Source organism: Pristis pectinata, chromosome 9 (assembly GCF_009764475.1).
Source record: "Pristis pectinata isolate sPriPec2 chromosome 9, sPriPec2.1.pri, whole genome shotgun sequence".
Taxonomy (NCBI): Eukaryota; Metazoa; Chordata; class Chondrichthyes; order Rhinopristiformes; family Pristidae; genus Pristis; species Pristis pectinata.
In genome coordinates this window covers 74277170-74421348 of record NC_067413.1, presented here as the reverse complement: position 1 = coordinate 74421348, position 144179 = coordinate 74277170, and the positions used below count along the sequence as shown (strand labels likewise).

Here is a 144179-nt window from a genome sequence, read left to right as displayed (position 1 = left end):
TGTCTTGCATACCGATCATACAGGTCAATTCATTACACAGTGCAGTTACAGAGAGTTAGTACAGAGTGCATTGATGTAGTACAGGTAAAAACAATAACAGGACAGAGTAAAGTGTCACTGCTACAGAGAAAGTGCAATGCAATAAGGTGCAAGGTCACAACAAGGTAGATCGTGAGGGACACATTTCACATGAATAATTAAAGGTTTAATTACCCCATCTGAACAAAACGTCACTTATTAAACTAGTATCTCAGTTCTCTCCAGAAAATATTTTGCTGATAGTTCTTGCATCTACCTGGATTTTTCAAGCTTTTGAGACTCTCACACTGACAACATCCAGCTGAATGTGCTGAATGTGTTTGACAGAACAGAAGAAGAGGATAACAATCATATCCCATGATAATGATAGTCTGCTGTCATGGCATCAGAACCTGAAGGAACTACACAGGAGGCTGGTGCAAAGGAGGCAGTTACATGGGATGAAAATACACAGGAGGGAGCTACGTAGGAGGAAGTTGCGGAGGAGGGAGCCACATGGGAGTAAGGTGCAAAGGAGGGAGATGCAAAAGAGAAAGGTGCAGAGGTGGTAACTATATAAGAGGGAGGTGCAGAGGAGAGAGCTGCAAAGGAGAAAGATGCAGAGGAGGGAGCCACACAGGAGTAAGGTGAAAAGAAGGGAGCTGTGAAGGAGTAAGATGCAGAGAAGGGAACTGCAAAGGAGGAAAGCGCAAAGGAGGGATCCACTAGACAGTGAGCAGGAGAGACGTTTGCAGGAGGGAAGTTCACTGGAGAGGGGGGTACACCAGGAGATATTTTCACAGAGCAGGGTGCAATAGAAGGAGGAACATGGAGAGAGAAGCTCTAGAAATGGGCTGATGTTGCAGGAAGGAATACCATCGTCATGGGAATTACAGACGGTTTCCTTGACCTCTTGGCAGAGCATTGCTTCTGTAGCCTGAGGTTCCTTTGTTGAGTAGTGGATGATAACTGCATCCACCTAGAAAATGGTCCATTTTTTGTCCACTGAAACTGTTGAACAAACATTACCAATTCCTAGAAGGTCACTATCATCTTCAAGTCATTTTGCCTGAGTATTAGCAGAGACATCTCAAGGATCTTGCAGTCTGCTGGACACCAATCCACAAGGTAGACATTGTCCAGTTTGCTCTTGGGATTGGAGTCTATGTAAACTCCCTTGGGATGATATTATTCTAACTGGGAGGAATGGATTTGCCTGCCATGCTTGATTCCCACAGATTCAGTGTGTCATCCGTTGTATGCATAAGGCAACAGAGCACTATCCCAATGGCAGGAAGTTCTTAAGGCAGGAAGAATTTACAATGTACAACTAGAGCACAATTATAAGAAGAGATTTATACAAGTCTGCACTGATCTCCCTGGGTGTTCATAAACTACATGTACTTCAGGTGTGCAGGTGGGTCTGGATGTACCCTCTATATTCATCAGGGAGTCCAGGACACTGTGGTGGGGCTGTGTCCTGCCACAACAAAGGTTTACAAATGGAAGCGGATTATCACTCATCATTAGATGAGTAGAGCATAGAGATAGAAGAAGTGGCAGAGGAGCAAAGGAAAAGGATGTAAATGGATGCCCAATACCAGACCATTATTGCCAAAGGACACCCCATTATCATGAAGATTCACCTTGTGAAAAAGATTAATGAAACTCAACAATTCATTTCCATCATCCTCCTTCTCAAAGACTCTGCATCTCATTCTCCCACCATCACCCCGCCCATTACCACCACTTCCCTGATCCCCTTCCTTTTCCATTTACCTCCTCCCCTTCATTTCAACCTTTTCCTCTTGTCAAAACCATCTGAAAATGAACACATCAAACCAAATTTAAGAAATACAACAAACTACATTCCATACATAAAGTCAAATACTAATCCTTGTATTATCCGTTAGTGGAACACTTCTCTGCAAGATACTGCCATAGGCCCTGGGAAATGGCAGACAGCAGGGGGAAGTCATCAGCTGCAGCTTCCACAGTGCTCCTTCCAGGCAACAAGCACAGGGTTTAAGGGTAAATTATCATCAATAGTCACATCTTCTAAGAATTCTGACGGTTCTAGGGATTCTTGTCCCCATTTTCATGGTCTCTTTTGTTTATGTGGGAAAGTTGGTGAACTATATCAATGTCACATGGAACAGACAACTTTCCTTTCAGGTACGAGAAGTCCTGTGGAATGCAGGACTGTTGACAACTCTAGGGTCACCTTTGATTGTCTCACTGTAAATGTTAGCCTCCAGGATATTTTTTTTACAAGGAACCATAAAACCAGGTTTTAACGTTTACAAAACTGTCAAGGAAAGTGATAATAGATAAAATGCTTTTGTTACATCCCTGCAAATAAGACAACTAAAATTGTTAAATCCCTGATAAATACATTTCTGGCATATTGATTAGTTTTATTATTATATTTTGGTACAGTTACACTGGATCAGGATATTTTTCTTGGATTTATTCTTTTAGAAAAATACTTAGAATTTCAACCAATTCAGATTGGAGGAAGATATAAGGGGGATGTCAGGGGTAAGTTTTTAACACAGAGAGTGGCGGGTGCGTGGAACGCACTGCCTGCGGAGGTTGTGGGGGCAAATACATTAGGGACATCCAAGAGACTCTTAGACAGACACACAAATGATAGAGAAATGGGGGGGCGATGTGGGATGGAAGGGTTAGATAGACCTTAGAGCAGGATAAAATGTTGGCACAACATTGTGGGCCGAAGGGCCTGTACTGTGCTGTAATGTTCTATGTTCACATGAGCCTTTAATTTAAAAATGACATTCTGTGGCAAGTTATATTAATAATATATTCCCTTGCTATGCATCATGGTATAACATGAGCAGCCATTGTGCGTGACATATTTTAAAACATTGAAACCTTAAAACATTAAGTGGCATTTTTGGAGCATATTATGCCATGTTTCCTAAAATCAAGTAAGCTGTAATAGAGATTATTGTAATCAAAGAGATCTGTTCTAATGGGCTTCAAGATGAATTAGTTCAAGAGGTCAGATCGTACTGAACCCTGTGCCTTGTATTTGCCCATCACACAGGAGATACAAAGCATTTAAGATCTGCTTCAATGTATTCCTACTGAATGGAAGCCCTCAAAACTCTTCTAATTCATCCCATGATTTTGTTGTTAACGAGGACTGTGTCAGGCACAATATTCATTCCCCAATATTCCTCTAAAGCCACAAAAACACAGCCTGACAGCTAAACAGCATGATTTTTCAGGGTTTGATTTTCACAAAAAGGTGATAGATCGTGACTGCCTTCCAAATGAAGATTCATTAGTTTGGTCAGTACACAATTAGTAAAATATTCCCAGTATATTTATCACACAGCTTTATAAAGTAACACAACACACAGAAGTTAGCAGAGAACAATTATGTTCCAGAAAGATTTAAGTGTTCAGCATTTTGCCAACATCTTAGGGATAAGTGATGGGAATATAAACAATTTACATATCAACCAGGTGCTCAGGTTATAATAACATTTTCATATTTCTCTCTGCTCCAGGAACTGACTTTTTCTTTGGTTTTAGGCAAATCATTTAAGAACAGATTCCATAAGTATATAATTAAAACTTTACTTCAAAAATTAAAGGAGTGGAATTCCCACCAGTGCACTCAAGGTCATGTGTCTTAATGTTTAAACCATTTCTCAAGGGCTCCCACAGATCTCCTACCAATGTTATGACAGATGATTGGAATACTCCTTTGGAAATTCAATCGTGCATCCTAGAATGCAGGATCTGATATTTAAGATCTCCTTCAGTAATTTTAATTGTTTGGTTTAAATTTCTACCAATGTTGCCAGGGTGTTTATCTTACAATCGGATACAACTTGACGAAATAAATTGAAACCAAAACACAAAATTATCAGTGGGTCAGGAAGTATTGTGGAGATCATCATCTATAACGAAGGATCCTTTTCTTGGATAAAAAGATCTATTGCATTGTGGTGGATTTCTGTTTTGTACATTGGACACCAATTGATTATTCAGTGCAGTTTTCTTCCTAACATTGCACAATATTCCTTCCAAATAGGTTGCCCAGTTGGAACAGAATGTTAACCTCTGGTGTTCACCGGGTGGTTTGTTCTTTGATGGAGCAAGGGAATGTTAAATCAATGAGCATGAAGTAAATCTGCCATGGGGAATTCACTATTCATAAGTTTTGGAAACAATATGCTGCTTTAGGATTTAAAGTCCCACAATGCCAAGGCAAAGTGAGTGCCAGTAACTCCCATTCACTGAATAGCAAGTACAGGAAAAGGATAATGCAGAAGCTTATGTTCCATGACTCCCAGGTGCTTTTTGTTGAAGTGATCTACCTCAAATGCAGCAGTAGAAGATGATCAGAGGTGAACAGCAAAGTAAAAACAGAAGAATGTTGGGAATACTCATAGAACATAGAATATTACAGTACAGTACAGGCCCTTCGGCCCACAATGTTGTGCCGACATTTTATCCTGCTCTAAGATCTATCTAACCCTTCCCTCCCACATAGCCTCCTATTTTTCCATCATTCATGTGTCATCACATAGAAAAAGAGGAGAGAGTTGGGGGGGTGGGGAGGGAGGGGGAAGAGAGAGAGAGTATTAAGTCAAAGTCAAAGGGGACTTTATTGTCATATGTACAAGTGCATGCACAGGTGCAATGAAAAACTTACTTGTGGCAGCATCACAGGCATATAGCATCAGATAAACAGCGTTCATAAGAAAACATAAATTACACACAATTCTTACGAGAAAGGACACAATGAGAACAAAAGAAAACTAAGTCCATTTCAGTGCAAAGTGATCAAAGTGGTCATAGTGTTGCTAAACTGTGGTGATTAGGGTTTTGCCAATTGGTTCAAGAACTGAATGGTTGAAGGGAAGTAACTGTTCTTGAACCTGGTGGTGTGGGACTTCAGGCTTCTGTACCTCCTGCTCAATGGTAGCTGTGAGAACTGGCATGGCCTGGATGGTGGGGATCTTTGATGATGGATGTTGCCTTCTTGTGGCAGTGCCTCCTGCAGATACTACCGATGGTGGGGAGGGATGTGCCCATGATGTATTGGGCAGAGTCCACTACCCTCTACAGCTTCTGATGTTCCTGTGCATTCAAACTGCCACACCAGACCTTGATGCAACCAGTCAGGATACTTTCAACAGTACATCCATAGAAGTTTGTTAGCGTGTTCAGTGACAAGCCAAACCTCCTTAACCTCCTAAGAAAGTAAATGTTTTAGATTGTTTGTTGTTTTATCAGAGTTCAGAGCAAAAGTCGTGAAGGAATTGTTAACAACTGAGGAAGGATTCACAGATTTCATTAAGTCAGTCAATGTGTGACTACTCATCAGTGGGGAGTTAACTGTCTATGGTACGCATGGCACAAAACACCAATTCAATCTGAACCCAAGTGACCCAATCTGATTGCCCTCTCAGACTCTACAAGGTCAGATCATAATAAGCTCCTTGCCTGGTTATAGTGTGCACAGGCACTAATGAGTCAGGGGATGGACGAGGGAGAGTTTTGTAGCTTCACACCAGATGACACCATATATTTGAGACAGCAAATAATGTTCAGTCTGTGAATAATATGTCACTGTGGGACACATCATCATCTTGACCTTGAATATATTGCACAATCAATCGATCCAAAACATTTCATTTTGTAAAGTGATTTTCAATAGCAAGAAGCTGGCAAGGGAGGAGTAAGAAACAAATATGTTACACACCTTTTGAGAAGTGCTAAGGTGGAAGCTTCTGCTAACTTCATCTGTGTAGTGCTGATGACTGAAAGCTATCATGATATGCTTGTGATTACTTCATGGATGCATACAACAGAGCTAAGAGTGGCAGGGCTCTTAATTGTAGAAATTCAGGTTAGTGGACCAAACTGCTGGCATAGATGTCTTGCTTGTGAGGATTCTACCAATCAAATCAGTATCTCCAGTGGATATGATGATACAGTAACCAAATAAAAGATGCTTTATGTCTACTTTATTTTATGCTAAGTGAAAAAGAGCCTTAGATCTCTGTGGGCAATTGACAGATGATTGATCTTGAACATCAGAGCTTTCAAAAGATAGCAAACGACTTCTAATGTGAAGGAGGAATATCATCCTATTAACTCTTTATGGTGTTGAGGTAAATCAATACAGAGATATTGGATGAAACAGCATGTTGAAAAGAAAATAAAAAGACTCATTCCTGTGGCATCTTTCACAGCCAGCAAAGTCCCTTTTTGAAAAGAGTCCCTTTGTAATATAAGAACTATGGCAGACAACTTCCATACAGCTCCCACAAAAAAAATGATTATTACCAGCGAACCTATTTTTAGTGATGTTGAATGAGGGATAGGTTTTGGCATGAGTCCCATAATCTCTTCAAAATATCTCCATGTTATCTTCTATGTTCACCTGACAAAGCACATGGAGCTTCATTTTTAACTTTTCATTCAAAAGAAGGTAAATGTTATAGGCTCAGCCAGCTCCATCACGGACACAAGCCTCCCCACCATCGAGGACATCTTCAAGAGGCGTTGCCTCAAGAAAGTGACATCTATCATTGAGGACCATCATCATCTGGGACATGCCCTCTTCCTGTTACTACCATCAGGAGGAGGTATAGGAGGCTGAAGACACAAAATCAGTGATTCAGGAACAGCTTCTTCCCATCCGCCATCAGATTTCTGAACGATCCATGAATCCATGAACACTACCTCATTATTCCTTCTTTTAAGCACTTTTTTTTATTGATGTAATTTATAAATTTTTATGTCTTTGCACTGTACTGCTGCCACAAAACAACAAATTTCATGTCATATGTCAGTGATAATAAATCTGATTCTGAAAGCCGTCCCAAATAGGAAGAGCACGACAAACCACTGGCAGTCATTATCTTTCCAATTTCAGCAGAAATATCAATGCATAGAAACTTTCAGAAAACTATTACAGAAATTAATTATAACTAAATGGTTTCTACTGATGGTTGCCTTTGATGGTTGATACAGTTTGAATTCCATCAAAGAGACTGGTGAATAAAACTAATAATGAATACAACTTCCATAGAACTCCAGGGATTAGTCAAAGTGCATCAACTATCCAGATCAAACTACCTGGCAAAGGATTCAGGTTATTGATAGAAACCCACTTGAAATGAGCCAAATTTACCTGTGCAGAATAATTCTTGCAGATACCCCTATTAATGCAGATCATGAACTAAAAGCTGAATTATTCTTCTGTTGCTACTGATTCTGCAGAATTTTAACTTTTGCAAGATTTAATATTTCACATTTTAGTATCAGTTCAATAAAGTAAATACAGTAAGTTTGTAAAAGCAAATAATTTTTTAAAACTTTTAATAAAATCAATCCAATTTTGAAAAATTATTTTGTTTCTTTTTATTATTTGCTTTACTTATTTTCATTATTCAACTTGTACATAGTTCATTATGAAGTAAAAACCTCACACTTTTTTGTGTTTTGCCTAGGCATGGCACTCTGACCTGACAGGTTGGTGGTGAAGTTTGCAGAGTGCATTCAATCAAGTCCTTGAATACAGAACCAAAGCTTCTGGATGCAGTTGAGTAGCTGCATGTACCCTCTTTTAAGTAGAATTTACTTCAACACTTTCAATGGGAGGCATAAGTTTATAGAATCAACAGAACATATCCTTTCATGAACCAATCATCAGTGTAAAATAATCAGCGTGTAAAACATCCCCATGTTCAAGGTTAAATTTGTTTATAATAGCAATTAATTTTTACTTCAGTCAGGCACTTTTCTCCTTTTGACACATCTTGCAATGACCATTAATTCAGATGTAAATGTAACTGTTGCTTTTCAATGAATGAAAAATGTCAACAACTAATGAAGAGAAGAAATTCTGAGATGAGAGGTTTTCAACCAAAATCAGTCTCCTGCAATGCCATTCTAAGTGCCATTCAGGAAGAACTCAGAGCCAAGTTCAGTAAAATGAAAGGACCCTGGCTGGAGAACAGTGTAAACAATCAGAATGTTTATCAGAACTTGGTTCACTCATATCAAGATTTATTGAACACTCAGAACACAGTGAATTATGAACAAGAGGAAAATTCAGATATGCTTTATTGTATTTATCTTAAGTGCCAAATTAAACTGAAAATAAGCATTGTTTATTTGGTTTCCATTGGGAAGGACTTGAATTCTTCATGTTCATAGTAATTGGAAAATACTTTTTGCTTCCAGCTGTAATTTCGTCTTTCAAGAACCCACTACTCGTTTCCTGTAATAAGTGTGTGTGAGCTAATAAAACAAAAATAAGGAAGTCAACATGTATTAACTTATGAGGATTCTTGGTGGAATTTGCCATGTCACCACTGAAACTCTGAATCAAATAGCAACGTTATATTTCATTCAGTGCAAAATTACTGAAAACACTCAACATCTCGGCAGCACCTGTTGAAAAAAAGAGTTAATATTTCGGGATGCCTTTAGCTTAATAATTCTTTGCCTGGGTATAAGTCTTGACACAATATGCATTAAATGTGCTTGTGCCTCCTTTAAATACTGCAAGGAAATAAAGAACAGCTAATACTTTTGTTCTGTGTATTTGTTATACTAAGACAATGCTACCAATGCATTTGTGTTCATAAATCAGAGAGGCGGGTTAATAGATACAAGTAGCCACATGCATGTTTTGCTTGTGAAGAATCATATTTTCTCACACGGGCTAAGGATAGTATTTTAAAAGATAACACTACACTTTGTTTTCCTTTACATCTGCAATGTCACATTTCCCCAAAAACAGCTTCATTTTTTTATTCACAGACAATCTGCTGGAGGAACTCAGTGGGTCAAGCAGTATCTGTGGGAGGAAAAGAATTGTTGACATTTCAGGTTGAAACCCTGATGCAGGGTTTCGACCTGAAACATTGATAATTCCTTTCCTCCCACAGATGTTGCTTGACCCATTGAGTTCCTCCAGCAGATTGTTTGTTGCTCCATATTTGAGCATCTGCAGTCTCTTGTGTCTTCATTTTTTAAAATTATTTGCAATACATCAGAATTCACTCAATTTATTCATGGGATGAAAAGATTGTTTTACTAGGAAAGGTTTACTGGATTGAACGTATACTCTCTGGACTTTGGAAGAATGAGACATTATCTCACTGAAATATATAAGATTCTGAGGTAGCCCAGCAGGGTATTTCCCCTTGTGAGAGAATATTTCCCCTTGTGGATGAATCTTGATCTCAGGATGAGCAGACATCTATTTAAGATTGAAAGAAGGAGGAATTTCTTCTTTCAAAAAGTTGTGAAACTTTGCAGTTCTCTACCCAAATAGCAGTGGATGCTGAGCCATTAAGTACGTATATTCAAGGTTGAAATAGATTTTGGACTGCAGAGAAATGAAAGGTTTTGGGAATCAGAGAGGAAAGTGGAGAGGCCAACAATCAGATTACCATGATCTTATTGAATGGTGAAGCAGATTTGAGAGGTGAATTGCCTGTTCATGCTCCCATTTCTTATCTTCTTATGTTAAATAGAGTTATACAAATTGCATGCTTGGCAGATCTACAACCAGCTGCTGCTCCCCTTCCCTGTGAACAATAACATGACACAAAGTCCACATAACAGCTTCAAAATCAGTGACCATTTTAGTTAACCAAAAAAGGAGGAATTTATAAAAATGGTGGGAAAATATTTAGTTTTAGAAAGGAATCAGCAGGCATATGGATTACTGTAACGCATTTCAAAATTCCAACAGAAGACTACCGCCTAATTAGGACTAGCTGGAGATTAGCCATGTTACACAAATCTGTTGACAGAAAAAATAGTGGATTCCAAATATTGTGCACTCCAACAAATAGCCTTGTGTCTTGTCTGCACAAAGTTCAGAACAACTGAACTTGCAAGTTTAACTTGCTGCAGGACTAAACTAGCAAACCACTATCCATCAAGTTCATAGTGCCAATCTTAATCTGCCAACTGAACAGGCAGGGACCTTAAATGTTCAAAACAAATTAGGTGTATCAACCTCACTGCCTTCCTGTCAGTAGCAGGTGAGAAAGATACAAACCCAAAGACAGTGTGATCTTCTTATAAGTATGTAGAATAGGTCCAAGGATGCCAGGATTTGCTGGCAACCACCCACTCACCCTTGTAATTTATTTTAAATTTTCCCTACTGACTAATATCTGTGATTCTGACCGTGAGACATTTTAATCCAGCAGTTTGAGTGTTCTCATGCTGAGCTAGAACTACCTGTCACCAGAATCACATTTCTGCTTCTCAGTGATTTGTGGGAGTTACTAGAGTTCTGCAATTAGCCTCAGCTTTACAAGACTGGATAAAGGAAAAAACTAGCCGATCTCCTACCTTCTGATTCTGTTCACTATCCTGTGGCCTAAACCAGAACTTGAGAATGCATAACGAGTTCACTGGGAAGATGGATCCTATGTGGAAAAAGAATGGAGACAGGATTTCATCTGGTTGTTAAATGTAATGCATTGTAAATGTATTCATGCATTTCAAGAGAAATTGAAATTATTTATGATTTTGAAAACACAGCGACATATTACTGGATTAGAATCTGAAGTCCTGGAATATCTTTCCCACCACAGCAAGTCTGGTTTTCTCTGGATCCCCAATTTTAATCCCCCTCATTGGTGGTGGTAACTTCTAAACTTTGAGTTTTTCATTTTAACCTTTTAAGATGCTCCTTCAAATTCTCTCTTCAACAAATTTTTGTTCTTCACTTATAATGTCCACATTCGTGGCTCAGAATCAAATTTTCTTGTGAAGTCCATTGGGATGTTTTACTATGTTAAAGGTGCTATACAAATGTAAGTAATAGTTGCTGTGTTGGTTGCCATCCAGTCAGATTTTAGTTTGTACATGAAAGGAACACAAGAAGGTGTGGCCAGAGCAATATCAGTGAAATGCAAACAATTTTGAAGTTTCTCAATTCCTCTGTGGACATGTAAAGCTCCTTAACTGGCTGTGCGTCTCACCAGCTCATTATCTGTTAAAAATAAACAGGACGATTTGGACTTTTAAACAACCAACTGACATAATGCATTAAAAAGTTGCATGCTGGCACTCAAAGTAAAGAAGCAGCTTTGAGACCTTGACTTCGTTTTCACTGAGTTGACTGACAGCAATCCCACCAGGCGGACATTCCAATGCATTTCACCATTAATGTGCCATCAACATATTTGAGATGGATCAGATTTCTGGAGGTTTATAACAGCCCATATTTTTAAGGATGCAGAAGAGAACTCTTGCTTCTCTTAACACAACAAAAATAATTCCAAATTTACCTTTGCTTAATTTTTTTGGCCCTTGGAATAGAGTGAATGTTGCCCCATGCATGCTTTGGCTGGGTCCAATGTAAGGCGGCAATAGGTCTTAATTTCATCAGGGAACTCCTATCTGCAAATGAATGTATCTTAACATTTATGGTGCATAATTGTCCACATTCTCCAGACCAATACCGTTTACACCAATAATCTGTATTAAAATTGTGGAAAATGTATTGTGAGACAAATAATACCAGATAATTTATCTTTCCTTGCTGGTAACTGTTTCCTGTGCATCTACCACGAGCGTTATTGAATCTTGAACTGTGTTACCGGAGATACTTCTCCCAAAAATGCTTGTTAAAAACAGCTAGTACTTAGTTAAAGGCAAATTTAAATGGAATATTTTAGAATCAAGACTACGAAGAAAATTTAACTATATGCTTAGACTGGTGTTAATCAGAACAATGACCAACCATCAAAGTCTCAACTGACTAAAAATCTGGATCTGAGGGGATGTATTCAGTCATCCAATTCCCATTGCTGGGCCACACTTGACCCAGCTCTCACTGGTTCATCTCAGACTCAAATGAATAGAACTCATTCTTAACCTATCAATTAGTATTGAGATGGAGAAGGCTACAAAAAATTAAGAATTGGAATCAAGTTGATAGTTTTATAGGAATAGAATTTATAAGAAGAAAGGAATTTATTTAATGTTCATCCTTAATCACCCTTGAGAAGTTATTGATAAACCGCCTTCTTGTCCTTATGGAAAACTAACAATGAAGGAACTAATATATTTCTGTATCAGCATGTTTTGTAACTTGAAGATGAACTTGTAAATGGTGGTGTTTCCTTGCACCAGCTGCCCATGTTTCTTCTATGCACAAAGGCAAACTAATGTGCCTGATTCAGTATGTCGATGTTTGTCATTTACACCCCTGTGAAATGCCTTGGAATGTTTCACCCTATTAAAGTCATTATCTTTAGTATATGGTCTCACCAACCTAGAGAGACTATGGAGGGTCCTTCTCAAATGTACCTGTCCCCCATAATTCATGATCATCCTCAGTCCACTCCATGAGGACATGCAAGACATGATCTTCATCAATGGATCTATCAGAGACCCAGTCCTAGTGCAGACTGGGATCAAGCAAGGCTGTGCAAATATAGCCACTTATTTCTTATTTTTCTTCACTGAAATGCTTATGATCACTTCTGAAAAGCACCCCACCAGCAGAACAAGTAGGAAGTTGTCCAAACTTCATTACTTTCTCTCCAGAACAAAGATCACACAAATTTTAGCCATCGACTTACAGGATACAGATGACACTTGAGTATGTGCACATTTACAAACCATTGTTGAATCCTTCCCTGGAGTGAACAAGAGGATGGGCCTTACACTAAACATATAGAAGACAAAGGTCCTTCACCAATCTGGCCCCACCACACAACATCACTCATGAAGATCTACCTTGCAACCCTGATCAATGTGGATCATTTCCATATCTCAAGAGCCACCTCTCGGTGAGGACAAGTGTTGATGGTGAAATTTACCACTGCCTCCAAGATCTCAATCCTGGCACTAAACTCGTGGTCTACTGAGTAATAATGCTCTCCACTCTCCTGTACACATCAATGATCTTTACAACTTACATTAAGAACCTCAAAGCACTGGAGAAGTGCCATCAGTGCCATCTCCATAAAATCTTCCACATCCACTGTAGGCAAACTAATGTCACTGTATGTACAAGATCAACATCCCCTACATCAAGGCTCTTGAGCAGGTTTGTCTATCTTCAATGTGTGGGCCACATCATTCGCATACCTGAAACCAAGCATTCTACTCTGAGTTCTGTCTTGCCAAGTGATTTCCAGGAAGCCAGAGAAATGCTTGAAGGAGATCCACATAATCTGTTTGAAAAAAAAAGTAACATCTTTACTGGTCCATGGAGTCCCTGGCTAACAATTGCACAGGCTGGTGGAAAACCATCCAACAAAGCCATGAGCACATTGAGTCTCTCCAAGAGAAGAACATGGAGAGCCAAGTACAAACAGCAGAAGGAGCATGCATTAATCAAATCAACCCAGCTACTTACACTGTCATGCTCCATCTGTCCCATCTGTGATGAACTCTGTGGTTTCTGCACAGGACTCGTTAGTCTCCTTAGAACCCACAGAACTGTAGTCAAAGGAAGTCATTCTGGACCGTAAGGAACAGTTTAAGAAGAAGGATAATTCAATGTTCTTTTTGTTGTCATTCTTTCTGTTGTTGAAAGTCTGTGCTATTTATTCATGGGATATAGAAATGGAATCTTTCAAGTCCAAACAAAGTTCCAAAGAAACTTCACATCTCCAAATTGGGATGAGGCAGTGTCAAACATTAACACTTAACAACCATAAGAACCCCTTGACTGGCACACATCATAAGTATAAGTGTGTCCTCAAATAGATTACTCACCTCCCTTAAACTTTCTGGGACTTTGAAACATTCTTCCCTTTAAGCCACAGAGACAAAAATACACAGCTCTCACTGCCACTGCCTCAGGTGGATTTCAAATGAACAGTACCCAAAAACTGAATCCTTCTACAACACTGTCAAAAACCTAAATGTACATATACTAATAGATTACCATAGAGCAGAATCATCCCTGCTCTTCTTCATATTCGACCAGTCATTAAAATACCAAAATACAAAAATGATAATAATTAAGAACTTGTAAGAATCTTAAAAATAGTAAATTCACCCTTCCCTTAAATGCATTTTTTGCAAAAGAATGGATAAGAGAAGAATTGAAAGTGAGATCCAGGCTCCAGAGGCTAGGTTAATATTTATCAATGGTTTGAATTTCATTTTTGACCTTTTATGATGTAACCTCAGTGCTCTGATTGTGCTGCCAATCTCGAACTTTTCTGCCTATCATTCCGAGGTTAGAACCAATGGAAAAATGGGGCTAAGTGTTCTCTCCCATCACAAGTGATAAATTGGCTAAGCTTCAAGCAGATAGTAGTACTTGTTTCAACACGCCAGAAATGTTGGAGGGTACAGAATTCCTTCTCATTTGGTAAAACAAAACCTAAATAATGGACTTTCCTCCTCAGTTGCCACCCTCTTTGTAAGCGTTGTTTGCATTCAAAAATGGAACTACAGAACTAACTCAACTTTCCACATAACCAATATACAGCCTTTTTGTCCCTATTGATAGTCTTACTTTACAATGCAGCTGCAATTTCTTTATTTTGCTAGTGAAAGATTCTGTTGAAACCTAGCCGGTAAATCTGACTGAGCGGGGCTAACAGCAGGAATTGACTGCTGTCCAGACCTAGAGGGGTTAACAAAAGGGGTGGAGAAAATGATATTAACCTTTTAGATTGGATCTTTTCACTGAATTTTCTAGGAATTTGATGCATCCCCACTAATAAGAGCCTTGCGCACAACACGAATACATAGAGAAATATAAGCTGTTTGGCTGATTATAATGAAATGGTTGAAAAGCATCAAAACGGCTGAGGAAATACTCCCGACCAGTGTCGTTCCCAAAGGGACGCTTAATTCGCCTGTGTCGGACCTTTCCGTCTTTTCGCCGCTCTCGCTTGGAGAAAAAGGGGCTGAGGATCTACTGGACCGCTGACTGGTCTAAGCACATTCATTGCCAATAACCAATACGAAGGCGATGGAAAGTTAAGGGACAAAATGCCAGCCATTTCTACAAAGGGTGACTGACCCTGATTATAGAGAGCAGGAATGCATTGCTTCCTTATGTTTTCACCACAAGGTATAGAAGTGCCTCTGGGGCTATAGTGGTGTGAAGCACATTAACCCATTTGCCAAATATATGTATGTTCTTAATATTTATGTTACCACACACACAGTTCTAGTGCCAGGCTAGCTCGGTGACAAAATGGCTTGGCTTCCTCTGAAGTTCAACAACAAAATGCAGTATCTGAATAAAATAAAATCCTGCTGAGAACTTAAGCACTCTATCAGACATGATAAAGAAGAACTCCTGAACCACCCTGACTGCCTCCATAAACACCAGGTTGTGTCACCTAAGCTTTTGCCAGGCTCGATTCTATTCGGCCTTCTTGTCCACAATTGTCGTTTGTTACCAGCGCACGGCAGCAAGTAAGCACTGCTTGAGATGCAGTTAAAATTACCGGGGAAGGCATATTGTATTTTATGGGGCTTGGGAATGGGCTTTTGCTTCAGGAATTACCAATTGGAAAACATAAATGTCTCGAAATAAATAGGATGGGATTAGTTTGATCTGGAATGCGTCCTTTTGTTGTTTGTAATTCTACAATCTGTTGGCTGGATGGTTGTCATATCGGAAATAGAATGCTGCCCACATCTGCTTTGAGGCTTGTGGCATTACGAGACGTGACATTACACTCAACAGCAAAATAGTTTAATTGTTTTGGCATTTACTTTTAACCTGTCTTTTGCTATCTTCTAAATGTGGCGGAAGAATTCACGATCCATCCCGGTAGCGTCTAGTTCTGACGTTAATTTACCGCAATTGCTAACCCCACTGAAACGTTTTGAGGGATTACGTGTTGGTTGTGGGCAGTGATGTGCGAGTTTTGTATTGGAATGTGAATGTTTTCTACAGTCTTGTCCTATAGAACCTTTAAAAAGAAAGGGACTAAGGCATTGATCGTCCTTCATTTACAAACACACTTTTTGTCGCCAATTAGATCCTGAAGTGCTTTGGCCCGTGGGCGGCAATCTGTCACACGCCGCAGAAGAATAAAGTCTGTGCATTCTGCATCATGGGACCTCCAGGCAACTATTTTCTTCTTGTGATCGTTACACTGAGTCGCTTTCATTTCAGGAGCTGTAAATATTAACAGCCTGACAGCTTGGGTAGGGATTGACAGTTGCCCACTGTGACCCGCCCTTACTTAAAGACGCGGGACGAGACAGTTAAGAAATCAGTAGACAGGCAAACTGCCTACTATAACTACAGGTCATTTGTCTGTTTTCCAGGTTATTTCCGGAGATCGGCGCATTCCTCTATAAATACCAGGCAAAGTCGGCAAGAGCTAGAAACCTACATCCAGCATCAGAAGAGTTTCGTTTTGAGGAAGCCTGCGACAGAGGTAGGTACAAAATACCTTTATGGACACAGCGCGCTACTTATCTGAATGGTCCTTAGTGAAGAGGAACATTAAGTAAAACTTTCTGAATTCACCGAAACTGCAATTCTCAGCAATTATGTCAAGCGAGTTGTTTTTGTTTAAACATCATCAAGGTAAGTCTACGCATGCTTTCGCTCTTTCGCATGGTCAATGTAACGATGCCCGGAGTTACAGTGAGTTTACATATAAGCTCACCTTCCACATTGAGGTGATACTTCCATCCTTTACTGATCTCTCTAGTGCACGGTGGTTATACTTGCTGCAGTCGAAACGCCGTCTGGTTCCTTGTTCCATTAAAAGTAGCTGTAGCCATTTCTTGAGAGAGCTGATCTGCCCGATAATCTGAAGTAGAAATATACCGTGTTTGGATGCCTAGGACAATAAACATGAACTTGAACCTTCCTCAAAATGTTTTCTTAATGATTTTGCTTCTATGAAATAACTATGATATGTAAACAAACATTTAAACCACCGAAGAATGATCCAAAGCTGATGAATTCTGCGATTACTTTTATTAGTTCATATAGTGAAGAATGAGTTGAAGGTGCTTAAATCTAGTTAACCGATGCGGGGAAGAAAAAGGTTTAAATGAGAAAACGCTCATCCAGCCGTGTGCTAGTTCTGCTTTGTGTGTTCCTTGTTCTATTTCAGCTGATGGCGTTACTGTGGAAGTGTCATTGCCTGGTGGCGGTGTTGTGTGCCTCCTTCGTGGGGGTCGGGGCAGACTGTGACCAAGAGTGCGCTTACTGTGCCTACCATCTGGCCGGCCATTCCACGGAGTTCAACTCGCTGGTGAGTTTAAACGCCCTCGCACACGTTAACATAAACATTGATCGTACACACATACAGGTTTGACAAAAGCGTGTAATGCCCGAATGTCAATGTGAAGTTTACGCCAGTTGCGGGATGTCATTTGCATTTTGAGTCGGGTCGCTGACCAAACAGTCCGCGCTGCGAGTGTCTGATTGATTTCCATTGGGATAGAGCCAAGCCCGTGGAAACGCCAGGTTTCTAGCATGCTTGGGGGTTCTTAGGAAGGTAAATATTTTATCACCTATTCTAATTATTGGTCTGCATCATTTGTCTTGCAGTCTAGTAGACGGTGCGCGCGTAAAGCGAACGCAAAAAGATACCCCGTTAGATAGGACGATACATCTCAGAGTGAGAAGGGGGAGGGGGAGCGAAATGACAGCGAGGAAAGATGTGTGGGAGAGAGATGCAGCATTGTACGGTTTTAAAGCCACGGGATTGATTCGGGTTGGTGAGCATTGCCCCTCTGCAACACCAAGGTTTACCCATTAGACAACAGCTGCCAGTCCTTTATTCCAAACACAGGAAAAATAAGTCGGAAACAACAAAGCGGGTCGTTCCTCAAATGCCATGAGCGCCAACTATCGCGGATTGTGACCTGCTGCACCGAGCGACCCGCGCAGGGCAGCTTCGGATAAAAGCTATTCACCTCTGCCCTGGACTCCCCCCGACGAAATAATACAAAGAACTCACAAGTTAGAATTACTTAAATAGCTAAGAGTGGTTGGTGACCGCGGTAAAACCAGCTCAGGACAACCCGCTCAGATCTTTGTATTCCCGAACTTAGATGGAGATCAGGAAATAGCATCAGGTACAACCAATGGTCAACAAATCATCCTTAGCTCACTCCCACTCTCTTGTTAATTCCGAATTCAAATATTCATTTCCAAGATTTTAGTGTTAGTTCAATTTTACTTCCAATGGGACGCGACTCTATTTTACTATGTCACAAAATATGAGGTAACGCATTTTGATAGAATCCTAGGCAGTACTGAGGAACAGAGGGACGCTGGTGTACATATCCAAGGATCTCGAAAGGCAGCAGCACGGGGTGGGTAAGGTTTCGAAGGCGAATGGGCTGCTCATTAGCCGGGACACAGAATAATAGAGCGGCGAGGTTACGGTACAATGATAAAATGATTGGCCGCAGCTGGATTAACGTGTGCAATTCTTGGTGTCAAACAATGGGAGGGATGTGATTGGACTGTAGGGGCAGCAGAGGAGATTCAAGGGACATTGCCAGAGATGGAATGTTTCACATGTAAGGAGACACTGGATGGGGAGGATTAGTTTCCTTTGGAGAGGAGAAAGCTGGAAATTGACGTGGTTATGAGCAGCATGGTTAGATAAGATGGTTAGGAACTTTCCCCCTTAGCAAAGCTGTCTGTAATCAGATGGTGCGGATTTAAAACAAGGGCTGGGAGATGTGGAGAGGAGCCCGAGGGTGGCTGGAAACTGGAACGCCCCGCCTGAGGGGTGTTGGAGACAGATGCTCCCACAAGGTTTGCAAAGTATTTCGATGGACACCTGAAAGGTCATGGCATCAAACGCTGCAGACCTGCTGGAAAACGGGATTGGTACAGATAGGTACCCAATGGCCAGCAGCGATACGGTAGGTAGACGGGCCAGTCTTCTCATTGTAGGATTCTATGACTATAAACTCTGTGTTGAACAACTTCAGGTTCAGCTTGAAAAGAATCACTAGAATGTATTTAAAGTACTATCTGGAATTTAATGGGCAAATTTAATTGGACGACGAACCAGTGTCCAACTGTTGTAGCAGAAAAAAAAGATTAAAATACAGATGCTGGAAATCTGAAATATAAACGGAAAATGCTGGGGAAACTCAGCAGGTCGGCAGCATCCACGGTGAGAGAAACAGCAAAAAATTGCAGGTCCATGACCTTTAACGATAATAGTTTAAATTCTGAGGAGCCACCATGAAAATGATTAACAGTAGGACTTTAAAAAGAATCCTGCCGGTTTGCTTCACCGCCTTCTACCCTCCCCACCGCGCCCAACACATAAACTACACCTGGTGTGGAATTCAACCTGTGATACGCTATGCATTGGATGTAGTTCATTCCAAGGGTTTATATTTGGCCAAGAGCTCGGTACTGCGTGGTCTGATTGGAATGTCCAATGCAACCTAGGCAGGAGAATTAATCTGCACTTTTACTGTGCTCCCAGAAATCCCCAACGAATGTGGGGCCTATAGATGACTTGAACTAGGAGAAGACTAAATTAACGTGTGTTTACCATGTTCAGAATGCAGGTTCAATTTGAGAAGGCCAGGTCCCTCCATTACGGAGAAATGCTGCTGGAATCAAGAATTAATGTTATGAGTAGGTGTAAATTACAAACAAACGTGTTTATCATTAGTGAGAAATGCGCACGCAATAAATTCAAAACAGGTCGGATTACAGATGTTGCTAATAATTTCAGGATGTAAGTGACCCACTGGTTTAAAGGAGCATGGAATGGCCATAGTGTGAATGATCTTTTAAAGGAATGGACTTTGCTAGCCCCGGCCTTGAAACAACCGGGAAGTCAATAACCGGCCCCAAATAGCCCACATGATATTAACCAGAGAATGTTACTGCGTATATTGGCGTCCCTTTGCCTCCCAGCAATATAAATACTTTTTTCCCCATTTCTGAAGTGTACACACAAGCAATTTGTTTACAACAATGTTTTTATTTTATCACTTTATCTACATTTATTTTAATAGTTTAGATGAAAATATCAAAATAATTATTTGTTAGAACAAATTAATGAAGTAAATAAAAGATAGCAGAGATACTAGATTCTTCATCTGTATGGCATGGTCTATTTTCTGCAGTAACCTCCAGCAGACCACAACTTTGTTTCTGAATAAATTTAAATGTGAATAAGTCAAATGATAGAGCATTGCAGTAATTTTCACTAACTGTGTCTATTGGAAAGATAGCATTCTTCAAGAAATGGTTTTGGAAGGGTTGCTGGCAGCATAACTAACACACAAGTTATTATTTCATGGGGCATTGACTCAACTAAATAATAACCAGAGGATGTTGGGGCTGAAGGTTTCTCTAGTGAGTTTACAAGCAGCCAGTTGAATGATGTTGCACTTTTCAGAGCTGTGAACACAACACAAGCTGGGATAACCCTCAAATACACTGGGAGGCATCTTCAGTAGAAATCAAATCACATAAAGCCGTTATGTCACATAAATCAGTGTTAATACATAAGGCCTTTCATAGCCCCAGGATACCTCAAAGCAGTTAACAGCCAATTCATTCCTTTTTGAGGCAGAGCCAGGTTGGTAATATAGAAAAGGGAGCGACAATTTGCACATCTGAAAGTCCCACAAACAGCATTAATTCCCTTGTGATCAAAGTCCACCTGGTACCCTTGGGCTATTCTTCAAAATGTACCAGGGAATCTTGTATAGCATCAAACAGGGGGCAAATTTGAAAGTGTAGCACTTCCTCAGTACTGAGTAGAAATGTCAGCCTCGATTTTAGTGCTTAGGTCTCTGGAGTGGGGAACTGAATTTAACATTATTCTGACACAGATACAACAGTGCTACCATTTCAGCAGTGACGATATCATGAAATATTGTTAGCATGTGACTAATTATTTGTGGAAATGCTAACTTCCCTACATCTGAATTGTATTATTTCATTTTAAAGCTTTCAAGTTTCTTGCATGTACATTGATGTAATTTGTATTATAACGGCCCACCTTGGAGCATTGAACAATAAGTTGGGATATCTTAGCCAGCAATGTCTCTATACCAAGAATGATTAATTTTTAAATGTGATTCTGTGGAGATGTGCCAGAAAGGGGTGGGGGGGGAGGTCTATGTCTCTTCCCCAAAAGAATAGTAATATTCTTGGAAAATAAAAACCTCCTGGTTCAATACACAAAGTGCTGGAGGAACTCAGCAGGTCAGGCAGATCCATGGAAGGAAATAAACAGTTGATGTTTCAGGCCAAGACCCTTCATCAGGACTGGAAAGGAAGAGACCAGAAGCCAGAAGGGTCTCGGCCTGAAACGTCAACTGCTTATTTCCCTTCATGGATGCTGCCTGACCTGTTGAGTTCCTCCAGCACTTTTTGTGTATTGCTCCAGATTCCAGCATCTGCAGAATTTCTTGTACCTCCTGGTTGCTGCACTGGGTATTTGGACTTCATATGGATTGTATGAATACACAAATATATGAATCAGGAGGAGGAGTAGGCTACTTGGCTCCTTGATCAATGGTTGATCTGATTGTAACCTCAATTTTGCATTCCAGTCTATTCCTGGTAAAGTCTCACCCCCTTGCTTATCAAGAATCCATGTACTCTGCTTTTACCACCCTTTGAGAAAGAGTTAGGATCCTCTGGCAGAAATAATCTCACCTCATCTCTGTATTAAATGGGCAACCCTTATTTTTAAATAGTGCCCCCAGTTTTAGATTCTCCAACAAGATGAATCATCCTCTTCGCATCCATCCTTTAAATACTCCTCAGAATCGTAACTACAAATCGTCTGGTTGGCTTTCAGTTAGTTTCTGGTTGAGAACTGGAGATCAGGAATTAAAGTTTGGAAAGGGGACTGAAGATGAAGGATTTAGTGTCACCATTTAAGTAACATTCCAACATTCTTTACTCCAAAATGTTTGAACTCAACTTATCTACACTGAACCCTAACTGCCACAGCTCTGCCTGCTAACTCAATCTAAATGTTTATTCATTCATGGGCAAGGTCAGGATTTAATTCCCATCCCCAGTGCCCATCCCTAATTGCCTGGAGGAGGTGGTAGTGATCCACTATCTTGAACTGCCGCAGTCCTTCCATTGATGATACTCCCACAACGTTGATGGGGAAGGAGTTTCAGGAGTTAGAGCGGATGACAAAGGATATACTTCCTGGTTAGAGTAATACGTGACTTGAGGAGAAACCTGCAGGCAATGTTCCCACCTGACTACTATAAATGTTCTTGTCCCCATTTCTTTCTATGCTGCCAATATTTTTTTGTTCAACTTAGAATTTACTTCCCAATTGCGTCATCAAATTCATCAATAAATATGCTAAACATTGAGAACCAGCACAGATCTTTTCAAAGTGAGCACTATTTGTTGTTGGTAGGGAAGTATGATTAGAGAAACAAAAGACTGCAGATGCTGGAATCCAGATGAAAAACACGATGATGCTGGAGGAACTCAGCAGGCCAGGCAGCATTCATGGAGAACATGCAGTCACTTCAACTCCCCCTCCCACACTATCACAGATATGTCAGTCCTCGGCCTCCTCCACTGCCCAGGAGAATTCCAAGTGCAAACTGGAGGAACAGCGCCTCATTTTCGGTCTTGGAACCTTGCAGCCTAATGGAAAGAACATTGAATTCTCTCACTTTAAGTAATCCCCACCCCCTTTCTCACCCACCCCCCCCACCATGCTTCTTCTCTTCCCTTTCCTAGCCTATCTCTTTTTTCTACCCCCTTTTTTCCCCTTTCTCTCCTGACCTTTGGCCCATCCCCCAGTGGATCTTATCTCCCCTCCTTCCCCACACCTGCCTATCACTATCTCTTACCTGCATCTACCTATCACCACCTTGTGCCCACCCCGCCTCCCCTCTTTTGTCCACCTATCACTGCTCTGCTTTTCTCTCCTATATATTGGACTTCCCCTTTTCCTATCTTCAGTCCTGAAGAAGGGTCCTGACCCAAAACGTTGACCACCTGCTTTTCTCCACAGATGCTGCCTGGCCTGCTGAGTTCCTCCAGCATCATCGTGTTTTTCATCAGGGAAGTATGGTTCTTTGATAGTGATTTTTACTGATTAGAGTGCAGGTTTTAAGTTCAAATCTTGGATGATACCTGGGAAATTGTTTTTAATTGATATGTGAAGAAATCAAGGGATATGGGAACAGGCCAGGAACATAAGCTAGTGTTCAGCCTTGACTTAATGGCAAAGCAGTCCTAAGAGAAGCACTTACCACTGCTGCTTCTATTTGGTTAACATTCTTGTGCTCTAATACCATTCACCCCTCATTTTCGTCTTCTACTGCCTCACACATCTCACAGGCAGGCTAAAACAAAAGCTTGTGATTAGTTTTGGCTATACACAGACAATAAAATATATGGAAAACATAATGATGCTGGAGGAACTCAGCAGGCCAGGCAGCATCTGTGGAGAAAAGCAGGCAGTCAACATTTTGGGCCAGGACCCTTCTTCAGGACTCCTCCAGCATCATCGTATTTTTCATCTAGATTCCAGCATCTGTAGTCTTTTATTCTTCTAATAAAATATCTTGGTTATATTCTATGAGTAAAGCAATTTAGCATAAACTGTTATGCAATATCCTGTAAAGCAAAATACTCCGAATGCTGGAAATGCAAACAGAAAGTGCTTGAACACTCAGTGAATGTGGAAAATCTTATGAAGTGAACAGGTTTTAAGATGCAAATGAAGTCGGTAAGGGTGAAAAGGCTTGGAAAAGGATGGAAAGATGGTGAGATTAAATGACATAATGGATGATAAAATCAGGGGGAAAGCATGGTAATAAAAGGTGTGTGTAGAGGAGGTGTAAGTGACAATCGTGTCATGAACCCCGAGCTCCCTATGACTGTGGGACATCTTAGAAGCTGCTCCTCCCACTCTGCCCCAGTTGTGTTGCTTCAAGCACTGATGCGGTGCAAGGCTAGTTGTGTTACTTAAAGCAAAATGATCTGGTGGTGACCGGTTTCTCTCCAGCTGTGGACAGACACGGCTCACACCCACCCTTCGATACAGCTTTTTATTGGTTTTGCTGGGTGTCCACATACCTTTATTGTGATATGGGAGTGTTGGTTTAACTGCAGTAAATGGGTTTGCTTTGTACCAGGTAGTGGAGCATAGGACACCTGGCCTGACAGGAAAATGAGAACAATAGAATCATTATTTGAAATTGTTGAATTCAGTGTTGAATCTAGAAAGCTGTAAACTGCCTGGTTGAAATAGGAGATGCAGTTCCTCAAACTTAATGTTGTGCCTCATTACAATGGTGCGAATGGAACAGGCAAATAGAAGCTCAGGGTCTTGACTGTAGGTGCTCAACAGTCATTAACCAATCGGTGTTTGTCACCCCAGTGTAGAGATCACATCGCAAGCAGTAAAAACGTTATACTCTGCACAGTTGTAGTTGGCTCATGCATGAGTCTGGAGTTTGCTCACTGATGCAATGCCGAAATATTTCAGACCAAAAATGAGCTTACTTCATGTTCATATGTTAATGTAGATAACATGGTGAAGACTATCAAGCTTCAACAGCTTTGCAGAGATTGTTTCTGTTAATCGGCTTAAACGATAGAGGGAAAATGACAGTGAATAAATGGTTGAAACACTTGCAAGTTGTTTAAACTCTAATGATAAACCAACTTCTAAGACTGCGTAGGTGCAATTTCAATAGCAAATTCTGTATTTTTTCCCTATATTGAATTTAAGTTCATGCTGTGCAGATGGAAAACCGTATTGAGAGCTAGATTGCTGACTTATGACCCTTGCTGAAGAAAAGCTGATAGCCATTCTCTTTAACAGTGCATGGATTGTACATATGAATTTTGCAATTTTTGTTTTGTTATTAAGAGTCTGGCCTAATGATTCTTTATTTGGGCATGAATACCTTTCAACAAAGGTTAGCTGTAGCCATTAGATAAATGTAATTCCCATGGGTGAACTGTCAGAAATACCATACAATTTTGAAACTATACACTGCTTTAACTGAAGGATATTTGCATAATTTTAAAGAAAAATATGGATATTTATGTGTAATTGACAGCACTATTATGGATAAATATATGCTAACTAAAAGCCTTGATTTCCTGCCCTACCATACTCGTTGCTATAGCTGAACAGCTATATGCCTCTGCACAGTGAGATTCCAGAACAGAATTGTACCGACCTTTCACCATTTCAAGTATAAAATTTGTTCAGCTTGTATACTGACTTTGTTGGATGTTGAGTACCATGTTGAATCTTGATCATACACAGTGGAAAATAGTGTTGAAGTTGTTACTAAGGGAGTAATTACCTTTACTTCACCTTTGGAATTCTGTACTACATAATATGCTACAAGATTTCTGGGAAATAAATTTAGAATAAATCATTAAAGAAAACAAATGAAAAACATGATGATGCTGGAACTCAGCAGGCCAGGTAGCATCCGTGGAGAAAAGCAGGTGGTCAACATTTCAGGTCAGGACCCTTCAGAAGGGTCCTGACCCGAAACGTTGACTGCCTGCTTTTCCCCATTTTGTCTCTCTCATAAAGAAAACAAATCTGGTTGGGTTATATAATCAGAAGATTCTGGCTGTGGCCAGTACAGCCTATTTTTTCAGGTTTAGCTTGTAATTACTGTTCTGTTGTATAATTTTCTACATGTGAATATAAAAGGGAAATAATCAGAGTATTCAACCACTATCACAGATTGTGCGCTATCCAAGGATCCTCCAGTGAAATTCTAACAGGATGCTTTTATTATCCATCCCTCCTTGCCCTGATTGTTGGTGGTGGGCTTTCTCTATGAATCATTGCAGATGATGGGGCTTCCAATAGAATAGTGCTCTTGGAGCCCATGAAATTCCAGAAAAAATAATTTATTAAATTGACTATCTGCTGTCATATGAGCCAAACTGAATAATAAAGTAAAATTTATTTGCAAGATTATGTAAAAATTTTGCTAACATATCCATTACATGCAACTGAAGTCTAACTCCCTTCACTGCACCACACATTATAAAGGAGCAAAATGGATTTTAAAACCCTAAGATAAAAGAACCAGCCTCTGTGGTTTATTTGACTACCATGCTGCCTTTTGGTATGAGTTATGCTTTCTTTGATACATAAATATTATTTTATTCCAGAGTTGCACATTAGAGTGTGAAGGTAAGATGCCATCAGGAAAGGCATGGGGGATGTGCAAGGAGCTGGAGGAAGTTAATAAACCCCATGAGGACAGTCAAAGTGCTCCTGAAAACGGCAAGGAAAAGGAAGAGCAACGCCAGCTTCTGAGCAAGAGATATGGTGGCTTCATGAAGCGCTACGGGGGTTTCATGAAAAAAGGAGACACTAGTAACACATACATTTCCGAAGCTGATGATGAAAATAAGGGGAGGGAGATACTGAATAAAAGATATGGAGGCTTCATGAAGAAGGATGTTGAGAGTGCTTCTTCAGTAGATTCTGCTGACGTTCTCAGAGAGTTACTGAACTTAAGCGAGCTCGATGATCTGAAGCATTACTTGGACCAGAGCGACTCTGATAGCCGTGGTGAGATCATGAAGCGGTATGGGGGATTCATGAATGGATTCAAACGAAACCAAGAACTAGAAGATTTGCCAGAATTGCAAAAGAGATATGGAGGCTTCATGAGAAGATTTGGGAAACCAGATTACCAGAAAAGGTATGGTGGATTTATGAAACGTTGGAATGATGCTCTCGTTCCTTCCGATGAAGATGGCGAAATATATTCCAAAGAAGTCCCTGAACTTGAAAAGAGATATGGAGGATTTATGAGAAATTAGAAGCTCAATCAGAAAGACTGTCCCTGTTCTCAGATTTAAGTGTACTGTGTTGCTTAGAATGTACAGGTGTTTTTTTTTACTTAGTTTACCAAAAACAGGAGACCTGCAACTTACATGTTATGTGCAGATCTGTGTTGCCTTTGGTCAAGATGAGGTTGTCAAATATAATTGTATGCCTTCTTTGTGCACTTTCTTCTCTAACTGTAATTTGTTAAATGTTGTCTAATTTTCATTAAATGCAAAACAAAGAAAAATCTCAACTGCGTAGTTGTATATATTGAAATAAATCAAACTGCAAAATATTTAAATTCATTGTGCATTTTTTATATTTGTTCTTTAACTCAAACTAGAAAATATATTTTAAATTTTACTGTCATTTCTATTTTTCAAATTCTCATTTTTTTCTGCATTTGGGCTTTGAACATCTGACAGATCTACACAATAATTACAGCACAGAGACCATTCAACTCATTGTCTATATCAGTTCCTGGTAGAGCAATCCCATCAGTACCACTGTCCTCCAGATTATACTGTCCTAAGCACCAATTCAACTCCCTTTTGAAAGCTCTCGTTGATTCTGTCTCCACCACCCCTAATGAGATTGGATTTCAGATCATGACTACTCTATGTATTGGTATTGGTTTATTATTGTCACTTGTACCGAGGTACAGTGAAAAACTTGTCTTGCATACCAATCGTACAGGTCAGTTCATTACACAGTGCAGTTACATTGAGTTAGTACAGAGTGAATTGATGTAGTACAGGTAAAAACAGTAACAGTACAGAGTAAAGTGTCACAGCTACTGAGGAAGTGCAGTGCAATAAGGTGCAAGGCCACAGCAAGGTAGGTCGTGAAGTCATAGTCCACCTCATTGTATAAGGGAACCGTTCAATAGTCTTATCACAGTGGGGTAAAAGTTGGTGAGAGTCAAAGGGGACAATCTAAATTTCTTTAGCCTCCTGAGGAAGTAGAGGCGCCGGTGAGCTTTCTTGGCCGTGGCATCTACGTGATTTGACCAGAAACCAAAAAAGATTTTCCTCACAATCCACTTGTATATTTTTCCCCAAATGAAACTGTGTCTTCTGGTCTTAGAGGCATTCACTGACTGAATGGCTCACCTCTATTCACTTAAACCAGTCATGATCTTGTACACCTCTCCATCTTCTTTGCTCCATGGAGAACAATATCAGCTTCTCCAATAATGGCTAAAATCCCTTATCCAGGAAACCATTGTAGAAAATCTTTTCTGTGCCCAGTTTGGGACCTCCACATCCTTCCTAAAGCTAAGTAGCTAGAAATGGATGCAGTACTCCTGTAATGGCCTGAACAGTGTTTTATACAGTCCTTCAGAGGTAACCAGCCTTGGTTCAACATTACAAACAACTGCTTCACACTAGCCAGATGCCTCCAGGGAATGGAGAATGATCACTTCAAAATCTTTCACCCTCCATCTCAAATAATCTCAAACAGGGCCCTTTCACACATACTTACACTTACTGGACACATGAATCTACATTTATTAACAGGGAAGTTAATTTCAGCCCAACTTCTGATTCTGCATGTTTCTGGCAGTTTTTGAGAAAGTGATTCCAAAATTATGTTTTTTCATGTAATTGCTCCCATGATAAATTTTCTTCAAAAATTGCACAAATTTTAATTTAATGAACACCCTCAGAACTAGATTGGCTAAACTTTTTTCAGCTGTTTTGAACTTTTGAATTTTATTGCTGCTGTTTTTCTGGGGGGGATAAAAACATTTCTGCAGTGCACATCTGCAAATTCATGACTCCCCTACTGCCCTATACATCTGCAAATGCTGTGCTGGTCTCTTTATTTAAACAGGGAAGCAATTCACTTCTGAAAAGATTTACCAGACAAATATCTGGAATGCGTGAGTTCTGTCATAAGGAAGGGTTGAACAAGCTAAGCTTTTATCTACTGGAGTTTAGGACAGTGAGATGGAACTTAGTTGAAACACAGGGTGGATGTGGGGCAGATGTTTCCTCTTCTTGAAGAATCTGGAAGTACAGGTTAATTTTCTGAAATCAAGGGGTCCCCCATTTAAGATAGGGATGAGGGGATTTTTGTTTTCTCTGAAGACTGATTCTTTGCTTTGAGGAAGAGAGTTCCAGAGTCATTGAATATTCTTAAGTTTGAGTTAGATAAATTCATAATAAGCAAGAGAGTGAAAGCTTTACAGGGATAGGCGGGAATGTGAGGTTGAGGTTACAATTAGATCTTATTCTCAGGGTAGGTTTAACAGACTGACTGATCTATTCCTGCTCCTAACTCTTATGTCTGCATGTTATCTTGAGCGGGTTATGCAGTAGACCAGCAGCTGACAACGTTCAACAGTTATAGTCCTTCCTAGTGCAGTCACATGCATAGAGCATTGACTTGCTTTGTCACAAATTCACTTCAAGCCACCACTGCTGAAATTTGCCACGTAGATCATAGAACATTATAGCACAGTACAGGCCCTTCGGCCCACAATGTTGTGCCAACATTTTATCCTGCTCTAAGATCTATATAAACCTTCCCTCCCACATAGCCACCCCATTTCTCCATCATTCATGTGTCTATCTAAGAGTCTCTTAAATGTCCTTAATGTATCTAACCCAACAACCTCTGCAGGCAGTGCATTCCACGCACCCACCACTCTCTGTGTAAAGAACTTACCCCTGACGTCCCCCTTATACCTTTCTCTAATCACCCTATAATTATGTCCCCTTGTGTTAGCCATTGCCACACTGGGAAAAAGTCTCTGACTGTCCACTCAATATATGCCTCTTATCATCTTGTACACCTCTATCAAATCACCTCTCATCTTCCTTCTCTCCAAAGAGAAAAGCCCTAGCTCACTTAACCTATCCTCATAAGTCATGCTCTCCAATTCAGGCAGCATCCTGGTAAATCTCCTCTGCAACCTCTCTAAAGCTTCCACATCCTTCCTATAATGAGGCGACCAGAACTGAACACAATACTCCGAGTGTGGTCTAACCAGAGTTCTATAGAGCTGCGACATCACCTTCTGGCTCTTGAACTCAATACCCTCATGAAGGCCAACACAACATACGCCTTCTTAACAACCCTATCGACCTGCGCAGCAACCTTGAGGGATCTATGGACGTGGACCCCAAGATCCCTCTGTTCCTCCACACCGCTAAGAGTCCTGCCATTACCCTTGTATTCTGTCTTCAAATTCGATCTCCCGAAGTGCATCACTTCACACTTATCCGTGTTGAATTCCATCTGCCACTTCTCAGCCCATTCTATGAATATCCTGTTGTAATCTACAGCAACCTTCTACACTATCCACAATCATCAGCAAACTTACTAACCTACCCTTCCACATCGTCATCCAAGTCATTTATAAAAATGACTTCAGACGTAGTTCAGACATCTGTACACAAATACAGCAGTCACGCTCATCAGGGACAATACATGTCTTAGGTTGTCTTTGGAAAGGAAGCAGCAGCTTGAGGGAGCTTTGTACTTTGGTCATGAGACTTGATTCCCAAAAATCAGGGTCTCAGTGATAGAACCCTATAATAATAGGGGTGGGGCTTACAAACATTAACTTCATGGTACATATGAATAGAATTTGATAGTATTCCTCTGCCATCAGACCACTGTAACAAGGTAATTGCTTTGGAGTACAGTGGCAGAGCGGTTAAGTTACTGGACCAGTACACAGAACCCTGAACAGTGTTCTGTTGTCATAAATGTGAATTATCATAAAATGCTATCTGACCCATTAATTTCCTTCTGGGACTAAAATCTACCAACTTAGCCTTGTCCACTCAATATGTGATGCCAGATCAAAGGCCATGTGATTTACTTTCAAATGCTATCTGAACTAGCCTAGCAAGCAATCAGTTCAGAGACCATTAAGATTGGCAAAAAATGCTAACGTGCACACATTCTATGAATGAATATTTCTTTAAAAAATGCAGCATGTCTGCCAGATTTTCTCATATCAATAGATGTGATGTCATGTGATGTCAGCCAAGGTTTCCTGAGACAGGACCTACCAGGATTTTGAACCAAATAGATAGGGCCACATAGCGGCCTAGTCTCACTCAGGATAAAGGAGATTTGTCTCCATCATTACCTTTTCCTTATTCTGCACTGAACAAAAAAAGTACGTAAAAGACTGTTAAGAATGATTGAACTACTAAAACATCCATCATTTTCGATCAATGCAATACTGTAAAATAAATATTAGCCCCCAAATTACACTTAATGTGACATCTAATCTGGGTTTGAATGGGAGAATTTAGCAAGAAGGTCAGCAAGCTGAACAACTGCTAATCCCGAGTTCCCATCTGTTAATATTAAAGACTATAACACCAAGAGCACATTTAAAATTGGTACATTGCCTCCTGCACCAGATTTTCTGATCTTAACTTTCAGTAAGCCTGCTTCTATTTCAAGGGAAACTTCTGTGAATTTTAATAATAAGATGAATTACAATGTTATGAATGTCTATTGGGAATGGTAGTGAGAAAGGTGGGTGGGTGGGTGAGTAGGGGAAACCATCCTCTGAATTGTAAGCCATCTAAGAGATTATCCTCAGGCTCACCAGCTGCAAAAGCTGTTATAGTGTCATAGAGTCATACAGAATGGAAACAGGCCCTTCATTCGATGGGTCCATGCCGACCAAGATGCCCCATCCAAGCAGGTCCCATTTGCCAGCGTTTGGCCCATAACCTTCTAAACCTGTCCAATCCATGTACCTGTCCAACTGTCTTTTTAAAGTTGTTACTGTACCTACATCAACTACTTCCCCGGCAGCTGATTCCACATTGATACTACCCTTTGGGTAAAAAAGGTTAGCCCTCAATTTCCTATTAAATATTTCCCCTCTCACCTTAAACCCATGCCCTCTAGTTCTTGATTCCCCAACCCTGGGAAAAAGACTGCGTGCATTCACCCTATCTATGCCCCTCATGATTTTATGTACCTCTATTAGATCACCTCTCAGTCTCCTATGCTCTAAGGAATAAAGTCCTGGCCTGTCCAACCTCTCCCTATAACTCAGTCCCTCAAGTCCTGACAGTATCCTTGTAAATCTTTTCTGCACTCTTTCCAGTTTAGTAATATCTTTCCCTATATGTATTAAGCTATATGACAAAGCAACGTATGAACACAGAGAGATGTTTAGGACAAGAGAAGAGCATTCTGATCCATAGCCAAATCCCAAGCTACTTCAAGCTACCTTACTGATAAAGGGTAAAGTATCTTGACTACTGGAGTTAGTGTAAATGATATTGCTGTTCTAAAATGCCTTCCAATTACTGGTTATGATAATGTCTTTGAAATTCTCACCTCAATTTGTTTTTGTTCATATGGACTTGAAATTTTGTAATGTAGCATTTTTTAAGCCAATTAACTTGTAATTTTACTCGCAAATCAGAAGATCATTTGCTGGTCTTTATAAATCACAAGATTTACACTGACCAGCAACTTGGGTCCCATGGCTGCATTGTGCATAGAAGACAGAAATATAAGAAAGAGGCATTTGTTTCCATCAGTCTTCATGCATTGCTGGTTTCAAATCATCCCTGCTAAATTGGGTTGTGTCGGTGCAGCTGACAATGTTAATCATGAATGAAAGGCTTGGTTTTATCAGAGGAAGAACCCCACCACCTAGGGATTTTCTTGCTTTCTCTTTAGGTTGATGGGAGCAAGCAATATTGGTACATGGCTCTGCAGATTATAGAACTGATTGAGTGCACGCATGTGTCATTAGGGTCTGCACACCAGAACCTTCAGAAATATTAGAAATACAAGTGTATTCACTTTATTAAAAGTATTGTGAGAACACAGAATCCAGATAGTTAGTGGCAACTATCCAGCCAATCACAGGTTTACTTCATTCATGGGATATTTGGGCATGACATATTCATATTCCCATGCCAAACCAATGGCTAACTTATGCAGGGACAAGGCTGCAGCAGTAAAATGAAATTGTCTCACAGTGAGAGCTATGCAGCCAGTCATAACATACTGGACACCACCACTGAGTCTTGAAGTGGAGATTTTTATGTCTGGCCCAATCTCCAATGCATTCCACACAATGTCTCTTGCTTTGACCTCCTTTATAACATCCTCCAGAATCTTCCCATTTTGCAGATGAAGCACCTGCCTGCAGCTGCATAGTATCAGAAGATGGAGGAATGAGGTAGGGAATTGCTTGGAGCAGTGGGAAATATACAAGTTGAGGTGAATTAATGAATGTTGGGTATCGATCTTGTTTGTTATTGGGAGGCAAGCAATCTAAGTGTTGCATTAGCAGTTTGAGTGCATGCCTGTGTATTGAGTAGGATTCAATATTTGAAGATGCACTCACCCAGGAGTGTGTAAAGCAATTATTTTATTTCATTTCATTGGTAATGCATCAAAGTGCTTGGGAGCTTCCAAATAAGAGTAGGCAATGCTGGAAATACTTGTCATGTAGTAACTATGGAGTGAGAAACAGAATTAATATTTCAGATTAATAACCTTCCAGTCCTTGGGGAACTTTGACAGTCAAAGCAGTTTGACATAAGAGACTGCAGATGCTGGAATCTGGAGCCACACACAAAAAGCTGGAGGAACTCAGCAGGTCAAGCAGCATCTATGGAGGGAAATAGACAATCAATGTTTTCAGGTCAAGACCCTTCATCTGGATTGGGAAAGAGGAAGGTGTTATACTGGTCATTAAAAGCTCTCCACAGGAGTTGAGGGCTTTTTCTGACTCAGTACATTATTCAATCATGTAGGTCAGGGCCCCATTGATGCTCAACTTCAGGACAAACCAGGCCTGCAAGATCAGTTGTCCCATAAGAAATGTAAGAGTAGGCCAAGCATCCTCTCGTGCCTACTGTGCTGTTCATGGCTGATCTTTCAGAATAGCACTGCTGTCCTGCATTAACACTTTACCCCTTAATATCTATTATTCTCAGACTTGGATGTACCCAGCAACAGGACCTTAGTCTCCTATGGTACAAATTTCAGATTTAAAACCCTCCAGATGAAGACATTGCTTCTCATCTCTATTCTGAATGGCTGACCCCATATTTTCGGATTATGGCTACTGGCTTCTAAACATCTGCACCATGACAAACATCAGCTGTGCATCTACCACGTGAAGCTGTGCAAGCATTTTGTACTTTTAAGGAGATCACCTCATTCTTCTAAACTGCAGAATATAGGTGCAGTCTGCTTAATCTCTCCTTGTACAACAGCCCTGCCTTCCCAGGAATAAATTAATTTGTTTTCACAGCATTCCCTTTTTTGCAAGTAAATCCTTCCTTGGATAGTAAGACCAGATCCATTCACAATACTCCAAATTCTGTCTCACCAAAGCCCCATCTCGATGAAGCAAAACATCGCTACTCTTGGATTCAATTCTCTTGCAATATAGGTCAAACTATTTGCTTTCCCAGATACTTGCTGCAGATAAAAGGAAAAGGAAAAGGCAAGTAATTTATAAAATGGTCAATCCAATGAAGTTGGTGCTGTTAGGGTGGACTGGGCAGAAGGAATTGTCTAAAAAGGGCACAACAGGACCATTTGAGTAAGGCCAGAGATAAGGGTCACATCTACATTAGCGTATCAAAAGTATGTTGGTTGGGGTACCCATTTGTAATTGGTTCATTAATGGGATGAAGTAATTAGTATAGAGATTAACAGGGAGCATTTGTTAACTCCTTCAGATAGGCTTTTTAAATTAGCAAAGGATAAACAATAGGCAGCCAACTAAGTACTCCGAGGTCGACCTTGTGTAAACCCTGGTATAATATCTTGATTAGTTTAAAAAAAAGACCTTGGTTTTCCATGGCTAATGTCGACACATCTCACCATATACACTTTGACTGACCAATCAACTGAAATCATGTTTTGAGTTGTATGCTTTGTCTCATTATGATAATCACAGTAATTTATTTCTTGATCCTTGGGGTAATCCTGTGCTCTTTGAATAATCCACTTTAATGTTCAGATTTTGAGAGCTTCTAGAGCTATGCAAAAGGAAAAGACTAGCAAGGAAAAAGGTGAATCATTTCTTACAGACAGATAAGAGAATTTATAATGGGAAATAAGGAAGGGATAGAGAAATTCAAGACATATGTGCCTGTTGTTATGGAAGACAAAAAACAAACCTGTCATAAGGTCTATCAAGAATGAGGAACTGACAGAAATTAGTATTAGAAAAAATACTAGGAAAGTTGGCGAATGAAAGCTGATAAATCCCAAAGGGCCCAATGATCTACAGCTCAGAGCTTTGAAAGATGTTTAGGGAGTTAGTAGATGCATTGGTTATCATCTTTCAAATTTCTGTTGACACTGGCATAGTTCTCGCAGATTGGAGTGTAGCAAATCTATTAAAGTGGGGGAAAGAGAAAACAGGCAACTAATGTCACAAGTAGGAAAATGCTGGAAATAAGATGAAGGATGCAATAACCAGACTTCTAGAAAAGAATAGTGGGATTGAGCATAGTTAACATGGATTTATACAAGGGAAATAGTGATTGGTTAACCAATTAGGAGTGCTTTGAGGACGTGACTACTAGAATAGAACAGGAATGTTGAGAAGCAAAAGAATCTTTCACACAAGTCCATTCCCAAGTCAAACAGAAGCATATTTATTCCATCCATCTTTCAACTGTTGTGGGGTGGTAATGCTGTCCATCAGATTCTAGCAAAGACAATCACTCTCATTTGGACAAAGAGCAGGGGTGTGTGTGTGCTTGTGCAAGTGTATGCGTCTGTGTGTGTGTGGGGAGGGGGCAGGTCAGGGTTGCTATTAGGCAAGGATGGGGAGTGAGGGAGATCTGAGTAGGTAGATTAGTTAGGGAGAACCTACCCTTGGTAATTGCCATCTCCAGACTCCACAGGGTGGATCCTGCTCAGTCAGGTCCACATTAAGTCATTTTGAGGCAGACCTCACAAGCATTGAAGGGCTGCTTCTGCCCAAATGGTCCTCATCATCTGCAGACCACTCACATGCATCACAGGCCACTGGTCATCATTCTACACATCCAAACTATTGTGCATCAGTATACCAGATGCACAAAAAAAAATTGCAGACTTCAACTCAAAAGTTTATTTTCTTTTACATTTTTCTCTCATTGAATCCAAATTTCACAGCACAAGAAGTCCCCGGCTTCTAGGCAGCAATGTTACTAGAGCCCCCAATGTCTCTTGTCGACAAAAACCCAAGTATACATCAGATTGGTCTGCAAGAATAAAGCAGTCCTATATATCTGTTGCATAATGCTGGTTTAATACAATATGGTTCCAGTCAATATTCAAGAAAATCATTTTATTATACAACTAGTAACAAGAACAAAGAATTCACACCAGCCAACTAAACAGATTTTACAGCCTTTCTGGCATTATTGGCAACAGCAATGTAAGAGTCACCAATAGCCCTTTGACACCGCTCAGCCACAACTACAATTTGAAGGCAAAGTCTGCCCAATCAATCCAGGAAACTGCTCTCAAAGGAAAACAAAACAACGCTCTCACATTCTTTCTGCTGTTTTAAAGCTCTGGGAACAGCAAATGTAGGTGTATCTTCTCTGGTTTTATAGTCCTTAGCACCACTTCCAATTCCAACCCAAAGAAGTTCTCTCCATTAAGGTAAAATCTTTTATACATATGATTAAACAACTTCCTGTCACAAGCCGTTTACCACATTAACCATTAGCACACTAGTTTTTTTTAACAATATCAGCTACACATGCCACAAAATTTTGATAAATTAAGTAGAATGTATAATATCATTATTCTAAACTGATTAGGAAGATCTTTCAGCTACACGTCACAAAATTTTGATAAACTATGTATAATATCACTATCCTAAACAGATTATATCTTTCTGTCTTCTGCATCATACTGCAACACCATATACACTACTGTTGTTTTGTAGAGGGTGATGAAAATGTCTAAAAGCATTTATCCAGTTTTCTTTTCAGAAATAATAATGTGTTTCAAAAAATTCTTTTGACATAAACAGTTCTCATTTTTATTAACTTCTATTTAAAGATCATTCAGTTCTGACAGCTATTACCCATTTAACTGGGCAGAAGCTCAGGACTCCTTACGGCTAAGTGCTGATCTTGGAACACCTGTATTGAACTGAGATAAGGCAAAGATCCTCAGACTTTCCTACAGTTAAGCTGGAAAAACGTGCCTGCTGAACCTGTACCAGGTTAAACCTGACATAAGTCCTATGGGCCTATTGAAATCAAAGTGATAGAACAGCTGCAGAGTCAATGGTAAATAAAGGTTGGTTTTCTTTTTATTTGGTTTAATTCAAATAATTTAAATGTATTTCATTGTTTTTAAGCATGTATGGATGTTTTAGTGTTCTAATGTCAAAACAAACTTCTAAATAACTTCAATTTTTCCCGTTCCCAAGTGTTTTTGAACATGAGAGCCAAAGACATTCCTTACTCGCCTCATTCCCATATTTAGAAAAGTTTCATTTAGCATCAAAACTGTAAGTATACATATAATTGATTGACAATTTTCACAGTTGTTGTGCTGTTGTACCCAGAAGATGAATCTTGCTCAATACTTGTGTACTATGCCCAGTACTCAAACTGATGACTTGTACCAAAGAATTGTGTTATAAATTCATTGTGGATAATCCGCATAATTGCAATCCATTCTGGAACAAAAAGTGTAATAACATTGGTGACTGATTTTATGCCTGTGTCCTGGCACATACTCGGCTTGGGTCACTCATGCTTAACTCAGTAACAAATCTGCAGCTTTCAGGCCTTTTTTTTTACTAGTTCCAATTGCAACTCAATTAAGTAATGAACATCATTGAAAACTGTGTATACGCATTATTTCCACACATTTTGATAGCTTCCTTGTGTGTTATTTCATAGTGTCATTGGCAACTGGATCATACACATTTTACAAACATAAATGTAGCCACACTTTCAGCTTTTAAACTGTCGCACCTCTACAGAGACAAAGTGAGCACCTAGATACAGAACAGGAAGACCAGATGTGAAGATATCTATCCAGAAAAAACATTACAGAAGTAATTTCTATATTTTCTCCAACCTTCAATAAGATTCCATTACCAGTCACATCTTCCCCTCCCCTTTCAGAATCCTGAAGGAATTGTTTACTTCACAACTCCCTCATTCACACTTCATTCCACCAACCATGCCCTTTCTCAAAACACTTTCCCATGCAACCACAGCAGAAGCAACTCCTGCCATTTTACCTCTTCCTTTCTCACTATGTAGGGACTCAAAAAGTCCATCCAGGTGAAACAGAAATTCACTTGCGCTCTTCCTATTTAAGTGTATTACAGTTGGTTCTCATGATGTGGTCTCATCTGCACTGGAGAAACCAAATGCAGATTTGGGCGACTACTTTGTAGAACACTTCTGTTCTGCCAACAAGGGTGATCCTGAGTTTACAATTGCCTGTCACTTTAATTCTCCATCCCACACTCACCCTAACCAGTAAGGACTCCTAGATTGTTTACCAATGAGCTCTAATGTAAACTCGAGGCACAGTGTCTCATCTTCCTATGACTCAGTATTGGATTCAACAAGAGAAACAGCCTTTCCACTTTGTTTCAGAACCAGCCGGTTCTGATGCAAGGTCATTCAATAGATGTTACTTGATCTGAGGAGTATTTACAGCACTCACTTTTATTTCAAATTTCCAGCAATTACAGTGCTCTGCCTCTCAAAGTTCCAGCATGTTTTTTTTCCTCGATTCACCTCATTCATCTTCCTCCGTTTACACTCCTCCAAACTGATCAGCTGTGATTAACAAGCATTCATCACAGTTTTAGACAGTTCTGAAAGCAATTGTATCACCTGGACATCCATGATCTCCACCTTTACATGGACATTCCCTTTGTTATGGGGTCATGGAGTTATAAAGCATGGAAACAGGCCATTTGGCCCACCATGTCCATGCCTACCAATGACCACCTATCCATATTAATCCCATCTTCCAGCACTTTGTCCATAGCATTCTCTACCTAGCTGATTTAGTTGTTTGTCTAGACACTTCTTAAATGCTGTCAGCAACTCTGTTTCCACCATTTTCTCAGGCAGTACATTCCAGGTATCACTCTCTTGGTGAAGAAGGTCCCCTTGAAATCCCCTCCAAATCTCTTACTTGTTACCCTAAATCTATGTCCTCTGATTTTATCTACCTCTGATATGGGGATAGGTTTCCTGCAGTCTACCCTCATAATGTTATATACCTCAATCATGTCCCTTCTTAACCTCCTCCACTCCAGGGAAAACAGACCTATCCTCTCCAGTCTCTCCTCAAAACTGAAACACTACATTCCAGGCTACATCCTGGCAAATCTCCTCTGCACCTTCTCCAGCGCTACCACCTCTTTTCTATAGTGTGGTGAACAGAACTACCTGCAGTAATCCAGTTCAGGTCTGACCAGTGTTTTGTGAAGTTGGAGCACAACTTTCCTGCTCCCATATTCAATGTTCCAATTAATGAAGGCCACTATCCCATATACCTTCTTAACCACATTATCTACCTGTACTGCCACATTCATGGATCTTTGGACTTATTCTCTCCAGCCTCCCCTTCTCTGCATTTTTAAACACGCTTACTTTCTCACTTTTCCAGCTCTGATGAGAGATCATTCACCTAAAAAGTTATCTCTTTTTATCCACAGATGCTGCCCTGCCTTGAGTAATCCCAACAATTTCTGTTTGAGTTCAGATTTCCAGCATCTGCAGATTTTTGCTCTTCAAGCAGAATCACGATATTTCTCATATTTTCTTACAACTTAGGAGGTCATTCAGCCCATCAAGGCCATGATGGCTCTCAGTGCAATTCCTCCACTTATTTCTCTGTAACCTTTTCTTATAGAGGTTGTATGCCCATTGATTCCCTGCTGATTGCCTGCCACCCTCCTACATCAGGGACAATTTACAGTCATCAAATAACCTACTAGCATGTCTTTGGGACACAGGAGGAAATGGGAGCACCCAGGGGAAACCCATTCTGTCACAGTGAGAACCTACAAGCTCAATACAGACAGGATCCAAGCTCAGGATTGAGTCAAGCTATGAGGCAGCAGCACAACCAGCTGCACCACTGTTCTACCCCAACTAAATTACCAAAGGAGTGTAACTATGGAAATTTGAAAATCTGAAATAAAAATAGAAAATGGTGGCACAAGAGATTCTGCAGATGCTGGAATCTGGAGCAACACACACAAAATGCTGGAGAAACTCAGCAGGTCAGGCAGCATCTACAGAGGGAAATAAACAGTCATGGTGGCAATCTTGTTTATTTAGGTTTGTTGAATTTAGCATTGAATACTGGAGACCTAAATGTCTCATTTGGAAGAAGTGCTTCTTAAACTTTGAATTTTGCTAGAATATATGATTATACAACATCTTTTTATAAGAGGTAACTAAAGTTATAATGCAACAGTTGTAGTGGATGTCTTGAGATAATGAGATATTGAAGATCCACCAGGATTGCTCCATATAATTAAACCTGTTCAACTGTCAAGGCTTAGTGGGACTTTTGATATGTGTACCAGAAAATACTGGGAGCACTCAACAGATCAGGCAGCATGTTATATTTTCACCACGTTTTCAGCGGCCATTGAATTCTACCCTGATGTTTTCCAGTTCATGCCGACGAGCAGGCATTTAGATCTGTGTCCATGTAAAAAAAAACTTGGCAACATGTCACTTTATCGCCTATAAATGAAAGGAAAATTCATGCAACTAGGTCCACAAATGCATTTTTGAAAGGCAACACGAGTTCTCTTTTCACCACAGCAGCACGAAGCAGCTAAATGTGTCTCCAAACCTGCAGATGGCATTATTTGATCACTGAAAGCAAAAGTACAAGCAGGGACAGGAATTGAAAGCCCGAGAAACAGGAATTGAAAGCCCGAGGAACAGAAACGCAACAAGGGAGGAGGTGACTTGCAAAACCAGGAATGCCCTTCTGTTGCGTTCGAGGGGCGTATAATTAACGACCGCTGACGCGTTTCGAGCAAAGGTCGCTCGTTTTCCTCACAGGCTCGGCCCGTGTGGTGCGGAGAAAGATTCAACTAGTTGCGTGTTTACGAATAAGCGGGATGAACTTCTTCCTGGAGACGCTCTGTACGCTGCTGCTATGGCTGTACTTCAGCCTGGAAGCCCTGGTGCTGCTGGTGTTGCCGGCGCGGAGGAAAAATGTGAAGGGGGAGATCGTGCTGGTGACGGGCGCCGGCAGCGGCATCGGGCGCCTTGTGGCTCTGGAATTTGCCCGGCTGCAGACCGTGCTCGTCCTCTGGGACATCGATGCGGAAGGCAACCAGGAGACGGCGCGGCTGGCCCGGGAGCAAGGAGCCGCCAGGGTCCACACTTACCACTGTGACTGCAGCAAGAGGACATCCGTGTACGAAGCAGCTGACAAGGTAAGGAAAATGCATTCCCTCTGAGGACCAAGAGTGAAGGTTTAGTCTTTTTTCCCCGGAAGGAATGGGGTGTGTTGCATTTCATACGTTGGCAGAGGGAGTAAAAATAAATAAGGTCTTCCATACAGAGGAAAATAGGCACTGGGTGGGGTAGTAATGCGAATAAACAGGTTTACTACGTATGAAAAAAATGCACGTGTTAGATATCTGAAATAAAAACAGAGAATGCTGGAAATACTCAGCAGGTCGGGTAGTGTCTGTGGTGAGGGAAGTAGTGTTAATGTTCCGGCTCTAAATGAAAATCCGAAATTCTGACTGGATGGTCCTGGGCCTAGAATATTAATTGCTTCTCATTCAACAGATGCTGCCTGACCTACTGAATATTTTGAGCACTTTCTGCTTTGATTACCTAACGTTTCAGCGCAATGACGTTAACTTGATATACTAAAGGATTTATTTTGGATGTTAAGAGCCATTGTATCATTATGGGGCTGTTTCTGTTGGAAGAAGATGGGAGTTGGAAGCAATAGTAGGATTGCTAACAGTATTTATTATATTAAAAAATTATTTCAGTGAGAAAGTAGTTCATCAAGAAGGGATGGCCTTTTTTCTATTGTGAACTTGAAGCCAAAGCCTTTTGTTTAAAAAAAAGCCATGCACAAAAAAAAGACAAAAAATTCTGCAGATGCTGGAATCTGGAGTACACAAAAAGTGCTGGAAGAACTCAGCAGCTCAGGCAGAAAAAGGTTTCAAAAGGAAGGAAGTTATGTTAAACTTGTATTGGACCTTTGCTAGGCCTGTATTTTGTTCCAGTTGTGGAGGGAGGATAGAGAATACAAGGAATGAACATAGAACATTACAGCACAGTACAGGCCTTTTGGCCCACAACGTTGTGCTGTCATTTTATCCTGCTCTAAGATCTAGCTAACCCTTCCCTCCCACATAGCCCTCCATTTCTGTATCATTCACGTGACCACCTAAGAGTGTCTTAAATGTCCCTAATGTATCTGCCCCCACAACCTCTGCCAGCAGTGCATTCCACGCACCCACCACTCTCTGTGTTTAAAAAAAACTTACCTCTGACATCCTCCTTATACCTTCCTCCAATCACCTTAAAATTATGCCCTCTCGTGTTAGCCATTTTCGCCCTGGGATAAAGTCTTTGACTGTCCACTCGATCTATGCCTCATTATCATCTTGTATACATCTGTCAAGTCACCTCTCATCCTCCTCTCCAAAGAGAAATGCCCTAGCTCACTCAACTTATTGTCATAAGACGTGCTCTCCAATCCAGGCAGCCTCCTGGCAAATCTCCTCTGCACCCTCTCTAAAGCTCCCACATCCTTCCTATAATGAGGCGACCAGAACTGAACACAATACTCCAAGTGTGGTCTAACCAGAGTTCTACAGAGCTGCAACATCATCTCATGGCTCTTGAACTCAATACCCTGAATAATGAAGGCCAACACTCCATATGCCTTCTTAACAACCCTATCGACCTGCGCAGCAACCTTGAGGGATCTATGGACATGGACTCCAAGATCCCTCTGTGCCTCCACACTGCTAAGAGTCCTGCCATTAACCTTGTATTCTGTCTTCAAATTTGATCTCCCGAAGTGTATCACTTCGTACTTTTGGATGTTATAAGTACAAAATTGGATAAATTGATGAAATAAATACAAAATGCTGGAACTACTCAACAGGTCAGGCAATCTATCCTTGTGGAAAGAGAAATAGTTAATGTTTCAGGTCCAACACCCTTTACCAGAATTGGAAATGTGAGAAAACCAGATGGGTTGGGGGAGGGACAAATAGAACTAAGGGACCTTCTGTGATAGGGTGAAGCCAGGATTGCCATAGTGATATTGTTGATATGCTATATACAAAGCTGACTGATTAAAGAAAGGAGTTCATGGGAGAGGAAACATACAAAAAGAGAGATGCTAATTTAGTGAAATGTAAGATTTTCCCTTTACCACTGAAAGGAGAGGTTGAGGGAGGTGATTGAAGATAGGATTTCAAAATTTTGAAAGTTTCAAAATACAAGTCACTTGTGAATGTGGGCAGCTCACCACTGAATGCAAATTTAGAGCAATGTTTTCACCTGTCAGAACCATTCTTAAATTGTCAGGCTTTCAGCTCCATTTAGTTCAATATTTTAGGTCTTTTTTTTCCCCTGGTTTTCTAGATTCTAGGTTGCTCTACATGATGGATATTCATTTCCAGAATAATTCTGCATTAGAGTCACAGAGTTGTTCAGCACAGAAATAAGCCTTCAGCCCACAACATCGTGCTGACCCTTTTGCCTGTCTACACTAATCCCATTTGCCCACTAGGACCATATCCTTTCACACAGTGCCTATTTTAAGTGCCTGTCTAAATGTCTTTTAAACATACTGATTGTATCAACCTCCACCTCTGGCAGTGAGTTCTAGATTGCAATCACTCTCCATGTAAAAACAGAAAAAAACTTTTCCCTAAAATCCCCTTTAAAACTCATTCCTCTCATCATTTGTTTTTGATACAGTGACCATGGTAAAAGGATTCTATCTGCCCTATCTGTGCTCCTTATAACATTATATGTCTCTGTCAAGTTCCCCCCCTCAGCCTCCTTCACTCCAAATAAACCCAGTCCATCTCCCCACAACTAAAGTCCTCCAATCCAGGCAACATCCTGGTAAATCTCTGCAATCTCTCCAGTTCAACACAACACTTTCTTCCCATAGTGTGGTGAGACAATACTTTGATTGCAGTCCAACCAGTGTTGTAAAATTGCAACATCTCATACTGATTTTTATGTTCAATGCCCTGCCTTATGAAGACAAGCATGCCATGTGCCTTTTTCACCACCCTATCTACTTGCGTTGCATTTGGACTCTGATCATTAACATTCCTTTGTGCCCAATCATTTATTGTATATGTTCTACCCCTACAGTCCATTCCTGAGTAATGAACAGGTTCCATTTTTTACAGGTGTCCAAAAATTGATTTTGTCCGTAAGCTGGAAAATACACAAAAATCACCATATCTCCACGGTATTGTAATGAATGGCATCAAAAGCACATAAGACTGATTTTAAAAAAAAGAACAATTACTAAAAGTGGAGAAAGAGCGGAAAATAGTTCTGCCATTGATAGGGATGAATGTATGTACCTATGTCGGACCTTTGAATTTAATAATATAATTCGTATGTAGGGGTGTCCATAAGTCGTGCGTTCATAACCAGGGGACGGCCTATATTTGACTTTCCATTGCTAAGCAATCAGCAAAGAAAAACCTCAATATCTCAAATATCTATGGTAATACAACATCAATGTTTTGACTTCTTAACAAGTTTCCAGCTGAATTATTACTTTTGCTCAAGTGGTTTTTGTGGCAGAAACTGGTGCTCCATTGGCAGTGTTTTAGCAGCTCTGTGCTAAGACTGTTTACTCCAGTTCAAATTCCTGCCCTTTTTACAAGGTATGTACTCATGTTGCAGAAGGACAATAAACAGTTGGGATCCTGGAGTCTGTGACAAGATTAAGGAAAACCCCAAAGCATTTTGTATGTAAATTAGGAGCATGGGGGACAACTGAAGAAAGAGCAATCTGTGTGTAGAGCCAGAGGATGTAGGTGAGGTTTTAAATAAGTACTTCTCATCTCTATTCACTACGAAGAAAGATATTGCAAATGGAGAATTTGGGGAGGGGGATGTTGAAATTCTAAAACAAATTACCAGTTAAAGGAAGGAAGTAATAGATGCCTTGGTGGCTTTAAGGTATGGATAAATCCCCAGGGATATGTGAGAAGCCTACATTGCTATGGAAAGCAAGTGAGGAGATTGCTGGGACTCTGACAGAGATTTTTAAATCTTCGTAGGCTAAAGAAGAGCTGCCAGTCGACTAGAGGAAAGAAAATGCATCTTTATTCAAGAAGGGCGGCAGGGACATGCTATGTAATTACAAGCCTATGAGTGTAATGGCAGTGGTGAAGAAGTTATTAGAAAGAGTTCTGAGAGAGAGTGGAAGAAAGGTAGGGATTAATCAAAGATGTTCAGCATGGCTTTGTAAGAAGGAGATCCTGTCTGATATTAGTAAATTCACAGATACCACGTACCATACATTTGGTACTGTTTATGGTATCAAGGGTAGTCTTGGGCTACAGGATAATATTAATGAGTTGGTAAGATGGGCAAAGCAATGGCAAATGGAATTTAATCCTGATAAGTGCAAAGTGATGCACCACAGGAGGACTAATGGGGTAGGACATATGTAATGAATGATGGGGCCATAGGGAGTATTGAGGAACAGAGGGACCTTGATGTACAAGTCCAAGGATCCTTGAAGGTAGCAGTACTAGTAGATAAATTGGTGAAGAAGGCACGAATAATGCAATCACGAAGAAGGCACACCAGTGGCTCTACTTTGTTAGAAGTTTGAGGAGACTTGGTATGTCACCAAAGGCTCTTGCAAATTTCTGTAGATGTACAGTGAAGAATACTCTGGTTGCATCACACTCTGGTATGGAGGCTCCAATATACAGGATCACAAGAGGCTGCAGAGGATTGTAGACTCAGCCAGCTCCATTGTGGGCACAATCCTCCTCACCATCGAGGACATCTTCAAGAAGTGGTGCCTCAAGAAGGCGACATCCATTACTAAGGACCCTCACCATCTGGGACATGCCCTCTTCTCGTTACTACCATCAAGGAGGAGGTACAGAAGCCTGAAGACCCATATTCAACAATTTGGGAATGGCTTCTTTCCCTCCGCCATCAGATTTCTGAATGGTCCGTGAACACTACTTCATTATTCCTTTTTTGTTGCACTATTTATTTATTTTGTAATTTATAGTAATTTTATGTGTTTGCACTGTACTGCTGCTGCAAAACAATAAATTTCATGACACATGAGTCAGTGATAATAAACCTGATTCTGATGATTCAATGACTCGATTGGAAAATATTATAGAAATCGGTTGAATTTTGAAAAATCTGGTTGATACACAATTAGTGTTTGGGAACTAGGGAGTTGTAAAGCAGTAATTATGGATTAGTGCACCATTGAAAACTCATCTTGTGACAAAGGCTTTTCAGGGCTTTTTTTAAACAGTGAGAATGGTGAATGGCTGCCTTAACTTCTTGGCAGAGTGCTGATTTCTGAAGATTACACCAGGGTAGGTTGCAAAACACTACTTCTCTTGGAGGAACAGGGGTCTTTGACAACAACTTTTGGGTTTCCATATTTAACTGTGTGTATTCCAGAAGTTGCAGCTAGATTTTCAACATAATATTAGTGAAAAATGACAGTTTAACTACAAGAGCAAAATCTGGGCCGGAGTAATTATGTTTGATAGTTAGATAAATCCTTGATCGTGAATAGTGGAACTTCTGACGTGTTGTTCAAATGATCTTCTGTTTAGTTTCAAATTTTATCTGCTGTTTGGAAGTTATCTTGATATACAGTATGTTTTTCTGACCTCATCCTCATTATTCTTGGCAGTTGCATTCAATCAGAGAATATTGTTTTTCCAAAGTTCACTCTAGATAATCGGATTTGCACAATTAATGTAAATTTTAAATGTTGTGACCTCTTGGCTCCTGCTTTCTTCTCTCCTTGTCATTTTAAATCAGCAGGGACCTGAAGCCGCCATACTTAAGCAATGAAATATTTCATTTTTACATATTTCAAATGTATAACGTATTGCTATCTGTAATGATTGGTTTAATGTCTTGGATACAACATGATGATCTGAAGAAAAAGATTAGTTTGATTTGGTTTTCATATTTTAGCTTTCTGATTCCAAATGAAATAGATAATGATCAGTTGAAGATACAATTAATCTACTAACCACTTCAGAAATCAAAAACGAGCTAAACTGAACAATTTTTTTTCAAAGCAACATAGGAATGACTTGCACTTTTGTGTAAACATTCAAATCTTTAAACCCTCAAGTTAGTATTTTACCAGTATTTATTTCTTTTCACAGGTAAAGCGGGAAGTTGGAGATGTTAGTATTCTGATAAACAATGCAGGTGTTGTTACCGGAAGGAAATTCATTGATTCACCAGATGAGTTGTTAGAAAAAACCATGGCAGTGAATGTGCTTGCACATTTTTGGGTAAGCAATCATTAATACTAGTGATTTATTAGATGAAGATACAAAAACAGGCTTAATTTTCATTTTAACTTTTTGGCTAGCTCATAATTGTTGGGTAATTTTTATTTATCTAATATTATTGAGGAAGGATATGACCTCCACATTTCATTATGGGTAACCCAAATGACCTTCTTACATAAAACCTTTTCATGGGTGTGGACTCAAAGGGGGAATCCCTGCATTTTCGACATTCCTTATTGATCTCTGTACCTGGTTAACTAAGGCTCCAATTGCACTGTATAAGCATTCTGAGTTATATTGCTAGGCTTGTGCATGCGAATCACATTGCCATCAACATCAAACTATCTTTTAAAGTCTGAGTTGGTATCATGCTGAAACACTAGTATCTAAACCAACATCAATCTTTCTGAAGACCACTTTGTAGATTCCAAAGCCTCCTCTTTACATTTTCAAAATGTTCAGGCTTCTAATTTCCCTTAAATCTTCTGAATTTAGATGAGCAACCTCTTGCATTAAACATCATATACTATTCAAAAATTCCATTTCATGCAATCATATTAATAGATTTAACAATGCTGATCAATTTCAGATGTAATTTAAACAAATATATCTTAGAAATTAAAATGGGTCTAATGATTTTACCTCAAATGTGCCACATTAAATTATAAAACTGTTAATCAAAAACTGTAGATTTCCTCACACGCATCCAAGAATAATTTGCCTGGAGTGGTTGCTTGAAAATAATTGTCCTGAATGACAAGGCATATTATGCTGATTTGTTAAAACTAGTTGAAATGATTATTAAGCTTTCAAAATTGTCAAGGGCTGGTATTGAAATTAAATAGTGGTTTCATCCATGTAATTGTGTACTATAACTTATCTACATGTTACTTCTCTCTTTGTTATTTGGGAATACTGAAGAGCCTAGGTTTGTTTTTTATTTTAAAGATATTCTCATGGTGACTTAGTTATTTTTGTTGAGGAAGATGTACAAAGGGAAGAAAGATTGACATGGTAATGAAATAAATGAAAGGCTGAGGATTTTCTTTCCACCAAATTTATCAATATTAACATCCTTAACAATTTGAAGAGGCTTTCAGTTATGTTGCCTGTCCTATTTATTCCCAGTAGCCATGAATTTATTTGTCAACGTACCTTCATGAAACTTATTCTTCCATCATTTATGCCAATAATTTTTTCCATGTCCTTAAATTCTATGCACAGCAGAAAAGCACACTTGGATCCAATTAGAACAAATATTTTAGAATTTTATGAGGTATAAATTAATAGCTGTTAAATTCTGAAATTATCACACTAACTTCCTTTTGGAAAATGTTTTGGGTATAAATTAATCATATAAGTTAACATAACACATGCACCCACATACTAAATGAGTCTCTCATTTTTAGCTTATTAGCTCCTGCAGTGTGTATGAGTCTTTCATGTTTCCAACAAAAGGCTACTGGCTTCTTTGAATTAGCCGTTAGAGGTTTCCTAAGATGTAACATACATGGTTAAGTAGCCTCTTTGAATACCTGAGTCTTACTCCTTCCCTGCCCCGCCCCCCCACTACCCTCCTCCCACCCATAATGATACTGATGCTAATGTGGAGAGTGCCAGGTAGTTGGGGTTTGGAGGGTTTTATAGTTGTAGGGGATATTGGCTGCCCTGTGCCTCACTGAAGTCAGACACTGGTGGCTTTTATTTTTAAGGTTTCTTTCAAATTGTTTTCTCAATTTCTAATGAACAAAAAATTTTGCAGCATAAATCTTTCCGTACTTCTGAATAACTTTACTAATATTTTTCCCGAAAGCGTCAGCCTCTCTTGATTCTGGAACTGTTGACGGTTTCCAGCCAGAGTTTTCACTACTGGCTTGAAGTACGATCTGAGCAGATATGCCGTTTGACATGCTGATGCTTAATTAGTATTCTATTAATACAGATAGAAAGTTTACTAACAACTAAATCAATTTAGCTGGTCAGCACTCTTGTTCAGAAGTATTAATCTTCTATGGATTTTTCAAATTAGGCCTTAAGAGCAATGTCCAGACACAAAAGATGTTCTGAAGATGGTTCAATGTAGGCCTGCACAGAAAATACTCAATCTGAAGCATTGTGGTTGTCTTTCTCATGGTTTGATCCATGAAAACAATAGAATTAGGATCAGCTCTGGCAATCCCTTGTGTCTGTTCCATCATTCATAAGATCTTCTCTTTTAACTCCATTTGTCCTCCATATAGCTCTGTGCACAAAGATCTACAGAATTGCACTGAATGAATGAAGAAGTATGTCCTCTTCTCAGTCCCAAATGCATAACCCACTATCCTTAAGGCAATGATCCCAGGCTCTAGACCCTGATGTTGCAGATTATTGAAGTGAACTTGGAGTTACACAACTGCCTTCACATCACTGTGCCCCCTAAACTGCTTTGTATCATCTGAAAAACATCATTTAAAAAAAAACTGGCCCAGGAATTATTTTCGATTTGTTGCCTGTTTTACCTGCAGTGAATCCTTGGATAAATATTATTTGTTAAAATCTCAGACTATATTAAAAAGAGTAACAAATGATAAAGAATCAAGTCTGAAGAATCAGATGATTAATCTGTTCAACTTGTGTGTATATCAAATGCAAATATTGTGGATTTGTATCTCCCAGCAAATGTCCCTTGGTCTGTGTGTTTTAGTTACTGGATTTCTGTAATGCACTAACCCACTCTGTACTTGGCAGTTTACTGTTAATTTCCTTCATTTAATAATAATGTCAATTATTCACATAAAGGTGATTTTCCATGCAATTTTCAAGTATGTGCTAATCTTTTCATTTTCCTCTTAATAATATTCATAACTTTCACTGTCATTTATAGTTCACTTTGTAATTCTATGGTTATATATTTTTAGACCTACAAAGCATTTCTGCCTGCAATGATTGCCAGTAACCATGGCCATCTGGTTAGCATTGCCAGTGTAGCAGGCTTCTTTCCAGTAAATGGACTGGCAGGTAAGAATCACTTCTGTGGTAACTGATGATTTTCTTTGTTCATTGTATTTAGAGTGAATGTGTGAATCCTGAGACAGAATATGTGTAGCTTTGCTTTGCTGTTGTTTTCTGTGTTGTGGTTTGTGCATATATTTCCCATTGTGAAATTCATGTTGCTCTTTCTAAACAGAAGTGCAGATGCTACACTTTTTTATAATTATGGGACTATTATTCAGTGTAATCAACAGGCTTGTATTTTGCTCTCACGAAAAAAGTAACAGTGCTTGCCGTGCATCTCACTAACAGATGGCCATGAATTAATAGCAACTTTATCCTGTAATCTCGTATCCATCAGCTGTGACAAGAAACCAATCAGAAGAAATCTTACAGAGATGCAGAGTCCAGACCAGGAAGTTTAGTCTTAAATCGAAAATTAAATTTAAAAGTATCTTGTGGGTGGGGCCATTGAGAGTTGAAAAATAAAAGGAAAGTTGGAAAATGCAGACTCAAGATTTAGGAAGATAGATTAAAAGATGCAGAAAAGGGAAGATAAATGCATGTATTTTTCTGTGTAATAGTCAATGCTAGCTTTCCTAGTGAATGAAACGGCACACTTGTAAAATTAGGTCTTCTGCCCAGGGAGGTTAGTTAGCTGTACTTATCATTTACCACATTTTTAAAAACTCTCACTTTATTGCAGCAACTCCAGTCTGGTTTATTGCATAACCAGTTGGCAAGTACAGCAAGGTCACACCAAAGAATTTATATTAATACTTTGTCTATTAATGGATACTGCAATAGGACAGCCTGTGTAGCAGCAGGTTTTCTCCAATACAAACTTATAAACTTCCATATTTAGCTACACCCTCATACTGCAGAAATTGCTGTCAGATTTGCATTATTAAAATCATGAGCACTGACAGCAACACCATTAATCGATATAAATTTTTGACTTTGGCATGTTGTTCTGTTACAAAGATGGAAATGAATGGAGCAGGGTAATCAATTTAAACCTGTTTAATTGCCATCTCAAGAATATTCCAGAGCAAACAATGTGAAATTGCAAACTCCTTGAGTACTTGTGATATTTAAGGTATGATTGAAACTCATTTTGTTTCAATGGTGAGGAATCCACTCAGAGTTCAAAAATAGCACAGCTGCAAGTATTATAATCTTCACTATACTTTCCTCAAATAATGTATGTTAAGGTGGACCTACAAAGAGTTCTTCTAACTGCACTTACGTAAGTACAACTTTGAGTGAGAGTGGCTTCAGGTGCCAAGATGTGGCTTTTGTTTTGTACTGTGTTTGCTGACTACAGGAAGTGGGTTGAAATGATTTGCATTCTTTGTTCTAAACAATTGCAGCCTGAGACAAAGGGAATTTCATCTTTGTTTCTAGACTGGCAAGTTGCCAACCAATCTACATAAATAATTAATTTATAACTATTGTATCTGGATGCTTTTTCTCAGTTCTAAAACCAAAGAAGTAGGAGTGGGATTAATTTCTAGTAGCTAGAATTGTACCTAGCACCAAAGGAAATGATTGGGTTCATTGAAAGCCAATGAACTCAACTCAAGATAGCACAACAGTAATTTCTCAGCACAGCATCCTGTATTTGGTGTGCTTCCTGCTGCTTTGAGCTTCATTTCCATGTACAGTTCCTCAGGAAATAAAGCAGTTTACACCTGCATGTAGAAAAATACTGGTATTGATTTATAATTGTCACTTGTACTGAGGTACAGTGAAAAACTTGTCTTGCATACTGATCGTACATGTCAATTCATTACACAGTGCAGTTACATTGAGTCAGTACAGAGTGCATTGAGGTAGTACAGGTAAAACCAATAACAGTACAGAGTAAAGTGTCACAGCTACAGAGAAAGTACAGTGCAATAAGGTGCAAGGTCACAACAAGGTAGATCTTGGGGTCATAGTCCATCTCATTGTATAAGGGAACCGTTCAATAATCTTATCACAGTGGCTTAGAAGCTGTCCTTAAGTCTGGTGGTATGTGCCCTCAGGCTCCTGTATCTTCTACCCGATAGAAGAAAAGAGAAAATGTCCTGGATGGGTGGGGTCTTTGATTATGCTGGCTGCTTCACCAAGACAACAAGAGGTAAAGACAGAGTCCAAGGAGGAGAGGCTGATGTCCGTGATGCGCTGGGCTGTGTCCACAACTCTCTGCAGTTTCTTGCAGTCCTGGGCAGAGCAGTTGCCGTACCAAGCCATGATACATCCAGATAGGATGCTTTCTATGGTGCATCGATAAAAGTTGGTTAGAGTAAAGGGGGCAAACCAAATTTCTTTAGCCTCCTGAGGAAGTAGAGGTGCTGGTGAGCTTTCTTGGCCATGGCATCTACGTGATTCGACCAGGACAGGCTGTTGGTGATGTTCACTCCCAGGAACTTGAAGCTGTCAACCCTCTCGACCTCAGCACCATTGATGTAGACAGGTGCATGTACATTCAGGTTTGGGCTAGAAACAACTTGTTCACCAACTTTTGAGTGGCGCAAATCTCCAATAGAAGAGAGTCTAACTATATGCAATGCTATTACCATTGTCAAATCCCCTACCATGTCATCTTTTACCAGAAACTCAATTGGTCTTGTTACCTAAATGTACATAGCAGTAGACATCCCGTTCACTGGTTTAAACACCCAATCCCTTAGTTTCCAGTGGACTGTTAGTGCAGTCTGAATTATCTATGGAATCCACTGCAGCAACACGCCAGGACTTCAGCACCACATCCCAAATTTGTGACGAATCCACCAGGAAGCAGAAGTGGGAGGTGCATGAAAGCAGCATCAGAATCAGGTTTGTTATCACCGACGTATGTCGTGAAATATATTGTTTTGTGGCAGCAGTACAGTGCAAGACATAAAAAAATTACTGTAAGTTACAAAAATAAATGAATAGTACAAAAGAGGAATTTGTTTTGTGGCAGCAGTACAGTGCAAGACATAAAAAATTACTGTAAGTTACAAAAATAAATGAATAGTACAAAAGAGGAATAATGAGGTAATGTTCATGGACCATTGAGAAATCTCATGGCAGAGGGGAAGAATATGTTCCTGAAACATTGAGTGTGGGTCTTCAGGCTCCTATACCTCCTCCCCAGTAGAAGGGGAGGGTTGTGTCCATGATGGAGCTGGCTGAGTCTACAACCCTCTGGAGCCTCTGTCGACCCTGTTCCCCTGAAAATATCCCTCCAAGTCATAAAACGTACTGACATGGGACTATGTTGTTTTATAGTTGCTTGGTGGAAATAATGGAATTTCTTATCAGCATTTTGGAAGTACCTTCTCTACAGGCACTGCAGTCTTTTAACAGTGAGGCTCATTACTACCTTCTCAGTAGGGATGGATAATAAATGGCAGTCTTGCTAGTGAACCCCATTATGTGAGGATATGTTTTTAAAAATAAAAGTGGATGCCACTATTCTGCTGACCTGTAATTCAGAATGCTAATGTAGATGGTGAACAGAAGCAATCTCAAAACAGAACATCACAGGCACCTCCATCCATCTCCATATGTTCTTGCTGATTTTAGTGAAAAAGGAAGCTTGAATTTTAAGCAGGGAATACTGTTTATTTTCAAACCAGATTGTATTTATACTCCAAATTAAAGATGGGAATGACACTCCCACTTCATCCTCCTTGCTTAATGTATCAGTCATTAAAGAATATTTACTCAATTCCACACCTTCTAGTGGCTAAATCTAGCCAGATGCTTGTTGACTTGTAGTCATTTTCTTTAAAGAATGCAAATACTTACATAAACATTTCACACAAGCCCATTACTAGTGTAGCCGAGTATTATAGTGAAGATCCAGCTTATTAGTGCAGCATCTCAAACTTCAGTTTACAAACTTTTCACCTGACTGTTTGACCTAGTTGCTAATGATTTAATTAACTAGAAATTTTTAAATAGAATGGTCTGTAACTTATTGAAAAAAGGCTGTTTTATTAGCTATACCACCTTGTTATAAAATGGATGGTTGAATGTATATACATGTGCAAACTCTTCTTCATTTAAACAAAAATACATGCTGTGAAATACCTGTTGCAATAAGTGTACTGGTGTGTTTAGAGTACAGCTGTTAGGAAGAGGCTTTTTCTTGAATAGAATGAGGTAACGGCAGAAATCTTTAAAGTTAGTTGACATGTACAAGATATTTCTATTTGTAGGAGGGTCTAAAGAAAATGTATGTTAGAAGTCAATAATAAATTAAGTAAGGAGAAGCTTTTTTTTACTCAGTGTTGAGAACGTAACTCGCTACAACAGTGTCTCAGATGTATAAGACATAGGTCTTTAAGGGGAAGCTAGCTAAATGCATGAGGTGAAAAGTAAATGTGTCGAAAGGAATGGTTTGGGCATGTTGGAAAGATGCTCACGTGGAGCATTAACAGTAGCATAGACCAGTGGAGGCAAGTGGACTTGGATGTAAACTCCTTGTAATTAATGTGATATTTCTTCAGTTGGTGTGCTTAATAAATGAGCTTTCCAGTTTGTGTCTTGGTTGTTTTATTAATTATAGTGTACAAAATGTATATATAGTGCATCTAACTTAATTTATTCCTTCACTCAAGGAAAACAAGAATTGCCTAGTTTCCTTGCTGCAACATATTTGAAAGTGCCCACCACGTATCTTGAGCCTGCTCCTGTTAGAAATTAAACTCAGATGTTAATGCCAGTCAGTTGAGAGCAAAAAGTATATGGTGCCAAATGTTTCTTTGGTACTGAATGTGTGAGGATGGAGTAACATTACTGCTAATAAATACATGTGATTTGCATGCCACTAAAAATATCATTAATCATATTTATGCAGTACTGTGCCAGACCCATTTTAATCACTTAAACTAAGTGTTAACCCATTTGAGATTTTTTTTTAAACTGCTTGAATATTTTTAAACACAACTGACACAGTCTAACTGGACCAGATTCACAAATAGGCTTGGTAAACAATGTGTCTCTTTTTCTTGCAGATTATTGTTCAAGCAAGTTTGCAGCGATTGGTTTTGCTGAGTCTATTGCACTAGAAATGTTAGCTGCAGGAAAAAATGGGATCAAGACAACCATTGTTTGCCCATACTTCATAAACACTGGCATGTTTGATGGATGTAAAGTCAAGTAGGTAACAATGTTTATTCATTAAAAGTGGAATCAAGCTAAAAACTTAGAATGTGTCCAAAATATGGAATGAGTTATTTATACAGTCTTGAAACATCAGAAAATTACTAAGTTAATTATCAATGAATATTTCAAACAAGCATAGCAGTTAGTGTAATGCTATTACAGCACTAGCGACCTGGGTTCAATTCCGGCTGCTGCCTGTAAGGAGTTTGTACATTCTCCCTGCGTCTGCGTGGGTTTCCTCCGGGTGCTCTGATTTCCTTCCCACATTCCAAAGACATACAGGTTAGGAGCTGTGGGCATGCTATGTTGGCACCGGAAGAGTGCCAACACGCGGGCTGCCCCCAGCATGTTCTTAGCAATGCAAAAAACATATTTCACTGTGTGTTTCAATGTACAAAGATAAATAAATAAATATCTTGTATCTTATATTTCAAGTAAAAGCATTGAGACACAAAATACAAAGGATAATTTTACATGTTAGATTTAACCTGATAAGTGCAAATTGAGCACTTTCAATTAGGCAGAAGAGAAGGCAGGAATACAAAACAGAAATAAAAGAAGTAGTGTTAATGATGAGGGATTTTTAAAAAAAGATTTGATTGTTTAAAGTTGCTGGTTTGATTAAAGCTGAGAATGAATACAACAAAGGAGTGATGGTACAATGAGATTTGGATGGCAGTAATAAAATTTAAGGATTCAATAAATCCATTTAAAAAAAACTCAAGGGGAATTGTTAAAATTATGTTTTTTTTTAAATGGGTTTAAGGAAAATTTCAAGATAGCAGACAATCAAAGTATTACGGATATTCTTGATGATTTTTTTTATTGGTGTTTAAAGACAAACCTAAGGACTATCTTTACATGCAAAGTTAGAATAAATTACCAATGGATAAATTTCTTAAATCAACTTGTTATACTATAGGCAGCAGGCTAGATCTGGGACAGTTCAGGCTAATAGTTATTAAATATCCTAAAGAAAATGGACATTATATTCCGGAGAAATTTTCATCATTTTGAGCATTTAAGCTTAGAGCTGAAAAGGTGACTAGACAGTTAACATAAAAATATTAACTGTCTAGTTACCTGGACAGAAAAAGATAAGCTGGGCTACCAATCCCACTGATGATGGCGGGAACCTCACCATCAGACTCTACCTCCAGCCCTTCTTGCCTATGTAATACCAGGAGAGGCAAAAATGGCAAAACCAGGACCAGTAAGTGGGAAAATTTTCTTAATGATAATCATGACAAACTCAGGATATCACGAGCTTATGCATGGATTTAAGTGATTTGTTGTCTCAGCCAACAAGAAATTTTGCCTCTTGATGACTTGTGGAGAGACTTTACATTTTCTGCGATGATAACATGTTAGTATTGCCCAATTGTTTATCTGTTTGCTCCAACCAAGTCCTCAGAAGTCTTTTTTTGCACATGATCTGTTAATATTACAGATATATTACTATGTTCAGGTGTAGTTAATAAATACCACTGACGTGAAAATAATTACACTGTTGTCAGCAAGGAGATCCTGGAGAAAACCTGCACTTTAACATATTTTTGAAGAATTTATAATAAACTATTTTGAGTGGTTACTTTTTAATACAGTCACATTTTGAACAATTAAGCATGGCTTTCACTTCCTAATTTACATTTAATTTCTGTAAAGGTGGCCAAATCTTATTCCTCTTTTGGATCAAAAGTACGTTGCCAAGAAGGTTACAGATGCTATTTTACAGGAACAAGTACGCCTTGTGATGCCACGGAGCCTGTATTTTATACTTGCTATTAAAAAGTAAGTACAATTTATCTCGGTGTACTTTTTTTTACTGCAAATAGTCTTAACTCTTGAGTGTGATAAATTTGTATTACTGTACATTTTATGTGGCAAAATTTTTCATCCAGGTGAAGATTTCTGGTAAACAATTAGCTATTGCATACACTAGTATATGAATACAGCATTCAATCAATGTGCAACATTTTAATCTTTGTATATTAAGTTTATAGTTAAACTCTGTAATAACATAATTGCTGTGAAGTTAATGTATCTGTGCGATTGAAGGAAGCTAGTTAAATGGCATATTGCTATGATGCAAACTATAGGACCATCTATTATTGCCCAGTAGTTGTTAAACGCTATTGATGTGGATGAAGTAACATTTGTTTAACTGCTGCCAAAGTAATTACAAGATTTAAAACAAAAGCAAAGAATTGATTTTGGTGTAATCAAATTTACTCATTTGTGAAATCCATTTTAACATTTAAGATCTTGAGTAAATGACTCTTAACAATCATGTATTGTTAATGAACATTACTAAAAGCTCACTAAGAATGCTTGATTTCCACTTAGAAAGAAAAAAGTAAAATTTACATTGAATTTATATATTTGTCAAACATGCCAAATAAATATACTTCGCATAGAAACTGCAGTCATGTTTAGGGTCTGTGACAAACTAATATGATAATAATGACATGCACAACAAGATCCCATAAATAGGAATCTGACTGATTAGATAACCTGCCTGTGATTATGGTATGAGTATTAACCAGAATACACCATGAACAACTTTCTATGAAACAAAAATTTGCATGAGGTGTTCAGCATCCACTTGAGGTGGATGAGGCCTCAGTAGTTTATGTAAAGGATAGCATTCTGAACATCCCTTCGTTTCTGTACTGGAGTTTGTGTCTCAACATGAGTTTTAACACTTATTTGAGTTCAAAGTGAAGGGAGTTGCATGTATTCCCAAGTGGCACAGGTGTTTAATCAAAGCAATTTCATTACAACAAGAACAAGCAAATCAAGAAAATCACAGCCATTAGGAAGTCCTAAAGTTCCTTAGTAGTGCTGGCCAGAAGTTTCTTGAGTGCACTTTGTCATTGGACACTCAGTGGCAGAGTGTCGACTTCCTCTAATTTGTCAGCAGTTATACTGGGACATCTGCCCAATGAATCTGTGCCATTCATTGGAATGGAAAGGAACAGCTACAAGGGAGAGATGAAGTTTCAAGTCGTATTTTCTGAATTAATCGAGTTTACAAAATTATGTAGTTTCTAAAAATTCAGTAATGCTTTTACAAATTATTTTTAAACATTTTAAAGGGCAGTTGAGTTGATTTTAATGTTGGAGACACTTCTGAACATTCAAATTCAAATTTTCCTCTCTTGTAATTCCAGGTTTCATTCATTGTCTATTTTTACAACCTTCAAAAGTACCTTTTGTTATTCAAGGTCTGTAACACAGCCAGTACCATCATAACTTATGTCATTCAATTTTTTTCCTGGCCTCTATTCTATCACAGAACTTCCCTTTTGTTCTCTCCCATTCATTGCACCTTAAAACTTTTCTACATTCTGATGGAAGGTCACCAGTTTGAAGATCAACTCTGCTTCTCTCCTCACAGATGTCTTTTGGCCTTTGAAGAATTTCCAGCACGATCAGTTTTTATTTCAAATTCAATGACTGCTTTAACAGCTAGTAAAGCCCATGGGCATGGTTTAATAAGCTTTCGAAGAACGTGTGGATTGAGGTTGTTCAGACCCAACACCCACAGAATGATATTATTTGCAACTGGAAGGCCCTACAGGGTCTCACTGACCAGATTGGAAGCAGCTTAGGTCAGAAGTTGCCATCAGAAAAGAGCTCCATAAAACTGTGGACCTACCAGGCTGTAGATCAATGAACACAGGTAGCTTGTCACTTCCAGGAAATTCCAGGCTGTTCACTTCTAAAGTCCAATTGCAATAAAATTTAGAAGTCAAAGTTAAGATAAAATTAAAAACTGATTCTCTTAAACTTCTCTCAATTAAAGATGCTTTTAATTCCAGTTTTGTTATTTCATTTGTACCATTCTATTTTTCTTTCTTTTTGGTTATGACAATTGTGACAAGAAAAATTAACTACCTTTTTTGTTTCCTTTTAAAATAGTCTGCTTCCAGTGAAAGTTGGAATTCTTTTTGGACGATACTTGGGCATTTTTGAAATCATGGATAATTTTAAGGGTCGCTTTAAGAAAGATTGATGTGATTGTCAGCAATGATCTGGAAGTAACTGCTTTAAATATATCTGGAAGAAAATCGTGCATTAAAATATCATTGCATTACATTGTTGGTGCTATTTTATCTTGCTATTGTTAATGCAATTCCACCAGCTTAAAATATTAAACAAACAAACATTATACAAAACAAATATAAACAATAATAATACAATATAAACAAATATTATACAAAACAAACGTTCACTGATAATTTCAAGCTTGTGGGAAAATAATGATCCTATTCTAGGTTATTAAGATATGAAATCTCATTTTAGTAACTCAAAACCTGATAAGTAAATCTTAATAAAGTAACACATTGATAAAACCTGTAATTTGACTGCATTTTTGTAACCTTTTGTGCTTGATCTGCTTGGTCTGTTAAGCAATGAACCACTGAGGAAATAGTTGAATGTTAATGATGATGACAGAATTACATGTTTAAAATCAGCAGAAAACTGAAAGATAAGAACAGACTGATAAAACCTTGCCTTTTTTTTGTTACTATTTTCTGTTCCCACTTCAAAAAAAGTGCAATTGATGAGAATTGATTTTTAGATCTTGTTACTTGTTAATGATTTTGCAGGAATTTGAAGTAAGGAGTGTGTACGTTCTCTGTAAGGAGTTTGTATGTTCTCCCCGTGACTGTGTGGGTTTCCTCTGGGTGCTCTGGTTTCCTCCCACATTCCAAAGACGTACGGGTTAGTAGGTTAACGTGGGTGTAATTGGGCAGGATGGGCTTGGTGGGCCACAAGGGCCTGTTATTGTGCTGTATAAATTTTTTTTAAGAGTTTTTTTAGAACAAAAGAATTTCAAATTGAATTGTCTTTTTCTTTCAAATGATATGCTGTTGTATAAAGCTATTTTGCCCCTGGTAGGTAAAATGGCTGATTAAGAACATGTATATTTAGAATAAAAGTTTGTGATTGTAATGCATGATTCCTGTGAGGACCAGCATATCAGGCAATCCATGAATGGCAAGGCCACCTTGACAATATAGATAAACATTAACAAATTTGCTATGCTCACTGGAATTTTAATCAGAACTGCAGATTTGTTTAGGAGCATTTTTAAATGTAGATGCTAACTTGTTATGCCTCACAAAGGTTGTGGAGACATTTCTCTGGATAGATGAAAAATAATTGAAATTGAATGCTTGTGTAAGTGCTAACACCAAAACCAATGTATGATTGTGTGTGGGGTGCACCAATACGTTCTATAACTCTCAGACCTACACACCAGTGCAATTGATACTCTTAAAAACTGATTCTCTTAAACTTCTCTCAATTAAAGATGCTTTTAATTCCAGTTTTGTTATTTCATTTGTACCATTCTATTTTTCTTTCTTTCTGGTTATGACAATTGTGACAAGAAAAATTAACTACCTTTTTTGTTTCCTTTTAAAATAGTCTGCTTCCAGTGAAAGTTGGAATTCTTTTTGGACGATACTTGGGCACTTTTGAAATCATGGATAATTTTAAGGTGGTTAAGCACATAGAACTCTATGACTAATCCAAGGAACTGAAAAAGAGGACAGAAGCAGTTATTGAACCTGTGATTATTGGAATATAGCTAATGGAGACAGATAAACTGGAGGAATGGTATAGAGTTCTTGCAGAAAGCAAGAGTTGGTGAGCATATGCTTAATATTAGTTGATAGCTAATTCCCAGAAGTGGTGATGGAATAATTGAGGAAAGGAAGGGAGTGCTTTGACAGTTCAGTTCAGTAACTCAATTTCTTTTTTTTTCAGGTTTCTTTCACCTCTCTCTGATATATTGATGACTATGTTGATCACGTTACCTACCCTATCCCCAAACAGGAAAATTTCATCAATTATGCCTCTTACTGCCACCCTTCTCTTGCCTTCACATGGTCCATCTCTGCATCTCAAATATCACACCACCCTGAATAATGCTGTTGCCAATCATATTCTCTGGTCCCTTCCCTTTTCAGCATTTGGAAGAGACCATTTTGCTCCACAGCACCCTGGTGCTCTCCTCAATTGCCGTCATTCTTTTCCACTGTACTTTGCATTCAAGCATAAGTATTGCAGCTCTTATTCCTTTATCTCCCTCATCCACCAAATGTCTCGGGCTCTGTCTGTCCTTGCAGGTGAAATAGTAACTTTCTAATACTTTCAGTTCATTTTACTGCATTTGCGATTCACAATGTGGTCTCCTCTGCAAAATAGACACACTCCCTGGAGAACACCCTGATTCCATCTGCTACTATGACCGTGAGTTTTCAAATGCTAGTGATTTTAATTCTCCATTCCATTCCCAGAATGAACCCTCTTCTTAGCGTCCAAAGAACAGCAGCTATCTTTTTGGGTATCTTACAGCTTCCCATGTTCAACAATTTTAGATTATAATGATTACCCCTTTTTGGTCATTAGTTGTTGTTACTGATTCTGTTTCTTTTAATAATCCTCTAATAATCCATTTCATTTACTTGTTGTCCAAAAGTTGCCAATCCCTTTTCTGCCTTAATGCTGTCATTGAAGCTTACATGCTTCTACAGCCAAACCTAGAAACCATTTCAGCAATTGGGACAGTTGTCATTCAGCCAAGAAAGCTACAGATTTACCTTGATGAAAAACACGATGCTGCTGGAGGAACTCGGCAGGCCAGGCAGCATCCATGGAGAAAAGCAGGCGGTCAACATTTCCAGTCAGGACTCCTCTCTCCTTACCTTTTGACCCATCCCCCAGTGGATCTGCTCTCCCGTCCTCCCCCGCACCTGCCTATCACTGTCTCTTACCTGCATCTACCTATCACCACCCTGTGCCCACCCTGCCTCCCCTCTTTTGCCCACCTATCACTGCTCTGCTTTTCCCTCCTACCTATTGGGCTTCCAATTTTTCTATCTTCAATCCTGAAGAAGGGTCCTGGTCTGAAATGTTGACTGCCTGCTTTTCTCCAGGGATGCTGCCTGGCCTGCTGAGTTCCTCCAGCATCATAGTGTTTTTCATCTAGATTCCAGTGTCTGCAGTCCTCAATTGCCGTCATTTTCTACTGTACTTTGCATTCAAGCATCGGTATTGCAGCTGTTATTCCTTTATCTCCCTCATCCACCAAATGTCTCTGGTTCTGTCTGTCCTTGCAGGTGAAATAGTAACCTTCTAATACTTTAAGTTCATTTTACTGCATTTGCGATTCACAATGTGGTCTCCTCTGCAAAACAGACACACTCCTTGGAGAACACCCTGATTCCATCTGCTACTATGACCGTGAGTTTTCAAATGCTAGTGATTTTAATTCTCCATTCCATTCCCAGAATGAACCCTCTTCTTAGTGTACAAAGAACAGTTTCTCTACAGATTAATCTTTATATGTTATAGGGTGAGCTTAGAAATATCAACTAATTTCTGCAAATTCATAAACCTGCACAACTATATTATGCCAGTGACAATGCATTGTTTGACCAGATCTAGTAATTCATCGGTTTTACTGTGTAAGTCAATAAACCAACACACAAGGTTGCACTTTCACTGCCTAGCTGAAGCCTCACTTTCCAATGACATCCTGTTGATGAAGAGAAAGGGATTTCACTCCATCAATGTACAACTGTGGTGATTTGCGAAAAAGTTTCTAGAAAATGGATTTTTTTCCCAAAAACATAAAAGCAAATATTTGTGTTAATGCCATTTAACTTCTAAACCTGTCTTTCAAATCCAAAAACTATCATTTAAAAGCACAATAACGCACACTGTTTATTTTTTTTTTAGTTTTTCCACTGTTCTGAGCTGAATTAACATCAGTGGCCATTACTTCACTTGTAATGGCTTCTGTACAACCTGAAATGCAATGAATGAATATACTTCAGTAATATAGGAAGAAGACAAGATCATTTGGGATCTTGGGGTTCAAGTCCATGGCTCCCTGAAAGTAGCCGCACAAGTCGATAGGGTGGTAGAGAAGGTGGATGGCATGCTTGCCTTTATTGGTCAAAAATTTAGTTAGGCTGCATTTGGAGTATTGCATTCAGTTGTGGTCACCCCACTGTAGGAAGGATGTGGAGGCTATTTATAGAGTTCAGAAGAGGTTTAACAGGATGCTGCCTGGATTAGAGGGCATGTACTATAAGGAGAGGTTAGACAAACTCTGGTTATTTTCTCTGGATCAGCAGAAGCTGAGGGGAGACCTGATAGAAGTTTATAAACTTCTGAGAGGCAAAGGTAGGGTAGACAGCCAGTATGTTTTTCCCAGGGTTAAAATGCCTAATATTTCATGCATTTAAGGTGAGAAGGGGAAAGATTTTTTTTTTACAGAGTGGTGGGTGCCTGGAATGCACTGCCAGGGGTGGTGGTGCAGGCAGATACAATAGAGGCATTTAAGATGCTCTTAGGTAGGCATATGAATATACAAAGAACGGAGGGATATGGACCATGTGCAGACAGAAGGAATTAAGTGTCATTAGCTTAATTAGTTAGGTGCAACATCATGGGCTGAAGGACCTCTTGTGTAATACTGTTCTATGGTCAATGTTCTATTTAATCCCTTGTGTTTGTTTTGTAATGCCTAGAGGTTCACTTGCCTGCCGTGGTTCTGTATCTTTTAAAGCACTAAGGGGAATTTTATCATGTTAAAGGTGCTACCAAACTCAGTCCATCATGAGTAAAAAAACTCATTGGGACGATCAGTATTTCTGATGCTGCTCAACCCGCTGAGTTCCTCCAGCAGTTTTTTTTTATGCTCCATATTCCAGAACCTGCAGTCTCTTGTGTCTACAGTCTAACATGAATTTAATTGATTTTGTATTTATGATTATTAATTGAGCTAACATCTGTTGATGTGCATGAGAGAAACTTCCACTCTGACCATTGCATTTGGCCATCTATAGGGATTAAATTTCTCTCCCAAACAGCCTGACACGGATTGCAAGGTTATGTTTCTTTGTCACAGTTCCCACAAAAACATTTCTCTCCATTTTACCATATTCTTACAAATTCCTAAAAATGTCAAATTACCCTCTTTATATTCAAATTCACTATCAAATGTCATTTTGATTAGAACAACGATTTTTATTTGTGCAACACTCTTGATATAGCAAAACATCCCAAGGCACATAACAAAAACATTTTCAAATAAAATCTGGCATCAAGCAACATAAAAAGATACTAGACCAGACAACCAAAAGCTTGGTCAGAGGTAAGTTTTCGTGAGAATCTTTGCGAAATGTTGGGTCAAAAGATGGACAGGCTTTAGGGACAAAATTCCAGAGCTTGTGCCATGGAAATTCAATGATGGAGTTGTTAAATTGGTAAAAGATCGAAAGACTAGAAATGGAAGATATCTAGGAAAGTTATTGACTAGAAAAGATTACCGAAATAGAGAGAGGCAAGATAATGGCATAGTTTGGAAAACAAGGGTGGGGATTTTAAATCACGGTGTTGTCAATATAAGTCACTAAAGGATAATGGGTCAACTGAACTTGGTGAAAATTAAGACCCATCAACAGATGTTGGTATGATCTCAAGTTTACAGAAGGTGGAACAAGGGAGGCAAGCAAGGAATCCAGTCTAGAAAAATAAATGTGAGCAAAGGTTTCAGCAGCAGTTGAACTGAGGCAATATTATTGGACTGGAAAAAGGCATTCTTAATGATGGCATGCTTGTGATCACAAGCTTTTCTTAAAGTCAAATATACAATAACACCAAAGCTTTGAACTGTCAGATTCATTTTCAGGTAGATACCATGAGAGGGTTATACTCAGAGGTTAGGGAACAGAGTTTATGATGGTGATGTATGTCAAAGATTTCACTCTTTCAAAATTTAATTCAAGGACAATTTCTGTTTATCCAATAATCTATGTTGGACTGAACTTAAAAACAAGAATGTTAAATATTCAGCTACCTGTCCATTGAATGTGCTCATCTGAAAAATACTAACGAATGTAATAATTCAAGAGTAATGCTGGTGACATGTTGGAAGACAGTCACAGGATAGGCTGATATTATTGACAATTTCATGGATTTCTATTAGCTGCTATTAGTAGTATTCTCGCCATCAGAAAAGACCCTGAGACCACTGAACTTCTAAATTATCATTACCATCCTCAACCTCCCTTTCCTCTTGAAAAGTCTTGAATAAGTTACCACTGTCCAAATCTGTCTACACGTTTTCCACAATTCCATATTTGTAACCCTCCAGTTAGGTTTCCACTGAGGTCCTCCATGCATCTATCCTGGATGCCCTTTTATTCAGTTCTGTACACTATGGTTTAAAAGAGTGTGGGAGGCTCAGAAACTCATTTACATTTGTGGATTCTTTAGTGTTGTCAAGGCCAAACTCCGAGATTTAGGACTCAACACCTCCCTCTGTAACTGGATCCTTGACTTTCTAACAAACAGACCGCAATCAGCGAGGATAGGCAGCAATACCTCTGGCACGATTATTCTCAACACTGGTGCCCCACAAGGCTGCATCCTCAGCCCTCTACTCCCTATACACTCACGACTGTGTGGCCAGATTCTGCTCTAACTCCATTTACAAGTTTGCAGATGATACCACTGTTGTAGGCCATATCTCAACAGCAATGAGTCAGAGTACAGGAAGGAGATAGAGAGCTTAGTGGAATGGTGTCATGACAACAACCTTTCCCTCAATGTCAACAAAACTACAGAGCTGGTCATTGACTTCAGGAAAGGGGGTGGTGTACATGCACCTGTCTACATCAATGGTGCTGAGGTCGAGAGGGTTGACAGCTTCAAGTTCCTGGGTGTGAACATCACCAACAGCCTGTCCTGGTCAAATCACATAGATGCCATGGCCAAGAAAGCTCATCAGTGCCTCTACTTCCTCAGGAGGCTAAAGAAATTTGGTTTGTCCCCTTTGACTCTCACCAACTTTTACCGATGCACCGTAGAAAGCATCCTATCTGGATGTATCACAGCTTGGTATGGCAACTGCTCTGGCCAAGACCGCAAGAAGCTGCAGAGAGTTGTGGACACAGCCCAGCACATCACGGACACCAGCCTCCCCTCCTTGGACTCTGTCTTTACCTCTCATTGCCTTGGTGAAGCAGCCAGCATAATTAAAGACCTCACCCACCCGGGACATTCTCTCTTCTCTTCCATCGGGTAGAAGATACAGGAGCCTGAGGGCACGTACCACCAGACTTCAGGACAGCTTCTACACCACTGTGATAAGACAATTGAACAGTTCCCTTATACAATGAGATGGACTTTGACCTCACGATCTACCTTGTTGTGACCTTGCACCTTATTGTACTGCACTTTCTCTGTAGCTGTGACATTTTGTACTGTTACTGTTTTTACCTGTACTACATCAATGCACTCTGTGCTAACTCATTGTAACTGCACTGTGTAATGAATTGACCTGTACGATCGGTTTGTAAGACAAGCTTTTCACTGTACCTCTGTACAAGTGACAATAATATACCAATACCAATATGGCCCAAACATCCAGAGTCCATCTCTCTGAGAGCCAAGGACAGAAAGGGAGTCAATGACCATCGGAAGGAATACTTCAAACACCACCTTATTGGTAATTCTGTCCTTGATATGAGCACCCCGGACTCTGTCCATAGCAGCCCATTCGGTCCAGGCTTGCTGTCACTCCTCACAGAAGTCAATAAAGCAATGTCTTAACTTAAAAAAATACAAAAGGCTTCAGAAGCAGAGGGCATCCCAACCAAAGTTCTAAAATTCAGAATGAAGAACTTCAGTCAGAATCCAAAATTTCATCATCCACCGCCTGAATTGTGCTGTAGTTCTTCTTTTTTCTATGTTCTATCTGGGAAAAGGAAGATACGTCAGGGTACCTCAGAGATGCCGTAAACATGACCACCTTCAAGAAAGAAAACAAGTCTACTTTTGAGAGTTACAGAATGGTCTCTCTGTTCTCTAAAAGTTATCACCAGGATCCTCCTCAATTGCTTCCTTCCAGTGACGAAAGGGTTGCTTCCAGAATGGCGATATGGATTCTGTTCATCTAGATGCATAGTGGATGTGATCTTCATTGAGTGAGAACTTCAGGGAAAATGCAGGGAGCAACACCAGACTCTATAAATGGCCTTTATCAATCTCTCTCAAGCCTTTGACTCCATCAACTGGGAGGGACTGTCTCACCTCAAATTTGGCTGGCTGTAGAAATTAGTCTCCACATTATGCTTGCTCTAAGAAGACACTGAGGGCATGATCCTAACCAGCAGGTCTGCAACTAAGCCAATATCAGTGAAGATTCGCCTCAATAAGGCTGTGTTAATTCCTCAATCTTTCCTCAATACTGCACCTTACCTCCCCCATCTTTGTAGAACTAATGGGAAACTGTCCAATCTAAGCAACTACAGTGCAGAACCAAGGTCATCCCAACCTCAGTAGTCAAGCTTGAATTTGTGCACACTTGGAGACCGAGCTCCAAGTCATTGTCCATACGTTCATTGAAGCATACAAGGGGATTGACCTAACATTCGATATCCATAAGACAAAAGTCCTGCCACCTCCATAGAAGACCACCCTCCAATAGACACTGGAAATTGTGGATCACTTCTCCCAACTTGGAAGCCACCTCCCAGTGAAGGCAGATATTGATGATCTGATTGCAACACACAAGATACTAGAGGAACTCAGAAAGTCAGGCAGCACCTATGGAGGGAAATGGACAGTTGAAGTTTCAGGTCAAGACCTTTCATCTGGACAGTAATTCCAAGTACATACCATTGTTTATTTCTATAGCTGTTTTACATTCCACTTCCCTACAAATCTTTACCATATATTCTGACTCACATCAAAAAATATCGGAAATGAAAGTAAAGCTTGTTCCTTGTGGCTCAAATCCCCCACCTACAGGCTGTTGAGCTCTCTACACCAACAGCCAATGCAAGGAGCAATTGCAAAATTCAAAACTACGAAGTAATTCGTTCACAATAGAAACATTCTGAGATAAATGAAATTTATGATGTAAATGCAAATTCTTCCCTTTCAATTTGGCACAAGTTCCCTGACACTTGCATGCAGTCCTCCAAGTTAATCATACACTCCCAAGTACTTTATGGCCAGTTGTATTTCTGAAGCCTGGATGCTGTGCCAAGATATAATCAGAGTCTTTTTCCCAGGGCAGGGAAGTTAGAACTGGAGGGCACAGGTTTAAGGTGAGAGGAGAGAAATTTAAGGAAGATCTGAGGGATAGGTTCTCCACATAAAGCATGGTGGTTATCTAGGATGAGCTGCTAAGGGATGTGGTAGAGGCAGACCTAATTACAATGTTTAAAAACATTTGGACAGGTGCTTAGATAGGAATGGTAATAGAGGGATATGGGCCAAATAGGATTAGTGCAGATAAACATTACAGCCGGCATGGATGAGGTGGGTTGAAAGGGCCCATTGCTGTGTTGTACAATTCTATGATTCTGTAAGAAATGTAACTACAAATGTGTGCATAGCAAGATCTCATAAAGCATATGAATAAAGTCTATCGAAATTATTTACTTTAAGGCACATTGATTGTGAAGGAGCTATTGCTGCACTTTTTCAAACTAGTGCCACATGAGCTTTTACTTTCACCTGAGTAAATGTCATCCCACAGACTTATCTGCACCAGGGCAGTGCTGCACTAGAGCATCAGCCTGGCTTAGAGCTACTCAATGTGAATCTGTGTCTCTTTGCTTTTCGCTAAATTTTGAAATTCTAGCGTGAACATTTCACTGCAGCTCCTTGGATGTTATTTGACAATTACAAGCAGTGCTTTCACTTCCTCAGAGTGATATCTGACAACAGTGACTCATACAATGTGCTCTCCATCTGGAATGCAATTGCATTGCTGCTTTCCTTTTGTCATGACATACCCAAACGCAGTTACCTATTAGTGATTGGGACTGCTGTATTTTGCTTGCCTGAAGCAGCTCAGTGGGATGATAACTCCTCTCTATGTAATACAGCTGGTGTTTCCATTATGCTAATGCTCACTTCTTCCATTTTACACACTATTTCATAGATTACCAATAAACTGTAATTAGGGAAATAAAATATACATGCTGATTTTCATCTTAACGTTTTTCATAAAACAGATAAAGTTGTTGATGTATCATGCATATGCCTTCAATAAAAGATCAAAGACAGGTTAATTATCATATGCACAAATACATGTATGCACAGGTGCAATGAAAAACTTACTTGCAGCAGCATCACAGGCACATAGCATCATATAAGCAGCATTCACAAGAAAAACATAAATCCAGCAAGATTTAGTTCAGAAAACCAGTTCACAAAATGGTGGTGATAAGAACAGCTTCACAAAATGACCGCCTCCACTTCTTCCACCACATGGCAAAAACAAAGACATTTGTTTTGTGTACTTGTCTACTGTCCTTGATTTGTTCCAGCTAGCTGCTTTGCAGACTTTTAATTTCTTCAAGCCAGCATCTCCACCCTTTTGATCCACAGTAAACTCTGGGGATCATACTAATTTAAATAGGTCCAGGTGAATACAAGCCAAAAGGAACACTTGCACTCAGGATTATATCAACTAATGTTGGTAAAATATTATTGATTGCAAAATCGATATTAAAACAACTAAAATACTAAAAACACTTATGTATAAAAACAGTAGAAAAACATAGATATAAAGTTATGAAATATACATAATTTCATATATGTTAGTGCATGTAACATTGATTAATAAAATATAACAGGTGCTTATTATTAATAGAAGTTAGATAAAAATTATTGTATAAGGTTAGATAAAATTACTAGGAAAAAAATTGGAATGGCATTTAGCATGCAAGCATCTAAGTTGTTTAACTTACCATTGAAAAAAACCTAGGGAAATACAAGGTTTACCTCTGCAATATCTAGTGTATTTACGTGAAAACTTCATTGGCATATCCCAATCCCATAAATTCAATAAGCCCCCTTCTTTGCCTTCCTTGTGTCTCAAGTTCTAAATAGGTAATCTATCTAATTAATAGATGTTGGAAAAGCTCTTGGAGATTTACTTCACACCAACCAGGAATCTGGAGTGATATCAAGTTGAACAACACCTGCTCATGTCTATAACCTGGTTCGAGAATAACTTGTTATTCTATTTCTTCTAATACAAGTCCTGTTCCCCTTTGTATCTTTTTGGACCTCATCACACAATAAAGCACTACTGCAATGGTTGTAGTGTCAGTTGTTGTTAACCCTACCGAGGGGCTAGGTGTAGGGGGAAGGTCTCAGGGCAGCAGAGAAACAGGAATGGAGTTGCCAAGACTACACGCTAACTGATCATCTTGTTTCTGATTCACAACTATGCCAACAGTCCTGTTACATTCACAATGAAATTGTATTTGAGTGATAATCCTTTTTTACCTGAAGCAAGACTCATAAAAGAGTGACTCCCTACCGTTATCCTAACACTACCATCCTTTCCCATATTACCGTTATCAACAGACCTCAGTCTTACTTCTTTTTCAAAATTTCATTTGACTTCTTCATAAATTTGTACAACCATTTTACCTTCCCTTATCCACACAGCCTGTTATTTCCATGACATCTGATAGAAGCCAAATGAATTCTTTTGTGAAGGTCATGAATAGTTCATCCATAAACCACCCTTATCTTCATTCTTTGCATTTGTCCAGGTGAATATTCAATTGGCCAGTAGTACACTGTGCTGGTCAATAAGCAGCCTTCAGGAGAATCATTGACTGTTATCAGGCTACTCAGCAACATTTTTGAATCATTTTTGAAAGCTGGAAAAGAACATCGAGAGCAGTTTCTGTGCTTATCTAAATATCTGAAATTTCTGATGTATTTCCTAAATTCAACTCTTCCATCTCCCGCTTTATTCCCACAAGATATGGCAATAAACATAATCTCCATTGCTTCTCTCTCCCATTCTCTTTGCCCAGGCCTCGGCAATTACAGCAATTGCCTAACCTTAACCCTCCAATCCTTATTTGATACGAATGGTCTCTTGGGATCAGTTGCTATCATAACACTCGTACTGTACTCCACTATAATTAAGATTATCTGCAAGGAAGGTGGGAACTATATCTAAACCCTGCAGTAGCAGTGTTCTGAGAGACTGACTGAATCATTTTGATTTGACCATTCAGCAGCATGATGATGTAAGTAAAATGCTGAACTGCCCTTTGGACCATTATTTAAACTAAACTCTCATATGCATTTTACAGGACAAACACTATGATTCCATCAAAACAATTTTTCCAAAAGAACTCTAAGACTCAAAATCAGCATGTCAAAAGTCTTGAACAACATCTTTTATGTTCTGGAAAAATAAACTATTCTTGTTAACAAAATGAACATCTAGGATTGCTCGCCAAATGTTCCAACCTCCCAAAATACCAATGTCAAATTCCCAATTCAACTATACACTAATTTTCCAAAATGCCAATTTCCCTCTGAAATGTGGGCATCTCATATCCAGAATAGAGATGCTCACATTTCTATCACCCTAACCTGGATTCCACATGGCCAGTGTGGAGTCAGGGTCTCTCTCTAAAATCAATTCCAAAGAAAACCAATAAAAGAACGCAAACTAAAAACACAGGTAAGACAAAACAAAAATCCATGCTTGCACTTTTCTTCCTTCAGAACCTTAGCAAGTAACTGGAAAACTTAGAATAAACAGTTAATTTCCACAGTGAAAAACTTTAACATATTTTCTAAAGAACATAGGGAAAGGAAAGATGGATGGCTGGGGCCCCCACACATTGACACATCCACACAACTTCTTAAAGAGGCACAGCCTCTTCTTAAATTCACATCAGGTCCTGTAAAGTCACTTCACACAGGGTAGCAGAATTTTTCAAATAGTCACATCCAATTCTTCTGAAGCATAGGATTAATTCAGACATCCTCCTAATACAAATCAAACAACACATGACAGCCTTCCACTCACTCACACACATTCTCTCTCTTTATCTCTCAATTGAACTCACAAATGGCCACACCTCATGCAACAATTTGAATTCACAATCCATTCACACTTTAAACCATTTCAGAAAATGACTTAAGGGTTAAGCAGTTAAGAAAACGTCTTAAATTACAATCATACAAACTATAAGAAGATGTTTGGACTTTAGCACTCTAAAACAAAGGAATGCTAGAAGTTATTCATCATGCACAAGGAAATGTTCAACATGTTTAAAGCATGACATCCCCATATTAACCAAAGCCCCAACGATTTCCAAGATTTCTCAAACTCCAATCTCTGATCTATGATAGGATTCAGATTATATGAAGTGTTGTTGTACAATTCTGGGCATAATGATCCACATTACCACTATTGAAGCAGCAGATTTGGGCACCGAACTGAGATGTTTGCTCGCCCCTGCCCCCCACTGTCTTCCTGTTAGGGTGAAGGTATACTCCTGCACTGTGTTACTTCCCTTCTGCAATCTCTCTGTTGCTTTCTGCTTGGTATGATCATCGCTGCTTTTCGTCTTACCCTTACCTCAGTCAACTAACTTAGGTTAGGTAAATGACCACATAAATCCTAATTAATTCAAACCCGCAACTTAATTATATCAACTTTATTGTATCAGTGCAAATCTCCACATAAGTTATGTTGATCCCGGGTCAATAACCTAGGTCCCTGAATGCTTTTGTTCCACCTAGCTGAAATGGGACCGTAAAATGCTGGACTGGAAAAAACCGGTCACAATCTCCTCGCAAAAGCAGAGGGATGCTCCCCCTTTTGCTGTCTACACTTATGCAGCACCTCCACCGGGTCACCCCGATTAATCCCTGCAGCTTCTAATGCAGCCTCTTGTAAATCGCCCAAAGTCCCCTGGCCTTGTGCCAGCTCCTCCAGCAGGGCTGAATGCAGCAGTGGAGTTAGACATAGAAGGGTTAACTTCATCCAGACCATATATTACCCTCTGCTCCCCAATACGCTGAAAAAGTTCTCTTGGATCGTCCCCCAACCCACACTTTGGTATATTTGTGGCCATGGCACTTAACTGGGCCACATCAAAAGGAGCAGAATGCCATGTCACAGCCGGTCACCCTGGCTCCGGTGTCCCCTGGATTCTCTCCATTATCACAGGTGCCATTGGGACAGGGGGCCTGAAGGCTCAACATCCTCAGAGGGAGGCAGGCTATAACCCCAATCATCCTCCTTATTGTAGTGTGTCACCTTGTTCGCCAAATCACCCCAATCTACATCATCATCATCATTAGTCCTCGCCTCAAATGCACATATCACTCCTCTCTGAGCTGAGCAGCTTCTCTATCTAAAACACTTGGTGTGATCAGCGCTGCTTTTCCTCTTAGCTGCCGACTTCTGCACTACATTCATAGCAGTCTGTGAATCCTGACACTGACTTTTCCATTTCTCCACTTCCATATTTGCCTCTTTACACTCCTCTTCGCTTTTCTCCTGCTCTCTTGTCACACGTTCCCATGGAGAGAACCTCCTATCTTCATGTGCTCTCATATCAAGTTATACATTCTTTCTCCTCTAGGGTAGTGGAATAGGAATTGTCAATATCACTTTACCATAATCAGCTTTGCTCTGGTAGCTTCTATGAACTCCAGCCTTCTGGTGCCTTTCAAGCCCACCAGTGTCTGATTGGAAGGGGAAAGTACACTTCAATGTTTGAGTAGCTCCTCAAACTCTTCAAGGCTCCCAATGCTGCAATTCTCTAAAATGCATTATCCTCATTCTAGTGATTCAATCCAATCAATGCCGATGATTGCTGGTATATGTCTCTGGCCCATAACTGAGAGGAAACTGGAGGACTGATCTGACTCCACTGGCAACCCAACAAATATATTTCCCAATAATGTGGAGAGTCCCTCCTACATTGGTGCCTAATGCCATTTCACTTTGCTTCAAGAAGACTGAGGTATTTCTGATACATCCTGGCCCACAACAGGCTGTGGGCTGTAGTATTGACACACATGCTGGATATGGTGTTCTCAACGGAAAAAGTAGCTGTTATTAACCTCTTCAATTGTGCAGGAACATCATTCAACATACACATTTTCATCACTCAGAAAACAACAAATTGCTATCCAAATGATACTCTAACTATGGGCGACTCAAAGTGGACTGTCCGTCACTTTGGGACATCTCACTGAGGTCTGAATTTCTGGTTTGCCTGATGTTGTGTCCTATGACCTTCTCTGATTCATGCCTTCAGATGCCTCTGCAATAGGACTTTGTTTCCTTGCGACTGGATCAAAGGGGGACTACAATTTTAATGAACAGCTAGCTTCTTCAGAGACCTGCACCCTACCGCAACACATCAGGCCATCCAGAACAGGCATTCTGCAGCTGGGTTGTTCCCATAACATTGATGGCCTCCCACTTTTTATACTCATGTAACATGCAGCCTTCCTGCTTCTGGCACTCACACATCCTACTGGTTTTCTGTTGAACCCACTTATTGCATTATATGGCTTAACCACAGAAAAAAAGCTATTTGCTATTTCCTCCAGTGCTTTGTGTGTTGCTCCAGATTCCAGCATCTGCAATCTCTTGTGTCTCCGGACTACATAGCTAATACCATTTCTGTAGACTTGCTTCCTGTCTAAACTTTGAGTCATGTCCGAAGTGAAGCTGTTCCACGTTTTTCAGCACCATTTCCCATCTGTTGGCTATTCTGCACAATCCCTCAAACTTTAATTCTAATGTGCCAAACAGTTTGCCTGAAATCTCTCAGCCCATACACTCACAGTCTATATCCACAGTGCCTAAGTTAACAAAGTCTGAAAATTAACAAATGCCTTCAGCCTGACAATGTATTTACTAACCCTCTTCTCCAGTCTTGGTTGGTGTAGCAGCGTAATGCTATTACAGTGCCGGGTTCAATTCTGGCCACTGTCTGTAAGGAGTTTGCACATTCTCCCCATGTCTGCGTGGGTTTCCTCTGGGTGCTCTGGTTTCCTCCCACATTCCAAAGACATACGGGTTAGGAAGTTGTGGGCATGCTATGTTGGTGCCGGAAGCGTGGCGACACTTGCGGGCTGCCCCCAGAACTCTCTACACCAAAAGACTGCATTTCACTGTGTGTTTCAATGTACATGTGACTAATAAAGAAATCTTATCTTATCCCAAACTTGTAAGTCCCAAAGATATCAGAAAGCACTCAGCTAAAATCTCCTTCCAGTTTTTTTATGATGTCCTTGTAATAGACTCCATCCATGATTTGGTGGCACTAGTAAACTCATCAGTTTCTCATATGTCCTCAAGCCCACTACCAGCAGCCACATTGCCTTCCCCTTTTCATGTATCGCCACGTTTTTCTGTTCTGTGCTCTCTCCTAGGATGTCGATGATATTCTTTACTCCCAATAACATCTCCACTTGCTCCAGCTACAGGATAAATGGCCAAAGCTTCTCATACACCTGATTACCAACATATCCGCCAAATCCAGTGACTGCCATCATTATTTCCCTATCTAGAGAACTCATGATTGATTACTGTCTTGCTACTTCCTTGAGCAGCAACATCCCAAACACACCATAGCCTTTTTAAAATTGTTGTTCACTGAGGAAGGTAACAAGAATGCAGCTTCTAAACAAATAACTAATAGCTGTGGCTGGTACAATAATATAACAAAAGTCATACCACATGGTACACATAGATCAAAAGTACCACAATCACTGAAAATATTTCCCATAATTTAAGTTATGGTACATTGAGTACAGTTGCAGATTTAGTCATCACAAGTTCATGTCCATGGCTTTGCTCTTGTATCTATTACTTTTGTTTTTGTCATATGTGAAGCCATGAGGTTTCATTACTGCAGGAAAATTAGATACATTTTAGAAGACAATTCCAAAACATCAACAGAACTCTGAAATACAAGGTAAATAAACAAGCTATTCAGCCACCACAACACATTTTAGTTTTCCTTGTAATTATGTATGTTGTCACTTTGAGCTTGATATTTTATTTTAATTCATGCTGCCTATAGTTGTTTAATTAAACAATTGAACCTTTGCTTTTAGTGGGAAAATCTAGTTTGACATCTGTGACTATTTCACACTATTTGCAGATTTACACAGATCAACCCAGTTTCCTCGACAATTATTTCTCATCTGTTTAAGTTTTGCCTTACTCAAACATAAAGCGTTGCTTCTCCCTCTCAATCATTCAATTGTATAGTAGCCATTATTTACATGATGCCTACTTACTATCGGATCATTAACTTATTCTTTCCTTACTCATCACTGAACTCAGTGTGAGCTGTTTTCTTGCCAGTTCTACAGAATATTGTTCCAGAAAACATTCTAGAATGCTGTTCCTTTGTTACTTGCTCTTTTCCCAGTCAATGCAAAAATTAAAATCTCCCATTATAACCATCTTGGTTTTGCTACACACATTCCTCATCACAGTATAGATACAATGCCATCAATGCTGCTGAAATAAAATGCACCCAAGAATTATGCTGGAGAAGTATGGGACATTAATGTACATGTATGATTCTGTCAAAATGATTATGCCAGGATGTTGTGTCACTAGTCTGGCGAACAGTTCTTCAAATTTAGGCTTAATTCCCCAGTTGTTTGGAAGAGGAATTGGACACACCATAATTCAGATTCTAAACCAACATATCAAAAGCAAAGTACAGCAGATATTGGAAATCTGAAAAAGAAACAGCAGAAATGAGTGGAAGTACTCAACAGGTTAGCCACTTCTCGTTAATATTTCAAGTCAATGATATTTCATTACAACTGTTCTGCAGTTTTATAATTTGCTTTGAAAACTGTAAAACCTCTACTCTTCCCTTAGTTCTGAGAAAGGGTCACTGAGCCAAAACATTAACTGCTTTCTCTTTCTGTGAATGCTGATTGACTGCTTGGGCTCTTCCAGCATTTCTGTTTTTGTTTCAGATTTCACAATTAGCTACAACACTGACTGGTGCAGTTTCCAATATACAAACTGTCCTCTGGTTACACAGGTAAAACCGGCTTTCAATACCAATACAATCCAAACATCTTTTAAGTTATGATGGAACAAAATGTCATATTCACGCAAAGTAATGTTTCTTATAGTGATTTCTCTGCAGAACTCTACAGTTCTGCACTGAAACATGTGTGCCTTGTACAGAGAGCTGTAGGTCACATGCTTTGTTTCTTAAAGGAATACATACCCAATATTATAAAAGCCCCATTTATTCCCTCTTATTGGGAAAAGAAAGAAAAGAAACAAACTGTTCAGCCTTAATGTGTTTTCTTCTGGCATATTTTTTTTAGGTGAAGAGAAACAAAGGACTGCAGATTCTGGAATCTAGATGAAAAAACAAGAAGATGCTGGAGGAACTCAGCAGGTCAGGCAGCATCCATGGAGAAAAGCAGACAGTATTTGGACCAATCCAAATCCAAATCGGGTATTTGGATCAATGTACTGTTCTCTCAGATCTGGTCCAAACTGACTGTTGAGCTCTGGTGTCCTCACTGTGCAGGTTATCTTCACATCTTCTTCTGTCAAGTAAGCCTCTTTCACTGTTTCCCCTACTACAAAGACCAATTTGTTATCTGTTGTATTCTTTGCCCCACTGAGCCCTTTCTCAGTGTTTACTGCTCTCCTCTTGTACTGTGTTGATTCTAAGCAGTATTCTTCAGCAATGGTATCTACCAAACAGTATGTTGAAACAGATTAGCTATGAGATCTTCTCATCAACCTTCACCTGCTATTCTTTGCATACAGCACACCGAAAATTTTTGCCCCATTCAGGCCAGGCAATACATTTACCTTCTTCATAAGACTGTGGCTCCTCTTCAGAGCTCCATTAAGAGCTCTTGGCTTCAGGCAAATTCTCAGCTTGCCACTTCATTCCTCAACATATATGAAGATTGATTCAATTCAATCATTTACGTCATACGATCCACAGATACAAATGTTGATATTTTTTCATGGAAAAGGGGAGCTATAAATCTGCAAAACTGCAGTTATCTCCTAACAATATTAACTCCATGAATAAAGTATCAAAGGATTCATTCTGATCCTTGTTTGCAGTAAAGAATAGCTATTGATGAACAGTAACATTTCCACATGGGTTGCAATGTGCTTGTGAAGCATCCAGTGCATTCTCCGGGGTTTCACTTGAAAGCTCTATGGTGTGGTACAATTCTCTTCCCCTTTAACAATGAGATGCATGAATGCCTTAACTTCTTTCTGTTCTGGTTCATGGTCAAAGTCAGTTAAATACAAAGTGTGATCTAGGCACATTACAACCCTCAGGACTTAATATTGAATCCAATAATGTCAGATGATAAGCCTTTCCTGTCTGCATTGGATCTGGCTAGTTTTGATGCAACTGTAATCAGCCAGCTACTTCCCATCTTCTCGTGTTTTAAAATTCCAGCAACAACTCTATTCTGCATCTCATGGTTCCAGCATGCACTTGTTTTTCTTTCTCTAATGGCCCTCTTCATCTATGAATTAGATTGTTTTGAAAGTATTGTTTCCTCTGGACACCTTTGGTCTCCATCCTTTGACAAGCATTCCCTTTGTTCTCTCCTCCCGCCCTATTCTCTGCAACTAAAGACACATTTTTTTCTTATTTTTCCAGTTCTTACAAAGGACATTGACCTAAAATGTTAACTCTGTTTCTTTCTCTACAGACACTGCTGAGTATTTCCTGCATTTTGTTTTTATTTCAATAAATTGTTTAAAGTTTTCTCCCTACCATTTCCATTCTTCAGGCTATTACTTGCCTGGAAATTTTGAGGCTTGGGTGCCTTTATTTGCTCAATCTTGCACTATCTCAATCAAATCATACAGCTCGCTGTCTCTTGGCACACGTTCACATGTTATCTCAACTGGGATGGATTAATCTTAACATTTGGCATTAGGATTCAGGGCATCACATCTATTTTCCTCACCTTTGCTCTCATCCCTCTCATCCTGGACAGAGCAAGTGAAGCATTTTCCCAGTCCTCACCTTCCACCCCACCAGCTTTTGCATTCATTTTGGCAATTTCTGTCATCTTAAATGAGATTCCACCACAAAAACACTTTTTGCCCTCTCCTTGCCGTTCAGTATTCAGAAAGGATTGTTCCCTTCACAATTCCATGGATTGCTTTTTCATCTCCTAATAGGTCCTCTTCTTATGGTATTTTTTTCATGCAATCACAGGGAATGCAACACCAGTTCTTTTACATCTTCTCTTCCCATTTACAAATGCACCATTGAAAGCATCCTGTCTGGATGTATTACGGCTTGGTACGGCAACTGCTCTACCGAGGACTGCAAGAAACTGCAGAGAGTTGTGGACACAGCCCAGCGCATTACAGACACCAGCCTCCCCTCCTTGGACTCTGTCTTTACCTCTCGCTGTCTTGGTGAAGCAGCCAGCATAATCAAAGACCCCACCCACCTGGGACATTCTCTATTCTCTCCTCTTCCATCAGGTGGAAGATACAGGAGCCTGAAGGCTCGTACCACCAAACTTAAGGACAGCTTCTACCCCACTGTGATGACACTATTGAACAGTTCCCTTATACAATGAGATGGACTATGACCTCACAATCTACCTTGTTGTAACTTTGCACCTTATTGCACTGCACTTTCTCTGTAGCTGTGACACTTTACTCTGTACTGTTATTGTTTTTACCTGTACCACATCAATGCACTCTGTACTGACTCAATGTAACTGCACTGTGTAATGAATTGACCTGTATGATCGGTTTGTAAGACAAGCTTTTCACTGTACCTCGGTATAAGTGACAATAGTAAACCAAAACCAATATCAATACCATCCTCCAGGACCCTAAAGTCAGGTAAGATAAATCACCGGTTCACTTACACTTCTTCCAATTTAGTATACATCATGTGGTGATCACAAGGTAGTCTTCTCTACATTAGAGGAATTAAATATGGCACTGAAAGGATGCAGGGATGACCCTGAGCTTTCTTTTGCCTGCCACTTTATTTCTCCATCCCACTCCCACTCTGACCTATCTGTGTCCTCCAGGGCTGTCATAAGCTTGAAGAATAGCATCTGATCTGTTCTCAGACAGAGCACGTTGCAACCTTCACAATATTGAATTCTACAATTTCAGATAACTATTTCCACCAGAAATGGCCATTTATGCTGCAAATCATCCATCTGTAATTCTCTCTCCCTTAGCATGGTCCGATCTGCTAGGCATTTTCTTCAGCTTTGAATTTTGCAGCTTTTATGTTTGTTTGCATTCTCCCTTACTGCCCTGATTTCAAAGCTTTTATGCTCTTTTGTTCATGTTCCCTCTCTCCAACTTCCATCTAACCTATCAACCAGGTGACCTCATGTGCACCCTATCTCTATAGTTACCCTGGCCTCACCCTTTTAGAGATCCCTGCTGTTTCTGCAACTTAAAACTAACTTGTTTTCTCTTTTTTTCCTCATGAAGTTTCTGAAGAGTACAAGTGAAAACATAAGTGCAAATATATCCACACATTTTTATTGTGGATTGATTAATCTATAAATTGCAAGCCACTAGTGTTTTATCTTAGTTATAGCAGCACCTTTAAGGTAAAGTAAGATTTAGATGTGGGAAAGGAGACATTTAAGCAGAAGAGAGTTGATCAAAAGTGTGGACAAAAAGTTAGATTTCAGGAACAAAAGCAGAATCCAGCATCTTTAATGTAACAAAATCAATCCAAGGAAATTCACAGGAACATTGTGAATTAAAAGAATTGTCTGCAAGCCACAGGGAGAGATGATAGATGACAAAAATCCTTGCACAGAGCTGGGTTTTATGTGGTATCTTAACGAGAGGTAAAGATACAGAGGAGATAAGGGAGGGAATGCTAGAGTCGTTGAAGACATGGTAGAGCAATTAAATTCAGGAATGACCAGGAGGCCAGAACTTGAGAAGTTCAAAAAGTTAGCAAGAACAAGGCTGATGGGTGAACAGGTCTTGGTGCAGGTTTGGACATATGATAGAGTTTTGGATGGACTCTACTGAGTATTGAAGAGGAAGGCCAGCCTGGAATGTGTTGGAAGAGGCAAGTCTAGAGGCAACAAAACATGGAAGAGGGCTTCAGCCAGCAGATGAGCTAAGGTAGAGATGAAGATGTGTGATATTACAAGGGTAAAAATAGGAAATCTCTCTGAAGACATGAATTTGAGCTCAAAAACAATGAGATTGTGAAGAGTCTGGCTCTTACACAGCTCCCAAAGGGAAGATGAAGTCCACCATTGGGGTAAGGAGTTTGTGACGACTGAAGTCAATACTTTCCAATCCTTAGAGGAAACAATTGTTCTTCCAACACTGAGTATCAAATTAGAAGTCTGAAAATCTTGACAGTGGATAGACCAACAGATCTTTAAAGACTTAGAGGTTTGATAGGAAAGATACGAAGAAATGTGTTCCTCTTGATTACAACACCTCTCAACATTCAAAACTCAAGGAAATACAAATCAAGTGTATGCAACCTGTCCTTGGTAGTTAAAAAGCAAACTGAATTTTATGATGGGGACAGATGATTGGATGTGACAAATTCTGCATTACAGTTTCAATTGTAGTAGCTGAGACAGACAATTTTATGACAGTAGAGTCTTTCTCTTGGAGAGGATATAGGTTCCAAAATAAAATGGCAATAACAGACCATAACTTTGGAGAAGACCAGTTAAGTCAGAGCATTTCTCTGGATTTGTTACCTTTATTATAGGTCTAAAACAATGATCGAGCATTATATTAATAATACTTTCAATTCAAAGCAATATTTCATAGTTTCCTCTGGTCTCCAAACCCACCTCTCTCCATTCAAACTAATACAGTAAAACTCAATAATCTAGCACCTTTAGGACTTTGGTGGTGCTGGACTAGATTTTCTGGACTCATGGATGTTACTCCTGTTAATACTGAAACACACTTTTATCTCATTTGTTTTTCAAATGTTGCACAATGGTATAAATTTTCCAATGAGTTTAAAGGGAGTACACAAACCTTCAGGACACCAGCTCCAGCCGTAAACCTACCCAGGTTCCTGATCCTTGGTGTTCTGGATCTCGAGCCTGATACAAACTATACATCCAGACTACAGTCCAGACCCTGGCCTTAGCTGGACTCCAAATCTTTAGCTCCTATTCTGAACTTTTGACTGGCTAGATGCCAAACCATCAGGTTCCTGAACATTCAGATGCTGAAATATTGGAATTTTTCTATAAAATATAAATGAAAATTTGCCTTTGCAAACAACAATCAAAATCTTCTTTTCATATATTTTAAGGATTTCTTTTATTTCTAAATTCCCAAATCCAAACATATACATTTGAAATCTTCATCCCAATGTGACCAAGACTCCCATTGAAAATAAAGAGAATTCCTTGGATACTTTATATAGAGCTATGTCAGAATCACCCCATAAATGTGAAGTTGGATTCTTCATTTCCCCTCAAGGCTTATCACAAAAGGCCAAGAGTCAGGATAAGTGTTGCTCCAACAGTCATGCAGCTTGACAACAAGCAGCTCAAAGTAGTAGGCTTGATTCGTTTCCAAATGCCCCACTTATTGAAAAATAAAAACTGCGGAAGCTAGAAATCTGAAAACAAACAAAAATGTTAGAAACGCTCAGCAGGTCAAGGCAGAGTTTGTAGAAAAAGAATTAGAGTTAATCCATCAGGTCAAGACCTCAGTTCTGATGAAGGTTCTTCCATCAAAAATGTTAACTCTTTCTCTTTCCATCATTGACTGACCTGCTGAGTATTTCCAGCATTTTCTGTTTTAATTCCAAAAAGTAGCTTCACCACCACTTTCTTGAGGGCAGTTAGAGAAGGGTAATAAATGCTGACTTTAAGAACATCCGTATCTCATGAAAGAATAAAGAATGTCACAGATCACTATAGTTCATCTTCACTTTCACCCATTAAACATGTCATTAACATTTCTGGGAAGTTAAATATTGCACATTATTTTAAGAAATCTCCCTTAAGTCACAAGATGGTAAATACTCAGTCTTAAGTTACATGAAAAAATTAATGGGTTGGATCTTGCTAGGCAATACCAGCAGACAAGATGGTGTTATGGTTAACATACAAAACTAGCAGGTAGAGTTCTGGACTGTTTCAAGTGACTAAATTTGAAATTTAAAAACTGCTTGTCTCATTAATGGCAACCATGAAACTAATGGATTGGCGTAAAAATTGGCATGGTTTACTATTGTCCTTCAGGGAATCACATCTGCCATCTGGTCTGGCCTATAGACGCACAGCAATGTAGTTCACTCGTAACTACCTACTTAGTTCAAGGACAATTAAGGATGGACAGTAACTGCCATTATTGCCAGAGATGTCTATGTCCTGTGAACAAGTATGAACCATCTCTGCTTACGAATGCCCGACTTACGGACACTCCTACAGATGAACGAGCTCCCGTATCATTAAATTCAAAAGTCCAACTTACATACATATACGTTTATTCCTACCAATGGCAGGACTCTCTCTTTCTCCACTTGGAGTAATTGTTTTGTTATGTCTTGTGTTTTTGATGCCATTCATTACAATACCGCGAAGGAATAGTTACCATATTGAGTGATTATTTTCCAACTTATGAACTTAATTGACTTAAGGATGTCTGTGAAAACAGAACCTGTTACCCAGGGACAGCATGTAAATTCTCCACAAACTCCCAGGTCTGAGATTCCCAAGCAAATGCAAAAATCCCAAACTTGCAGGCAGTCCTTCAATGGCAACTTCCTGACTGACCACAGAATCCAGTCTTGGATTGCACACTTGCAGCAATTCCCCAGGACTTAAGGCTAGGGAATCTGCCAGCTGAACCTGAGCCAGGTCACAGTGACTCCATTTATCTGAATTGAGAAAGGCTATGAGAGAGGATGCATTTAGTTAATTTAAATTTTTGAATTGAGTTTTGTTAAAAGTAAATTGTTTGAAAATCTTCTTGTTTCATGTTTTGTTTAAAAATTAAGTATATAAAATACTTTTTGAATGTTCCTGAATTTCAGCAACATTCAAAGCATTTAACTTTCCTGAAATTTAACAGCCAGCTTAGCCAGTTTTTCCACAGCCTTTTCCAAGGAGACAGCACCATGCCATGTATTGCCATACCGAGCTTCTTCACTGAAGACTAGCAGGGAGGCACAAGTTGACAACTGCATATCCACAATAGGTAAGTTTGCACTTAAAAAGCAAGTCAGCAGTCTTTCAGTATCTTACTGTCAGGCCATAAATGTAAACCTGTTAAGCTGACAATATAATGTAAGGCATTGCATTTTAAAGTAGTATTCTTCAAAAATCCTTTTGTTTCTATTACACATGCCTGACAGTAATGGTTTTAAGCATCTACTTTTTGATAACTGCGTGTATATTTTATCAAGTACTTGTGTTCTTTTACTGCATTAGATTTGATGATCTATTTTTATTCATTTAGTAAAAGATTTATTCAGGCATAAAATTACATTTTCAATATTATTCCAGTGATTAATTCACATTTATCAATTCTTCAGGAGGATAATCAGTAGGGCTTCTCTTTATATTCTTCTAAAATCTCTTTTCTTTCGTTGGCAGTTGGCATTTCAGGTCTAACACCATTCCTTCTTCTTTGCACCATTATGTTATTCTTCAAAAAGGGGAACAAAAAGTTCTAAGTAAATAATAATTTCCATTAACTTTATTAAAGATACCACAAACTAAAACAACAGAAATACACAATATACATTTCTCGGACAGTGGTTAGTAGGGAAAGTTACAAAAGTCATAATTCACAGATTGAGACCAGGTGGCAACATTTTGCAAGTCCTGCATCAACTCCAACAGAAGATCCTGAGAATGGAAATATTACAGGAAAGCCCTTGAAGAACTTTCAAGTGGTGGGATAGGTAACTTGATTAGAAAATCCAGGCTGTTGCAATATCATACTGAAACCAGCCAAATTTGTAACTGATGTTGACTTAGATGCTGTTCATGGTCTTCTGATTGGAGTTAAATCTTCAGTTAAACTTACCCAAAATTTCCTACACATTTTATATCTCAGAAAGTAATAGCTGCACATATCTTTGTTGTAGTTATTTGCTTCTAGGCACTTCTTGGAGGCATCAGTTTCCTTTAAATAAAAATTAAATATCTGTCACATCTGTTAACAAACTTGGTATAATAAAATGATTGCTAGCATTTAATAATTCTCCTACCTCAATACATGGATTTATGTCTTCATCTCTTAACTTTCGCACATTTCCAGGCATTCTAAATTAAATTTTAACAGTTTCTGGCATCAATAAAAGTTGCAATGTAATTGACCAATCTTCCAGTATTGAAAAGCACTAAGAAAATTTCTCAAGTGAAAAATTGGTTTAGGAAACATTCAATAAACTTCATGAAAAAATATTTCTTTCCCAGCGTCCCCAGTTCCATTTATCTTTCTCCTTTACCTCTCCTCTCTCAACATATTTCCATTCTTAATCACTTTTACCCTCTCCCTATCTTCATTCTTGCTTTCTCTACCTTATGGATTCTTTGGGCAGGCACGCTAGTGTAGTGGTTAGTGTAATGTTATTACAGTGCCAGTGACCTGGGTTCAATTGCTGCTGCTGTCTATAAGGAGTTTGTACGTTCTTGCCGTGTCTGCATGGGTTTCCTCCGGGTGCTCCGGTTTCCTCCCACATTCCAAAGACATATGGGTTAGGAAGTTGTGGGCATGCTATGTTGGCGCCAGAAGCATGGCGACACTTGTGGGCTGCCCCCAGAACACTACGCAAAAGATGCATTTCACTGTGTTCTGATGTACATGTGGCTAATAAAGATATCTTTTCTTCTTTTATCAACTCTCTCCCCAGATTTACCTTCTGCCTTGAAAATTCTGTGCCCACAGTTGCTTTCTTTTGCATCCCATCTTCCTCCAATATCCCTTTTCCTACTGCTAACAAGAAGGTATGAGATAGAATTGATGGAATGTGTAGCCAGCAAATTTCTCTTTGAGTGATTCCATCCTGCTCCCTCTCTCTCTCCTGATCTTGTTACCTAATCTTCCTTTTTCAACAGCAATTTTCTCCCTCTTTCTGCCCAGTTTCTATATACCCTTGATCTCCTTCTATATCCTCCTCTTTTAACTCCCACCTCCACCATATTCTCTCTCATTGACCTTTTCTGTTCACACTCTTCTGATTGGAATTAAATCTTCAATTAATCTTGCATCCACCTCAATTTCCTTCATCTCAAGTTTTACTATCCCCTTATCTTGCCTGCCCCTCCAACCCATTACTCGTCTTTCCCTCCTCATTGCCACATCTCTGGCTCAATTCCTCCTGTTCTCTTCCACTTTACATTGCCCTCTACGTAGATTGCTTGTTCTCCCACCGCCTCTTCCCTCACTTCTACCTTCCTCCTTCCCAGATGTTGCTTTTCATCTCATTTCTTTCCTCCCCCAAAATCTTTCTGCCCTCTGCCTTTCTTCTACCACCGTCACCTCTGCCATCCCCCAACGGACCTCTGCCTCTCCTCCCTCTTGCTTTTCTTCTACAATTGCCTTCCCTCTTCTTTGCTGCTTTCTCCTTCGTTTTATTGCCCTTATCTAGCCCATAATAATTTCCCACTCCGACTATCCTTTCCCTCCCACTGCCCCATTCCTCCTCCCCGCAGTGCCCTCTTGCTCCTCCAATGTTCCTTCCTCCATAATCTCACCTTCTGGCTCCTTCTTTCTCAGTCCCTATTGCCCCAGTACCTCCAGCATGTCCCTACTTCCTATTCTTCGCCTGTTGCTGTACACCCCTCTCCCATTGCACCTTCTCCCTCTCCCCACCATTTCTCTATACCCTCCGCCCTCATTGCCCCCTCTCCCCACCCTCAGCCTCCCTCCCCGGTCACCCCCTCTACCTCCTGCATACCCTCCTCACCTCCAACATCAGGACACATCAACCATCGACGTCACAGGCAGCCGCGCGCGCTCTAATATCCGCGGAACCTAACGTGATGGCGGAAACCTTGGATTGGCATTGATGGACGGCGGAGTCGGGCCAATGAAGCGCGGGAGCCGCCGCCGTATGTCACGGGGAGCCCCGCCCCTCACTCCCACTCATCCAATAAAAAAGGGGTGAGGTGGGCGGGATGTCCGCCATCAAGGTAGGTGGAGGCGCAGCGCGTATACAATGGCCGCTGGATGGAGGCTAAAGCAAACAATTTTTAGGCCCGCGGTGAAACAAAAATATGAGAAAAAAATTTTTAAAAATTCGTAACATTGTTTAAAGCCGGAAAAAAATACGGGAAAGTGATGTTGAGTGTCCCGCGGTAAGTTTCAGTTGAATTTTGCCAGGTGTTGTCCCCGTTTTGAAATAGTTTATCAGGGTTATTTAAATCATGTTGTGAGAGGGGAGAAAGTTTGTGCCCCCGTTTGTACCTCAGAGGGAGAGACGGAGGCAACGGCTGCAGAGACAGAGGAAACAACTTGTGCGGCTGATCCCAGCTCCTCGCCGCTGCCGGGGGATAACCTCGCTGCTTGCAGCACTTTATTCGCCCTCAGCCCGGCTTCGGCTGGGAGCGGGGCTTAATTTATCTTAATTTTTTGTTGTTGTTGTACGTTCAGCGACAGCACTGAGGAGGGAAAGAAAAACTTGGAACAGCCGCTTCTGTCATAGCTGCAACACGACTTGGAAAGAATTTAAAAATTTAATGAACTTTTCATTAAAAAGTTCCCTTTTTTTAATATAAAAAGCACACTTTTTCAAGCTCCCCTTTCTCTTTCTTCTCTTCATCTTCTTTCCTTCTCCCCCCCCCACCGCCCAGTTTTTGTTTCGAATATGACTTTTGGAATAAACGAAAACAAATCAATTTGCGCTTCAATTAAAATTTTAACTAAATGTTGAACTGCAAACAATTTTCATGACGTTCATAGATTTTTAAATTTCTTAATTTAAAATTTCACAACACTATCGAGATGAAGTGAGCAGCTTTGCACAAACATGCAACCAAGGTGTTGAGGGGGAGGGTAGGGAAAGGGTTGTAGTTGTTGAATATTACTTTTGAGTTTTTCCAATAGTAGTGTAGATGATTTTGGGGAAAAGCGCTTTCTTTAAAGCACTTTATTCTTGAATGACGTTTCGAGGACCTGGCGAGTTTCGGGGAATAATGGAAATGCAACATTTCTCTCTAAACTTTATGGCGTGTAGATGAAACAAGAATTATGTAATGTGAAATTCTTTCCCCCCCCCCCAAAAAAAAAGCACAAAACTACTTTAGATCAAACCAGTATTGGCTTATTGAGAAACGCATGTTTCGATTAAACATTAATGTGGGATTTCGATTTGGTACAAGTATTTACAATTGGAAGTTAATTTCGATTGCTATAATGTTTATTTTCCGCCATTTAATTTGCGAAGTACATAAAATAATTCGACACTGAGTGATGAGAGGAGGATTTAATATTATGGAGAATTAGAGGGAAAACACGAAGCTAAACGCATAAATTAGCATCTTTACGTCAACATAATGGTAAACATTTTAAAGTCGGACTGATTGATTGGTTCCTCTGCCCAAAAAGAGGGACTGATGTTTGTTTCTGTTAAATTATAGCTTTTACTGCTCTCTTTTTGGTTTGAATTCGCTGACGCAAATTGTGCGTTTTTCTGCACATGTGAAGCAGTACTGCATTTCTGACATGTTTCACGGCGGGGGGAGCGGGGGTGGGTGTGCTCTTGCAAGAAGACAACGTGTGTTAATGAAAACTATTTTGAAATCGAAAAGACGGATACCTGTTTCATTCAATTCTTTTAAATCTGCGAACTGAAGACCTACAGTACTTCATATTTGTTGTCTCGTATTGTGATTAATATTCTAATTACTTATGTAGACGTAGAGCACGTCAGCGCCATTGGAAAGCCGCTGTTCTTGCTGCTTGTGCAGCTATTGGTATAATGACCTGAAGGATGGGCTAATACGTTAACAATTTCAAAAATAAATATTAATTGCATAAATAGTTGTCTCTTTAGTTTACCTTTAGATAATTCGATTGTTTGCCGATGCACAGCGGAGTGGTTTCCGAAGTGTTAACGCACTGTGCAGTTCTTCGTATCGCATCAGTTATGACAACTATTTAAAAGGATGCTTTCACATGATTGATGAGTTTTATTAATTCTGACCTAATCATTGCAGATCGTATGGAAATTACAAATTAATTTCAATATAAGTGTGAAATTATTATTTTGATGGAAGAAATAAGAATCTGAATAAGTTTGAAAGGGTATGGATTTACAAATTTCTTTCTCTACTTTAGAAAGTTAAAGCTATAAAGGTGTAAAAACAAACCACTGGATTCCATTTCTAGAACAGTAGAATGCAGAGGTGTAGAACATTGGATTAGGACAAGCTTGGAGCACTGTGCATAGTTCTGGCTTGTCTGTGCTTCTAACAAGTATATGGAGGCATAGAAGGGAGTGCAAAAGAGTTTTACCAGGCTGACCTCAAACTGAGAAGGAACAACTATCAAGAAAGACTAAGCAGCTCTAGGATAATTTAGGGTGATAGAGGTCTTTAAAAATTATGAAGGAACCTGATAGATTAACAGTAGAGCAGATGTTACCAATTGTACAGGAGGTTGTAGTCATGAATAGATAAGGAATTTGTACAAATCTAGAATGTGTGACCACACAGAGTTAGTGGTTCATACAAGTGTAGCTAGAAACTACAGGAGTACATGGGGGTGTGGTGGAAGAATAGATATTTTGAAGAGATGTGCAATGCAAGGCTTCTATGGAAGACATGCTGAAATTGAGTTTTTGGGTCAATGGCATCTGTAATTTTTCTAAAGTGCAACAAACATTCCTCATTTAACTGAGGATATTTAAATGGAAATTTTGGCTTATCAAAAAATTATGCTTTTAAACAATTTAAACCATCAGGTAACAGTTGGGTCTATCATTTCAATATTCTTTGGTTTATAACAGTACTAAAATTTACTAACTGCTTTGATTATTTCATAAAAGCTGCAACCATCTAGGAAGTCTTTAATGAGATTAAGGAACTGTAGCTGAAATAGTACATGTCAATTATATGACAGACTTTTCTCTAAGCTTGACTATGTTGATTCATAATTAAATGCAACAGTCCTCTCCCCTGGAAAACATAACTTTAATTCAATACTTCTATAACTAATTGTTCTAATTGACTAACTTGGAGCGTTTTGGGTGTTAAGGACTTAGAAACTTATGATTTTTAAATACTGAATTGGAGTAATTGTTTTTAACATTTGTGTAGTGGCATTTAAAATATCTTTTAAAACAGACTATTGCTTAAATTCAGTTGAAATATTAATTAACTATAGTTTGATTTTTAATAAAATTTAATTAATAGTATTGAATCTAGAAGCACCTTGTCCCAAAATTATTTAAATCCTGGATGTATTTTGAAATCTTTAATTGTCAAGGGTTTCTATTAAACAGATTTTTGTGGTGTTGAATTTCACTTCTAATAGACACAACCTAGTTTCATATCCTGTTAACTTTGTAAATGGCTCACAAGAACTTCCAATTTTTGCACATGCTAGTTATTTTAGTGTTCTGACATTGAAACAATCTTGGCTATGATGCTTTGTAATCTTACTTCAAGATGAGAATAATTGTCAAAATATGTTTGCATTGGTGTATGTAAAAGTGAGAACGAAAGTGATTTACTAGCAGCAATATTTATAAACTCACTTTAATTTCAGCAACTTATTTCAATTTCCTTAGTTTCACACTCCAGCTAGTCATTGGGCTGTGACTGTATTGTTGGAATGTGCTGTGTACTTGGAGAGAACTTGATCTGCAATTTAGAAATACAAATACAAATAATTTATAAAATACTAAAATAAAAATTATTTGGGTTATGAAGGCTAGTGAAGATGCTCTAATTCAAAGGTTAACTGCACTGTAAGTACACTGTCTTAACTCATTTTTAAATTGTGCTGCAAGTGCTTCACACCTGTACTGATTCTCTAGTGTTTGAGTATATACATTTCATGGCATTAAACTTCAAAATAAACTCTACACTTTGTAGAATGATTAGTAATAAGTAAAAGAACCTGAGAAATAATATTTATTAGAAAGTTTTGATTGTTATAGTCACATATATAACTTCATATATTTAAATCTAGATGTTTTTTGTTCTGAATATTGTTCATGTCATCAGGTGGTTTCAAAGTTGGTGTTTGTTTTCTTGTGTAATTTTTTGCAAAGAATTTGGATGACATTTCTGTAAGAATCTGCTATTTAAGTTGAGCAAGAAAGGCCACAATAAAACAAGTCTGTTAAATCTGTTGATCTGTAATCAGTGGCAATAGGTTGGTGAATGAGAATTGTTTATTTTCCATTTTGTTTACAGTGCCTTTTGGGTCGTGAAAATGCAAATGACTGTTTTAGAAATGTATAGCTCTTGACCTTTTTAACAAGTTTAAAAAAAATCCTCTGCATTTAAATCAGAAGTTAATGAGCACTAACATGATTTTAAAATGGTGATTTTTTTTTTTAGATTTGCATGAAGCTGACTTGGTTGAGATTTCTGGTGTTTTCTTTTCAAACCAGAGAAAATAAAGGATGAGGTTTCACTTAAAAAAAATTAAACTGCAACTTAGAAATACTATGTCCCTTTATATAAAATATCATGCTTGCTATTTGTAAAACAATAGAATATATTCTCATTCCAGACTGTGCTGGAAATTTGTTTGATGTATACTACCATGTTTTGACACCTGGAGTACTAACTACTATACAGTTGAACTTTTAAACAAAAATATTAATGCATTTAAATTATTTAGTTTTAGAATGTATTGCTGCCTTTGCAGAAACGCTTTTAAAATACTTGTCAAAATGCAAACTGATTTTTTCCATTAACTGTGTATATTTAGGATTTGCATACAAATGTTTTAAAGTTCATTGTTATTTAACAAAACTGGCTGTTATGGATCAGATGACAAGGAAAAGGACTTTCAAATGTTGATCAGTGATCTGGATATTAAGAGCTACATTTAATGCTTTGCTTTTAATAGTAGATTACTTAATACAATGTTTTGGTTGCAGTTTAGTTTGCCATCACCCTCTTGAATTTGTACATATTTAATGCAAATTTTTAGATCATTTTCCTTTTGGGTCTAATTCTGAGGAATATTTTGGTTGAATTGCAGTAGTCCTAATTTTACCACCCATAGTGTTTTGTGTTAATATGATTTTAGTTGAAGGTCCTTTTTTCCCCCATGTATTTTCCCAAATCATTAATACACTATAATCCTCCATTTGCATCAATTTCACTCGCAAATAATTATGGTTTAAATCTGTTGGCAGTCTTTGGATATTCTTGTTCTCTGGGGTGTGGAAGGAAAACAGCCCATTATATTTAATATATAACATTTTAAAAAGAATCAACCCTTTCGTTTCAATTCGAATGAGAATTTGTATTGTACTTGAATGTTTCCAACTAATATTATTAAAGTTCCTTCTGAAAAATTGGTTTGAATGGTAACATTCGTTAACAAGATTTTAAAAATCAGCAAATGTATTAATGCATAACTAATGACTGAATTTTCTTGATTAATTTTGTTAAAATATTTTGTTTATCAACAAAACCAACAATTGGTGTTTTGTTTAATTGTGTGTTTTAAAGAATTGAACTGGATATCCATTACTACCAATAATGTTAAGTAGTTGGTTTTGTTTGTACATACTTATCAAAATGATATGAATATGATCACAGTTAATTCTGATTAAAATCGACATTGAAATGCCAATTGTTTTCTCCCAAACGGGGATACGTCAGACCACTGAAGAACTAAGTATATGGTTAAGTGCTTTATATTTTAGGTTTATGGCATTATTGGATGCTGACAAATTAATGGTCAACAATACCTGATTATTTTTGATAATATGAACACTTTGGTAAGCAATGGTTCTTTACATGAGTGGGGCACACATGATTTAAAAGCACCCAAGTTGAATTTTGATTTCAATTTATCAGAATTCATAACTTTAATTTCTAGATGTAAAATTCCATATAAGCAAATGTGAAGTGTATTAAACATTCCAGAATTCAAAACCAGCCTTGTCAGCATTTGTTATTGTACACAGACCTGTTGAACAAAGCTATAATACATGAAAAAAAACATTTTCTTCTATGATGAAATCTCTTGGTATCACTGTGCACTGTTCCTATATGGTAACTATTACTAATTTAGAATTTTCCTAGATATGCATATTTTGTATTTGTCTCCAAGTTAAAGCATGGTTTGTAATGTATTTTTCTCCATGCATTATTTCAAATCCACCTATAGATAAATGACCAACACAAGTAATGAAAAATTTGTAAAGCTTTTATTAGAGCAGTGTACTTATCAACTATATTGGAATGTAATTAGCAACTACCAATAATGAATTAATAGGATTCCTTAAAGCATACCGAGAGCTGAGAAATAGAGCATCTTTTGCTCATTTCTTTGCTGATCAACAGCTTGCAATATTTTTAATCTATAAACAACATTTTGTACCATAACTTTGAAAAAACACTTCCAGAAATGCAAGTTGAAATAACAAATGTATTCATTCACTTGAAAAGTTAAGATGGAACAAGAAAGTGGCTGTTTAACCAATTCTCAACAGTCTATGGCTAACTAATTAAGGAATCGATTTGTTCTCTTCTAACATTGCTTTCTTAAAGTGACATATTGAAATAAATTCCTTTTTATTGAGGTTTATTATTGGAGCTCAAATTACCAATCAATGTAGCATTTGCATAAAAGTATCAATGCTTTTAATGTGCTGTGGGTTTTTGTTACAACTCTAACATCCTTTAAAGAACCAAGTAACTTAAGGTGTTAATATTTGTATATACAATTAGGATGTGGAACTAATCCACTTTGATTGTTACTTGCCTCTTAAAGTAAATGAAGTTCTGTAGCATGGTGACATTTAAGACAGTTATACAGAAAGGGTGACTGAGATTTGTTTACAATATTTTTATCATTGCTTCCCTAGTTTCTTTTCTGTCCCCACAATAACCTTGTTGGGGAGGAATTAAATCTGCTGAAATGAGTTTGTGAAGTCCTTTAAGGTTTTTTTACTTGTATATTGCATAGCAATAAATTGTATAACAAAGTAGAAGTTTACTTTTATTCAATATAATATTTATTAAAACAATTTTTAAAAAATCATCCATTTAGTTACTGAAGGCATTTAAGCTCAATGAAATATTTATAATAGTTGAATCTTTCATACAGGAAATTAGTCAGTTCAATGTGTCTGCTACTCTGAAATAGTTACCAGCAAATCCCTGTTGTGCTGTTTCTGCATTTTTACTCTGTAAATTTACTTGAGCTATCATTTGTGGCCTCTGACTAGATGGTAGAAGATCTTGGAGGTATGGATGTGTGGGGTAAAACTTCAGTGTATACGACACCAAACTTGAAGGTGTAACCAGTAGAGGATAATAGTTAGACCACAGGTATGTGGAGTAAATATGGCAGATCTGATACAGTGACCTGCATTTTATATCGTAAATACAATTATAAAAGGTGTGCAAAAACTGAGACCCCAAGGTGTATATGTGAATAAATGTTCTTTTGAAAGCAGCAGGGAAATGGTACAAAGAATCTCTATCCTAGCTTGGGTGGGGACTTGGTGTCCTAAAGGTCCTCCAGTGCTGTAATAATTCTATGAAAACATGCTTGCAGAATGAACATATAACAATTTTAAAAAAATGCTTTCAATTTTGCTGGCCAATAAAGACCACAGACCTGATGTCTAAATGAAGTAGAAGAAAGTACAGGTAAAATTGGCAGCATGGGCTAAAGATTTTAAACATTGTACATGATTTGTTAATATCAGGTGGGATAGACATGAAATACAAAACTTTAGAAGTTTGGTTAGATACCATTTGGGAATGCTGTCCTAAATTTAGTCTCCATACTTGAGGATTCTCAAAGAGCTCAAAAATATTCTCAAAAGTTCAAATTTTTTGCAAAGTGTGAATCTAGAACTATGGGTGGGGGGAGGAGGAGGATGGAAACAGAGGCTGGAGGTTATTTCTCTGGAAGAGAAAGCTGTGTGTGATCTAATGAAGTCTTTCTGATTATGTGTTTGATAATTTACATATGGAGAAGGTTTCTGCTTTTTGGGAAGACCAAAATCATGGGGAAGAGAAAGAACATGCATCAGAAAGTAACTAATGAATTGAGTTCAATGAAGTAGTATTGGAGAAGGCTAGTGTGAAGTATAAGGAGCACCATGGACCACTTGGGATTTTAAAAAAAGTTTCTTTGCTGTAGATTTGGTACTTTAGAAGTTGTTAAGTGGTTAATGCTACTTCTGATTAGTTGATTGCTAAACTGTTCTGCCCCATTCAAATATTGACAAATTTCTTGTAAGAATTTGAATAGTAATATTTGATTTACCCTTGATTAAAGCTCACTTTGAGCAGATTACCTGTTTAATCTATTTGAAACTTGTTTTCTCTATTCATAATTTAAAGCTATAGTGTGCTTGTGATAAACATTAACCATATTTTACCCTGGAAAATCTGAGGATTTGTGATATTAGCTTTAATGAATCTGTAATTGGCTTCAAATGATGCTTTTAAAAAAAAACATTCATGATGATGGCCATATTCATTCCAAACTTCACTTGCATTCCAAAATCATGCAGCTGGTGTTCTGCAGAGTAATGACTCGCATAGGATTTTATGTTGAGAATACACTGTTTTCTACAATGGACAGAACTTTGCATTTCTGAATCCACATTCTAAATTCTGGATTTTGCAGAAATTTAAACATGTTACCTTGTTCTCTCTTCTTTGAGATGATAAAACTAGGAGATATGGTCCTTTTTAACTTTGGTAGTTTGAGCCATTCATAAATTTTGAATGCATCAAAGTAGTAATACTAAGTTTCATGTTTAAATAATTTTCTTGCAAATGTTATTGCTGCCTGAGTTGTAGAATTATGATTGGATACTGAAATCTTCTGTTTAGGAGACTGTATTTGAAGACAAATTGAAGAGCTCATTGAAGTTTTGTGCACATTTTCAATAAAACTTGTTATCCCAAATAACATGCTGTTCTCATTTTTTCCAGAATGTCCAGTTCTCTTTTTTGTAATTTGCAGTCTCTCAGAGCAGGGAATAATTTAATTTCCAGTCTTCGTACATTTGGTAATATGGAGAAGTGAGTTAGTATGAAAGTGTGGTGCTTGTTTAGAGCAGTTTAGCTAACTTTAGCGAATGTAAAGTTACTGTCATTGACTTGTCCATAATGATAACAATTCCAAATTAATTGAATCCTAGCATGCACTTTGAATTTTAGACTCAGCAACTTTGCATATTAACAGGATGCCTAAAAACTTGAGGCATGCTAATCACCCCTTTTTGGTAGATTCCCTTCTCATGATGTAAACTGCCAGGATTTTTAATGGTGATTGCTGCATTTTCCTTAACCTGTATTTTAAAGACTACAGACTTTCTGTACACTAATTTAGTTGGCTTTATTTCAATGTATTGACTTTCCCTATGTTTCTGAACCAATTATATCTATTTGTCCCAGATCTATTGTAACATATTTTGGCTTGATTCATTGATGACACTGTTTAACTTCTGCAAAGGGATTTTGGCCAATTCTCTTGGTATGTTTTTTAAAAATATCACACTTTATTTTCCCTATCCACCCTATTTAACTGGCCAGATTTAATTATCAGTTGCACTGCTTTGCAGAAATCCTCAATGTAGAAAATCTATCTTACGGATTTATTAACTCTTTCATGGGGTGTCAAAATGGCTCAGCCATGAACTAATTATAGATCATTTAATTTACAAGATGCATTCCTACAGTCTCAATTGGTGGTGATTCTGTGTTCATGTCTTTGCAACCAGTTAAAAACAGGAATTCCCTTAGAATAGGATTCATAGCAAAAATCTTGTACTTGGGGTCTGTGTCTCGTGCAAGGGTCAAAGTGCAATATTTGAATCACTAGGGAGTGTATTTGTGAAGGCAAAGACATACTGCAGATGAAACAACCTAATACTTTGAATAATATCATGGAAGCAGCCAACTGGGTTAATGGGGGCTTAATTTGATATTTCACCTGAACTACTGCTACACTTGTCCTCCAGACTAGACTTTTATGTATTTTAAAAATGGGGGAATGTCTACAGTTTGGTTTCAAATTTATCAGTAAGATCACTATTCAGGTCAGCTCACCAACCTGAGATGGTTAGTGCTGTTGGATTATATAGAATAGGAATAAAGTTCTAACAGTAATGACTGTGACTCTCCATTGACCTGGGGAGTACAGTTGGCTCTAAATCTAGAGATTTTAGAAATTGGCAATTTCCTCTGTCTCATAGATTCTACACTATTATAGTCCCACAGGCTTTAATTCAGCGTCAATTTGATATTTTAAGTTTAAAATGGATGGCCTTGATGTAATAGAAAACAATCTCATTTAAGCAGCACATAATAGACGTTAACAACACTGGCTACAATATGCTTGCTATAAACATCCTTTTTTGTGGGGGGAGGGAGGGAAGAGGATCCATTAAAGCCCATGAAATGAAATTACATTGATATAAACTTTAGGACAATATACAATTTTTTGCGATGAGTGCAGTGGCATTTCCCAGGGTTTTAATGTGGGTGGGGAAGAATGATTTGTGGTTTGTAGATGACTGTTTTGGATATTGAAACTGAGGATGTAAACAGAAGTAGTGTATGAAATTCAGTGAGATAATGAAATATCAGCCTTTAGAAGACCAAATAGTGGAAACAATTTTAATTGTAATGCTGGAATTGGTTATACAGTAATGAGCTATGGAACAAACCTCTACTTTTTGGAAACCATTCAAGACGTTAAGACAATTTGGGTTTTCTACAAAAAAAAGTAGTATCTACAGTTCAAGTTGGTACAATATTTTTTTCACCTTGTAAAGTTAGAAGTTGAAAACCAATACTGGGCATCACCCCTTGATCTTAAACATTGATAAGATCCAGGGGAAATTTATTAGGAGAATTTTATTTTTGCAGAGACTAGATCTTATTGGTCCCAAGGTGGGACTTGATGCTCCAAATTGAGAGGTCTTGATTAGAATTTTCCTGACATTGTGGTCCCTCATCAAGAGGGGTCAAACTTGTCATGGACAAAAATCCAGGAGGGATTTGAAATATATTTTGGATAATTTTTTTTTAAAACACCAAGGAAGTGGAAACAGATGCAATAGTAACATTGAAAAGGGAATTAGATATTGAAAATACTGCAACTTTTGCAGAGTTGTGGGTAAATAAGTAGGACTGTTTGGCTGGCTTTAGACTGTTGGGGTAACATGGCTGATTAACCTTCTATGCTTCTATACTAAAAGGCATTGTTGCTGCTGAGCCGAGTTTCTTCCAAAAAAACTGCCTGTCATTCAATACAAATCAAATTGTATCCATTCAGTTACCAATCTTGATTTTTCTCCTCATAACTCTTTTTGACTTTTACTTCAGTACTGCTCAAACCCTGACTGAGAGCTGATTTTACTCAGGCAGTCAAAATTAGAATTTAATAAGTGCAGGCCATGTACAAAATCTTGCCCTTTACAATTTTTTTTTAGTTACCAGCAAAACTAAATTTACTTAAGCTGCCTCCACAACCTTCAGTAAGCTCATCATTCTTAACTGAGCTTAACTTGTCATGCCCTTATTTGTACCTCTGTTCCTTTGAACCAGGTTACCTTTTCTACTGTGCTCTTCTAATGAAATGCCTTTCCTAAATTCTGCTCTCCCCTAACCTCAACACTCCAGTTTTTCCATGCTTTCCTTGTTTGCTAATCAGCTTTTTCCTGCTCTTATTTTTTTTTCTGGAAATGGCTTTCAAAAAAATTGTAGCTGGACTAAAATTAGTCACACTTAGGTCCTTTAGAACCTAACAACTGTTGGTTGGACATAGCCATGTGGATACCTTTGGCCTTGGTTCCAAACTAAAGACTGGTAACTCTAAAGAATTGACCCTAAAGAATTGTAACTTGCAGCATTGTGAATCATTTCCAATAAGCTAAATGGCTACATGATTACATGCTAAAATTTTAATTCAAATTTACAATCCAATGAAATTTGGGCTGATATTCAATTGTCCTAATGTGCATTAAATGTTGATTGAGCAGGAATGGACAGTGAACTGGTGTACCTTTTGGCAGGTGCTGCTCCTTGGAGTGATAAAACAATGAAGATGAGCAACAGTTTTTGAGTCAAAGCAAATGGATAGTGTGTGATCTGTAGATCTTTGTAGGATCAAACAAAACTCTTCCAAGGTCTTTCAAGGATGCATTCAAATAAGATCTTCTGGGCTTATATACACTGGTCATTGAGAATTTGCAAGTCTGTTTGGATTTTCTGCAGTGTCACTAATGTGAGCTTGCTGTTGCCAGCTTCATGGTTATTTCTTGTGCTGTTCCAGAGAACTTCAAACTAGTGTTATAAGAATTTCTTCAACAAAATCTATCGTGACACCTATTTTACTAATTTTGGGGTAAACTTCAATATAAAAGCTGGTTCTTAGCACAAAACAAGATGGAGGTCTTCCTCCACTTCTGTACTTGACAAACTGCCACTTAGCTCCAGATTGCATATATATTGAAGGGTGGGTTACTTTGACTGCTGGCCTTTTGGTTTTGGCTCTGCTGGTATTCCTAAGGGGGGGGGGGGGGGGGGGGGAGAAGGACGGAATCTCTTGTGGATGCAAGCAAACCTAACAATGATCACATGTTGGGAAATCACATGATATCACATTATAAGCATTCAGTTTTATTTCCAGTGTCCAGTTCCATTCAAACTTGTAAACAGCCCAAATTAATTCACAGCAATACAATGAATGGCTTATCAAGTGCCAGGTAGTAGCTATCCTATCTAGCTAAAGTTGTAGATTGTGCTACATGACTTGTTTCCTGATCTGTGCCTCTCCAGTGTTTAAAAAGGCAAGTTTACAAGGTGGTAGAATTGTCATTACTCAATTAGCTGAACTGCCAACAACTCTTGAACTGTACCATTGTCCAAAATAAGGCAATTTCTCAATCAGTATCTGTTGTGGAGTTAACTATTAACAGGTAGTGCTTGTTGCTCAAAGATGCATTGCAGGAGTTTGCCAAATTTGCTTTGATAGCAACTACCATTTCAATAAATATTACCAAAGGGTAGAGAATCAATCAATCTGGGAATGCCATGATTCCTTCATTGTTACTGGGTCAAAGTTTTGACTATTACAGCTTGGGAGAAACTTTAATCACAATCCTTTTAAGGCAGCTGGGAATGGACAATGTGAGGCTAACTATTTTAGGGATAAAATTGTTTAATGAATATTAAATCTGTCTTTAATACATCAGCTGTCATGTCTCTATTTTGCTGTTGTCAAAGCTGCATAACTAAGTGAATGCTTAAGGTTGAAATGTGATTTTTGTATGAAGCAGGAAATTCATCTGATACAACTAAGGTTGTTTCTATTTGACCCAAGTATTAGAAAAGCTTTTCAGTGTAGTACCATGTGATAGAAATTGTAGGACCATCGATCATTAACCAAGCATTATTTGGGTAAAAACTTCAATTTTGAATGATATTTTATGGCAATATCACTAAAAATGCATTGTTTTGATTAGTGCGCAACAATTTTAGTTTGATTTGGTGACTGGTCCTTATGCAATGGTCCACTTTCCATTGCATTTCTAGTAACAAACCTATATTTAAAAAATTGCAGGATAATGTAAATTTAAAGAATGCTATAAATGGTTTATATTTAGTGTTTCAGACTTAGCTTTGAATTTGAGTAGCAAGATGTTGGGCCAGATTTTGGAGACTACAGACTTTTCCAGTTTTCAGTTGCTTTTGGGTGTCACTTCTAAGGCATCTCTGGTATCCAGCTGCTTTGTCTTCATACTAGGTTGCTAATTGCTTTAAAGATCTTGCCATCAATCAGAGGGGAAAGAACTTCATACATTTGAGTGCAAAATTGAAGATTCTAAGCACATTAAGGTAACAGATGAAATATAAATTTCAATAAGTATTCTTTCAAATTCTTTGGCATGTATTAAACACAATTATCAGCCACCAACATGGAACTAAATCCACAGATGTGTACAATTGATGAACAATGCTCATACATTTAGTGTGACCAAAAACTAATTTCTTCCAATTTTGAAAGTTTAATGCCAAACTTGTATTCTAAACATCATTTACAGCTTACTAAATCGTTTACATAAAAGTGCACTTGGGCCTTTGCAATGAGGTTCAGCATTTGTTTATTTTTTTTAACCAGGATTGATTTCATTGCTTATGTCAATGTAAGTGATTTTTCTTTCTTTGAAGGCTGCAAAATCATTGTGTTTTTAAAAGTTCAACATGTGCATGGGAATCCTGAAATCCTTATCAGTTTGTCATGACAATGTTTGCTAATTATTTCACCATTACTACTGCAAATTTTGGGTCATTCCTGCTTGCTTTTTCTGTGACATTAAATAGTTCAAATCAAAAATTACAAACTTTTTTACTCAGGAGTTCAAATATTGTACAACATTAAATTTCAAACCTGTTATAAGCAATTAAGACAAATACTGATCAAAGTTTGAATCAGATTAGTTTTTGGAATTTATTCCATGAATGGGACAGATGGCTGTCCTACTTATTAACTCTAATAAATTTATATTAACTAAAATTAACAAGAACATAGTAAAGATTTTTAATGTTCGTTAGTTAAGAAATTATCTGATGGGTTGCTGCTTGTTTCTTGAGCAGATTAGTTTACCCACAAATCAAGCTAAGAATAAAACTCTGGGAAGTAAGATGTTTGGGCTCACCTACAGAAATTATCTAAAATACCAGAAGTCAAATTAATACCATTAGGACTTAAATACTGTTTCACTAAAAATTATTATTAGGCTGAGTATTTCTTGAGTTAATATCACATTAAAGCCTAGTAATATTCCAGAGCAATGCTGTATAATTTGATTTAGCTTATGGAGACATCTTCAAGGGGATTTGGTCTTCAATATATTTTTCAAAATATCAAAATTTTCTGTTTTTCAGTAGGAGGTAGATTTCCTCATTTACACTTGATGTAGTTCCAGATATACTTTCTGCTGATGTTGATCAAGACCTATTTGGAAGGACTTTGTGATGGGTAGCTGGAATGCTTTGGGATGGAGGCACAATCTACAATAATGCTATGGGCAGTTGCTTTTTATATGTGAAAAATTGTAGCTTTTTAAGGAAGAAACCTGTGGGACCATTTTAATGTTTTTAAATATGGATAGTCAACTGAGAATTTTCTTTGACTTTAGCATGCCTAGCCATTAACCAAAGTCACTTGTTCTGTGATATTTATTCACTTTACAACATTTGGCATCTAAACATATGATTTTTAATAGTTGGCCACTAACAGCATTTTAAGGTGTTAAATAAAATGATTATTGCCACCTAAACCCAAACTGTCTTTCAATTTGTCTCAAAATATTGCTAAGAGCAGTTTCTAATGTATTTTCTTGGATGTTAAAGCATAAATCTTGTATCCTAAAATGCAATATTTGCTTCTCAAATTAAATAGTTTGTATTGTACAATGAGCCAGATTTTGCCAACATAACTATCTATTAAATCAGATAACCACTTATTCTGACTGTGGATGTGCTTAAATATGTAAATTAGGAAGCTGTTGTCAGTAAATTCTCAAAGATGGGGTGTAACAGTATTCTGCTGAGTTGCACTATTCAAACAAAAAATGCAACAGCATGAAGTTGACACATTTTCTATAATGGAATAATCTTGCCAGAATTTGTACATTCCATTGTTAGTGCCAATTTGGTGGCATAAGTCTCAATAGCAAATGATCTCTGGCAATGAAAATTAATTGAATGGTCTGCATCCTTTTTAATTGTCCTAAATGTGGGGTTTAATTAATGACCCTAGCAATACTTAGTTCAGTGAATCAAAATACATTGATTAGAAAGTTAATCTGAAGATTCTGAAGTTCACTTTACTTTCTTTTAGGCCATCAAAAATGGGACACAGCCAATTCTGCTCACCACCTAGAAGAATTAGTGAAACTGGCTGAGAACTCTGTACGTGAAGCTGGAAATATAGTTTGATTTTTTTTACAACGGTGAAGTAAAGATAAGGTAAGTATTATGAACATTTTTTGTCAACATGGGCTCAGTATGCAGGTAACTTCATAGTATGCAACTCAAAATGTGCATGCAAAATTACCTTAAGCTATAAAAAGTTAAAGGTACTGAGAAAGTGGTGACTATCTGAGTAAGGCTGTTTGGGGAATGCTGCAAATTGGGTTCAGAATAGAGGATAAGGGGAAATTAAGAATATTGAAGGAGTACTTTGAGTATTTGAGTTGATAAGGATTTTGCACAGATGGTTTTGATTCAAAAATAGTTGAGCTGAATTGAACATGAACAGTAGGAGAACTGCACAACAATGTTTCTAGTGTAAAATGGACATATTCCCATAAGGTGAAGGAACAGCATCCAAAATGAGAATTCCTTGAATTGTTAAAGATGTAAAGGTTAAAATGAGAGACCACTGTAGTTTCAGGGTTCAGAATACAATAAAGAAAATTGAATATAGAGCGCTGAAGAGATCTGAAAAGTAGCATGTGAATCTACAAATTTAGAAATGTGAGAAGGCCCCTCTAACCTTGTCTGCCATTCAATAAGATCATTGGCTAAGCTGTAATTTTTCACCCACTTATCCAGAATCTCTACCTTTTTTGCCTTTTTTTAGGGGGGCAGGGAAAGTAGAGAAGAGTTCAAAAACCTGGCTTCCATTGGAAGAGTTTCAAAGATGCACAACCCTCAAGATTTCACCTTGTTTATCTTAAATGGTGACCCCCTTTACTCACCATCCCCCCCTCCTCACCTTGGAATCTCCCACAAAAGGAAACATTTGCACCATTTCTACCCTGTTAAGACCCTTAAGTCTTGAATGTTTTATTCGAATCTCTACTTGCACTTACAGCAGATATAAGCCTAGGCTGACCAACTTTTCCTCATAAGACAACCTGGACATTCCAGACACGCAATTTGCAGATTCTCAGATTTTTCAAATTAACTCAAATTTACTTGTGACCACAATGAATCTTGGTATAAGATACGTTGTCATAATCCAACCAGATTTATTAAGTTGCATCAAGTACAAAGAAGCTGACTGTGCTTTTCATCTTGAGCTTGCACCACTTCAGTAAATATCATATTAGCTTTAGCAATCTTTACAGCAATATTATTACTAAGTCATCAGGAACACTTCAAAATAGGCTTATACACTTAATATTTTACTGGAGACATGAGACAGCAGATGCAGGAATCTGAAGCAAAAATTGAACTGCTGCAAGAACTCAGCAGAGCAAGCAGCATCTGTGGAGGCAAAGGGATGGTTGCTGATACCTTGCATCAGGACTGCCCTGTTTGTATATTTAAAATAAAAATTACTTTGTTTAAATTGCCTTTTTATATAGGCACCAGTTCAGTAAACCCTTGCTGAACTACATCCAATGCATTTACATCCATTTTTTTTAAATAAAGATCAATACTGGACACACTGCTCCAGATGTCTTGCCATTGCCCTATATAATTGAACATAAGTGTTGTCTGCATACTCCAATTCAACCTTCACTCTGGACTGAACTTGCTATAGGATGAAGGATGTACTCATAACTTCAAAAAAAAAAATTACAACATCCCCTCCTGAATACAGAACTTCTGGCCCATGACTGCTTAGTGAAGAGGAACCATTTGAGATGTTATTGAGAACCTTGAAGCCTTTTATTTAGAGCACACACAAGCCTTGCATTTATGGCAGAAGGAGCACACCACCTCTCATACCACCTACTCAGTCAGCAGCCCCATCTGTGGAAGTCTATGGTTTCCAAAAAGGCCTCATTAGTCACTTCAGATACTGCAAAAATAGAGGAATTAGTCATTCCTCAATCCTGAGGGACTGCTTAAAGATTATTGAAGCATAACTTTTTGTTTTCAATCCCTTTGCAATAAAGTTTTGTTGGATTTCCAAATTGCATGTTGTACCTGCACACTAGTGTTTGGACCAAATGAATCATATGCACATCTATTTTTCAGTTAAACAGTGTACTTGATCAATTATTTGCCTGCAGGGGGGAAAAGGGTCTGATCACCCTACAGATGCAATCCATATACTCTGTACAAAACATAGCATTTGTATGGAAGTTTTGGAGATGAAGAAAATAATGCCACCAATGTACAGAGGTTCAGTTCTCATTTTTATGCATCTCATTGCATTGGACAAGTTAGGTGACTCATGGAGATTCTGCCTCTGATCAGTATCTGAGTAGTCTCATAAGGCATCCCTTTGACTCAGTTAACTGTACTTGATTACCAACCACAATATCTCTCCAAAAGCCTTCTGCAAACTTGTCATTCCAAGAGGCATTCTATCTAGAGACTTTCTACTTCCAACTGGCTTGTCACCTCTCCTCATCTCATGGGAATGAGCCTGTGTCTATTCACTCCACTGGGGCTGTTTATCTCAGGAGAGATGTATTATCTTTCTCCCACATTCTTTTGGGTACCTCCATTACTACTAAGCCTGAGAAGACACATAATGTATTCTGACTCCTGATATGTCAATCAAGTCCACATCAGTGTGACCATATGGGTCTTTGTGCTAACCCAGGCCACTAATAGCCAATGAGTTACTACAAAACTGCTATATAATCATGTGACATCTGAAAAGGTTATCTTTAAAGGAACATTCCAGTAGACTGTTTATTCCTGATTTCTATGACTCTGCCTTCTGGCTCATGTACGCAAATTGAAGTCTTGTCTTTTGTGGGGCAGAAATACACTTTGTCTGTTTTATATTATAATGTACAAGTTAACCCTATGTACCACATTCCAGAATCCAACTGTCCTACTGCAATAGCCCCTTGATCCAGGGAAGCTGCTACTAAGTCTAGAATATTTTGAAGTATGTTCTGATTCCAGTGGCCAATGAGTAGGTTAGGGTGCTTCAGTGTTTAATCACCAAGATATACAGTAATATCCTTGCATCATTTTGATATCATCCTTTGTTTTGATATAACTTTTACTCATTCTTGGCTGCATTTGCAGACAGCACAACTGGCAATTCCTGAAAACAGCACCAGTACAATTTGTAGTGTGACCAAAACATCAGACATGATTTGGATCTACATAGAGACATTGATGTTAGATTTCCCTAATTCCATATGTGGCACCACCATGGTTCTGCTCTTAAGACCTCTTCTATGTTGCCCCAATTTCCTTGTTGAACTTAAGATATGTAAGCTGTGTTACCTTTTACAGTCATGGAGAGAGATTTCATAGAAACTGCCCCTTCAGCCTCCTGAGTCCATGCTGGCCATTGACCCCCCAGTTTTACACTAATCCTACCCTAACCCTTTTCATCTCCCTTCATTCCCATCAATTTCCCCTTCCCCTGGATTCTTCACTCACCTACACATTAGGGGCAAACTACTGTGGCCAATTAACCTGCACATTTAGAATGTGTGAGCATGTGGAAGAAACCCACATAGTCACAGGCAAAATGTGCATACTCCATATGGACATGATTTCTGTAGAGCTGTACCATATCTTCTGTGAGATGAAGAATGGATGCCCTCAAGGGTATGTTGTGTGCCTCCCAGTCATCTGTTATTCTATTAGTCAAGTTGTTTGACCTTTCTGTGCAAGTCCAAAGGTAAAATATGAGCCTTCCCTGTTGTAATGTGGTGTAAAATGGAATTTGATATGATTTATCTGACATTGTCATTCCACCATAAAAGAATAAAGTTCCTTTAGCTGTGACTTAATATTTGTTTTGTGGTAGCAAGGATCAGTTCTAAATCAGACTGTCTTTGCCATGCACCCCATGTCTTGAATCTCTATCACATTTGCTAGAGATCTCCCAGTATTTGCTCCAGTCAGCATGCCATTTATCAAACACCATTTATGTAGATAGTAGTGCTGGTAACTACTCACTCCCATAGCCCTCCAGGAGGCAGTGGATATTATACATGTTAACTTTTGGTACTTTGCAACTATATCATTACACCATGTGGGCAGCCCCCAAACAGGTTAGTTTGATAATTGCAGTTTGCTTTGTCTTGCATTCTCACGCAGTCCCTCTTCCTGTGACACTACTCTGCTTTTTGGGCTTGTCTCCTACTGAGGCAATTCCAGAGATCATTTGCAATCACCTATCCATAGAACATAGAACAGTACAGCACAATACAGACCCTTCAGCCTACAATGTTGTGCCAGCCTTTAAACCTCTCCTAGTACTATCTAATACCTTCCTCCCACATATCCCTCTTTTAAATTCCTCCATATGCTTATCTAGTAATCTCTTGAATTTGACCAATGTACCTGCCTCTACTACTGCCCCAGGCAGCACATTCCATACTCTGGGTTTAAAAAAAAGCCTTCCTCTATCTCCCTTGAACTCCCCACCCATTACTTTAAAGCTATGCCCTCTTGTATTGAGCATTGGTGCCCTGGGAAAGAGGTGCTGGGTGTCCACGCTGTCTATTCCTCTTAATATTTTTGTATACCTCTATCATGTCTCCTCCTCCTCCCCAAAGAGTAAAGCCCTAGCTCCCTTAGTCTCTCCTCATAATGCATACTCTAAACCAGGCAGCATCCTGGTAAAGCTCCTCTGCACCCTTTCCAACGCTTCCACATCCTTCCTATAATAAGGTGACCAGAACTTGTGACAACAGAAAATGCATCTTTGGGGTGAGCGGTCTAAGTATAGATAACCTCCTGCATCTTTCTGAGCCAAGCCCTAAATAATCAAGGTGGTATCCTGCTTGCACATCTGATTTTAAGATTTGTATCTCTGTCCCCAATGGGGCTAAGCTGAGCTCCTTGTCGCATCATAGAGTCAGAGTACTACAGCACAGAAACAGGCCCTTTGGTCCATCTAGTCCATGCCACCTGATCTTCTGCCTAGTCCCATCTACTTGCACCCAGACCATATCCCTCCAAACTCCTCCCATCCATGTACCTATCCAAACCTCTTAAATGTTGCAATTGAACCTGCATCTACCACTTCTGCTGCAGCTTGTTCCACACTCACACCACCCTCTGTATGGAGAAGTTTCCCCTCATATTCCCCTTAAATATTTCACCTTTCACCCTAAACCTCTCCTCTAGTTCTCTAGGGAGGGGGGGGGGGGGTGGAGGAGAGTGGTGGGGGAAGCCTGCATGCATTCACCCTAACTATATCCTTCATAGATTTCTCCTGTGCTTCAGCAAATAATGTCCTAACCTATTCAACCTTTCCCTATAACTCAGCTTCTCAAGTCCTGGCAACATCCTTATAAATTTTCTCTGCACTCTTTCAAGCTCATTTTTCATGTAGGTAGGTGACCAGAACTGCGTACAGTACTCTAAATTTGGCCTCACCAACATCTTGTATAACTTCATAACATCACAACACCTGTACTCAAGTGCCCTGATTTATGAAGGCCAAAGTGCCAAAAGCTCTTTATGACCCTATCTAGCTGTGATGCCACTTTAAAGGAACTATGGATCTGTATTCCCAGATCCTTTTGTTCTACCACATCTTTGGTGGCTGTATGCCAATACCACTTCATCTGATCACACCTATAGGGATTGTAGAAAATTCAACAGAACATTCACACATCATTCACCTTATCATGCACCTTGTGTCCTTTTAAGTCATAAGTGGCAACAGCCAAAACTGTATTGCAAGTCAGCTCTCTGGTTCCCCAGATTCCAGTCCTGGTTACACAAGAGACTGCAGATGCTGGAATCTGGAGCAGTCCACAATCTGCAGGTCGGGCAGCATCTGTGTGTGTGGTTGGGGGGTGGGGGGAGACTTGGTTGCATCTCCAATTGATTTTCCTTGTGGGGTCCACCATCTCCTGCTCTTTAGGGTTAAATTGACTGTCCCATTATTCTCTTGCCTATGACAGTAGAACCCCACAGTACTCATCTGCATTATTCCTCTCTTGGCCTTGCAAAAGTGTATGAGGTATGCTCAACTACCTTGTGTACATTAGTGGATTTAACTGTGACCAGTGCTTCTGTGACTATCCCTTTGGTCAGCATAGGGTTGTAGGGAGTAAGCCTGCAATGTATGTTTAGGTGCTGATCTAACCTATGTTTCAAAATCAGCCCCTCTAAGGCACCCACATCAGTGCCCTTTGACTCAAATACTTGTGAAGATTTCATGATACTTTAGGTAACTGCATGTCTGAGGCCTGTTCCTCAGTTTATGTTCACTTTTTTTTTTGAAGCTTGTTATTTCCCTTGCAACCAATTGCACTTTTGAGAACATTAGTTACCTATTCTTGAGTGCATTTTTCCTAAATTACACTTTAAAATTGGAATATCCATTGTTGAATTTAATCCCGATAAAATAAAACTAATCTGGAAGCCTCAGGACTCTAGTGGTTCCAGATGGAGATTTTCTGGAGTATTGGATGTTACTCTGATTAATACTCCAACACCCTTTCAATTCACTTTGTTTTTTTTTATTGCATGGTTGTTAATAGTAAATGAAGTGAGCTCATGGAGCACAGGAAATGGGCTCCTGGTGAGTTTAAAGGGAATATCGGAACAAACCTAGTGAGCCAGATGCCGAACCACTGGGTTGTCTGGCAGTCGGATACTGGATTATCAGAGTTTACTGTATATCTTGACAATGTGACCTTGTTCTTCCATTTCTAAACAAAAACAAATCCTATTGTTAGACTGGCAGGTTTTGTCAAAGTTCATCCCTGTTTTCCCCCAATTTAAAACTCCTTTCTCTGACATGCAGTAGGAAAGAGCTGTCAGTGGAAATGATTAACATCTCCACACTTATCCACACAAGCAACACTGCAAGTCTGATTCTATAGTAAATAATGTACATAGGCTTTGTATGTGGTTTTTCTTTTAAAAGTCAATCTTGAGGATCCAAAATCAAATAGACTACATCTATAAATAACATTTTTTCTATCAAATCTATGATTCCATCTTGCCCAACAAAACCTGTGTGAGGAGCCAGTACAAACAAACTCTCAAGCTTGCAGTAACTGAAATGTTTGAATTAAAACTAAATACCACTCATTTCAATTTAGACAGTATATATATAAAAACACAATTCTTACTGTGACCCAACTAAAACACCATGTTCAAAGCTCCATTGACATAATCAGACACCGATCTGAACTTGACTTTGAGGCCACATCTCGTGTTTAATGCCCAGCTGTGGTCAATACTCCATTTGTTAAAGGAATACATGCAAAAGCATGCAATTAAAAGTATTTTTGAACTGAAGGTTTAAGTCTTGGTTTGCAAACTTAAAGCAACTAAGTAAGGAAAAGAATACTCCTTCATGCAGCTTATAAACATTGTTCCATGTGATGAGTTAGGAACTCAAATGTTTGCCAGCTTTAGGGAACAGCAAGACTGGGAGCCCACAAAGTTTTGATACCAATTTAAAAACTGATCTCAAAAGATATAATGTATAGAGATGAACACTTCCAACAACACAGGACTACAAAAGATTAACAGCTTTCAGCTCTTAGTGTAACAGTGACTGATAACTGAAGACAAAAGGCAGTCACTTTTTAAAGACATACACTCACATTGACAAGGCAAACATTCAAATGCATTTTCATTAAGCTTAATTCTAGTATCCATTGAATCTGCATGAAATGCTTCAGTTGTCCTACCTGGTCTCTTTCTCACACACAGGCTATCTCTGATAGCAAAACACAGAACCATGTACTGCAATAGCTAACATTGTTTAGTACTATTGTACTAGTATTCCTTTTTTCTCTCTGACTTTCATGCTGTTTGTCCCATCATTTTGTCTGGTCTTTAAGATCACCACTTGGGCCCACATGTCTTTTCAACTAGTCTATTAACCTTTGGTGCTTTTCACTAGACACTCTGGGTAATGACTCCTTGCGTTCTTATTCCAGAACACTGGTGTCTGTGACTGTGGCCCTCTTATAGTCTACTTGTGCTTTTGTAACTACCTGGTCAAACCTTGCAGATGTTTTGGGTACAGATTCTCCACCAGACAGGCAATGAAAGGCCATACATCAAATTTACAGCTGGTAATTAAAAACACACACAAGTGATGCTCCAGATCTACCACGTGTAAGTCGGAAGATCCTGCCAGCAATGCTAAATGTTGTGAGGTAAATGAATCACTTTCATTAATTTGTTCTTGGCTCAGACGAGTGTATTTATTCAATTAATCTTTCACCTGCAGGAGGGAGAGGGGGCCCAATCATTCTATCGCATGTAACATCTCTTCTGAAGCCATTTGTTCTCAACAAGTCTGGTATTCCAACCCACATTTCATCTGGCAACCATCCACTTACAACTCACTTGTCACCTCTCCTTGTATCTCTACAGATATTAATTGTCTCAGGAACAAGCTTATGTCTGCTTTATTCTGTCCACTGGGGCTATTTATCTTGGTGGAGACCCCTTATCAGTTTTGTACATTCTTTCAGGCTCTTGGGAACAGACCCTTTTCCCCCAAAGTCTTTGTGTTCTAAGAAAACATGGCATACACTGTTGACTTCAAATATGTCAAATACACATCAGTATTGTCCTTTGTGTCCTTGTATTAAACCAGGCATGAAGATTGGTATAATGCTGTGGCCCTCAGGTGAAGAGGTTAGCTTTAAGGGAACATTCCAGGAGAATGTGTACTCCTTATTTGTACAGCTGAGCCTTGTAGCTCCAACTAAGTCTAACCTTTTTGGGGCAGAAATACACTTTGTCTTAGGGTATGTTTTTACTTTATAATAAAGCAAGATAACCGTATGTGCTACCATGGTAGCCTTGTGCAAATCATGCACTGTGACATCCAGATCCCTCCACATCTAGGAGCTCTACAAAATCTCACCATTTGGATAATATGCTGTTTCTTTTGTATTTTCCCTGCCAACATGGACTACCTCCTGTTTTCCCACATTATATCCCATTTGCTAGATCTTTACCCACAAATTTTGTGGCCACCTCTCTATTCTTCACACCTTACTGTCCTACCTATCAGCAAACTTAGCAACCGTACTTCAGTCCCTTCAAGTCACTTATATAAGTTGTAAAACGTTGAGGCCCCAGCACTGATCCCTGTGGCACACTACTTAAGTCTTGCCATCCAGAAGACTCATTTATGCTTATTCTGTTTCCTGGAAAAGTGAGATTATGAAAATAAATTGGCATCTAACGTAAGACTTCAAAGACATGAATAGTTGAAGAGAGGGCCGAATTAGAGATCAAAGGGGAGCTATTTGTATAGAGTGGACAGCATGAAATACTTTGCTTATTTGTTCTTTAAAAAATCATTTGGAAAAAGTAGGCACATAGTCTTGATATTATTCAAGGGACAGAGAGTAAATGATGAATTTGTTTTTCCATTTTGGAGGGAGCTACAATGCCAGGAACATATTGAATGGCAGGGCAGGCTTGATGAACCAAATGGCCTACTCCTATTTTCTTAGGTTCTTTATTATGTTTAAAAAAAAGGTTCTGAGCATTACTAATGGGGTTATTGTTTTTACTACATGATCCTGGTCTTGGGTATACAGAACATAACTTAAATTTGAAAATGATACGAAATTCAAGTCTCCTAGCTTTTACCCCTAGAGCAACAAATGCTTATTATAATACATTATAGACTGAAACTAAGATATTTGGGGACTGGGGGAAAAGAGGAATTTATAGATCGAATTAGGAGAATGGAGATGATATAAAAGATTATACATGAAATTGTCCTGCCAACTTCAAGAATTTGTGTACATACACCCCCAGATCATTGGTCTGGCATCTCCTTTAGCGTTGTACCAGAGTTGACATAAGGGCCATGTGCCTTCCTTTTGGTTCTACTGTATATATTTTTGGAATGTAAAATCATAAACTTTTGGTAGGAAGAATGCGGAAAAGGCATGGAATGTGAACCAGATGGTACAGCATTAAAGTTTGTGCAAGACCAGAGACCTGGGGGTGTACGTACACAAATTCTTGTAGCTGGAAGGACAACTTGATGACTGTTCAGGTAGATAGGATATTTATAGTCTGTTCCCATATAAATAAAGACAAAAGGTAGGAAGTTGTGACAAACATGGGCCTCGGGAGGAATATTTTGTTCATTTGTGCATACTGCTCTTTAATAAGGATGTTGAGGCTTTGACGTTAAAGAAAAAAAGTGGTTGGAGCTGTTGGTATGCAGAGATTTGAGGTTTTTTTTAAAAAGAGTTGATTTGTGTTCAAAATTATGACCGTGATTATGTTTCTGGTGGTAATGTCAAGAGCATGCAACTTTAAGAAAGCTGTTGCAAGCATGGTCTAAAATAGTGCTGGAAATGTGTAGAAGCAACATTCAGAACAGAATTGGATAAATACTGAAAGGTGAAAATTGTAGTACTATAAGGAAAGAGTAGGGGAATGGATTAAACGTAATTGGATACAAAAGAGATGTCTGTGGCATAGTGAGATGAAAGACCTTTCTGCTTTATTATTCCAGGTAGGCATATTATGCTGCTAATGTCATTCTGTCTGAATATTTGTGTTGAAAATGCTACGTAGATACAGGTTTTTGTTATGAATCTTGAATACAAATTTTACCTCATCGGTAACATTAAAGCTGTTGTATTTTTAAATTATTCATTAAATTATTCAGCAAATACTTTGAGAAGACACAAAGCAATATAAAGCTTTAATTTGCCTGTTGTAATTACACATTGTGAAACAGTTGTAGTGTAATAAATGGCCATATCAGGCCCGTGGGATGGTAGAGTTCAGTCTACCTCGAGAAACAATGAGCCACCTACATTCGCCTCTCTCCTATCTGCACTTGCCAGCAGTGGCAACTAGGTTCTTGACTTCTTTATTGATGCTGCCCAGTTTAGGGCATCCGTAGAAATGCCATGACAACTAGCCAGGTTTAAAATAAACATGTATACGTGCAAAAAAACAGGAACTATGCACATTAGTTAAATTACTGGACTAATAATCAGGAGCTCTAGACTACCAATCCTGAGAGAGTGTTCAAATCCTGCAGTGGCTGTTAGGGAAATTAATTTCAATTAAATAATCTAGATTTAAAAATTAATTTCAGTAATGTTGACCATGAAATTAACAGATTGTAGTAAAACATATCAGTGAAGAAAATTGACTGTCCTTGTTCTGCCATATGTGATTCCATTACTGGCTATCAAATCCACCAGTGACTTAATTGTCCTCTAAGACAGTCTGACAAGCCATTCAGTTCTTTCAAAACCACTACATCAAAACTACACCATTTAGCACCAAATATAGGCATTGAATTCAGTTGTTCCTTCCCAGTCTACCTTAAGATCTGGGGATTGGTGTCAGAAGAACCTGGCCAGCAGATACCTGGGAATACCACCAGCTTCAAGTTCCTTTCTATGCTGCACACCATCCGGACTTGGAAATAAATCACTATTTCTTCATTAACACTGAATCTAAATCTTAAAACTCCCTAACCAACAACACTTTCCTCCAAACTAGTGCTCACCACCACTTTCAAGGGCAATGAAGGATGGGCAGTACCTATTTGCTCTTGCCAGCAATGTCCACATTCTGCAGAACTGAAAAAAAACAGTATTTAAATTATCCAGATTAATTAAAAATTTCCAGGTCCCTGCTTCCTGCACCCCTGAGAATCACTGGGTGTTCAAAAATCTTTAACACCAACATTTGGCAGGCCCTCAGAAAATATTTGGATTGACAGTCTGCCTCCAAAAATTTGTGTACCACTGATATAAATAAAAGATATGAAAACATTTCTTTGGCCTTTTTCTGAGTATTATTTTGCATTGAAGTTCCAAACAATTGGTTTTATGTGATTTTATATTGTTTGCACAGTTCTACAAAACCCATCATTGTCACTAGGTTCTTTTTCTTCCCTGACTTACAAGAGCTAAAGAAATTGTCCTGCATAAATGTTTTCTCCCCAATCAATTTCCTTTTAATTGAAAGAAATTTCAGCAATACTTGGTTTGTTCAACTGTGGCACCAACTATTTTTTTGCCTCTAGGTTCTAAGATTTGTGATTTGCAGAAAGTTGGGGCACATTGACTACACAAACTATGGGCCTGAAACAGATTCCAACTGTGAAAAATGTTAATTTCCACAATGAGTAGAACTAGGAAGAAAAATCTAAGCAGGTAAACTTTCTTCTTCTCCAGCTCTTCTCTCCTCTTGACTTGTGTAAAAGTGAAAGAAAAAAACATGCACTTGTTGCTACAAAATAGGTTACACCTTTGCCATTACAGTCAAACTCCATTACAGTGATGCCAGACTGGCAGATTTTCCACATTATTGGTTGTTATTCATACTAATTCCCCAACAAACAATTTTTTTCAAGATGTTACACAGTAATATTATCAATTCTCCAGTAAACTTGTTAAGTTTCAGGGAATTGTGAGAACCGGATACCTGAGGGTTCTCGGGTGTAGGAAGCAGGAACCTGTTGAGTCTCAGGGGAGTGCAGAGACAATTGAGTTTTGGGCAAGCATGGGCCTCAGTAAGACTGAAGGGAGTGTGGAAAACTTGTCTGTTGACACAGATGCAAAACCATCAGGATTTCCAAATAGTCCAATAGCAGATCGGAGTTTTTGTATGTCAATGTAGTTAATTTTGTAGCACACATCAATAAGATTACATAGTGTGGAATTTTGATGTGTTGATTGCAATGAATTTACACAATTTGAGTAGGCAAAAGTATTGTCTAGTTTTTTAATGCTCCATTATACAAGGTCATTAAAGCCATAGAAAGCTTGTATGGTAAATTTATCAAGTTAGTGTCAAGTATGAGAACTATAGCTAAAAGGCAAGACTTGAAGTACTGTGATTGAAGGATTTAATCAGTACACTATATTAGTAGACACAGAATAGGGTCTAAATTTAATAACCACTGAAATTTAGCTTAGGGTTACAATGCAGTTTTAACTCTCTCCAAAATTCAGGCAGCATAACAATTTTTTGCTGTATTTCACTTATAATGATTGTAGTGTCTAGCCAGCAGTAACTGTACTGTTGATTGGTTGGAACCGTGGAGGTAACAAGAGAGGCAAGCACCATTTGGAGCTCACCTGCAATGCTCTAAAATATACAATGGAAGCCCACTTTAGAAATGATATAAAATGATGCATCATGGGAAAGAGCAGGCTCCATAGTTTTGAACACTGCACTGCAGGCTTTGACTGGAAGATGGTCTGAGCCTCTGCCGTTTCCTTTCTTGCTTCTCTGGTTAGCCCTTTAATGGGGCCAATGGGTAATTGTTCCTTTGAATATGAAGGTAGCAAATGTGATTTCGCTCTTCTAGGATGGAAGGACAGAGGGGGGAGAAAAGGAAACTACTAATATTATCCTAAGGTCAGTGGGAAGGAACAAACAATTTTATAACAGAACACCTTGAAAATAATAAGATTAAGCAGACCCAACCTGGATTGATGAAGGGAAAAATCAAGTTTAATTTATTGGAGCTCTTCAAGGATGTGACAAGTATAAGGAGGAACCTTTGATGTGATGGACTTCGGTGTTCAATGAGGGCCCATGCAGAAGGTTGGTTATCAAACTGGAATATATAGTATTGGGGTAATGTACTGACTTGGATTGAGAATTGGTTATTGGATAGAAAGTTCTCAGGTTAGCTGGCTATCATACAGTAGGGATTGGTGCTTGGATCCTAGCTTTTCACAATGTTTATCAACAGTTTGGCTGAGGGGACCAAATAACCTATTTTATGTTGGTGATGATACTAAAATAGATATGATTGAGAATAGAGAATAATGTACAGACACTTAAAGAGAATATAAACAGGCTGAGTGAGTAGGTCATACAGAGATACAGCCTGGAAATGGGCCTTTTGGCCCACCAAGTCAGTACCAACCATCAACCACCCACTTACATTAATCCTACATTCCCATCAACTTCCCCCAAATTCTACCATGCACCTACACCCTTGGGATGTGAGAAGAAACTGGAGGACCCAGAGGAAACCCATGCAATCAGGGATAACATGCAAACTCCATACAGACAGCACCCAAGGTCAGGATTGAACCCGGGTCTCTGGCACTGTGAAGCAGTAGCCCTACGAGCTTCACCACGTGGTAATGAAATATTATGTCGAAAATTATATTGGTACACATAATAGGAAAGTAAAACATTTGTTAAATGGTTAGAGATTTGGGTAGTGTTGATGTTCAAAGGGAATTAAGTCTGCTTGCACAAAGTCACTGAAGGCCAACATCCATGTGCAGCAAGTGATTAAGATAACAAATGCCTTATCACAAGAGGATTTGAATACAAGAGTAAGGGAGTTTTATTGCAGTTGTATAGGACCTTGGTGAGACTGTATCAGGAATAATGTGCACAGTTTTGGTCTCCTCACTTAAAGGAACTAGCTATAAGAGAAAGTGCAGCAAAGGTTCCAGGAAGGTGGGGGTTTGGGGGTGTGTGATTGTTGCATGAGGAAGAGATAAAGTAAACTGGGATTGTACTCTTAAGTTTAGAAGACTAAGAGGTCTTGTCAAAGTGTACAAAATTTGTATGAGGTTGACGGGCTGACAGACTAGATGCAGTAAGGACATTTCTCCTGGTTGATGTGTCTAGAACCAGGAGCTACAGCTGCAGAATAAGGGGTAGGTCGTTTAGGACTAAGGTGAGAAATTTCTTCAATCGGAGGGTGGTGAGTCTTTGGAATTCTCTATCCCAGCAGCTATCAAGGTTGTTATTATGCTGATTGGAAATTGATAGATATCTAGACATGAAGGGAATCAAGGGTTGTGGACGTAGTGCAGGAAAATGAGCCTGAGGTAGAAGATCAGCTCTGAAAATCTGGGTGAGTATGTAACGTAGTAGTAGTAGTAGTAGTATCAATGCAGTTATAAATAGTTTTCTGAAATAAGTTCAGTCACACCATTATCATGCCTAAAACTCTTAATTTTTGCTTATAGGTCCTAAATGCCAAATGTGTTGAACACATGAAACTACATCAGAAAGAAGAAACAGAAGTTTTTTTCTATCAGTACAACTGGGCAAACACCAAGTGTCCAGTAATTAGGCCTACAGTAGACTGCGATGGCCACTGTCATCCCTGGTGATCTTTTAGAAGTAACGGATACTCAGAAGGTTCTAGTGGGAAAACGTAAACGTAGTGAAACCAAATCCAGAAAATCCTTTCCTTGTCAGTTGTGTGGAAAGATCTTCACTAGTGTTGAGAAATTGAAAGTGCATTCATATTCACACACTGGAGAAAGACCCTACAAGTGTTCACACGAGGACTGTACCAAGGCCTTTGTGTCTAAGTATAAACTACTGAGGTATGGAAAACTATTCAGAGTAGATAGTATCTCTTTCTATTAATTGGGGATATTTGCCTCTGAATTTTAGCCTCTAAGAGTAATTCAAAGTTTCAAATTTGGCCTCATTCTAAGCTTAATTTCCTTCAACTAGTGCATCTATATTATATCAGAATAGACTTTGAAGGAGTCTATAACAAATTCAATTGAGTACATTTTTAATGGTTTAAGACTATGATGGCCAAATATTCAACCAAAATTTGTGCATTGGTTTTATGAATTTATGCACTTTGATGTAAAAAGCAATTGGAGATCTGTCATATTTTGAATAATTTCTGCACCTTAATTGCAAATTTTACATTATGTTATGCAGATGAATAGAAACTTGAGGCAAAAATCTCAGCCAGTAGAATTTTGAGTACAATGTGCACCTGGATTGCCAATGTATCAGAGGAGGAACTCAACCTCCAAGTTTTCATTGAATGTTTATCTCTTTCAAAAGTTGGGCATTTTCAATGTACTTGAAAAGATAATGGCCTGGATCTCGCTGGTAAAAAAACACAGCAGTACCAAATGGGAGCAGGTCCAGGAGTCCACACCTGCAATGTGAAGCACAGAAATTCTAGATTTACTAAGTGTCAAATTAGTCAGTTTGCTCTGCTGCTGGATATAAGATAGAAGGATTGGGATGTGGCAGGGGAAGAAAGGGGCAGCAAAAGGTGGGAGGAGCAAAAATTAAATTGGTTCTTGGGTTCTGTGTCTGATTTAACCTGGCACAGGATCTGTGGCTCATTGACAGCAATGGGGATTGTTGCAGTCAAGAATGCAATAGTGAAGGTAAGTTCTTAATTATTTAATGTTTTTGTATTGTGTTTTTTAGGTTTTTTTAATTTACCTTCTAAGACTTTTGATGGCCTTTAAATTTCACTGAATGTCAAAGACCTTTGTAGCTTTGACAGTGGTGGCACTGCTAGCATAATAACATGGCACATCAGCTTAGGTGAATATGGGTTTGTTCTGATACTGTCCAGTACCATCATGATCTAGCTCTGAATTAGTAATGAATTTGTCAATTAAACCGAATTTTAAGAGTTTTTTTTATAATAAAAACACAGTAGTAAAAATACTCTGCAAGGTCAGGCAGCATCTGCAGAGAGGAAAACAATGTTTCAGCTCAATGAACCTTCATCAGAACATTTTTTTGATTTTTCAATTTAAGTTTTATTTAGCTGCTTTAGACATTCCTTTTGCTATGAGTCAAATAATTTAAGAATATGTTGCTTGTATAAATACTTCAAAAATGATAATCAGGAAAGAATCATTTGTATTTGAGATTGGAAAATATTGTTGGAAAAATGCATTAATTAGTGAATATTTTCTATGCAAAATAGCAAATTATGATACCAAATTTCACTGTCCATATTAATTCTTACAAAGTTATTTGAAAATATTCTAATTGTTACTATTCATGTTTTAATAACAAGGATGTTTATTTACTATTTCTGTAACAAATTCCCGTTTGCCATTTTTACGTGGGGTTATAACTCGGACTGGTTATTGTAGCTATGGTGTAAAGCTTAATGTATTTATTCATATTTTATATGACAGTGTTCAAATAAATTTCAGATTTGAAGACCGTCACATAAAATATGAATTTGAGCATTAGGATATTAGTTCTGTTATCCATTTTTGATAAACTCAGGTGCTTTGTATAAAATATATGCTTACTTTACCCTAGGAAGATATCATGATAAACATACTAAGTATTTTACAATCTGTTAGTATCATTAGTAAATCTCTTATTTGAGGAAAAAATATCCATCCTTCCTGAATTCCAACCATGAAGTGTAGGAATTTTGTTTAAAATATTCTGTTAGCGTACTCTATCATAATTGTTACTGCAAATTATGCTATGTCTCATTTCTTACATAAAAGTAAACACTTTCATAAGTGATATGTAAATCATTGAAGACCAATTTCTTCTCCCATTTATTGATTGCAGTGATTGGTTTTACTAAAGTGAATCACAACATCTTAAATTATGCAAGATTCAGGAGTTTTTGAAATGTATTTAATTTTGCTGGAAAGCTACCCAATTATTAAATGGGTAAATGGACTAAACGTAGGCTTTAAATTTTGTTTAGTGAACATTATCATATGAATGTTTTGTTACTTATACCCATTTTCACCACTATTTAATTGTTACAGTAATCTGAGTTATTATCAAATCTTAAAATAGGAAGTAGGAACTTGATACAAAATTACAGAAAAACTTGAAACTTTGTCGACTGTCAAAATGTATACACCATTCATTCTGAGTTTAGAAGAACAGCTTACATTTTTTAGTTTATAAACTAAATGTTTCCTGCAGTAACAATGGGCCAACCTGTGCTTGACTTGAACCACTGTCTGCAATTTCAACCTGCATTCTGTCCATTCCCATGCATACCTGTGCTGTAAGTGGAGACCTTATCTTCCAGATCACAACAGGGCCCTGGATAGTACAAAGCCAGGGAGAGCTTTAACAGCTAGCAAGGCTTTCTCTTGTAATATCACTTGTATTCACATAATTTCAAATTAAAATTCAAATATAATTAGAAAAGAATTAATAATTTAAAATTAAGACACTTGTAAACAATTAAACTCCAATCTAAAGTAAAATTTGTTTATTGAAGAGGAAACGCCTTCCCCTATTCCTTGTCATTCCATATGCTTGTAATCTTCATTAAAATCAGATCTGGCACAGTATCTGAGAGACAAGGAACCTCACTAAGACTAGGCCTCTCCAAGGGAATCCATGGGATCTCCAGCAGCAGGGTAAACTGACATTTTTGGTGCTCTGATTCTGTTGGCTAGTTTCATTTTCCCTCATTTCACAGCACAGAAATCTGAGATGTGGATTGTTACCAGTTCTGATCAAAAACTTCATAGTCTGTCCTTTATAAACCTGAATGATTTGGCTTTTGTACAGTTAGAATTCGGATATCAATCAACAAATTTTGAATAAAAAAAATCAAATGAATCTGTTTTAAAATATATTTCAGAAAAACTTGTACAAAAACTGGTACAAAAACTGGTAAAGAATACTTCAATATGCAGTTTAATTCTCAAAGTCTTTAAATTATACCTACTCAATTTTAGCTGGGCATAAATTTAGTCCAAAATATTCACCATTTTAAAAATTTTTGTTAAAATAACTTTTTTGAGGATGTCCAAATGTGTTTTTATGTTTAAATTTAAAGGCCATTGCCACATAGTTAAACAAAAATAAATTTAGGACATTGGTTTTGAAAGATTTAATTAAAATTAGGCAACATGCATTACAGATTTGAAAACAGAAAATGCTGCAAATGCTCAGCAGATCAGGCAACATCTGTGGAATGAGAAGCAGTTAACACTGGATCTAGACCCAAAATGTTAAGTTTCTCTTTCCACAGATGCTGCCTGACCTGAGTATTTCCAGTATTCTCTGTTCTTGTTATAGATTTCTGGCATCTGCAGTTCTTTGATTATACATTACAGAATACCCATCTCCAAACAAGGAGAGCTGGTACACTTGAGGTTTCCAGTATAAATAACCACTTGTGTCTGTTCAAGGCATATGGCCACCCATTCACCTCAGAAGACCCACAAGTGTACTTACTGTGAGAAAATGTTCCATCGTAAAGATCATCTAAAGAATCATCTGCAAACTCATGATCCAAATAAGGAAGCCTTCAAGTGTGAGGAATGTGGGAAAAACTACAATACAAAGCTTGGTTATAAGCGTCATTTAGCTCTGCATGCTGCAACAAGTGGTGACCTTACTTGTAAGGTGTGCTTACAAACATTTGAAAGCACAGGAGTGTTACTGGAACATCTGAAGACACATGCTGGCAAGTCGTCAAGTGGCACAAAGGAAAAAAAAACACCAATGTGACCATTGTGACCGTTGTTTCTATACTCGTAAAGATGTTCGAAGACACATGGTAGTACATACAGGAAGAAAAGACTTCCTTTGTCAGTATTGTGCCCAGAGATTTGGTCGGAAAGACCACCTGACCCGCCATATGAAGAAAAGTCACTCACAGGAACTGCTAAAGGTGAAAACAGAACCAACAGATTTTATGGATCTACTTAGCTCTAATACTTCATTGTCATTAAAAGATGAGCTAAGTCCAGTGATGTCAGTAGTTTCCAGTGAATTGACAACTAGATCATTTACAAACACTTTACAAATGAATATTTACAGTGCCCATATTCAGACCATGCAAACATTAGGGGCAACAAATCAAATGGTCTCTACTCCATTACCTTTAGGAATAGGTTGCCCACTAGAAATTGAGACTTCAATTCGCTCACCTCAAGAACTTTCCTCAAAATATTTTCTTGGTTCTACCTCATATGCCATTGCAATGCCTGATAAAGGACAACCATTAAAAAGTGAAATAGACAGTTACTTAATGGATTTACATAGTGATTTGCTTCCCCCTGCCCATGACACTCAATCATTCTCATCAAAACAAGGCATGGAGTCTCAGCCAGGATCTTTGGGTGACGGATCTGGGGATATTTTGCTTTCTAAAAGCCCAGCACTGCTCAGTGAACCTCTAAATACATCATCCTTAGACTTTTCTCAGTTATTAAGTTTCTTACCGTTAAATAACTCCTCATACAATCAGCCAGTTTCTTTGGGCAATTCTGGTATGTGTTATACACAAGAGGAACCTCACACATCCTTAATTCCTCTCCCACCCCAGTACCAGGATTCACATGAAACTAGTAACAGCATTGGTCTCAATGCTCTCCATCCCTTATCTACGGTCTTCACAACTAGTTTAAGCACAACAACCCTGCCACGTTTTCACCAGGCTTTTCAGTAGGCAGTGTGAAATTTCTTAACCATTTCCTTTTCCAAATATTGTTAAACCAGTTATCCTGATGAAACATTAAGGAATAGGACTGTAAACTCTTTGATAGCTTGTAACATCAGTGCTGCTTTGTGAATGACCACCACAGGCAAACAAGACCAAGAAAAAATGTATAATACACTTGTGTTTATTTTTGGTCATGATAGGAACATTCTGTTTAGCAGTTGATTTCTAATAATACACATTGGGAGTAAATTTGAGTCTAACCCATCATCAATAGACTCACTGACAGACCTAGATGTTTACAATAAGAATTTCATACATAATACCACAGCCCTCAACCCTTTCATCGCAATGGTTGTTGAGTTCTAATTTTAGGCTCTACTGACATAATCAGTCTTTCAGATTCAAGTATCAGATAGTGACTGCAAAATTCACAGTGCTTTATACCTTTTAAGCAAACTGTATTCAGTTTTTGAAAAGATTGCTGCTCTGTAATAATTTTGCACAGTTCCATTTTTTGGATCTTTTGAAGGTGCATTGTTGCATTTAAAAATGTTTGAACACCAAAAACTTTGGCTATATCTATGCACCAAAGTTGTCTGTTTATAATCCATCGATATTATTTTGAAAAATGCTGAGGGTTACCTATCTTTCAACAAATTTCTTGGTGAAAAATTTCTTTTAAAAAAAAATTAAACATGCCATCAAATTTGATACTGTAGCTACAAAGATATGGAAGTTAATTTTCAACTTCTTGTGATAGAGTGGCAGTATAAATAAGTTATTCTGATTTAAATTGATTGCATTAGTTTTAAATTGTATGTCATTTAATTAAGATTATGAATAATAGGTCAAAAGTTGATCAAAAAAGCCACACATATAATTTTTCCATTTTGATCTCAAATGGTACAAATTCATCTGTTAGATTATTGATTGTGCCCAACAAATGTGGAATTTTCCCTTTAAATTAAAACAGTTAAGTGAAGACTCAAATTGCCAAAAGAAAGCACAGTCTTGTGAGAGGAAGAAATAATTGGTAAAGGGTAATAAGCATTCTATCAAGATTTCACTTGCATTTCTATTCATTTCCTTAAGCAAATTTTCAAATAATTTTGAGTTTTAGTTTTACCATTATTGCCACAAATGGCAAATAATTAGCTTAAATAGTGCTTTGAAGAAACCATTTTCTCATTAAAATAACAATTTTGTCCATCATTGTGCAGTGGTCTACTCTTAATCTGAAGTTATTCCATCTGCTTTGAACTAATTCCTTCAGAGGCTTCCATTGTTTTCCTGAATTATTTTATTAATTCACTTCCATGTGTGCATTTTATAATGTTCAACTTGATTGTTTCATTTATAAAAATCCAAAATGCATGAAATTGTAATAATTTAGAAGGTAAAAGAAATTGAAAACTTCAGATTTATTTTGAACTGAAACCCTCATCTATTTTCAACTGAAACCAATTGTACTTAAGCCTTGTATTAAAACAGAAAATGATGAAAATATTCAGCAGGTCAGGCAACATCTGTGGAGAGAGAAACTAAGTTCAGGGTTGATCTTTTTTCCTCTTTGTATGTATCTCACCTGTATATTAGTACTTTAATTCAGATAGACATATTAGGGAATTATTAATTTGGATTTAAATTCCGTTTTGAGCAGTATTTTGAGGAATACTATTTGTTGCATTGTACTATTCAGAGTACATGTGTAATTTGTTTATACAGAAATTTAATATTAATTCTACTGTTCCACAATAATCTGTGAGGTCTGTGATTGTGACTTAGTTAGCTATTCAATCCCTGTAGCAAACTGACAAATAGGACTTTGAATTTAGTATAGTAAAACCATATTTAATAAAGCATTCATAAGGATGTGTTACAATCTAAATTATTAGATGGCTGTTAGCACCCTTTAAGATGATACAAAAGGCTTTATATGGAAATACAAACAAGCTAAGATAATTGAATAATATGTTAGAAGAATATTGGAAGTCAAATGAAAACAAAATACTGGAAACTCATTCTGATGTGGCGAGAACAGATAAGTTAATGTTGATGTGAAATTCCTCAGAACGGAGAAAGGATTTGAAAAGTTGACTTGTCTGTAATCTCCATAAATGCTGAATGATTTTAAGTTGGTTGTGCTTTTGTCACATGGGCTGTTTGAATTTTAGCTAGTGGAACACTGCTAAACCAAAATAAATTATGCCTATAAAGATGGAATATAGGGAAGTGCCAAAGGAAATGTTTAGCTGTGACTTGCATGCTACCTTATATTAGATCTACATTTGGTCTCTGCATTCCTCATAACAATTAAGAGCAAATACTTGATGTGTTACTTCATTGCATCAGTTATGTTGTGTTAGGTTTTGTGTACAAATTTTGGTTTCCTTCACAATTTATTATTGACCCAATATTTGAAATATTGATCAACCCAAAATGTTTTCAACTCAGTGGAAATATAAAATTATTTGTTCTCAGAAGTGAATTATTCTTTCCATATTCTACAGATTGAACTCATTCTTGAGCCTATATTGGCCATACCCCGTTACTTTGAATGTAAGAGTCAGGTTGCTCGTACTAAATGAGTTTGGAATAACAGCTCCCAGTTGTACTCACCTCTGCACATTTGGTTCCTTTCACTCCAATAGAACTAAATCTTGACAGGCAAGTACAGCTGGTGGCCAGTATTCTCACAAACATTTAGTACTAGCAATCAAGGACAAGTTTCTCCCCATAAACATTTGGTTTGCTCACTATGATTTAATGTCCTCTTGTCAACTTTACGAATAAGGCAGCATGAGTACAAAATGAAAAGTGCTACTTTGCCAAAACTGAACTTTTGCTAGAAATTGGTACTTCCATCTCCTATTCCATCAATGATTAAGTGGTATGGTGTTTTTATTGGGTCAATTAACATTTCAGCAGTTTTGTAGTTTAATTTTGAATCTTTCTTGTGAAGTTCAAAAACTATTCAAGCACTGAGAACATTTTTACTGCTCGTAATATTCTGGACCCTAGACTTCATAGGATTAGAGAATATTAATGCAGGAGGAGGTTTTTCACTCTCTCATGTTTGTGCTGGCTCTTTGAAAGAATACTGTACTACATCCATGCTTTTTTGTCTACAACCTTGTAATGATTCAGCCTCAAGTGCCTCAAGTCCACCTCTAAGAAAAAATAATGGAATGAACTCCCATTGTGTTTCCTATGTTGATAAGTAATGACATCCTTCCCCCCGCCCCGCCCCGCCCTCAAGCTAGAGAGCATGGTATTGCAAACCCTTATCCTTAAAATCTTTTGGGTCACCTCTTCATGCACTATGCTTTTAACTTCTATAAACTCTACTTAAATATATGTGATAACATCACTGTCAACCTCAGTGCTCTTAAAATTTTGTACCTTTCTTGAAGTATAGTCCCAGAATTATTCACAATACTGTGTCCTAATCAGTGATTATGTTTGTGTGATTTCTTTTCTTGTTTGTTCTATTCCTCCATTGAATAATTAGTGTGCTCTTTCTAAATGACAAATTATCAGCTCATCAACATCAGGACAGCTAACTTTTTGTGTTGTCAGTAATATCTTCATATATCTAGCTGAGCTCCATTATAGTTGGCTGCAAAGTAGAAAATGACATACCATATGTATAAACATACCTAAAAACAAAACATTGTTAAACACTCATCTCTTCTATATAAACTCTGTCTCTTTTGGAGAGATAGGATCACTACAGTTGATCTGAGTCTCCCTAGTCCAGGAAGATGTTAAAATAATTAGATTGTATGTTTCTGATCATCTACTCAGTGGAATTTTCTGGAAAAGTACAGATATGGACACAATCTGAAGAGCTACAAAATTGAGAACTAGTAGCCTCTCAAATAAAGGATTGGCCATTTAGGAATTAACTGAGTTTCTTTAAGGGGTTACACATCATTGCAATTACCTATACTTAGGGACAATGTATACTTACTTGCTGAGTGCATTTAAAACAAAAATTGGTAAGATTGGACTTGATTGAATTAGGTCATAAGGCAATTGGACAAGAAATCAAACTGGAGGTCAGAGATCAGCCCAGAAGGTAGAGCAAACTCTGAGCCACTGGATTACCTTTGCTCTTATTTCCTCTTCCCAGATATTCAAATAACTAATAGAAACTCACTAACCTGGTTTATGTAAAGAATGGACAGATTGAGGAGGTGCGGGACTAAATAAAGTTCAGCACCAGTAACCTCAAACAAGAGAAAATTTAGGAGTGTTTTAACATTAATGGACACTTTTGTTAAGAGCCTTGTATAACTGCAAATTTTTTGTAAAATATGATCTGTGAGATGCATTGATTCCACATCAGAGTACCATTTTATAATGGTCTAATATGAAATCTAATGGCACTGGTGCAGTGTTAGTCATTCTACAACATAGTTTAGAGTCTACTCCACTAACTTGACTGATCACTGCCCTCCAGTCTGATTTCTTGTCCAATTGCCTTATCTATTTATTCAATAAAGCCTAACCTTACCGATCAATGTTTTTAAAATACATTCTGCAGGCAAGTATACGTTACACTACGTATCCTTGGGGGCAAAGACATGTAACCCCCGAAGAAATTTGCTTCACTGCCAAGTGGTCAATCCTTTACCTGAGATAATGCTATTAATTCTAGACTTTCTGGGCAGTAACAACGGTATCTCCCCTCTGAGTTTCATAGAATGTTGTATATTTAATGAAAACCAACAGATCATCACAATACCACCTTGAGAAAGCATGTCCTCCTTTGGGACTGGAGACCAAAACTACACAGAAGTTTTACATAGAGCCATTCTCACCAGTGCCTGTATAATTGCAGGAAGACTTCCTTACATGTACATACACCTTTGCAATAAAGGCCAATGTACTCTGTATACTTTGTTACCTGCATGTTAAAGTGTTTCATGTACAAGGATAGACACATCTTTCCCAACGATATTTGCTGGAAACCTTGAGAATCTGTTTTTCTGTTCTTAGCATTTCTCCACATTATCTACCCACTTCTGACCCACCTATTGACCTGGCTTTGTGGACGTTCTTCTATTGTCATGGCTGATTTTTACTGCCCAGCTAGCTAGGTAATTTATGTAGATCAACAGTAGCTGAGACCTTTCTGCATTCTGCTTTCTGCATCCTCTCAAACAAATTGAAATGCTAATTTTATCCCAGCTGTCCCCCTCCATTGTGCCACACCTTATGGAATCAAAGATCCAATTATCCTGTACTGTGTGGGTTCCACCCACACCTTATGCACCTTACTGATTACATCCTCAAGTCTGCTAGGTTTGACAATCCCAATTTCTCAAGTTAATTTTCCCTTGGGTGTTTTTTTTCTAGAAAAGGTATCTTACTTCAGTTTCAATGGATATCAGCAATTCCTGGCAAATGATGCCTGTTTAACGGGTATGTAGTTTTTCTTTTCCCTCCATTTTATTGAGTAGTGGCATTACATTTGCTAATATTTTAATTGCTGGAACCACTTACTGAATTTTGAAGATCATCAACAATGCAGCCATTATCTTTACAGTCACCTCATCCCTCCTAGAATATAGATCATCATGTCCAATGGATTTGTTGGCTTTTAGTCCCATAAGTCCTTGAGTTATTGGAAGTTCTTTGCATTTCATTCCCATTTTACCCTTATTCTATTGTTTTCTCTTTCAACTTTACGGTCATCCTTTGATTTGGTCTTCAGCCTTGCTATTCTTCCTGTCTACTGTACAAGCCTTCTTCCTTTCTGTAATGGATTTTTCTCCAAAGAGATTTTATTTCTCAATGGCATGTAATTTTTGATAATTATGAAATGCATTTCAAACTCTTGCCATTTTACCCATCACATTTTAGTTGATTTCCCACCCCAGTTTACTCCTCAAACTAATTCATTATCTTAGGTTAAAATTCTAATTTCACACTTAAGTTCATTACACTCTAACAATTCATCCCAATTAGCTCAGGTTTCTCGGGAGTATCCCTTTATCATAAGCAGAAGAAAAATGCAACTCAATAATGTTCAGCCTATTCAACCCAGTGGGACTTATTTTTGAATTTAATAACTTATTCTGAAAAGTCAAAATATATTTAGCTGATACCGTGATAGAGTACAGAAAGTTCCATGACTACAATTGCCCTATGGAAAGGAGTTGAAGTAGTGATGCACAAATAGAAGCTGGGACAGACATGCACTTCCAATAGTATCTTATGTGTTCAAAGTGTTCTGAAATTGTATGCATGGATACTTACTTAATTATCCATATAGAAATGCATGCATTTATTAATAGTATTAATACCCAATTGTGTTTAACTAAATTAGTAACTTGTTAGGATACTACTATCCCACAAATGTCTGTCCTATTATTAGCACTGGAAGATCACATAAAACAGGAACATTGGCAATATCTTTGATATTAATAAATAATACTATACAGTACATAGCACAAAAGAACTTTTTCAGAAGTGCTCTTCACTTTAACATCTTGATTTCTTATGTTTTTTTAAAATTCAGTTTCTATTACGTTAAAGTCAAACTGAGCTTAAATTATATTGATGAACAATTCTTTCTCATTAGACATGGAAACTGTATTACTAAAAAGTAAAAATCTACAATTTTGTTCCTGCCAGTAGTTTAGTTTTAAATGTCAAAGGGACACGAGTTTTGTACCAGTATTAAAGATTTGATGTACATTGACATTGGGTGGAAATCTAGACCACGTTCAAATATATATTTTTTAAAATTACTTTCAGAAATGACATGCCTCTGGTCATATGCTATGTGGATTTGAAAGTTACTATTTGATCATTTACAAATTATGTGTTTAAGTGGAAGAATACAGTATTATGCTTAAATTTTGAAGTATTCATTAGAATTTTGAACTGACCACAATACATTGGTCATGGCTGTATGGTGGACCATTATTCAATGCAGTGGGATTGGTGCTGCTTGTATATAATGTATCATTCAATTTATAATTGCCAGTGCTGTTGAAGTGGATGGTTCCTCTTGTATGGGTAGATGGTTGAAACAAATAATGGAAATTGTTATCCTTGCATCAAATCCATTAGCTATTGGATAAAGTGCATAGTTCATCAGATTGCATTCCTTAAAATAAGTTCATTTGGAATGGAATAAATGCAGAATTTATAGATTTGAGAATACTTGTGGGGTGAAGAGAAATCTAGGATATTGGTGCATTGCATTATTTAAAAACTTAAACTAACATTATATAATGCATTGTGTAATGAATCAAGCAAATGCTATAGCTGGTTTTATTGCAACCTTGCTTAAAATTCAGATACACATTGTACACAATTTTTCAACCATTAATTTAAATGGTTAAAAATAATGCACACACTAATTCCGGAATCTAGAAATATTCCAGTCAGGCAGCATCTACAGAGAGCAAAACAGAATTAACTTTTCACATAGATGTTCTTGACCAGAAAAGCTAATTTTGCTTCTCTGTTCATGGGTGCTATATGACCTGCTGAGATTTTAAAAATTTCTATTTGCATTTCAAATTTCTAACGCTCCTTCAGCAGCCTGGGCAGTGTTTGGAAAACTAATATTGGAAAGTTATGGCTTGTATTTAAAACTGAAGTCAGAATTCTTTGCCGGGGCACTGAGATAGACTGAGTAAGTGAAACTGCTGTTGCAACACAGCTGAAAGGGAAATGGTGTGAAGATGACCAGTGGTAATACTGTTTACTGATACCCATTTGTGTTTTACATTGCAATTTGTAAATGAAACTACAATTACATTTCTAGGTATATAAGCTACCTTCTAAAGAAAGCATATTGCTTTACATTAGGAATGTGTCATTTAAATAAACCTGACTTTACAGGCTTGTTTTAGATTTGGACAAGAGAAAGCCTTTGTAAGCGAGGATGCTGCCTGCTTTTGAACAAATAGAACAATCAATTTAGGGGTCTGGAGAGGAAACCCTCATGACACAAAGGATAGCTACTATTTCAAACCAACCTGTGATAAATGAGGGAGGCACAAGTCTGATTTATTCATAAAATCTCCTGTAAACAAAATTAACTGGATTGATATTATCAATTCTGGCATATAAATTGTATCCAAACTCCAATAAGTAGGTGAATTTAAACAGTTACCCTTTTCACATGATTATGTTATATTTTTCATATGTCAACTAAAGCACAAGCAAGTGCATGCTGCTTGAGAAATGGAATTTTCATAATGTTAGATGTATTTTTTCAAAGTTGTATAAAGGTACAGTCGTTTTTATAGAAGCATAATTGGGTAAGGTGTTAGACTATTGTTGCAACACATATATAGCAAATAGTCCAAGTTGTAGCTTTGTCTACAGAATATGTGCAAAATAATCTATATATTTTTAGCACTTTCATATACATTAATCCTTTAGGAGAATCTCTTGAAGGTCGTATCTTTAACCATCATTACAAACTTGTTTCAAGTGCCATTAGATTTCATATTAGACCATTAGATTATAAAATAAATTTGTATATAAAATTTTACATTTTTATTTAACTTTTAGCAGGTACAAATGTCATAGCATTTCTTTTATTAAAATTGTCATATATGCTTGCACAGTTGCTGTGTCTCACTTAGGGAGTTTACTACTTTACATTCAAGTCAACATTACAATAACCAGTATATGACATGATAGTTCTTTGCTGCTGCCGTCCCATCAGCTCCTTGTAAATAAATATTTATACAGACGGGAAAGTAAAAACAAGTGAAATTATTGTGGTACAAGTGAAGCAAATTTGATGGGGAACACTCCTGCAAATTTTTTTGTTGAAGTATATACTTTGCTGCTAATTCACATTGGTTGGAGGAAACCAGTCCTCATGGTGCTATGAACTTTCCCTTTCTTCGTCTATTACTATAACTGTGTAATTGAATTAAAGTATGGGAAATCAAATGGCAAAAATGCTGCAAAATTCATTAGTACCTAGCCCTTGTGAAGCTACAACATATTATGCAGTTGTGGTAAAAGGTGTTGGGAAGAATTGCCTGACACAAACTTGATCAGGCGTTGACGTGCTTGGCATCTCTATATAATGGAGGTTTGTTCAAATCACGAGCTATGGTGCATTTAATTCTAAAAACATTGTAGCATATCATGCACAAGATCATTGCCTTTTTACTATCCCTGGCCCAATAGAATTACTAAATCTATTTCACAATGCATTCACATTTTGCATCCCCATATGGAAGTAAAAGATTAAAAAAAAATTATTTTCCCCCTACTTTTGTATTATGGAAGTGTAAGGTTTAAATGGATTTTAAGTGAATTTAAGTGAATATGAAATAGATGTAAACACAATTAGATATTTAATTGGTTTAAAACATATTAGTTTAAACCAAATCTGATGGAAGAAACTAACTGCATTCCAAATTGGATTTTTGTACTACTTTGTATTTCATCAATTGTTATCTTGTTCAGAATGGAAAACATTTTGCTTATGTATACACATCAATGTATTTACATACTACTGGTATCTGTACAAAATATAGGCATAAAAGATGGTTTTAAAAAAAGCTTTTACAACTTAAAACTGCAGTAAAAAAAATCTTTAGAATTTAATCTTTGCATCCAAAGAAATGCTTCAAAAGCAAACTGATTATTTATTGTGCCAGATAACCTGCATTTTTGTAAACAAATTTACTATAATAAAACAGTTCTGCTGCAGCCTCACTTGGTCTAACGTGTTATTAGTATCCAACAACGTGACTATATATTAAGACTTTTATAATGTCAATGATAGTGCAAGAAATTAGAAAACAATTGATTGACAGTCACATAAACTGAAATTTATGATATTCAAAGGCGTACTCACACATGCACGCATGCATGCACACACGACTGGAAAGTCTGAGAATTGGCACCCATGAACTGGATAATGATAAAAAGCCAGGGCCCTATTTAGACTAAACTTACCCAGATAGATTTGTGACAGGCAGAAACAAACATTTGCCCCTGCAAGAGTTCTGTCCCATTGGTTGGTTATATTACTATAGACTATAAATTCTGTTAATTCCCACCCTCTACACCTTACTGGATACTATCCTGCCAACTAAGCAGTGGTGAGGGATGTAGGTTAAAAGCAAGATCATTGATGTGATAATACAGTAGTTATGTGACAGACGCACAGTCTAAAGGCTGGAACCAAGTGCATTGATAAATATGGTCATTCATAAGTTGGTACTACACCACCACAAAAATACCACTATATAGTAATAAAAAAATTCAATTAATCATCCAAAAGACTTAAAGGCCTGATACTTCACCAATCCTTCACACCTATGATACATAGAACAGTACAGCACAATGCAGGTCCTTCGGCCCACCATGTTGTGCTGACCTTTAAACCTCACCTAAGACTATCTAACCCCTTCCTCCCACATATCCCTCTATCTTAACTTCCTCCATATGCTTATTTAGCAATCTCTTGAATTTGACCAATGCACCTGCCTCCACCACTGCCCCAGGAAGCACATTCCATGCACCAACCACCCTCTGGGTAAAAAAAACCTTCCTCTGATATCCCCCTTGAACATCCCACCCATTACTTTAAAGCCATGCCCTCTTGTATTGAGCATTGGTGTCCTGGGAAAGAGGCACCGGCTTATCTATTCCTCTTAATATTTCGTACACCTCTATCATGTCTCCTCTCATTCCTCCTCTCCAAAGAGTAAAGCCCTAGCTCCCTTAGTCTCTCCTCGTAATGCATATTCTTAAACCAGGCAGCGTCCTGGTAAATCTCCTCTGCACCCTTTCCAACGTTTCCACATCCTTCCTATAATGAGGCGACCAGAACTGGACACAGTACTCTTTAAGTGTGGTCTAACCAGAGTTTTGTAGAGCTGCATCATTACCTCGCGGCTCTTAAACTCAATCCCACAATTTATGAATGCTAACATCCCATAAGCTTTCTTAACTACCCTATCCACCTGTGAGGCAACTTTCAGGGATCTGTGGATATGGACCCCCAGATCCCTCTGCTCCTCCACACTGCCAAGGATCCTGTCATTAACTTTGTACTCTGCCTTGGAGTTTGTCCTTCCAAAATGTACCACCTCACACTTCTCCAGGTTGAGATCCATCTGCCACTTCTCAGCCCAGCTCTGTATCCTATCAATGTCCCTCTGCAATCTTCGACAATCCTCTACACTATCCACAACACCACCAACCTTTGTGTCGTCTGCAAATTTGCCAACCCACCCTTCTACCCCCTCATCCAAGTCATTAATAAAAATCACAAAAAGCAGAGGTCCTAGAACCAATCCTTGTGGGACACCGCTAGTCACAGCCCTCCAATCTGAATGCACTCCCTCCACCACAACCCTCTGCTTTCTACAGGCAAAGCTAATTCTGAATCCACATGGCCAAGCTTCCCTGGATCCCATGCCCTCTGACCTTCTGAAGAAGCCTACCATGTGGAACCTTGTCAAATGCCTTACTAAAATCCACGTAGACCACATCTACTGCACTATCCTCATCAACCTGTCTGGTCACCTCCTCAAAGAACACTATCAGGCTTGTGAGACATGATCTGCCCTTCACAAAGCCATGCTGGCTGTCACTGATCAGACCATGATTCTCTAAATGCCCATAGATCCTATTTCTAAGAATCCTTTCCAACAGCTTGCCCACCACAGACGTAAGGCTCACTGGTCTATAATTCCCTGGACTATCCCTACTACCATTTTTGAATAAGGGGACAACATTTGCCACCCTCCAATCCTCTGGTACCATTCCCGTGGACAATGAGGACTCAAAGATCCTAGCCAAAGGTTCAGCAATCTCCTCCCTTGCCTCACGGAGCATCCTGGAATATTCCGTCCGGCCGCGGAGACTTATCTGTTCTACTATTTTCTAACAGCTCTAACATATGCTCTCTCTTGATATCTACATACTCTAGAACATTACCCTTACCAACACTGTCCTCAGCGTCTTTAAGGCCCCTCTCCCTGGTGAATACTGAAGAGATGTATTCATTGAGGACCTCACCCACTTCCACAGCTTCCAGGCACATCTTCCCACCTTTGTCTCTAATCGGTCCTACCTTTACTCCTGTCATCCTTCTGCTCTTCACATAAGTGAAAAATGCCTTGGGGTTTTCCTTAACACTACTCGCCAAGGCCTTTTCATGTCCCCTTCTTGCTCTCCTCAGCCCCTTCTTAAGTTCTTTCTATAATCCTCAAGAGCCCTATCTGATCCCCGCTGCCTAAACCTTACGTATGCTGCCTTCTTCCTCCTAACTAGATGTTCCACCTCTCTTGTCACCCATGGTTCCTTCACCCTGCCATTCTTTCTCTGCCTCACCGGGACAAATTTATTCCTAAATCCTGCAAGACCTCCCTGAACAACAAGCATATCTCCATAGTACATTTCTCTTCAAAAATGTCATCCCAATTTATACTCACAAGTTCTAGACTTATAGCCTCATAATTTGCGCTTCCCCAATTAAGTATCTTCCTGTCATCTTTGCTCCTATCCTTGTCTATGACAATGCTAAAGGTTATGGAGCAATGGTCACTGTCCCCCAACTGCTCACCCACTGAGAGATGTGTCACCTGACCCGATTCATTACCTAATACTAGATCTAATATGGTATTGCCTCTAGTTGGCCTGTCAACATACTGTGACAGGAATCCATCCTGGACACACTTAACAAACTCTGCCCCATCTAAACCTTTGGTATTAAGCAGGTGCCAATCAATGTTTGGGAAGTTGAAGTCTCCCATGATTACAACCCTGTTATTTTCGCACCTCTCCAAAAATCTGCCTCCCGATCCGCTCCTCAGTATCCTTGCTGCCACCAGGGGGCCTATAGCATACTCCCAGTAGAGATTCAACTCCATAATATGGCTAATTACTTAAACCTTCTAGCAAGACCCTTAATTGCGGCAATTAACACAATGTTTTTGTTTTAAAGGGGGAAAAATACAGACTGGTCAACAATGCTGATGACAAAACCTGTGAATCTGGTCCATCTAACCTTGTAGCTGGAATCTAGGACCCAACAATGGGACAGGTGCCCTCAGACTCGAGCAACAGCCTCAGTTTTACAAAATCACATCTCACACTAACATCTCAAGACTCTTCATCCCACTGGACAGAACAAACTAAAGACAGATTTAAAAGCCCATAACTGAGAATTTTTTCAGGCACCATATCCCATTAATAGCAACTTAAATGATGGATTCAACGTTAGAGTTCAAAGCTATTAGAACATAGAACCCACGATGTTGTGCCGAACTAATTAAACTAATAATTAAATGCCCAACTAAACTAATCCCCTCTGCCTACACAATGTCCATATCTCTCCATTCTCTGCACATTCATGTACCTATCTAAGAACCTCAAATGCCTCTATCATATTTGCCTCTACTAACACTCCTGGCAGCACATTCCAGGCACCCAGCACTCTGTGTGTAAAAAAAACTTGCTTGAACTTTCCCCCTCTCACCATAAATGCATGGCCTCTAGTATTAGACATTTCAACCCTGGGAAAGAGGTACTGGATGTTTATCTATACCACTCATAATTTTATAAAATTCCACCAGATTTCCCCTCTGCCACTCTAGAGAAAACAATCCAAGTTTGTCCAACCTCTCCTAATAGCACTTGCCATCTAATCCAGGCAGCATCCTGGTAAACCTCCTGCACACCCTATCCAAAGCCTCCACATCCTTCCTATATTGGGCGACCAACACTGAATGTAATACTCCAGATGTGGCCTAACCAGACTTTTATAAAGCTGCAACATAACTTCCTGACTCTTGAACTCAATACTTCAAGTAATAAAGGCAGAGTAATATGCCTTCTTTACTACCCTATCAACTTGCATTGCCATTTTCAGGGAGCTATGGACGTGGACCCCAAGATCCCTCTGTACATCAACACTGTTAAGGGTCCTGCCGTTAACAATGTACATTTGATCTCCCAAAGTGCGACACCTCACACTTGCCTGGATTAAACCATTGCAAGCCAAATGTGTGAAGACAGTCCACTTTTGGTAGAGTGCAGGCAGTTCAATTCCCTCTACTGTAAAAAAAAAGCTGGCTACATTGAATAGAGCTACAACCATAAACCTGGATAATATTGCAGCTGTAACAATGTTGTCCTGTGCGTCACAGATAACTTTGCAAGGGAAGGAGCAATCTGCCTAATAACACTAATATGCGGATTTATACTAACCACAAAAAGATGAATTGAACTTGGTCTTTTTCATTTCCATCAGTGTCCTACCTACCAGTAAAGTGATTGAAGGAGTTACCAATAATGCCATGAAGCTGCATGTGCACGCATGTAACCTACTCACCAATGGTTCCAAACTTTAGCACAGCCATGATCAAGAAATGCATGCAGGAATTGTGACCCAGAGCTAAACTGAAGTCAATGGGAATCAAAAGAATCATACCTATCAAGCAGAAAGATGTTGATGGTCACAAATCACAGCCATATGACCTCTGTACTGCAGTCCCTAGAGAAGCGTCCTCAGCTTTTTTTATTTTATTTTATTTACAGCGTGGTAACAGGCCCTTCCAGCCCAATGAGTCCGCGCCGCCCATTTTAAACCCAAATTAACCTACCCGTACATCTTTGCAATGTGGGAGGAAACTCACGCAGACATGGGACAACGTACAAACTCCTTACAGACAGCGACGGGAATCGAACCCCGATCGCTGGCGCTGTAATAGCGTCGCGCTAACCGCTACGCTACCGTGCCGCCCCATGTTCTGCTGCTTTATCCGTGATATTCCATTTTAAAGTCAAAAGAATGGATAATCATTGATAATTCCATATTGGATAAATATGGAACATTTAACATAAGTACCTAATGTGCTCCTTGGGCAACATTCAGGATTGAGTTAACAAATATCAAATAACATTTGTGCCACATAATATCCTTTTCAGCAAGAACTTCAACAGTTTCCTGATCATCAATAATTTGGTCAGACCTTAACTATGACAGCCTTTTCAACTCTGTGACTTTAACACTAGAATAGATGCTGGATACTTAGAAATAAACAGCAAGCCAAACTACCATATAAAAATCATCTCTCCCATCACATTGACCAGTGTAGCCAAAACAATGCTGAAGTGATTTTTGCCTGTAGTTTGACTCTTTGTCTATCCCTTTATAATGGCTGTAGTTCATTTGATCTAGAGGAATGAATAGCAGTAATTCAGCAAGGATACTTTAACATCACTTTGCTGTCCTTTTCATTTTTGCGTGGTGGCCAAATGGATGCTGTGGTCAGCTATAGAAGGTAGGTAATAGTTTGGAGTATTGATGAAAGTTTAATTGGGCTTGTGTTTATCGATAGCACAGGTGAATTGTTCATAGACAACTCAACAGAAGGGATTATCCAGATTGCCTCCTTCCTTCCTCCTGCTTCACCACTGCTTGCTGTACAACTGGAGACTAAGCCCATGAGATGGTATTGCACAACAGACCACCAGAAAATTCAAAGTCTGCATGGCTCCTCCAAAGTATTTCAGGGAACAAATTAATTATTAGAACACAGCAGTGGCCTATTCGTATGGCATTTCATGTGATAGCATGCCATTTATTACCCGTTCTTGCATTATTTGAGCACCAGAGTAAGTTGCAGCCAGCCATTGATATTCAGTGGTTATCCTGTTGGCTCAAATGCAAATTGCCCACTGTGATAAGACCATTGAACAGTTCCCTTATATGATGAGATGGACTCTTGACATCACAATCTACCTTGTTTGACCCTGCAGTGCACTTCCCTGTATTTGTGACACTTTACTCTGTATTCTGCTATTGTTTTTACCCCGTACTGCCTCAGTGCACTATGTAATGAACTGATCTGTACGAACGGTATGCAAGACAAGTTCTTCACTGTACCTCGGTACAAGTGACAATAACAAACCAATACCAACACTACCGCAAAATAAAGAAATTGTAACTACTGTCAGGAAAGCAGACACTGACCAGCTTGATATATTGTGTATGGTTACATACTAGCTGGACATTGAGGGAGTGGAGTCGCTTTTGGTCAGAGATGAATTTTACAGCCAAGGATTTTAAATGAGAATTGTAAGATATGAAGCAAAGTCATAATTCACAAGAAGTTGCCAAAGATGTGGAGAGACTACTGTAACATGTTAAACAAGGTACATGGTGGAAAATAGAATAAAGTGAGAAGCTTTGTTAATGGGAAATGGTATCATTGCTCCTATTTACATCTTTGTCAAGCCCAAGATGTCAACGTGATTACTCACAATAAGTTCACAGTTTCAGAGGACCAGGTTTCCAATGTATTTTATTCCAGAAATACATGCTGGAATGAAATACACTGGAGGCTGGTGGATGCTATTCCATTAGTTAGTCCAAAGTGAAGGAACTTGGAGTGAATATAGAACATGAAAGAGGTTAACAACATTAACCTCCAGCACATGTGCAGGACAGAAAAGGTAAGGGCAAAATGAGAAAGGTCACTTGGAATTGCTGCTTACTAGCAGGCCCCAAGTACTTCAGATGGCCATTCAGAGGATGCCAAGAGAGACACAAAGGGAAGTTGTAAGGGTAAACCCAGAGAGAAAACCTGAAATGGTGCCGCAGAGATAGGTAAATGGTGCTGATTGATTATGGAAAAGAAAAAGCCTTATAGTGGAAGAGCACATCTCTGGACTTAGCTATCAGTGCAAGGACCTCCATTTTAAAATGCTCAGACATCAAGCAGTCATGGCCCTGCCATTCAGGCACCTAATATAAACTACTATTTTGCACTGCTTTCCTATTTCACACAACTTAATACTAAGTACGTGCATATTACAAGTAACAATTCAAATTCTGTTTTCTCTATGGTGTGCACACATTGTGTTAGGCAAGATCTGATTAGGTGATAGAACTGGAAACCATGAGGGACGTAGTGGACCAAAAATATTCTGCAAGTTGTATTTTCATGATATGAGTGGTTGAGGAAACAGGATGTACAAGGACTAGTGAAATCACCAAGAGAATATGTGCATCAGTGCAGCATGAATGTTATTTTCAACTAAGAAATGATGGCAAACACTTACTGTTGTTCATTGAGGCTGGGGAACCATAGTGCATAGCATCAAAGTGGTCTTTGTGACCTTTTTTTCAAAAGTTATTTTTCAACAAATTGTTTGGGGAGTAAGAGGTGATCCAGTCAAACACATAGACCAACAACATTTACATTCTATTCTCTATTGCTCCTCTTTTTTTTTGAGAATATGGAAGTGGGAAAAATGCCTTTTGAGAAATTCACATTGTGTGGTGTCTAGAGGGAAAGCACCCTTGTGGTAAATGAATAAAAAGGCTGATAGTAAAGCACTTATCAGAAACAGTAGATTAAAGCAATTCCACAAGTTTGAGATAATTAATTATCTCTTAAAATTGATTTCTGCCTTCCCAACAATAGGAGTGTGTTCCAAAGTTAATTCTACAAGTACCAGGGTACGATGGTGATTAAATTGCTGGACTTGTAGCCAGACGTTCAGACCATTCATTCCAATGCCATCTTTGAATCCCAATGGCATCTAGTAATTGAAATTATAGTACTTAAATAAAGCTGGATTTATTTTATATATAAAGCGAATCTTAGTAACAGTAGGTGATGGAACTATTACATCATAAAAACCCATTTGGTTTACAGAAGTTTATGGGGCGGAAATTTGCCACCTTTACCTGGTGAGACCTCAGACTCACGCTAATATTGTTGACTTTTAACCGCATCCTCAGTTCGGTGGCAAATAGGGATCAGCTATAAATACTAATATAGCCAGCAACGTCCTTCCCCAGTGAACAAATAAAGAAGCTGGATGTCTGAAATAAATGCAGAAAGTACTACCGATGCTCAGTCAACAACTGTGGAGAGGATTAAAATTTCAGGTCTATGACTTTTTGGCTGAACGGAAATAAGAGTTCATCGCTCAGTGTGACCGTGGTGATATTAACAGAGTTAACGTATTCCCATCTTATTTAAATACATCTATTTTACGGTGGAAACCTCGACTCTTCACTGAAAAGGAAAATTAGATTATAGCAAATGCCATTCGAAAGACACGCAAGATTCGGAGAAAAGATCTGAAATATAATTGGATTTATCCATTACCATATGTGATTATTTTGCTGAGTTTTAAACCCATTCCAGGAAATAAATATACTGCGCTTAAAATATTCAATGAAAGGAACAAGTTAACCTTCTGAAGGGAGTTCTGGGGGTGGGAAACAGCCTTGTGATTTTTGTTTCAGTAATCCTCGAAATCCCATGTCACCCTTTGGTTCGCTGAAATTCTCCAACGACTAAATCTTGCTTTTGATTAGTGGTACCTTCTTAGCTCAGTCCCATTCCTACTTGAGAAGATGTTTCAATTACCTCTTAAAAGCCGTTTAATGATTTCGTTGATCACGGATCTTAATGATTTTCCTGCTAATTGATAACAAATTTCCTTGGAACTAAGTGTACAACGTTATCGAAACTTTCTTCTAAAGCTGATATTTTTTTTAAAAAAAACTATAGTATGAAAGTTGCTCGTTTATTCTTGATGTCATTGATTTGACCAGTGAGCACCAGACTCTGCTAACAAAGTGCAGATGTAGCTCATTTACACCAATTAACAGTCAGCAATAAAGGATAGTGCCGGTAGTCAGTGCTTCACAAATTTATTGAGGGGGGAGTTTCTTTGTAAAATAAAATGCCGTCGCCTATTCCAATTCACCGAATTTTACCGGAAGGGTTTCCTCCTACCATTACTCTGCGACCTTGTAGCAGTCCCAATCAGCTCCAAAGAGGGGGGCAACACTTCGCTTTCGTCAAGCAGACTAAGGAATTGACGCAACGCCCTTGGTATACGGTCATCTGGGATGAACTAAAGCTATTCGACCTTCTCGGCTCGGGAGGTTTCGGCTGGGTTTATAAAGGCACTTACTACGGCAAAACTGTCGCAATAAAGAAGGTAAGGAAGTGTACTAAGAACAAGCTGGCTGCTCGGCAGAGTTTCTGGGCAGAGTTGAATGTGGCGCACCTGGTGCATGAGAACATTGTGAAAGTTGTAGCAGCCACCACGTCTGTCCCCGCGAGTCCGCAGGCTGAGGACAGTGTGGGAATCATCATCATGGAATATGCAGGAGGAACAAGCCTTGACCATCGGATTTATAACTGTGCTGACTCGCTGGACGTCGAGGAGTGCTTGAGGTTTTCGAGTGACATTGCAAGCGGTCTGGGTTTCCTCCACTCGCACAGCATCGCCCATCTCGATCTGAAGCCAGCCAACGTACTCCTCACGGAGTCGGGACGCTGTAAAATTGGGGATTTTGGATGTTCTCACAAGCTGGCGGCGGGCAATGACTTGAGTCCCAATGGCCAATTACGGCATCTAGGAGGTACCTACACCCACCGGGCGCCAGAACTGTTGAGAGGCTGTAGCACCACTCTAAAGGCGGACATTTACTCCTTCGCGATCACGCTCTGGCAGATGGTGAGCAGAGACCACCCCTTTTCTGGCGATCGCCAGTGTGTAATGTATGCGGTGGTGGCTTACAACCTGCGCCCGCCCTTTTCGCCTGTTTTCAACAAAACTTTGATGGGCCGGAAGATTCGGTCAGTCATCGATCACTGTTGGGCAGTTGAACCAATTGATAGACCAAGTGCGGAACAATTATTAGAAACTATTAATAACTTGAAGTCTCTACTATAGCAGAGAAAATCTAATTTTTAGAAAGTGTAATTAAAAAAAAACAATGTTTTTATGTTGTCGACTACGGTGTGAACAAAACTGGCTGTTTAAATAAAGAGTACTCTAGATTTGAGGTCAGTTGTATTTGACTCGCCGCTGCATTCGGTGTCTTTACCAGTAAAGCTCCGGTAAGTGGAGGGAAGGGGGTTAGCAAATCCTCTGCATTCGAGTTCGCCGTGTATGCGTTCTATTCCGTGAAGGCTGCGAGCCTGTTGAATCCGTGCAGCAGGTTTGGTGTTTGCTCCACTTTTGACTTGTGCGAATGTTAATTTTCAAACTCGGAGCACAAACGGGTCTTTGTTCAAAATCTGGTGAATTTGGTTCCGTGTGGGATAAAGAAGCAGGGGGAACTGATCTATCATCTTGAAGTCGGGTACCTCTTATGCCCTGGACGGTGTCTGCCAAAATCATCGCTTGTGCTGAGTGACTATCCTGTGGCAGTAGTCGCCCTGTGGAGTTCATTAGAACACCCGCCTCTTAGATGCGTACTCCTAATGGCTACCCTCTTGAGTTACTGCGAATGAGCCGGGCTTCAGACGGCAACCAGCAGAACGATTTGGATAAATGCATGCAAACTCCTTTTTGACTCTGTGAGATCTCCCATAAGGCTGAAATCGATTTGCAGCCGATACGAGTCTCCGACTGTTGGGTTGGGAGTTCCTGCATTTAATCGCGGATTTAAGTGTCTGATGACCACTTGAATCGCCAAGGCATAAACTATAGATCGAGTGCCGGTAAATGGTATCCTATTTCTAAGTCGTTAGCTTGGTATGACATACTTTTCCTTTATCATTCCAAATCCATCAAATTGCACCGCGATAAATCCTAATCATTTCTTTTAATGCGCTCTGGCAGTTATTGAATGCCAGTTGAAAGTTACTTGCCTTCCTACCCTAGCAGA

General features: G+C 38.5%; 5 protein-coding genes and 1 long non-coding RNA gene across 7 annotated transcripts; 4 read left to right on the top strand and 2 right to left on the bottom strand.

The window, feature by feature from the left end:
* Positions 1 to 10389: 10389 nt before the first annotated feature.
* Positions 10390 to 16817, bottom strand: LOC127574409 (uncharacterized). The gene is made up of 3 exons (XR_007956909.1): positions 16653 to 16817; positions 13144 to 13229; positions 10390 to 10466 (listed from the first exon to the last, which is right to left on the bottom strand). It is a non-coding gene; the product is annotated as an uncharacterized LOC127574409 (long non-coding RNA).
* Positions 16023 to 27054, top strand: penkb (proenkephalin b). Of its 2 annotated transcripts, XM_052023413.1 has the most exons (4): positions 16023 to 16182; positions 16306 to 16418; positions 17109 to 17249; positions 26141 to 27054. In XM_052023413.1, exons 3-4 carry the CDS (start codon positions 17112 to 17114, stop codon positions 26798 to 26800), a joined length of 798 nt encoding a protein of 265 aa, XP_051879373.1. In that variant the 5' UTR covers positions 16023 to 16182; positions 16306 to 16418; positions 17109 to 17111; the 3' UTR covers positions 26801 to 27054. The 2 variants fall into 2 exon arrangements, with proteins under 2 accessions (XP_051879373.1, XP_051879371.1); XM_052023411.1 differs by lacking the exon at positions 16023 to 16182 and having other exon boundaries at positions 16251 to 16418.
* Positions 27055 to 40686: 13632 nt separating this feature from the next.
* On the top strand, positions 40687 to 60784 carry sdr16c5b (short chain dehydrogenase/reductase family 16C, member 5b). The gene is made up of 6 exons (XM_052023007.1): positions 40687 to 41226; positions 47197 to 47328; positions 50229 to 50328; positions 55296 to 55440; positions 57112 to 57237; positions 59371 to 60784. The coding sequence occupies exons 1-6, from the start codon at positions 40906 to 40908 to the stop codon at positions 59462 to 59464; spliced, it is 918 nt and encodes a 305-aa protein (XP_051878967.1). The 5' UTR covers positions 40687 to 40905; the 3' UTR covers positions 59465 to 60784.
* A 22099-nt stretch (positions 60785 to 82883) lies between these two features.
* On the bottom strand, positions 82884 to 87335 carry chchd7 (coiled-coil-helix-coiled-coil-helix domain containing 7). Its single transcript, XM_052023393.1, has 4 exons — positions 87237 to 87335; positions 85536 to 85590; positions 85352 to 85450; positions 82884 to 84967 (listed from the first exon to the last, which is right to left on the bottom strand). Exons 2-4 carry the CDS (start codon positions 85587 to 85589, stop codon positions 84863 to 84865), a joined length of 258 nt encoding a protein of 85 aa, XP_051879353.1. The 5' UTR covers position 85590; positions 87237 to 87335; the 3' UTR covers positions 82884 to 84862.
* A 169-nt stretch (positions 87336 to 87504) lies between these two features.
* plag1 (pleiomorphic adenoma gene 1) lies at positions 87505 to 127498 on the top strand. Its single transcript, XM_052023157.1, is given in 6 exon segments — positions 87505 to 87627; positions 103346 to 103473; positions 115394 to 115523; positions 118317 to 118682; positions 122259 to 122562; positions 122564 to 127498. Coding segments are annotated over 3 exon segments (1506 nt in total). The 5' UTR covers positions 87505 to 87627; positions 103346 to 103473; positions 115394 to 115523; positions 118317 to 118440; the 3' UTR covers positions 123524 to 127498.
* Positions 127499 to 142225: 14727 nt separating this feature from the next.
* mos (v-mos Moloney murine sarcoma viral oncogene homolog) lies at positions 142226 to 143339 on the top strand. Its single transcript, XM_052023526.1, has one exon. It carries the CDS (start codon positions 142238 to 142240, stop codon positions 143237 to 143239), a length of 1002 nt encoding a protein of 333 aa, XP_051879486.1. The 5' UTR covers positions 142226 to 142237; the 3' UTR covers positions 143240 to 143339.
* Positions 143340 to 144179: the final 840 nt, after the last annotated feature.

What these genes read in the sequence shown, in the direction of transcription:
- penkb (XM_052023413.1), top strand. Translation starts at nt 17,112, where the DNA reads ATGGCGTTACTGTGGAAGTGTCATTGCCTGGTGGCGGTGTTGTGTGCC. An exon ending in CCACGGAGTTCAACTCGCTG is followed by an intron (nt 17,250 to 26,140) that starts GTGAGTTTAAAC and finishes ATTTTATTCCAG; the next exon opens with AGTTGCACATTAGAGTGTGA.
- sdr16c5b (XM_052023007.1), top strand. Translation starts at nt 40,906, where the DNA reads ATGAACTTCTTCCTGGAGACGCTCTGTACGCTGCTGCTATGGCTGTAC. An exon ending in ATGTGCTTGCACATTTTTGG is followed by an intron (nt 47,329 to 50,228) that starts GTAAGCAATCAT and finishes ATATATTTTTAG; the next exon opens with ACCTACAAAGCATTTCTGCC. An exon ending in TTTGATGGATGTAAAGTCAA is followed by an intron (nt 55,441 to 57,111) that starts GTAGGTAACAAT and finishes ATTTCTGTAAAG; the next exon opens with GTGGCCAAATCTTATTCCTC.
- chchd7 (XM_052023393.1), bottom strand. Translation starts at nt 85,589, where the DNA reads ATGCCTGGAAATGTGCGAAAGTTAAGAGATGAAGACATAAATCCATGT. An exon ending in ACATAAATCCATGTATTGAG is followed by an intron (nt 85,451 to 85,535) that starts GTAGGAGAATTA and finishes TTTTATTTAAAG; the next exon opens with GAAACTGATGCCTCCAAGAA. An exon ending in AAATGTGTAGGAAATTTTGG is followed by an intron (nt 84,968 to 85,351) that starts GTAAGTTTAACT and finishes CCCTTTTTGAAG; the next exon opens with AATAACATAATGGTGCAAAG.
- mos (XM_052023526.1), top strand. Translation starts at nt 142,238, where the DNA reads ATGCCGTCGCCTATTCCAATTCACCGAATTTTACCGGAAGGGTTTCCT.